This window comes from Oryx dammah, unplaced genomic scaffold (genome assembly GCF_014754425.2).
Source record: "Oryx dammah isolate SB20612 unplaced genomic scaffold, SCBI_Odam_1.1 HiC_scaffold_18, whole genome shotgun sequence".
In the NCBI taxonomy this organism is placed as follows: Eukaryota; Metazoa; Chordata; class Mammalia; order Artiodactyla; family Bovidae; genus Oryx; species Oryx dammah.
In genome coordinates, this window is record NW_024070202.1 from 92,766,458 (window position 1) to 92,909,304 (window position 142,847).

The 142,847-nt window shown below is 47.6% G+C and overlaps 3 protein-coding genes and 1 long non-coding RNA gene across 5 annotated transcripts; all 4 read right to left on the reverse strand.

Annotated features, from left to right (window-relative positions):
* Positions 1-15,318: 15,318 nt before the first annotated feature.
* RBM28 (RNA binding motif protein 28) lies at positions 15,319-48,746 on the reverse strand. 2 transcript variants are annotated; one of them, XM_040259581.1, is made up of 20 exons: positions 48,513-48,746; positions 44,713-44,871; positions 44,321-44,415; positions 43,785-43,860; positions 43,276-43,368; positions 42,208-42,279; positions 41,415-41,583; positions 41,104-41,246; positions 36,922-36,994; positions 34,689-34,798; positions 32,070-32,143; positions 30,927-31,062; positions 29,861-29,925; positions 27,997-28,155; positions 24,795-24,944; positions 24,399-24,473; positions 21,730-21,986; positions 21,062-21,161; positions 18,454-18,605; positions 15,319-15,962 (listed from the first exon to the last, which is right to left on the reverse strand). In XM_040259581.1, the coding sequence occupies exons 1-19, from the start codon at positions 48,628-48,630 to the stop codon at positions 18,471-18,473; spliced, it is 2,259 nt and encodes a 752-aa protein (XP_040115515.1). In that variant the 5' UTR covers positions 48,631-48,746; the 3' UTR covers positions 15,319-15,962; positions 18,454-18,470. The 2 variants fall into 2 exon arrangements, with proteins under 2 accessions (XP_040115515.1, XP_040115514.1); XM_040259580.1 differs by lacking the exon at positions 15,319-15,962 and having other exon boundaries at positions 16,781-18,605.
* A 4,449-nt stretch (positions 48,747-53,195) lies between these two features.
* Positions 53,196-63,009, reverse strand: PRRT4 (proline rich transmembrane protein 4). The gene is made up of 4 exons (XM_040259582.1): positions 61,179-63,009; positions 60,988-61,092; positions 59,896-60,015; positions 53,196-55,587 (listed from the first exon to the last, which is right to left on the reverse strand). Exons 1-4 carry the CDS (start codon positions 62,023-62,025, stop codon positions 53,762-53,764), a joined length of 2,898 nt encoding a protein of 965 aa, XP_040115516.1. The 5' UTR covers positions 62,026-63,009; the 3' UTR covers positions 53,196-53,761.
* A 4,747-nt stretch (positions 63,010-67,756) lies between these two features.
* Positions 67,757-84,220, reverse strand: LOC120877321. Its single transcript, XR_005724313.1, has 3 exons — positions 84,098-84,220; positions 79,912-80,041; positions 67,757-68,010 (listed from the first exon to the last, which is right to left on the reverse strand). It is a non-coding gene; the product is annotated as an uncharacterized LOC120877321 (long non-coding RNA).
* A 2,738-nt stretch (positions 84,221-86,958) lies between these two features.
* Positions 86,959-103,883, reverse strand: IMPDH1 (inosine monophosphate dehydrogenase 1). Its single transcript, XM_040259583.1, has 15 exons — positions 103,634-103,883; positions 99,343-99,441; positions 97,133-97,181; positions 94,408-94,509; positions 94,189-94,263; positions 93,704-93,910; positions 93,466-93,553; positions 92,383-92,582; positions 91,661-91,751; positions 91,331-91,426; positions 90,138-90,281; positions 89,901-90,045; positions 89,206-89,349; positions 88,997-89,080; positions 86,959-87,733 (listed from the first exon to the last, which is right to left on the reverse strand). Exons 1-15 carry the CDS (start codon positions 103,801-103,803, stop codon positions 87,712-87,714), a joined length of 1,716 nt encoding a protein of 571 aa, XP_040115517.1. The 5' UTR covers positions 103,804-103,883; the 3' UTR covers positions 86,959-87,711.
* Positions 103,884-142,847: the final 38,964 nt, after the last annotated feature.

Below are 142,847 nucleotides of genomic sequence, written 5' to 3' on the forward strand. Positions count from 1 at the left end.
ATACATGCTTATTGTAGAAAAGATGAAAAATTCAAAAAAAAAAAAATAAAGATGACAAAAAATGGTTGTGAAGTATCCCTTACCTGGAAGCGACCACTAGTAAACCTCCAGCATTTTGTCTTCCAAGCTTCTCTGCTGCTTCTTTGCCTTCACACGGTTTGAGCTCATACTGTCGTCTTACTTTTGTGCCCTGATTGTTTCTCTTAACAGTAGATGATAAGACATTCTCTATGGTATTAAGCATTTCATAATGTTATTTTAAAGGCTGTGTGTGATGGCTAATTTACTTTCATGTGTCAGCTTGACTGGCCACGGGTGCCCAGATTAAACATTATGTCTGGATGTGTCCATGAGGTGGTTTCTGGATGAGGTTAGCATTTGAATCAGTGGACTCAGTAAAGGACCTGAATAGAAAAAAAGGGGAAGAAGAAAGAGGAATTCGATGCTTTTTTTCTGCCTTACTACTGGAGCTGGAACATCTCATTTCATCTTCTCTTGCCCTCAGACTGGCTTTATACCACTGGCTCCCCTGCTTCCTAGGCCTTTAGACGTGAACTAAATTTCACCATCATCTTTCCTGGGTCTCCACCTTGCAGATTACAGACTGTGAGACTTCTCAGCCTCCATTATCATATGAGCCAATTCTCTGTAATGCGTCTTGGGGATCGATAGATCTCTGTCTCCAGTCTGAAGAACCCTGACTAATACAAAAGCTGTCACTGAGCCATCTCATATAGAAGAAATGAAAATACTTTCCACCTCTCAGTGGACAGAGCAGTAAAGAATTTTTTTTTCTAATCCTTTTTTTTTTTATTGCACTGGGTCTTTGTTTCAGAGAGGAGGGTTTCTCTGCTTGGGGTCTGCAGGCTTCTCGTTGTGGTCGTTTCTCTTGCTGCGCAGCGCAGGCTCTAGAGCATGGACTCAGTGGTTGTGGCACATGGGCTTCGCTGCCTGTAGCATACAGGATCTTACTGAATCAGGGATGGAACCCATGTCCCCTGCCTTGGCAGGAGGAGTCTTAACCACCGGATCACCAGGGAAGTCCTTCGCAGTCATCTTCAATTCACCACAGCAGGTATACAAATGCTACGGTGCACCACGGAGAAACAGATCCAGGAGGAGACGTAGACACAGATATAGATACAAATACAGTCATAGTATCTATTTCATTTACAATTACTGTAAGAAACTGGTTCATGCAACTGTGGATGCTGAGAAGTCCAGGATCTGAAGTTAGCAAGCTAGAGACCAGTCAGTGGTGCAAGTTCCGGTCCTAGGCTGAGTCTAAAGGCTGAAGACTGATACCCCAGCTCAAAGAAAGGCAGAGAAAGAAGCCCTTATCACTCAGTTTTCTATTTTATGCCAGCTTTCAGCAGACTGGATGAGGTCCACCCACCCTGGGGAGGGAAATCTGCTTTACTCAGTCTTGTTGTTGTCATCGCTCAGTCGTGTCTGACTCTTTGTGACCCCATGAACTGAAGCACGCCAGGCCTCCCTGTCTTTCGCTATCTCCCGGAGCTTGCTCAAACTCACGTCCATTGAGCCATGAAGCCCTCGAACCATTTCATCCTCTGTCGGCCCCTTCTCCTTCTGCCCTCAATCTTTCCCGACATCAGGGTCTTTTCCAATGATGTTAATCAGAAATTAACATCCAGTGATGTTTCTCATCCAGAAACACCCTCACAGACAACAGCCAGAATAATACTTAACCAAATAAATATCTGGGCACCCTGTGACTGAGTCAAGTTAACTCATAAAATAAATCATCCCAGCTATCCAGCACCTCCTTCCAGATGAAGACATGTTTCCCAGCTGGCAGAGTGAGTGCTCACAGCTGGGTGTCTTTCCAGGAGCTGTCCTCCCCCAAAGATCCCCCCACTCAAAGCACAGCTCCCTCCCAATGACTGGTGCATGTGGGGGATGCCAGAGCCCCCTTCCCTCTACTTGGAACAACTCTGAAGGGCCCTCCCAGCTTTAGGTCTCCCCACGGGATTAGCTGGTGACTCTGTTGTAACTATATCACAGTTCAAGTCACCTCCTGCCCACTCCTCTTCCCTCACTTCCTGGCAGATGCTGCTCTCAAAGTCTCCCCAATAATCAGACATAGATCTCTGTCTCAAGAGTTTCCCACCAGCCTGACCTATCTGGAGGAGGGAGAAGCTGAGTTCCGAGGGGGGAACTGAACTCTGAGCAGGGCAAGTATCCCCGTAGACAGACTCTGAAATACAATCAGAGCTTTCTGTGGGATTGGAGAGACTGCAGCTGAGCAAGAGGTGGAGTGGGTAGAATAAGAGGATTAGGAGACAGGTAGAAACAAAGTAAGCATTGACCTAACCAACCTGCAAATGTTAATCATTTAGTTGTCTCCCTGTTCACGGTGATAAATAAAAAAATTGCAATGCATGTCTTGATTCCTAAATTCTTTTGTTCACAGTTCTGATAACTTTTTAGGACAGATCTTGAGCAGTGAAATTATGAATGAAAGAATGTAAGTTTTCTATAGAGACTACCAGAACTTTCTAAGACCCCTATTCACACTGCATTTACACAGCATTCTCTTTCAGTCAAACTCCTAAATTTATAAGAGACCCAATTTAGGGAAGGTCATTGATTCAGCTACAGTTAATTATTCATCTGAATTGGTTTGTGCAAAAGACTCCAGAGAGCCTACAAGAATAAATGGAAAAGCTATTAGAAGTAACAGGCGAATTTAATAAAGCGGCTGCATGCAAAATTCAATAGCTTCCTCATCAACTAGCCACAACCAATTAGAAAATAAAATGAGGGTGGATGGATAGAGGGAGCAGAGAAATCAGTTGAAAAACAATAACAGTAATGAAAATACCCAAGATTGACCTTACCAACAAGTGTGGGAAACAGGAAAACTAGATCTTAAAAATATATAAACTTTTTTAATACATATGAAATAGACAGAAAAGGCATGACATGTTCCTAAGTGGGAAGAGTGACTGTACTGTAGGTTTAACCTATAAATTAAACACAATCCAATTAAAAGTCCAAGGAGGTTTGTCATTTTCTTGTTAAACATGCCACACTTATCCTAAAGTTTACTCAGAAGAAACACATAGGCAAGAATAGTTAAGAAAAAAAATGTGTAGAGGAATGAAAAGGAGTTTTATCCCACCAGCTATTAAATACACAATGAAGTAAAATAATGCAAGAATTGGAAGACAGGTCAAGGGGATTGCAATCCTGTCAGAAGAGGCAGCATCATTTGATAAATAGTATGGAGACAGCTGGTTAACTAACTATTCGGGAGGAAAAATTATACCTTCTTTCACATCACTCATCCAAATAAGTAAATTCCAGAAGATGAAAGAGTTCAGTGTTATGGGTTGAACATATATATCCTAACCCCAGCACCTTGGAATGTGACCTTGTCTGAAAACAGGGTCATTGCATATGTAATTAATTAAGATAAGGTCAATACTGGCGTAGGATGGGTCCCTAATTCAGTAGGACTGGTATCCTTACAAGAAGGCGGCACGGGAAGACAGAAGCAGAGGTGGGAGTTATACAGAGCTGCAAACCAAGGAACATCTGGGGCTACTCGAAGCAGGAGAAGGTAAGGAAGGACTCTTCCCTAGAGGTTTCAGAGGGTGTGTGGCCCTACAATCACAGGACTTCTAGCCTCCAAAACTGTGAGACAGTTCTTGAGACTTCCGTGGAGTCCAGTGGTTAAGACTCCGAGCTTCGAATGCAGGGGACACAGGTTCAACCCCTGGTTGGGGAACTAAGATCCTGCATGGTTCATGACACCAAGAACACCAAAAAATCAAACAAAAATAAACCACCTACTTCGTGGTACTTATTACAGAAGCCCAAGGAAACTAATATTGGGTACAAATTAGAACTGTTTAAATTTTTAAAGGAAATATAGGTGAAAAATGCATGCGCTTCCAAAAGCAATAAAGACTTTATAAGCATAAAAGTGATGGAAAAAATCCAAAGGGAAAATCTATATTTGTCATGCATTAAAAAACTTAAACTAACATAAAAAATAGCTTTACCAAAAAGTAAAAGGTAAACAACAAACTAGGAGAAGATATAATTGCCACAACATGATAAGTGACCTTTATTCTTTTTTTTTATTTTTAAAAAATTTTATTGGGGTATAGTTGCTTTACAATGTTGTGTTAGTTTCTACTGTACAACAAAGTGAATCGGTTCATGTGTATCTATATCCCCTCTTTCTTAGGTTTCCTTTCCATTTAGGTCACCACCGAGCATTGACTGGAATTCCCTGTGCTATCCAGTAGATTCTCTTTAGTGATCTATTTTATGCATAGTAGTGTATATATGTCAATCTCCCAGTTGATCTCACCCACCCCTCTTCCCCACTTGGTATCATGTTTGTTCTCTACACCTGTGTCTCTATTTCTGCTTTGCAAATAAGTTCACCAGTACCAGTTTTCTTCCTTGGTGGATCAGGCAGTAAAGAATCTGCCCACAATACAGGAGTCCTGGGTTCAGTCCCTAGGTTGGGAAGATCCCCTGGAGAAGGGAATGGCTACCCACCCCAGTATTCTTGCCTGGAGAATTCCATGGATAGAGAGCCTGGGGGGCTACAGTCTGTGGGGTCACAAGGAGTCAGACATGACTGACAAACGCTTTTACCACATATACCACGTATAAGCAGTATTATACTATATATGTTTTTATCTTTCTGACTAACTTCCCTCTATGACAGTCTCTAGGTTTATCCACGTTTCTGCAAATGGCACTATTCCATTCCTTTTTATGGCTGAGTAATATTCCATTGTACATTTGTACCAGAGCTTCTTTGTCCATTCCTCTGTTGATGGACATTTAAGTTGATTACATGTCCCAGATATTGTAAGTAATGCTGCAATGAACATTGGGATACAGGTATATTTTTTAATTATGGTTTTCTCTGGGTATATGCCCAGTAGTGGGATTATTGGGTCATTGTAGCCCTATTTTTAATTTTTGAGGCACCTCCATACTGTTCTACATACTGACTGTACCAATTTACATTGCCACCAACAGTGTAGGAGGGTTCTCTTTTCTCTTTATCCTCTACAGAAGTTATTGTTTGTAGATTTTTTTTGATGATGGCCATTCTGATCAGTGTGAGGTTATACTTCACGTAGTTTTGATTTATATTTCTCTAATAACTAGTGATGTTGATCATCTTCATGTGCTTGTTGGCCATCTGTATCTCTTCTTTGGAAAACTGTCTATTCAGGTCTTCCACCCATTTCTTTCATTGTGCTGTTTTTTTTAATATTGTTCTGCATGAGCTGTTTGTATATTTTGGAGATTAATCCCTTGTCAGTTGTTTCATATGCAAATATTTTCCCATTCTGAAGGTTGTCTTTTCGGTTTGTAAGTGGACATTATTCTTAATATATAAGAACTCTAAAACCCAGGAGAAAATCAAGTGAACACAAACAGAAAACTCACAGAATGCACATGACTGTAAACATAAAAAATGTTTAAACCTGTTAGTAATCAAATTCATATAAATTGAAAGATGGTAAATTTTGCCTTTCAAATTAGCCATGTGATACTGCTTAATACAGATAAGAGTACAGTAAAACTTGTATGCGCCCACTAATACTGTTCAAAGTTTAAATTATATTTTTAAGAATGCATTCTGGGGCTAGGTATAGATAGATATTTAAAATTCACACCCTTGATAGAGAAATTCTTCTAAAAGTCTAGCTTAAGGAAACAAACCAAATTTAGGCAAATATTTACATATGAAGATGTTCATTCCTGCATAATTTATAATAATGACACATTAGAAATATCCTCATGCTCAGTCGTGTCCAACTCTTTGTGACCCTCTGGACTGTAGCCTGCCAGGCTCCTCTGTCCATGGAATTTTCCAGGCAAGAATACTGGAATGGGCTGCCTCTTCCTTAACCCAGGGAGCAAAGCCAGCGTATCTGCATCTCCTCCACTGGCAGGCAGATTCCCTACCACTGCACCACCACTGTCCAAAAACAGGGGAATCCTGCACAACTGTGTAATGTTAAAGTACACAATCACTAAAGGTGGTGATTTCAATTTAATTAATGAAATAGTCACAATAAAAATCTAAGACCAAAAAGCTCACTATAATATGTATATTATAAACTAATCTTTATAAAACACAGAACTGTCGGGGGAAAAATGGATTAAAATAAGCCAGAATATTTATCTTCTCTTCTGGGCAGCATGATTTTTGGATGTTTTAATTTTTTATTGTGGCAAAATATATATATAGCATAACATTTACCATTGTAATCATCTTTAGGTAAATAACTTAGTGGCATTAAGTATATTCACAATGCTGTGTGATCATCACCACTATTTCCAGAATTTATACCAAGACTCTTACGCCTTTTAAGCAATAACTCCCTATGCTCCCATGCTCCCTTCTGCATAGCCCTTGGTAACCCCTGTTCTATTTTCCGTCCCTATGAGTTTGCCTCTTCTAGGTACTTTATTATATATGTGGAGTCAAACAGTATTTTCCTTTTGTGGCTTATTTCACTTAGATCAGTGAGTTGAATGTTTATATCCCCCCCAAACTCATATATTGAAATGTTAACCCTTGATGAGGTAATATTTGGAGATGGGAACTTTGGGAGGTGACTAGGTCATAAGGGTGGAGCACTCATGAAGGAGATTAGTGCACTTATACGAGACCCCAGAGAGCTCCCTCACCCCTTCAGTCATGTGAAGTTACTGTGAGAAGGGGGCTATCAGTAGGAAATTGGACTCTCACTCAGGGTGTGTTAGTGGTACAGAATCCACCTGCCAATGCAGGAAAATCAAGAGACTTATGCTTGATTCCCTGGATCGGGAAGATCATCTGGAGGAGGGCATGGAAATCCACTCCAAGATTCTTGCCTGGAGAACCCTATGAACAGAGGAGCCTGGTGGGCTAGAGTCCATAGGTTTGCAAAGAGTTGGACCTGACTGAAGCAACTTAGCATGCAGACACGGAATCTGCAGGTGCCGTGATTTTGGACTTCTAGCCTCCAGCTCTGTAAGAAATAATTTTCTGTTGTTTATAAGCCACCCATTCAATGGTATTTTGTTTTAGCAGCCTGAATGGACTAAGACACTTGGCACAATGTTTTTAAGATTCATTCATGTCATAGCATGCATCAGAATATCATTCCTTTTTATAGCTGATATTCCATTATATGTAATTTACATACCACATTTTGTTTATCAATCTATCCATTGGTGGACTTTTGAATTGTTTTCCCCTTTGGCTCTTATGAATAATACTACTGCTAACATTAGTGTACAGGTATCTAAGTCTCTGGTTTCAATTTTTTGGGGGCATATACCTAGGAATAGAATTGCTGTATGTATTATGTGATAATTACATGTTTAACTTTTTGACGAATGGTTGGTTTTAAGTTTTTAAGTTTTATTCTGCATTTTTCAGATTTTTTCTACTGCGCATGTATTACTTTTAGCATAAAAAAACATTTATTTTCAAATGCCTCGTCTTGCCTTTTTTTTTTCTTTTCTCTATGCATAAACACTCCTTCCCTGGAGTCAAACAAGTGTTAGTTCCTCAGCCACGTCTGACTCTTTGCAAGCCCATGGACTGTAGCCCACCTCTGGGCAGGCTCCTCTGTCCACTGGGATTCTCCAGGCAAGAATATTGGAGTGAGTTTGCATTTAAGAATTGCTCAAATTTTCCCTTTAACTGACAGCAAGGGCTGCACATGCACAAAATGACTGTTTTTAAATGAACTTGGGATTCGTTTTGATTGGATGTGGTGACATGATAGACGTGGAGACAATTGTCTTTTTCTTTTTTTCTTCCTGTTTTAGTGAAATATGATTGACATGCAACATTGTATAAGCTTAAGGTATACAACATGCTGATTTGATATATGTCTATATTGTGAAATGATTAACACAATAAGGTTAGTTAACACATCCATCACGTCACACATTTACCATGACAACTGTTTTTTTAAGAGATGAGTTTGTTACTTAACAATTCTCAAGGGGAGGAAGCATGCATGCTGTGCCATGCAGGAAGCTCCAGGGTCAGTTAAAAGACAAGAGTGAAGAGAAAGGATGGGCACAAGCTTTTATTATGGTTTCCATGAGAAAGACAAGGCAAGCCAGAGCAGATAGATTTACGATTGACTAGTCTGAATAATTTCTGCAGGCTCTAGGCTAAAAGGGTGGCCCCTAGTTGTTAGGTACCTGGTCCTGGGTACCAGGGGCAGAGGCAATATTGACTTGGGGTGTGAGCTAGGCCAAGGAGGTGGTTGGCTTGGATTGACTGGTTTACATATGAAAGGCATGCTCTCTGGTGAGTTGTTCACTGTCTTTAGGAATCAGCTAACCCTGAAAAGGTCGGACACAACTGGGCAACTAAACGACAACAACCCTGAAAGGGACAGGGTGATCATGTCACATGTCAAGCCACACGTCGAGCCAGATGATCAAGCCCCACATGTCAAAGTATCATGAAATTGAACCCAGGTCTCCCGCATTGCAGGCAGATTCTTTACCAGCTGAGCCACAAGGGAAGCCCTAGAATACTGAAGTGGGTAGCTTATCCCTTCTCCAGGGGATCTTCCCAGCCCAGGAATCAAACTGGGCTCTGCTGCATTACAGGTGGATTCTGTACCAACTGAGCTATCAGGGAAGCCCAGAGAAAATAAAAAACCTTATTAACACAGTGATGTACATGCAAGGTTTCTCTTTTTAGCAGTTTGTAATAGCAAAGATTAGAAACCAATGGAATTGCCACCAAATAAGGAGCAGGGTAAATAAGTGCTGGTAAAAAATATATATATAATCAAATGCTATGCAGCCATGAAAAAGAATGGACCATCTCCAAGAGATGTCATAAAAAGGAAAAACCTTGGTGGAAATCACCAAGGGCAATATTCTCCACGGTACATACCTAGGTGCTTGTCAATACAGAATCTCTCTAGAAGGACCCACAGGAATCCCTGATGGTGGTGCCTCCAGGGAAGGGAACTCAGTTGCTGAAGACCTAGGTTAGGAGGGACAGAGGAGCAGTATCTTTTAAATTAGGGCTTGGTGTCTAGAATGTGAGCTCCATGGTGGTAGGAGCTCAATTCTATTCAGTGCTTTCTGCCACTCCTGCTGCTGCTGCTAAGTTGCCTCAGTCATGTCCGACTCTGTGCAGCCCCAGAGACGGCAGCCCACCAGGCTTCCCCATCCCTGGGATTCTCCAGGCAAGAACACTGGAGTGGGTTGCCGTTTCCTTCTCCAATGCATGAAAGTGAAAAGGGAAAGTGAAGTCGCTCAGTGGTATCCGACTCTCAGCGACCCCATGGACTGCAGCCCACCAGGCTCCTCCATCCATGGATTTTCCAGGCAAGAGTACTGGAGTGGGGTGCCACTGCCTTCTCCGTCTGCCACTCCTAGAGGTGATCAATTAATACTTGCTGAGTGAAAGAAGGTCTGACCTTTCTCAGGCCTCACAAGATCATTAAATAAGCACACTAACAGCATCCACCTCCTGACCTTGTGGGGACTGAAGTTACACTCATGCTCATGAAACTCTACACGATGGCTGGAAAAAAACAGGAACTTAATAAGGTTAGTTATTAGTTAACCCAATATTAATAACTAATATTGGGTTATGTTTTGACAAAGAAGACTGTTCCCTTACAGCAAAATTGGCAAGTAGGCATCCCCTCACATGCCAGCTTCAATTGTTGATATGGTTGCCTGGACTGTTTTGTTGAAAAGGATCTTGAGGCCGGATGGCAGGAGTGACATGATGAGTTAGCAATGATTGCCCCGAGCAAAGGAGGAAGTAGGGTGGCTTGGATGCCCCATCTTTGCTGTCTCCTTACAGCATTCCTACCCACAGACCTCCTCAAATGGCACAGCCAGCTCCTCACAGAGGTAAAACATCCAGACAAGACAGATTCATCCTCCTGGCCATTTAGGAGGCAGGACTGTCTCCAATGAGGGCAGGTTGCCCCGAGAGCAGAGCCTCACCCACGTATCTGCGTCTCCCTGCAGAAGTGAGGCCACCTCTCCCGTGAGGACAGGCAGTGGGCTCTGGGCTCTGGACTCCAGGCAGGAGAAAGGTGGAAATTAGCCAGTCCTCTGGAGGTGGACAAAGTCCTTCTGGGACAATCATCCTTCCTCCTCTTCCCTGTGAATTCACTCAGGTCACTGAGGGCAAAAGACCTCCTAGAGACCTTCTTCCCCAGATGCTGTGAGTCCCCACCGTCAACTTCCACCCTCCCCTCCAACAGCGCTTTCATTCACTTAGTGCTAACAACTTTGCAAATTGGCTTTATTGCCTCTACTGGCTCAGATGGTAAAGCATCTGCCTGCAATGCGGGAGACCTGAGTTCAATCCCTGGGTCGGGAAGATCCCCTGGAGAAGGAAATGGCAACCCACTCCAGTACTCTTGCCTGGAAAATTCCATGGATGGAGGAGCCTGGTGGGCTACAGTCCATGGGGTCACAAAGAGTCAGACATGACTGACTTCACTTTCACTTTCAAATAGAAGAATGGAGAGTCTGAGTGATTTGTCCAAGACCACCCCTTTGCCCCTTGGCCTTTTATTCTGGGAAGAGGGACTGTGAAGGTGGGCAGAAGGTGAGTTTTCCAGTGCTTCCTGTCCTCCAGAATTTGGAATCTCTGGGGAGCAGCCCTCGAATCTTTTCCCCTTTTGTCCCTCGCCTGCTTAGAACTGCTCAGATCTTTCACTGCTTCCTTGGGAAAGTAGAACATGGGTCCCTTGTTAAAACCCTAAATTGCCTAAATCTCACTAAGGAGCTCAAACCCCAGAGGCCCTGCAGCGGGTCCATGGGAGTTGTGTGGACGCTCTCCCAATACCATCTCAGCCCCAGAAAATTCATGCCTCCTGAAAAGACAGAGGACCTGTTGGGGGCCACCCCTGGAGGGCACCCTCAATGCATTCTCTTAAGTGCCTGCTAGCTCCCAAGTATGCCTGGGGTTGGGCAGATGGAAGGAAAGTCACCCCACCCCGCCCACCCTGCTGCAGCTCACACCTAGCACAGAAGGCTGGCCCAGTAATAGACTTTCAAGGGCCCCGTGGAGGGCATCATAGGTGCCCTGGGTTCTCAGCTAGTCAGTCAAGTGTGAACATGCGTTCCAAGCTGTGTGACAATGCATGGGGTGTTTGTGGCAGACACTGAGCTCCCCATTCCAGAAGGTCTGCAAGTGGAGGGAAAGGGACCTCTAGCCTTCCTATACAGACTTAAGTCCCTTCTGTCCCCTTCTTCTAGCCTCTGGCCTTGGGGATAGGGACAGGATATGTGTTGTACTCAAAAAGATAATCCTCAGTGCATGCCTGACACAGAGTACGTGGTCGCCAATTGTCTGCTGCTGCTATGAACCATTATATATTTGAGTTTAGTGCATCCATCCTCTTGCAGAGAGAAAGAGGTGAAGGGTTCTTCCCCTTCGCCAGCTGCACCCGCGCACAGCTGGCCGTGGGCAGGAAAGCCCTGCTGGCAGCTGTCCCCACAGACGGGAGCAAGGGTTTGTGATTTCCTGAGCAGCCACTTCAATTCTAATGTCCCTTTAATAGTCCTTGTCAAATTGCCATGGCTCTCCCCAGAGGTTTTCATACGATGGAAAATAAATAGCCATTATCTGACCTCCAGGGGAATGGAGATGTCTGCAGAATTCCCGGAAAGGCAGTTATAAAACTGAGTAGAGTCAATCTGTCCTTTTGGTATTTACAGCCCCAATGCAAACAGAAGGTATGGAGCCCTGGCGACTGCTAAAGAAATCACAAGATAAGTATAGTAGGTGCTCAAATTTTCTCACCTGTTTTGATATATATGAGTACATCTTGCTTCTGGTAGCCAAAGAAAGATAGAGAAGAGAGGGAGAGAAAGAGAGAGAGGAAAACAACTACAAAAAGATGTGAAGACTGTTGTCTATTGCCCTGGGGTTGGGGGGAAAGGAGCTGGGAAGCAAAGGACTTAAACTGTTCACTGCTTCCAAAGAACGTGTGACGATGAAAATTTCCTTCCTTTTCTCATCATGTAATTTGAAAAGGAGAAACCATTCTTTTTTACCCTAAAAACACATGGTGTGCCTGGGAAAAAGTATTTTCAAATAAAAGTTCCTTTTAGAGTCCCCAGAGACAGAGCTCTGGGCCAGGTCAGAGACCTGTTCTGGTCCTATCTCAGCTGCGAAGGGTTCCTAGGACAGCGTCATTCTGTTTCCATCAGCTGTAAGACGGGGATGGAACAATCAGCTCGTGGTGATTCAAGCCAGGATTGTTGTAAAGATCACCTGAGATGAGTGATATGAAAGCCCTGTCCAGCCAGTCTTCATGAGAAAGGAGCAATGCTCAAACCCAGTGGCCACCAAGGTAGCCATGATCACAAGGCTGCAAAGCTGAATTAAATGCCTGTCACAGCCAGGCCACCTTCCCTCAGGCAAGCTTCATCTATTCTCAAATGACTGGGCTGTCCTCACCCTGCCTGGGAAGGGCCAGGAAGGGAAATGAAAAACGCAGTGTGGACTTCCCTGGTGGTTTAGTGGTTAGGACCCCGTGCATCCATCACCGGGAGTGTGGATTCAATTCCTGCTGGGGGAACTAAGATCCTACATGTCACGTGGTGCAGGCAAAAAAAAAAAAAAAATGTTGTGATTGTTTTTGTTGGACTTCCCTGGCATTCTAGGGGTTTAGACTCCGCACCTCCACTGCAGCAGGGCATGGGTTCGATCCCAGGTCAGGGAACGAGGGTCCCACCTGCTGTTCAGCTTGGGCAAAAAAAATCAGGAGAGATGTTTTTCTTCATGGTGTCTTCCCCATCATTAGCAAAGCTTCAAGCTAGGAGGGGATGGAGGGGCCCACCATTATGCCCACTACTTCACCCCAGGGTTTCGTCTGCACACTCCCATGGGGTGGATGGCCCCAAGAAAGCCTGGAGCCCCAGGATGAAGTTAACTGGCCGCCCCTCAGCCCTGCCTTTGCCCACACTCCACTATTTTGATCCAGAGGCCCGTGTGTCTGTGGCCCCATCCCTCTCAACAGTCACAGGCTCTTCCGGGCCACATCCTCCCATAGCTGGTGACAACCAGGACAAGTGAAGCCCACGCTCCTTCAAGTAACTCTTTATGCAAAGGGGGACATGGAGGCCCTGAGCGGGGCAGGTTGGGCGGCAGCAGAGATCAGAGGAGGACGGAGCGCTGGCCTGGGTGTCAGATGATCTGGGCTTGCCTCCCAGCCCCGTCCTGCACCGGCTCCTGTCTGGGCCTCAATTTGCCATCTCTGAAAGAGACGGTGCTCTCTGGCCTGCCTACCACATAAAGTGGGTCTGGGGTCTGATGTAACGAGGGAGTTACACCAGAGTTGACCCTGCTGGCTTGGGAGGAGTCAGAGCACTCTGCCTTGGAGTTGCTCTTTTCCTTTGTGGCGTTGTTGTTCAGTCACTCAGTCGTGCCCAACTCTGCGACCCCATGGACTGCAGCATGCCAGGCCTCCCTGTCCTTCACCATCTCCCGGAGCTTGCTTCGTGGCATTACCCACCTCTAAAGACACAGGCCTACTTTGCTCCCTAGGGCCCTGCAGTGGCGGTATCATGACGGCAGGACAAGTACATATACTCCAGCAACTGATGGCCACTGTACTCCTGGAGGAGGTGTTTGTTGGGGCGCGTTTAAAAGAATATTGTCTATAATTCTAACTACAATTTTGCATCCAACTCCAAAGGGTGTGTTTCTTTCCCCACACTAAGCAACTCTCCAACACCAGCTGGTATCCTATATTCCAACTGAATTCTGACACTATCTACTTGGAGATAGCATCAGATCCCACAGGTTAAAGGCCCAGTCCCCGAAGACTGCTCCCCACCCCCAAATCCAGAAACCAATCACACATTCAGGATGTCCCCTGTGCTTCTGACCAATCGGAGTTCCAGTGATCCCCTCCTAAAGCAGCTCACAGAACCCAGAGAAACTGATTACCAGTTAATCATAAGGGGATGTAACTCAGGAACAGCCAGATGGAAGAGATGCACAGGACAAAGCATTGGGAAGGGGCAGGGGGCTTCCATGCCCTCTCCAAGTGAGCCACCCTCCCCAGATCTCCTTTCACATGTTATCAGCCCAGAAGTCCTGAGAACCTTGCTCTTCCAGGTTTCTATGGAGGCTTCCTCAAAGAGGTGTGATTGATTAAATCACTGGCCACTGACGACTGAATCTTCAGCACATTTCCCTGCATGGGAGATGGGAGGTGAGGCCTGAAAATTCCAACCCTCCAATCGCTGGGTTGGCTCCACTGGCATCTTCAGGGACTTCCTAAAAGTCACCTTGTAACAAGACACCTCTATTGCTCCCTGCACAGGAAGTTCCAAGAGTTTTAGGACCTCTGTTCCACGAACAGGGACAAAGACCAAATATATATTTCAAATTATAAATCACAACATTACACTATCTTATAAGAAGGGTACACCTAAATCCTCTCATAGGAACAATGTTCTGGACTTCTTCCTCCATCTGAGGTGCCAGCTGCCACGATAGGGTCTTCCCCAACACAGGTTAAAATAGAAAGCATCTGTCCTGCAGTAGCTTCCAAGGGGAAAGCCTCATCAAAAGCCCAGCACCTGAGTATCTTTTGGTTGAAAAATGCATGCAGACAATGGAGTGGCAGACCCAGGACAGAGGAAAATAAGAGGGGAAAATAGTGAGGCTGAGTGAGAAGGTGACACTTGAGAATCAGCTTCTTAATAGGGTTTCTGCACACAGCCTTTAATGTACAGCCCTGTGCATAAGGGCTGGGAGTCCCTCGGGCAGAGGGAGACAGGAATGGGATGGGCGCCAGCCACAAGGCAGATTGAGCAATATCTGAGGGAAGTTGCTGTGGACTGAGGCTCAGACAGTAGTCCAGGGAAGATGAAAATGAGAGAGGAACTGACATTAACTGAGCACCTACTATGAGGAACAAGGTTGAACTAGAAAGAAAAAAGGAAATACTTCAAATGATAGGCTGGGGAGATGTCACTACAGCAGGTGACTGCTGTACCCCTTATCTTCATCATCCTTATTAGCAATCACTAAGGGCACCATCGGCCATGCCCTGGGGCTGGGATTGCAATCATGGGTTCAGTCTACTCGGGGAGGTCAGACCCAACGAAATGACTAGTAAGCTAGTTGCATATATTGTAGAAAGAGTAGGACACCAACCAGAAAGTGTCAGGGACCAGGGAAGGGACTGTAATGCCCTGCGTTGGATGAAGTTCCCAGGGAGAAATGGTGGATATGAGTGGAGAGGGACAATTTGGCATGGACAAGGGACAGCAAAGAGAACACAGGTGGCATGCTCAAGGGACTGTGACCAACAATTTATTACTCTTTTTCTATCACTTTGTATTTTGGATCCCTTTCACATACATCACCCCAGGAAATGACTCTGCTGTCCTTCACAAACCCCGCTAAACCCTGGAACAGATGGCCTTCTGTTCCAGGGAGTTCAGTGGAGTTAAATGAATTCCTACGATGGGTAAATCATTGTTGAGTATTGCAGGGTATATAGAAAAGTGTAAAATATAGTCCCTGCCCTCAAGGACAAAAAGGATTTCCCTTCTGTCAAAAGGCCAGGAAAGGAGATCCCGGGACGACTCTGCAGCAGTGAAGTCTTATGTCTGACAAAAGGCAGTAGGCTCTGGGTGGCGTGGACAAGCCCAAGGAAAATTGGATTTACCATCCATCAAAATGCTCCATTTGGGGGTGGTCCAAAAGGTTATTCTGGTGACTCTGCAGTTTCCTTCTCAGAATTACCGAGCTCGAGTCAGTCTGTCCTTCACATTCTTCCCACTATATTACTCCACACAGAAGCCCGTCTGCAGCCAAACACCAGTTCAGAATCAAGAGCCAAAGTCACTGTAGATGTACTTATAACTCATCCTCCGCTGGGCCACTGAATAACATCCCAATCAATGAGCAGTCTCAGACTCTGCAATTAATCCTGGAGAGGAAGAGGCGTCGGGACAAACACAAAAGAACCAAAATAAGACAGTGCATCTGTGTAACTTCTAAATTAGTCAACCGTGGGCAAAGAGAGGTTTGGAAATTTTTACTCTGCCCGAAGGTAACAAAGCAACCTTACCCTGGCCCTTTAAGTGCCAGTGAGGACTGAGTGAGAGAAAGCACAGTTGCGCATCATGAGATAGACGAAGTGCAGTCCTACCTCGGGAAGCCTCAGTCTGATGATGTGGCCCCTGCCATGGTGCAGCAGTCCGTGGAGGAGTCTCAGGAACCTTCCAAGCTGGGTGGGCAGCGTCACAGTCACACGACAAAACTGGCAGAAGCCTGTCAGTCGCTTCTCAAAAAGTGAGTGACAAGAATATTAAGCAGTGAACTAGCTATATGGGTCAGCCAGAGGGCCTGCGAACCGAAGATTCTGAGTGGTCAGCACTCACAGAGGCGTATGTGACCTCCTGCTTCCTCAGATGACTGAAGGTCAAATACATGCTGAGAAGGAGCTCTCTGGAGCCTTGAGGTTCTGTACTCTGAATTTTTAGTTGGAAAACCTCTTTTCAAGACAAAAACATACCAGAGGACATTTGGAAGTATTTCCAAGAACAACTTCACATGCCCTGACTTTGTAATAGAGGGAGTTGGAAACCTCACTTCAAGAGAGTGGAGGCAGAATCCTTGCCGCAGGTGAAGTCTAGAGGAAGGGACTTGTACACTGTGGATCAAAGCAGAGTCTTCACATTGACCGAGTCTCCCCCTTACACCACCCCCTTATTAAAAAAAAAAAAAAAGCAAAGAAAGAACCAGTACACAATCTTAAGACTCTTTATTTAAAAGAAGTATCTCTGAGTCAAGCTGCTGCATAATCGAGCCAGAAAATCTACTGACACTTGACAGTTCTGACAGCCTTCAGTCTTGGATGTTCAATGAAATGTTTGTTTTGACGTTTTTGACCCAAGGAGCCCGGAAGTCCACTTTCATGTTTAATTCAGAAAATTCCATTTCATGAAATATCAGGCTCTGAAGTGAAGAAACGGGCACAATTCTCCTTGCATTAAAACTCCCAAGGCAAGAGTAAGAGGCTGCCCAGATAACCGGTGGTAATGTGCCCCTGAGGAGGACGTCACACAAGGAATCTGGGTGTTGAGAAAGTGGATGATTCACCCTAGAACTTTTTAAAGAACTTTTCGGGCAACTGAATGATGTTTTAAATATACCGGGTTGCTAAACCTGTCAGGAGAAACATCTGGATCTGAGAAAATCTGGCAAAGCTATCTGAATGAACACCAACTGTTCTCTATCCTAAATGTTAAGATTATTTTTAAAGGTTAATTTATAGATATTTGGACAACAGGCGAAAAACTGTCTGGTGGGCAGAGAGTTGGAGAAGGAAAAACAGAGCAAAGGACAGACAGGCTGTGGATATTCTATGCATTAATACACCCTTAATAACATGTCTGACTCCATCCTAGGGTTGATGGGCTGCCAAGCTGCTGCCAGGACTCCCCAGGTCACACAGTCTCAAGGTAACTCTGGAGACAGAGTTCTCTCCAAAAGCTTTCAGCATTTTCATGGTCTCTCTTTTACCCATCATTAAGCCAGTTAAGAGCATTTCTGAGCATTCATGGGTTTCCCAAGACACTGCAATGAAATAGTGATATCCCTAGGTCAGCAATGGTTCTGAAGAAAGCATCTCTCATGATAGCACCGGACTGGACTGGGGAACTAAGAACTCTGTGCTGTATTTCCAGCTCTCTCTGCCCTGCTCACTGCTCTCTCCACTACCCATGCCATCTCTGAGTCCACAGGAAGTGGTCCTGGAAGACAGGAAATGCGGGCTAGCACCAGCCAGGCTGGCATCTGTGGGTCACTGCAAACTGACCTCAAGTTAACTACCAGCTACTCCCCACTCACTTGGCAGACAATCATCAAGTGCTGCTCCTGGCCAGGCCCCATGCCCTCGATTACTTTCCAAGTTTCTCCCAACCTCAACCTCAGAGATTAGGTTGGAAATCATTTTTCTCTGCTCTTTCTTAATTCCTGCAGTATGTAGGCCTACATGACTGAACAAGAGTTGGGAATATTAAAGATATTTATAAATTATAATAAAGAAGTCACATATGTTAAAAATGAGAGTCTGTTATTCAAAAAGCCACAGATTATCTCATTTAGAGAAGACACTTAAAATATACATCTTAAAACTTCGGCAGTCAAGAATGCTTTTTATAATTGTTTCTATTTGATAAACACAATTAAAATGGGTAAGAATTAACAGACACAACTTCACTCAGAATATGTAAAAAGCATCACAAGTTTTTCTGATATTCCTCTTTGTGGTTAGCTAACCACGCACAGGAGGAACCAAAGTCTAAACGTTCACATCCCAAAGTGGCAGTGCTCTCAGGGGGCTTCTTCCCTCGTAAGTGACAAGTGGCGGGGGGAGGAAGCGTTACCAAGATGCACACAGTCCAGCTCCTTACCCAGTCTTCTAGCATCATCAACTGTCAAACCATTTGCTCCGCTTTGCAAGAGGAGCTCCTTTAGAAGGTCCCAATAATTTCTGCTTATATTGTTCCACCAGCTGGTTGAAGCGAACTTCTGTCTTATTTCCTTTAGCTTTTTTTCTAGGTACCTACAAATGAAAGGAAAGGAAACATAAGATAATCAGTTTCAAGCATTAAGCATTACTTTACCCTCAGGCCAGCCAAGGGAGAAAGAGAGTTAGGTTCAGAGATCTTGTCTACCACATGAGGGACTTCCAGGGAGTGACCCCAAAATGATCATCCATTGGTAAGAAAACAGACCAGGAATGCCTAAGAGAAGGACCCCGCTAAAACACCGCTCCCACCCCAACTCCCGAGTGCTCACACAGATCTCCTCAAGGATGAGTCAGCCTCGAGTCCAGATGGTCTCACTTGCCCTTTCCTTCACCGAGGATTACAGGGCTTCAAAGAGACCTCTATAAGATAGCCTGCTGGGTCAGAGGCTTCCCAGAGACACAGATTCCTTGAGTGGGATGCGAAGGCAAACGCATCTTGTACCCTTAAAATAAAGGAACTAGGCAAGGAAAAAAGAAAATTTGAGCTCAAATGATTAAGAACACATGACTACCACTTTCTACTAAAAAGAGCCAGGACCCCTTGGAAGCTAATGCCAGGACTGACAAAGTAATAGATAAGTGAGGACATCCTGCTGTGTTAGAAGCAAGGACACTACCACAGGCAAGGTTACATCAGGACTCAGGAGTCAACCTGAAGGGGCTTCTGCTGGCCTCAGATGGGACAGAATAATGACTGCATCTGGCTGAAACATGTCAAGTACACAGAAACTTGTGAATTCACAATGCTACGAAAACCTTACTTTCTCAGAGAAGGTTGGTAGGGCAACAACTCATTACTCTGGGAACTGATAAAAAGAAAAAAAACAAACTCAAGCAATTACCTTGCTTTTCCTACACAAATGGTATTTCTTGGTAACCAAACAGTTGATAAGGGAAGGCTCTTTTTTCTATAATTTTACTTAACAAACACATAAGGATTGATAAAATTAAGAAATTACATTCTGCAACTCATACTGAAATACAGATCTAAATAAACAGCAATCATCAATGGGTGCTAAGACTTTACAAATGGAGGGATGAAGCAGACAATCTCTAAGGCTACTGATGAATCAGAGCATCACTGAAAATGGAGCAAGCACGGAAGAATGGGGTGACAGGGCAGTTAGGGAGTTTGGATTGACAGGCACATATTGCAGTATTGTTTAAAATGGATATCCAACAAGGTCCTAACACATTGCACAGGGAACTCTGCTCAATGTTTTGTGGCAGCCTAGACCCATGTATACAATGGATACATGTATATGTAGCCGAGTCCCTTTGCTGTCCGCCTAAAACTATCACAACATTGTTAATCAGCTATAATCCAATGTAAAATAAAAAGTAAAAAAAAAAAAAAAAGAGGCACCAAGACACTATGCACCTAACGGTACAATACAACAGAAAGCACACAGCCCCACCTATGAAATACTCTCACCAAGAAAACTGAACCTGGGTCTAACCAAGGCTCTGGACCTAACATCCCATTTGTAAGCACCATGGGGTACTACAGGAACAAGTTCAATGATAGCAACAAGAAAGCAAGCAGCTAAATTCAAAAGGTAATATATTCTAACAGGCCAAGGACCTGGGTGATCCAGCTAATTAATAGCATGGAAAAAAGGGTGTAGTAAGGAAAACTGAATATTATAGGGGAAAAAAGATATAAGAGATTTAAAAACCAAATACAGGGAATTCCCTGGTGGGCCAGTGGTTAGGACTCGACACTTTCACTGCTGCGGCACTGCTTCAACCCCTGGTCGAGGAAGTAACCAGGCTTTTTGTTTGGAACCCGATTTATACAAACCAATTAAAAAATATGTATTTTTGAGGTAACTGGGAGTGTTTTAATATGGGCCACATATTAGCTAGTAAGGGTTTCTTATTAATTTCATTAGATGTGATGATCGCATAACATGTGTCTGTGTATATGTGTGTTTAAAGTGAAAGCAAGTGCTAGTCGCTCAGTCGTGTCTCAATCTTTGTGAACCCACAAACTGCAACCCACCAGGCTTCTGCTGTCTGTGGACTTCTCCAGGCAAGAATACTGGAGTAGGTACCCATTCTCTTCTCCAGGGGGATCTTCCCAACCCAGGGATCAAACCCAGGTCTCCCACCCTGCAGGCAGATTCTTTACCATCTGAGCCACCACATGTGTGTTTAAGGCCTGATCAGCTGGAGATGAATCCTGAGATACCTTTCTACATGGGGTACATCTACAAGTGAGGTAGAGTTCACTGTAATATACTCACAGGATGGGGTGGGGGGTGGGTAAGTAAAACAAGATAATTGTTGAAGCAGAGTAACAAAATCATGGGGTTCACTGTATTCTTCTCCCTACTTTTAGGACTGTGTACCTTCACATCTGCAGCCCTGTACATAACTGCAATCTAGAAGAAGCCTTTTCCTTTGCTTAACTAATCAAGGCTCAAGTGGCTGCTGACCCCAGCAGAGCTGTGACATACCGAAGCCTCAGGGCCTCCAGAACTTACCTGCTTGGAAGATAACTTCTGCTTCTCTTGCTTCTGGTGGTTTGTCTGGGGCTTTGGCTTCTTGGGAGGGAGAGGCTTCGTTTTGCCTTTGTCCCGCAACCTGAAACAACGTGGTCAAGTGTCACCCTGAGTTCTTCCTCTAATTGGCACTCCTGAGGTTTTCTCAGCCCAAAAGATAAAAGGCCTTTTCTCACACTGGCTCTTTCTAAGCCCCTGAGAAATCAAGGGATACTGCAACAGAATGTCCTAGGGCTCAACATTTGTATACTTGTCTTTTTGCTTTGGCTTAAAAACCTCAAGGGACTTTCAAAAACCATTGTTTACTTAACAAAAATTTCGTGAAGATTGGTTTTTGTTGACAGCATTAATCTGCTGTTCCAGACACAAACCTCAAGTAGGTGGGCCTCCTACTTGAGACAGCCATCAAGACAAGAGGAAGCGCTTCAGAGGAGGAGAAAAATTGCATGAGAGCCCACCCTGGAAGGCTCCTCTGAGGCGCCGGAGGCCAGTCCTGTTCTGGCCTCCATTTGGTCCAAGAGTGACTGCCGGCACAGAGATACTGCACGTGGGACTGGAGCAACCAGCACCCCTTTCATCCACACAAAAGCCCCAAAGAGGGAAAACAGTGAAGTAAGACAAACCCTCTGAGAAGCCATCCCACGTCTCACCTAATCTTGGGGCCTCGGTGTGAAGGGAGCGCCAGGACCTTTCTTCTCTTCTTCCCGTCAGGCAGCTCCACATGCTCCACCTCGGCCTTGGTCTGGAACCCTGCCCATGAGACAGAGTCCACCGTCCTCTTCTGCTGCACGGAGGCCTGGCTTTGTTCCTGCAGGTGGTTCTGAGCTGCTTTCTGTTGCTGCTTTTTCCCAGGCTCTGATAGTACCTGCTGGGGCTCACCAGTTTCAGGCTTGGATTTCACTTTTTGCTGCAGAAGACGAGAGAACGCTACTTGGTTACTAGGTGAGATTTATTTGCTGGAAACACTCAGCAGAAGAGGACTTAGTTTGGTGAGAGAAGGGGAACTCTTCCCCCAAATAGTTAAGAGACTTTAAGAAAGTGAACACAAGCAGTTCACAGGCCCTGACATCGTAACAGAAGGTTACTGGGTAGAGGACACAAAACAACCATTTTCCTTTTCCCACACAGAAACGAGGGGACAGTGTAGGTACATCCCAAACTCAAAAGCCAGCAAAAAACAAACAAGAAAGGGCCAGCAGCATGGGCCAAAGGTGTAATAGGAATGAGAAGAAATACCTGAAGCAATGAGAGTTGAAGATTTTCAAACTTAAGGACAGACACTAAACCACAGATTCAGAAAGCTCAGACAAACACCAAACAGGATAAAAAAAAAAAGTACATCTAGGCATATCATATCAATTGCAAGAAATCAAGGAGAAAAATCTTTCCCCAGAGGTAGGGAAAACTCGTTACCCACAGAGGAACAAAGTTAAGATTACACTGGATTTCCCTTATGTAAGCAAGAAGAAAACAGAATAAAGTGTTTAAAGTATGCGTGCGTGGCAGGGGAATCACCAACCTAGAGCTCTGTATCCATGTAATTATCCTTCAAAAGTGAAGGAAAAACAAAACTTTCCCAGACAAACAAAAATTAAAGAAATCTGGGGATTCTCTGGGGCCCAGGAGTTAGAACTTGGTACTCTTACAGGGCCCTAGGTTTGATCCCTGGTCAGAGAACTAGGACCCTGCAAGCTGCTCGGTGAGGCACCTACCCACCTGCAAGAAACAGTTAAGGAAATTTATCACTGGTAGACTTGCATCGCAAGAAATACTAAATGAATTTACTAAGAAATGTAAAACGACAAGTTAGAAACTCAAATCCACGTTAAAAAAAAAAGGAAGAACCTTAGAGAAAAAAATAAATGAAGATAAGGAAAAGACCTGAGGAGGAGGACATAAAGTATGTTACATATTTATTTTGCACAAGTAGGGTAAGACAAAGAAGATTCCTGTGAAATCAATGCGGTAATAGTAATGTTATTCTGTCCTTTTCACCTCAGAAATCTAAACAGGCATAGTGGGAGAACAAAGATCTATTTTATGCCTCTTATGTGCCAGTCTCTAGTGGTAAGGGTACAGATGAAAGAATGAAGTGTCTACCTTTTAGAACTCACAGCCCAGTGGAGAAAAGAGATATAAACGAAGTAAAAAACTAAAAAAGAGCCTAAGGACGTTCATGAAAGCACAAGTAATAAAGTCTTATCTCTTCTGAGAGAGGTGGGGAAATGCTACTTGGGGAATATGAGTATGGAGACTGAGAAGTATCCCTGAGTCAGGGGAAAGGGGCACTGTTACACAGAAAGACAGGTATGTATGTAAGCAGAGATAACAAATAAGGCCACCTGAATTTATTTTTTAAGCCAGAAGCTACAGAATCACCTCTGATTGAGGCAGTAAATAATTCTATAACTACAATAACAAAGCTGCCTTAAATAATAAGCAGAACCCAGATTTTTCCAACCTAGGGTAATGGTATGAATCACTGAAACTCCTCTTCTATGGGTCATGCTCATGATATACACCATAAAGACCCAGAACACAGCAAATGTGTGATATATATGTAAGTTAAGGTACAATATCGATGAGATCTGTAGAAGTTATGGTATCAAGAATAACCTGGCCTTCTATGTCCTGTGGCATGATGGACAAGAGAATAAGTACCGACTGTGTACTGACCATGTAGCTTGTGAGACAACTTACACACGTTAAACATAGACGATATTAAACCTATTTTTATAAACCAGAAGCTGAAGCTGAGCGGGAGAGTAACTTGCCAAGGAACTCAGAAAGGGGCAGAGCCCGAGTCTGAACATGACTCTTCCTGTTCCCAGAGTTCCTCTACAATACACTAGATTAGAAACAGTGCTGAAACTACCAGGCATCACACCTCTGGAGCATACAGGATGGAAAGAGGATTACGGAAGAGAGAGCTGAAATCTACAGGTAACGGACAATTAACCTTGGCTATTAATTCTGACAGGTACCATCACCAAACACGGCAGTGCAAGCACTGCTGACCAGTAACAGCATCAGGCTGATTCTCCTCTCCCTTTCCTTCTGTGGAGCTATCACCAGCCAGCTCAGCAGAGGAGAGACAGCCTGCAGAGTTCTAGGGAACTAAGAGGAAAGGGTAACCAAGAACCTAGCAAGGCAGAGACCTAATTTAAGGGGACAGAACCACAACTGAACAAAACAGGAGTTTAAATATGGTCTGAAAAAAAAATTGAACTGTATGCTTAAAAACAATAGAGTTTATGTGATGCGTATATTACCAAAATTAAAAAAGCAAAGAGAAAAGAAAAAAATTTCAATTCTGTACCTGGCTGCGCTGGATCCTCAGTTCCTTGACTTTAAGTTTCCTTCGATCTTCCAAAGAGAACTCCACTATTGGTCTCTGCGACAGAAGGAGGCAGATTGTCATTCATTTGATTTCTTAAACTCTGCATGCAATGGAGCTGAGATGCTTGCCACCCCGGCCCCCCACTACCCTCTTGCTTGCAAGTCAGAGGGTGCTGCTCACTTCCCTCTGCCTAAAGGCAAGGGGCCGGTTCAGCAAGCAGACAACCCAATTTAGAGTTCCCTCCAATCATCCCGTCACCTGAATCACCACTCATTTCTCCAAGGCCTTGCCACTCTTACCCATCACACAAGTGTCAGAGAGCTTCCCATAAATGGCCCCCGGAGCACAGGCTCCCCGCCCCAGGACAAGGCTCACCTTCTGCGGCCCGAAGATCTCTGGATTGTTGTTGATGTGGCGTAGGGCTGCTAGGGCATGCTCGTGCTCCTGGAACTCTGCAAAGGCGTAGCCCAAGGACTGACCCTTAATCTTCCCGTAAGCTCCTTTCAGGTCTCGCATCACTCGACACTACCAGTAGAGTGAGGAAAAGAAACGGTCGTTAGAGGATTTATTTTTATTTTGATTAGAGACTAATTACTTTACAATATTGTAGTGGTTTTTGCCATACACTGACATGAATCAGCCATAGTTAGAGGATAAAGATCCTTAACAGCTTCAACAAGAAATCAGGTTATTGAAACAGTCTTCATCTATATCACCATCACAAGAGTTTTACTGGAGTAACACTTATGAATGTCTGTTTTATTAGAATATACCTGAGAGCACAGGACACATTAAATAGGTATTTTCTTGCTTTCTAAGGGTTTACAAACATCCACACAGACCTCCAAACAAGCATGCAGATAAACTTCCCAAGAAAGAATTTTAATGGCTAACTACTGACATGACAGAACATACTAGCTGAGAGGTGCATGGTACTTGGGGTGGTATAAATCAGCACCAGGCCTCAAGTGCTGTCTACAGGTCTCCTCACTGAAGAAATCACTCAAAAGAGATATTACTGAAGAAGGGAAGGATGAAGGCCTGATGGCTTTAGATAAGAAAGTTCTGGCATGAGGAAGATCCTGACCAACCAATAGCCTCAGAAATACAGGAAGGAGCTTCACCTGTATTTGCTCAGAGCTCAGATCTTCTCTTGCATGATTTTTTCCTAAAACTTTAAGCTGTACTAGGCATCTTGGGGCACTGAGGAATGGTGGGGTACTTTGGGAAAACTGATCATTTACGTGGTTTCACTCCCAGGAAGCTGTGTTTGTCGGGTAATGGAGAAGTCTAGGTATCAGGGACAGGTGGATGCCACATTTGGTATATGTCCAGTGTCCACTCTGTGCCTAGAATGGTGTCATGTACTGCAGGGAAATCGAGAAAAGCATTTTGGCAGCCAGACACGCTGTGCAGCCCTCCAGTCTCCTCAGCTGCACCCCCCAGGCCTGGCCAGGTCTCACCTCGATGCAGCATGGCACAGCACCCTCGACTTCATGCTCAGAGCCAAAGTGAGACCATTGGATGGTAAGACCATTCCAAAGGCCTCTAGTCCATTTTCTGGGAGCAGGTAATGACGGAGTCAGTGCACACCTGGCAGGACCATGGCTATTTAGCAACCTACATAAAAATGGCAGCTTTTGCCAATTTGAGAATTTACCCGCCTGGATCCAGATTTATTCTGGACCTTCAGAGTTACAACTGTGATGCCCAAGGCAAAGAAGCTGACAGTCTTTTGAACACAGTAGAATGAAAGGACTGAGTCAGGACAGTACTGAGCAGGTGAAGTGATTACCACCCGTAGCTAGAGGAGGGGCCATCAAGAGATACTGGCCCACTGTGGATGGCAGACTGGCTGGGCACAGCATTGATAAAGTGGTATGTGATGAAGACTCACCTTAGCAAAACATTAAAATTGTACACTCAAAACAATGTGGAAATATTCTTATCCTCAGCGGGGATGTTACTAAATACTCCATCCCTTGGCACTACTGGTGGGTTGTTTTTATTTTTGAGATGAACATTTATATTAACCTGTGGCTCGTCTGGCATGCTTTATAACAGAGCCATAGAAACTGTGTCTTGATACTCTTTTTTTCCTTAGTTTTCCTGGTGATTAAGAAATTTGGATTGTATTTCAAAAGAAAATATAACTGATTTTTTTGCTTTTTAAAAAATTTTTATTGAAGTATAATTGATTTACAATGTTGTTAGCTTTCAGTGTATAGTAAAATGATTCAGGTATTCATTTAAAAAAAGAAAAGCATAAAATGAGGCTCTTATCTTCAAAAAGCTTACTATCTTAGCTGAACACTATACTTACACATACAAAAGATTCAAAGAGAAAATTCAATATAATGCAAATACTGTAAAACACACATACATGTCTCTAAGCAATGACAGGTGCTAGATATGCAGGCTCTTACTAAGTACTGCAGATGCTGATGAGAAATTACATAACTGACTCCTATGAGAGTAACTCTTTGAATGGTTTTACCAAGAGTGGTGTCAGCTATGTTCACATTCTCTCCTATAATTCCCTAAATAGCAATATCATGCATTTTGAAGAGGATTTCCAGGAGTAGGAAAATAGTTTATGGTGATGAATCAGAGCAAAGTAGATTCATAATACTGGCTATGCTACTTATTCAATAAACACTGATCAAGAGATGACTATGTGCCAGGTACTATGCCAACAACTGGGAACAATGAGAGGACACCTGCTCTCAAAGAGCTCAGTGTGGTTGGGAGAAATGACTGATGAACAATTACAGGACAGTGTAGTAATAAACGCCACAACAGGCACGTGGGGGTGCTGTGAGGGCAGGACAGCAGTTCCTGTAGCCATACAGAGCCTGACTAAGTCCTGGTGTGAATTCAGAGTTTGTCTAACACAACTGCCGAAGACCCGAGTGACGCCCTGTGCTCACCACAGGGCACTGAGAACTTACTATAGTGCAAGAGCCTAAATGGTGGTGAAATGCTCCTCTAAGGAGCAGAGGACATAGATTATCTTCTCTGCAAGAAAACTAACATTACAGCACCTGGTATAATGCTGAGAATGCAGCAGGTACCCAATAAATGCTTGCTAAATTAAGTCATGAGCGCAGATACTTCTGCACATTCTGCTGCAACTGGTCAGATATGAAAAGCAGTTCTTAGAGGAGGGGAAAAAAGTTTTTTAAACCTCCCCAAACCATGAAAATCACTAAACTCAGTCTTGTCTGCTGACAATGAGCCCAAAAGAAAATCTGTCAATCTACTAGCACCTTGGGCATGCGTGCTCAGTCGCGTCAGTTGTGTCCGACTCTTTGTGACCCCGTGGACTGTAGCCCACTAAGCTCCTCTGCCCATGGGATTTCCCAGGCAAGAATACTGGAGTGGGTTGCCATTTCTTCCTCCAGGGGATCTTCCCAATCCAGGGATCAAACCTGTGTCTGCTATGTCTCCTGCAACGCAGGTGGATTCTTTACTGCTGAGCCATCAGCGAAACCCACTAGCACCATAGCCTGAACTAAACATGCGCTCTGGCCCAGGACGAGCGCCGAAGCCCCGAGTGGGCAGAGCCAACTCTCACCTCTTTGATGCGCACCACCTTCTCCCCTCTGGTGGCATTCAGCAGCAGCTTTCTGAGCTGTTTGTCATCCACGGCCTTTGGGAGATTGTGCAAGCACAGCCTGGTCCGGGAGACAAAGATATTTTGGTCCTTGAGTTTCTGATGCTTCAGCAGCTCGAACTGAAAAAATAACAAATTGTTAACAGTACAATCCACCCTTTAAAGATACAGGCACATAATTCTCCAACAGGAAAGAACCATGACCCCAATCCAGTAACCACACATCTAGAAAAGATAAGGGAATCACCCATGCTGCAGCCTTTTGGTGATGCCCAGCACACAGGGAAAGAAAGGTTTGAGGCGGCAAGAGGGCGGGTGGGTGATAAGATCATGGGCTGTGGAGTCGGGCTGAATTCGAGAAGTTATGTAACACTTTTTAAGCCTCAATAATTTCACCTACAGGGCAGAACTGCAGATCAAAATATAATACCGATTTTTCAGTACTGATGTGAGGCTGAAATAAGGTAACATGCATAAAATCCCAAGCTCAAATCTGGCCCAGAGCAAATAATAAATAATACTGTAGTTAACATCTATGCCAAGTCCTTACCTATCCACCAACTCAAACTGATTATTTAGTCCTTCCAAAAGGAATATGCGACAGAATACCGTCTTGTCTCAACTCTGCCACCTTGAGGCAAAGAAACGTCAATAGAAACAGTTTCCAGAGCCTGACCTATGTGGCACAAAGCACTGGCCCCAGGACAACCTATCTCTAAAGTGAGAGGGTGACCTTCTCCTGGCTTGTTTCTTAAGAGCAGCTCAGCAGAAAAGTTTTAAGCTAAAATTTTATCAAGTTTCATTTTTGCCACTTCTTACTTGGTAAAGATACTATTACAGAAACTCACAAAATAAATACCCTGGAAACTAATATTAAAAGGGCTATCTGAAGGGTTATTGTGTTTAAATTCAACAGTGCGATTTTTCTCCCAGGAAAAGCTGTGTCTGCTGTTTAATTATAATGCATATAATCTAGTGAGCCTTTTGCTAGGAAAATTCACTTTAAGGAGAATTAAATGTGTCACTATCGCACTGTGATCAGAAAAGGGCATTCAATGCCCCCCACATACCATGATCTCCAGATGCTCACTACCAACACCTGTCGAAGACACCAGTCTAGAGCCTGCACAGAAGAGACATGCTGCCTCCCGCCGTCACTATATTCTCATCTCTGTCTGTCATCTTTTGCACTTCCAGGCTCCGGAGCTAATTCTATTAATGATCATGCATCTTTACCATTCTAGGCTGGCTTAGCTTTGTGAAAGTAAACTATATGGGCAAAAGTAAAAATTATTGGAACAAAGATTGCTAAGCAGCAAAGGAACTCAACAATGTTAGTTATCACTAGAAATCCCATAATATGGGGTTTTCCTAAAATGATTTCATAATCTGGAGATACCACCCTCCCTCCACCAAAATACATCTTATCTCTCCCTTCCAAGACCCACATCCACACTTCTCTCCCTATTTACTCTAGCCCACACTGACCTTCCTTTCTCATATTATTTTGCATTTATACCGACACCTAATTATATATAGCCTGAGCCTCTGTCTACTTCATGATCTAGAAGCATACTATCTGGCAAACACATACTGCTGAGCATTACAAAAACAAAGAATAAGACCCAGTACATAATGTTGACATGGTATGATGTATAACGTCAGGTTAGTCGCTGTTCCACCTGTACACCTGTTTTCTAACAATAGTGTAAGTAGCACCTGTGACCGATACTTGCTTGGCTCTTTGATGAGCACCTTTAGCATTATTATTTATCGATTTATATTAAGTCCTACAGAACCTGAAGCTGGTGCCTAATCTACTCACTCGTTCTCTCTTGGCCATATCAGCAGCGCTCACACCCTCTGCAGCCTTCGTCCCAGCACGAATCACTGCAGAAAGAGGGAAAAAAGCCAAGACATCAGCAAGGGAATTTTCACTGAGCAATAAGAGGAATGTGATGTGAATGACGCAAGCTCTCTATAGAGGGCCCAGAGGACTATGCTGGCCAGGACACAGTGGTTATCTGGGTAGGTCCAGAAATAGGCTACAGGGCTAAGTTCTTGTCTATGAGTTGCTCTCAAGGACTAAAACTCTGAACATTTTGTGATTTTGTTCTTCTTCTTCCTTCCCTTCAAAAAATTTCATGTCGTGCCCAAAGTCAGATGGGAAGGCCTAAAGGAAGTTTTGGAAGTAAGTACATTTTAGGCATTTGGAATGCCAATATGCTCTACCTATGACCTGTCCTTGGAAATCTCCCTGCTCATGTATTTGGGAGCCATTTCTAAGCGGTGAGATAAGCCAACCAAGAGAACAGCCACACTGTATAACACCGGGCCTGGCCTCAAAGGTTAACGGCCTCCCATTTGCTAGTCCGGGCAGTAAGGTTATGCAGCAGGTGGCAGTACTGTGTGACCTAAAGGAAGGAATTCTCTCTTTTGTCTTAATTAAAGCTAATTTCTGATTATCTTTCTGACACTAAGGGAAAGGTGCTCAGTGCATATTTTAAATCCATGAGTAATCCAAAAGAGTAATTTTAGTCATAATTTTCAACTCCTTCAAAAAACCTATCAGAAATGATGACAAGGGACAAAGGTAATTTGGGTTTTTCCTCCTTCTGATGAAAAGGTCTAAAGGCAATCAGTCAGAAAGGAGAATGGGGACTGGCTAATCCATGAATTGGGTGAAGGCTTCCTAACAGAAAGCTGTGCTTCTGTTAAAGTGGAATATCTGCTACATCTGCTAAAGTACAATAATAATAGTATACCACCATTAAAGAGGGTGCAGGGCTTTTAATTTGAAACATGCTCCAAACGTACTACTGTCAGGTTGCTGTCATGGCAAGTGGCCAGCTACTCCGGAGCCTGGTTCCCCTCTCCCTGCCACTACTCACAGCCTTCTCGGGCCAGGTAGAGGTTACGGGTCCCAGTCGGCTTCTTCACCTTCTTTGTCCGGAGTTTTGCAGCCTCATCACGGGTCACTGCCAAGTCAACCTTAAGTTGCCGGCCATCCAGTTTAAGTCCGCCACCCTGAAACAGATTGCGACCTCTCTCTTAAAATTCATGATGAGCAGAAACTAAGCCCCTGACAAGGAGCACCAAGGAAAGGGAAAACAGCAAACCCCCATTGTTGTGTGGACCCCCGCCGCTAGGATGTTTTAGGCCAGCCGGATGCAAGTGGATCACTGAGCTGAACAGTATTTAGCACAGCTGTGCAAAGACCACATGTTCATTTGTTTTCAGGGAGTTGATTAGTCCCAAAGTAGGACCAAATTAAGAAAAACGACCTGTAAACAGGCAAATTTTTAGTATGCTAAAGAAAGCTAATGAAATAGTAGTGATAACTCTACTCATGAGAATTTAAGAGACAATGGCAATACACGATAACTCAGCTCAAAACAATTTATACTTGGTTATAGAATACACAGAAAAATTCTCTATCACCTACACACTTTCTCTCTCAAACATTTACTCCACTTCATAGATGGCCTTAATCCCTTCTTGTCCCAGTCTTTCACGCCATCAGCCTAGGATAGAGACTGACATAAGAAACTGACCCATAATATAGATTATTATACCTACTTCCTCACCTATAAAGGATTACTCATCTTATAAACACCTATAGGACTGATGTGAGGATTAAACAAGGTCATGCATGTAAAGCTCAGTGCCTAACACACACTCTGCTGTGCTTAGTCCCACAGTCGTGTCTGACTCTTTGTGACCCCATGGACTGTAGCCCACCACACTCCTCTGTCCATGAGATTCTCCAGGAAAGAATACTGGAGTGGGTTGCCATGCCTTCTTGCAGGGGAGCTTCCCCACCCAGGGATCAAACCCAGGTCTCACGTACTGTAGGCAGATTCTTTACCATCTGAGACACCAGGGAAGTCCTAACACACACTATGTATTCAATAAGTCTTAGCTTTATTATTTTCATATCATTGACAATAATAATAAAGTTTTGTGGAAATATCAGCTGTTGCCCCTGGGAGGCAAGCACCTAAATTACAGAGTAAAGGAAATGTCTTCCTTACCTCGGCCTCTGGAGAAGCAGCTTCAAGGCATTTTTGGGCTGCTTCTTGAGTCATGAACTGGGCAAATGCACAGCCTGCACAGAGAGACAAAACTAAGTGGGATCCCAGACTCGCACGGCCCACCTGGAAGCCAAAGACAACACTATGCATGGTGGCAGCCTGACATGAAGTAGAAGGGGGAGTAGCATCCTGTGTTAAGTACAATGAAACTTAACTGAAAAGCACTGTGTCCAGCACCAGGGATTCCAGACAGGCAAGACAGCACACCTGCTCATGATGAAATTTTATTATTATTGCCTTCATCTTTTCTAATGCTTCTTAGAAACTTTAGTCGCACCATCTCATGCAATGAAAAATATCCACAAGAAATACTAGAGAAATCCCAGCCTAATGTTTCAGTATCACATTCTACGTGCTTGTTAGAGGACTAAAAAAAAGAAGCAGCAATCACTTAAGTCTGAAACTACAGATATCTCACTGTCATCAGAGTCCCTAAGGAGGCATCAGATGAGGGCAGGTCTAGTTCCTGGAGTAAAAGTCCCTGGCCTCTATCCTGTGAATATAGTGGTGAACTGGAAAGTCATGAGCTCAGCTTTTGACTCCTGCTATAGAATTTCCACAGGCATACCTTTCACTGGTTAGAGGCAGGACCTATCAACTATCCTAATCTTTTGCTTTTGATAAAAAGCAGCTTTTATAAGGAAAAAAAAAGTTGACTTTATAGTAAACTAAAAAAAAAAAAATTAAGTTCCATAATATTTTGTTAACATTCCTATAAACCTTAATTCTTTCCTCACAGAGGAAGGCAGTGCCGTATTGCCTAGAGCTACTGGGGCACTGACCTTTTGCCCCTCTAAGAATGAATGGCAGCCAACTAACTGCAAGGACACATGCGGCAGGCCAACCCAAAGGCCACGTCTAGTGAGGTTTTCCCTGCCTCCTGCAGGCAGAGCTAAGTACCCCTGCATCCCTCCCCTGCCCCCACACTCCACCCCAGCCATCCTCCACTCCTATTTCTATTACGGATGTCAGGAAGCATCTCCCTCAAAAGACTTGAACGTCTCAGGAAGAAAGCTCATGTTTCTTGGCTGTTTCTACATCCAAAGCATGTACCATAACATCCACCATTAGTAGATACTAAATAGGAAGCAACAAGTAATACAGAAAGAAGTCCAATATGAAGAAAATGAGGTGGGTTCTTCTCTCTGAATGGGTAAGAATATTATCATAGGAATTTCCAGGGTATCTACTGGGTCAGTTTTAACACTTCCCCAAAAGTCTTCAGATAATACTTAGCCCTTTCAGGCAGCAAAATAGCAACTAACAGGGATGAGGGGTAGGAGGCAGCCAAAGCTGTGTGAGTAGGCAGAAAGTGCCAGGAAAATCTAATATGAGCTAGGGAAAGACAACATATCATGGGGGGGAAAAAAAAAACTATGCTTATTAAAACCATTAACTCTCAGCTAACATTAACAGACCAAGAAAGAGACTGAGCAATTCAACCACAGACTCCATTCTAAAAATGTCAACCCAATACATTAGGGCACTCAGAAAGAGAAAAAAGAGATGACCAAAGTCAAGCAGTATCAGACAGTCCTTGCAACATTCTACGCAATTCTAGTTGCCCATTTTCAGAAAAATAAAAATGGAGAAGGTCCAAGAAGTATAATTGAGTATCAGAGCTAAAGGCATCTTAAGTGATTACTCTAGTTGAACCCACTCATTTTACAAATAAGGAACGGAAGCCTACAGTGGTTAAATGGGTGCCAAAAAATCACCCAGCTGGTGATTTAGCTGGGATTAGACCCCTAACCTAACCTTTCCATTATACTACCTCATTTTACATCTTCTAAAGCTAATGAAACTAAAAATGATCAGGTTTCATCAAGATGGAAAATAAGATTTAGAATGGAAGTAATTAATCCATAGATAGGCTCCAGAGAGCTTCAAAACACTCAGAAATGGCACTTTTATGAGGATAGGGTTCAGAGTTCTTGCTAGATCTCAAAGGGATCAAGAACCAGAATGAATTAAAAAGTCACTGCTTTAGCAGAACAATTGCACTTGATAAAAATCAAAGATTATGAATGGGTTGAAAAGATGCTTATCTAACAACAGTATATTAGAATGAGGAGTGGTCAACCTTTAGCTCAAAAGAAACGGCTTAGGGAAAAAAACAAACCAGCACCACCACTAAGGCAGGCTTCTGCTTTTCCTTTTGACTGTTGGCATTGCAACAAAGTTTCCATCAGCTTCCCTCACTAACAAAAGCAACTGAAAAATAGCTCCCTAATTTCAAGCACTGTGGAATGATTAATACCCATGAGATGCTATCACATTTGAAATTCAAAGAACAACAAATGGAATTCATTACCCTAAAGTAAATAAGCAAGAGCTTAAAAAGCTTAGACAAAATTATGGCTGGCAAAACCATGACAGATGCTGAGTTTGACATCACTGGAAGACAACCTCAGAATGTCCTTGGTGCTTCTATGGATCACAGAAACTTGGATGATGGTGGACCCCTCGGAGGGCACACATTATGCCCTCATGTAACCTAGTCAGTGCCCATGGCAGTGGTCTCAATCCTTTTGGCCCTAACCAGATGACAGCAAATACCTTTAGAATGCTCTGTGTCTGGATGCAAGACGATGCGGACATATTTAAGATCTCCAAATTGCTGCAGGAGCTCTCCAAGGTCTTCTTCCTCTGAGTCGAAGGACAGGTTTCTATGGAGGACAATCAGGCCACAAGAGAGCTCAATTACAAAAGTGAGACCCTGCGCTCCAGTACAAGGTGAATGAGTCAGACATCATCTGGAGTGGTTCCTTGGAACCACCCTCCCCAAGGATACCCCCACTAGCCAGGCTACCGATGTAAGACTCTGGCCATTGGCCATAACCTACTGAACTTCCTCTGTTAATCAGATTCTCTCTCCCAGGAATATAAAACTTGAACACACATGTACAAAGACCAGAAGTTGCAGATACAGATTTATCTCAAAACAGCAGTGTGGGGAGCTGAAAATGTTCTGTAACATATATATGTATCTCCACATATAAAGGTATATGTATATCTGTGGCTATATATATGAAAAATGTCACTGGATTGTACACATACTTTACAGAATACATGTTATACCTTAACAAGGGATAAAACAAGAATGAGTGTCTTCAGAGAAAGGATCACACAGTCTTCCACAGCAAAGGACCCAGCAAAGGTCCCTTTCTGAGGTTTGCTCTTTGACAACTTTGATTCTGTGAGCTACCCTAACGTTCATCAGACAAACCAGGTTTTTCACTTAAATTGGCCAAAATTAGTCTCCCTTAGAACCAAAAGACTGACAGCAAATGAGAAATCAAACATCTCTCAATGTCTTTTCTGTACTCCTATGAAATCTAGGTTTCAGTTAAAACTTTACAAAAGTCAGAAAATCCTTCAAAATAGTAACTCAAAACCAAACATAGTAAAGTTTATTAGCTAAGTACAAAAAAAAAAAAAAAAGAGGGAGAGAGAAAGAAAACTACTATTTCCCTTGATGGGATTAAAAAATGTTAAAAGGAGGTTTTGTTCTACTAAATTTCAACACAGTGTAAAGGTTTTTAACCCATTTATACACAGCCTTCCAGGGGCAAGAAAAAGAGTTCCAAATAAATGTCTACAATTTTACTTCTCTTTTGCTCAATTAACAGCTCCATAAACAGTTTTATCTTATTGAGCAACCAAGATAAAAAAGATTTTCTGCAATAAGACACATCCTAGCTACATTATTGCTTCTAATTTGCCTCATCATGTTCATAGCCTTCTCTCTTCCATCCCTTTACTTTCCTAAGTTCTCTTTAAATTAAAAGATGTGTAAGGAAGGGAATCCTTGGTACTGAGGTCACAGGCTTCTAAGTGTGACATTCCTCATTCCTATTACACAGAATCCTTTACAAACATGAAATTGTTTATATGGAAATTCCAAATAACACAAAAGAAAAAGAAAAATGGAGACATGCTATAAAGGAAGAAAATGGGCTACAGCACAGCACGTATAAGCTGAAATCATCCCTGTTAAGTATTTACGATACGAACACACGCGTGGGTATTCCTTGAGTAGTGATGAAAGTTAATTTTGTGTGTATGTCTTTTTGCCTATTCATTTCCTAAATTTCCCACAATAAACATAAATTACTTGCATAATGAAGACCATCTTTAAAAGACTGTACAAGAGAATAAAACAGAAATCTCTAAAATAAGACTCAAATAGCCCTAGCAAAAATGGTACTCAAGAAAGGACGAAAAGGCCACTGAGGTGTGCCAAGGACATCCCGACTTCCTGAAAATGCCAACCTACGGCAGTCAGTGCGACTGAAACAGCAAAGGCAACGTGACACGGTATCCCCTTCTCTCGGTTTTCCAGGAAACAGACGGGATGCTTCACTTTATGGACATGACTTTAGATCAGTCAAGCGTGAGGAGAGAATTAGGGACAAGAGGTACAATCCCTCCCCAGCACTCACCCTAAAACAAAGGCCAGAAGCAAGACGCTTCTATTAATAATAGTTGAAGAATTCATTTGTTCCAATGACGCCACCCCAATTACAAAGAATGACATCTAAATGGGGACAAGATACAAAGACCCCTGCTGTTTACCTCCTGTGTGTAGTTGATTCTCCTACACGTTTCTCCGTGTGTGCTACGTTCCTAGGCAGATGTGCTGGTGGTCTTACATGCATCTAACTTTTTGGCCTAGCTAACAGAATTAGTGAAAAAAAGAGAAGAAGAAGAAAGGAAGGGAGAGAGGAAGAAGAGAAGAAAAACGTATGAAGGCAACAGAAACAGCAGTTCTCCAGATAGAAAGTCATACCTGATAAAGACAGTCTTCCCTTCATTCACATCAGAGGGTAATTTCCTCTTCTTCCTCTTCTTCTTCAACACTTCCATATTCAAAGTAAAAAGAAAAGCAACAAACTGAATTTAGGACTAGCGCAAGCCTTACAACAAAGAGCTGAGTTGTAAATATATAAAGATCTTACAGAAATTACGAAGAAATCCAATTAAAAATGAACAAAGGATATGCAACCAAATATATGAAAATGCTCAAATTCGCTCAGAATTAAAGAAAGACACAGCACCAGAAATGAGATATTATTTTTCACCGAAGATTGGCAAAAATCAAAAAAGACAGACGAAATTCATTGTGGTAAGGGTGTGGGGGAAAATTAGAGAGAAAGAGATTCCCCTACACTGTCTGATGGTAAACTTCCTAGAAATGTAAAATGTAGAACATCCGAAGAGAAAAAAAAATACATTCACATAGACAAATACACATTACACTTTACACCAGTGCATATACATTCATGTTTTAGCTTACAAAAGTATTATATTAACTACCCTCAGATACACAAGAAACTCTGTTTGTCTGGTGGTTTACTTGCTAAGTGTGTCCAACTCTTCCGACTCCATGGATTGTAGCCCATCAGGTTGTCTCTGGGAAAGGGCCTTAAGTGGCTGTGGATTTGGGTTTAAGGGAGATTCATTGATTTTAGGAATTGACATATATGCTTATATATATGAAGAAAATTTCTGGAAGGATACAAAAGAAATAACAGAGGCTACTTTGGGGGAGCGACTGAACAGAACTGAACTTTGGGGGACTGCTGGGTGGACTGGTGAGGAACTTTTACTTTTCTGTGTTACACCCTTTTGCACCACACATATATTTTAAATTGATTTTCTCTCATTAGTGTCTATCAGTCATTTTTCCAAGTGAAGAAGAGACAGCTGAATCTGGCTGCAGAATGAAAGGTCTCTCAGTCCTCTCAGTGTAAAAGCGTCTTTGCTTCTAAGGTGTCTACCATTCTCTCCTCATAGAAAAAGTTTATTTCCTCAGATTTCTCATATGGTCAAATCAACATGCCAGACTTACAAAAAAGGGAGAAGGGAGACCTGATTAGCGAATAAAAACCTCCAAGGAAACCAAAGGACCACTTACTGACCACTCTTGATTCTGTAATGACCTGCCACACTCAATAAATAAGTGGAGTTTAAACCCAACATTCTTGATGAGAGTAGTAATATGTTTTCGTTACAGTTTTACAAAATGCCCCAGGAGGTCCCTTATCCCCATTTCAATTCAAAATTGTTGTTTATATTCTACTACTGACAGAGAACAGTAACAATGATAATATTGGTAGTCATTAGCAGTACAGATAATTTAATCTTCACAATCCTATGTGGTTACTAGAGCCATTTTATAGATGAAGAAACTGAGGTATAAAGAGGTTAAGTAACCTGCCCCAACGTCATACCTCAAGATAGGAGCAGAGACAAGATTTGTAACTCTTTGCTAAACAAGCTGCACCTGTGATCTCTAGGAAACATGGGGTTTTATTTTCTTAATTCACTCCTGTTCACCCAGTATCCAGCACTGCAGGCATTCTGAGTATCTGCTGTCTGAATAAATCTAGGTGTGTATATCAGAAAAAATATCAACAACCTCAGATATGCACATGATACCACTCTAATGGCAGAAACAGAAGAGGAACTAAAGAGCCCTTGAAGAGGGTGAGAGAGGAGAGTGAAAAAGCAGGCCTAAAACTCAACATTCAAAAAACTAATTTCATGGCATCTGGTCCCATCACTTCATGCCAAATAGATGGGGAAAAAGTCGAATCAGTGACATATTTTATTTTCTTGGGTTCCAAAATCACTGCAGATGGTGAATGTAGCCATCAAGATGCTTGTTCCCTGGGAAAAAAGCTATGACAAACCTGGACAGCGTATTAAAAAGCAGAGACATCACTTTCCTGACAAAGGTCTGTATAGTCAAAGCTATGGTTTTCCCAGTAGTGTCAGTCATTCAGTCGTGTCTGACTCTTTGCGACCCCAAGACTAGCTCGCCAGGCTCCTCTGTCCATGAGATTCTCCAGGCAAGAATACTGGAGTGGGTTGCCATTCCCTTTTCCAGAGGGTTCGACCCAGGGATCGAACCCAAGTCTCCTGCATTGCAGGCAAATTCTTTACCATCTGAGCTACAGAGAAATCAGCTGGACCATAAAGAAAGCTGAGCACCCAAAAATTGATGCTTTTGAACTGTGGTGTTAGAGAAGACTCTTGAGAGTTTCTTGGACTGCAAGGAGATCAAACCAGTCAATCCTAAAGGAAATCAGTCCTGAATATTCATTGGAAGGACTGATGCTGAAGCTCCAATACTTTGGCCACCTGATGCAAAGAACTGACTCTGGAAAAGAGCCTGATGCTGGGAAAAATCGAAGGTGGGAGAAGGGGACAACAGAGGATGAGACAGTTGGATGGCATCGCCAATGAACATGAGTTTGAGTAAACTCCGGGAGATGGTGAAGGACAGGGAAGCCTGGCGTGCTGCAGTCCATGGGGTCACAAAGAGGCAAACACAACTGAGCAACTGAACAACAGTTAAAAAAGAAAAGGTACATTTTTCTATCCTGACAGGTTCAAAAATCACTGTCACATGCAGCATCTATTGCAACAGTTCAAAGAGCAAACACGTGGGCATTTATTTGCACACAATTTGGAAGGGTATGCACAGAATAACATTCATTCATCAGTTTCAAATTTGTTTATCTACATTAAAAAAAAAAAAAAACCTCTGCAAATGCAGAAGTGTTTGTTGGTCTTTGCTTGTTTTCTTGCCAATTCTTTGGGACTGAAAGTCATGGAGCCAGATCAAACTTTCAGGAGAACAAGGATTTTTTTTTTTTTTTTTCAGTTTGAAGTTTAACATTAGTAGGTGTTCAATAAGTGTTTCTTTTAAGTGAATGAAGAGGAGAGGGGACTTGTTTTGCTGAACTGAATGGAGCAGTGGAATGCCAAGGTTACATTCTAGTTAGCAGAACTCAAAAACTGCCTCTACATCCATCCTAGTTACCGCTAAAGCCAGAAGATTCTATCAGCAGCCATCTCACATCTAACTTGATGAGACTCACACATTTTTTAGAAGACTGTTGGAGGAGGCCATAAAAAGAAGACAGTAGCAACAAAGGCAACTAGTATCACTGAGAGTCTACTGTAGGGAAGGTACTCTTCTAAATGTCAGGAGATGAGGACCTCTGATATCCAATCACAGATGAAGTAATGAGGACACCAGAGGCAAGGGCTTAACAGACCCATACAGCTGGAAATAAGAGAGTCAGGGCTTGAACCCACGTGATGTGACTCCCAAGCCCATGCAATAAAAGGCAGAGATGACTGCTAAAAAGACCTGAGCTTTTCCAGATAAAAAATTCTGAATTCAGTAGTTTGCTGCTATAATAATGGATTACTTTATTGCTGTTGTTAGTCTCCATCCTGGAAGGTGTCAGTGACTCAAGTACCTCTGATTTTGAGTAGCATATACTAAGCTGAGTTTCTGGGGTTTGCTAACACTGTTGTTGTTTTGGTAACTATGTTGTGTCTGACTCTTTTGCCACCCTACGAGCTGCAGCCCACCAGGCTCCTCTGTCCCTGGGATTTCCCAGGCAAGAATACTGGAATGGGTTGCCATTTCCTTCTCCACTGCTAACACTGTAGATACTTCAAATAATACCTCTTAATCACTGAGGGGGAAAAACACCCTTTTGGGGTTTTCAAATCTACTTCATATAATTTGTTGTTTACAGACAACAGCAAGAATGGAAAAATACAGCAGGGATGGGAAAATGAGTTTGTCACATTTAATAGAATGTAATTTTAGTACAAAAATAAAATAATTGGATTAATAAAAGAGGACCTACTTTGGTGGCAGGATGCAATATCCTGTTTATCCAGTTATTCATTCAACATGGATAATTCAGAGACAGAGAGAGGCAGGACCTCAGCAGTAAGCTAGGTTTTAAATTCCCTAAGAATTTTAATCCTCAAAACCACTCCAAACTCATTTAAAAACAAAAATATCTTTAGAAGAAAGGAATATAAAGGTTTCACTTTCAGCATTTAAACCCAAGTTTGACAGAGGCCTGAGTAGAACTGATGCCCATTTCTCAGTAAACTATTTCAAATTTAAAGGTGTCTACAAAAAGTCCAGGCAAACCTTCCTCCTCTTGCTCTTCACTGCTGGTATCACTCTGAGCCAGGTCCTCTCCACCATCAATACTATCTCTTTCCTCCAGGTCGCTGCCGTCATCAGAATGCTCCTCGTCACTGCTTTCTGCAGGTGCTGGCTTCTTCACTGCCCTGCAATGGCACAGATCAGAACTGAGGTTCTGGGCTGAGAGGGGGCCCTATCCAACTTCACCACTCAGGCCAATTCTCCAGTGTTCGGGCCAGGGAAAGAGACCATCTTCCTCTTAGGGACAGTCCTAAATCTTCCTCTGTTGTCTCAGAACACACTGAGCCACTTACCTCTTGTGAATCTGTACAGACTTGGGCAGCTTAGATGCTTTATCCTCCTCCTCATCGTCCTCGTCATCATCAGAACCACTCTCATTCTCCTCCTCCTCCATATCCTCTTCTTCCCTGCCATTCTCTTGACCCAATTCCTGATGTTCAGGTTCAGGCCTCTTCTCCTCACCTTCATAGTCGATAAAGAACGTTAGGAATTCATCAAGTATCCAAAACAAGGTCATTTAAACAAGAGTACCTAATCCCCCAAGTTACTGGTTCTTATAGTCTTACAGACCCTCATATATCTACCCAACAGGAGAAAGTATGAGAAAAAAAAAAAAGGCAAAAAACAAACAACAAAAACCCCTCATCCCTGAGGTTTCCTTCAGGCTGTTCCATTCATCAGAAGCCTTAAGGTTAACCTGGCTCAGCAACTGAGCCTCTGCAAACAGTCCACCACTGTGTGCCACGGCCAGCACAGGGAACACTCTGGAGCCCAGCCATGAGCTTTAACCTCTGTGAGTTCTGTTCTCTGAGCTCCTGATGGCTTAAAAGCCAATTGTTTTCTAAATAAAACTCAGGTCTTAAGCTTCCCTATTTATAATGTTCCATTACTCCGTATTATGAAAGCTGGGAAAGGACAGCAAATAGTAGGGATAATGACCTTGGGCTCCACTACTCACATCCACATCGAGGAGTGAGCTTAGACTCAAAAGGTCCTGTTTTGGGACCAGATCACCAGATGATACAATGCGGACTGACACACAGTTAGGACACATAGCCCCTCCTACTCAACACCACTGCACCTTACCTGGGACAGAAGTAGACTGTGTGTTTTTATATTTATCCTTTGCCACAGCCCAATCCACAGCCACTGTCCGCCCTGTCAGACACAAAAGTAGCATCAGAAAGGCGTTCTTCTCTTTAACATTCCTATTTCCTATAAACAACTTCCTAGTCATCAAAGACAGTAATGGAACCAAAGGAGGCAGATAAACTGCAGATTCAGAGGCTGTTGGTCCTAAAACAAAACTCCTGGTAGGTGTCTATTTTTTAACCCTTAACCTTTTTTTATCAATGAACAGAAGTTTTGCCTTTCTACATAGTCACTACACCTGGAATAAAATATAGACTAAAAAAAATAAAGCGTTAGTACAGTGCTTCTAGTTAGATCAAGTTTCCAGTTATATTAGCAAGAGGGAAAACAGACATTCTGGAATAATTTGCACATTACTCAGAAGTTAGGAAGTCTCCAATCCCTTCTTTAGGCATAGTACCTGGTAAATTAATACCCAGAGTAACCTCAAGGTCAGTTTCAGTTCAGTTCAGTCGCTCAGTCATGTCCGACTCTTTGTGACTCCATGAATCGCAGCACGCCAGGCCTCCCTGTCCATCACCAACTCCCAGAGTTCACTCAAACTCATGTCAATCAAGTCAGTGATGCCATTCAGCCATCTCATCCTCTGTCGTCTCCTTCTCCTCCTGCCCCCAACCCCTCCCAGCATCAGAGTCTTTTCCAATGAGTCAGCCCACATATGCTGAATAGGGATCATAATCAAGAAGGAAGAATGTGCTAATCCCACATCCCCTAGACAGCAATCTGCCTGTATATTAATAATTATTTCAGCAATGGTTTTTCATTAAGAGATTTAAAGGACACTCATCACCGAAAAAAGAAAAAGAGAAGGCTGGGAAGGGTCCTGTCGAGGTTAACCCTAAGATCAAGTCCTAAGAACAGTTCACCAAAGCAGCTTCTATATTAGCAGTGAAACTCTCAACAAGGCAAACACCTTTCAGAAATGTAGAAAGCGGATTACTGTGTTAATCTGCATGAACACCAGAAATATCTGAGTCAACAGTATGGACACAGAAATCTTACCTTTTATCTCTTTCATGTTCATGCCTTTGAGAGCCTTTCCTGCTTCTAGGAGGTTTTTGAACTGAACAAAAGCAAAACCACGCATCTTTCCATCTGTGTGCAAACATAACAAAGAAATTAGAGGTAGCAGGAGGAACCAACAGACACTAAAAAGGCCTATACAGCAACCTGGACTGGAGAGAAGGCTCAAATCTTGCCAGCCAGTCAGCCCCCTGCCCAAAGCAAGAGGCTTTATTCTGCTGACGTTAGCCTGACACAGGCTCAGGAGAGCAATGCATTTAACTCCTCTTCTAAAAGGAGTTCTGATCAAACTAAAAAAACCATCTGAGGAATAAACATTGTTCTGTGTCAAGCACTATACTTATATATATATCATATCATCTGGGGCTTGGAGAGTATGACCCAAAACTTCTATTTCTATTTCAAATAGTCCTTAGTTGAAAGGTGACATGGAAAAACACCATTATGTAAAATCATCTAATCCACATAAAATAAAGCTTGGCAGGTACCTGGTTTCCTAGGGATATTTACTTCCAGGATAGTTCCAAACTGAGAAAATACTATCTTCAAGTCATCCTCTGAGCACTGAAGTGGAAAGTGAGAAAGAAAGAGATGTTATCACAGCAAATAAATATAAAACATCAACTATTAAATTAGTTCACTGGAAGTGAATTAGTTAATGTGTGTCAAGCTGAGTATTTTTACTCCTTTTAAAATTTTGAGACTAGGACATCAAACATTCCCAAGTAGAGGACATCTTGCTTTGTACCTAAAAGGTAAAAAGGACAGACATGAGAGAGCTTGTCCTCCTCTCCCAATCTCAGCAGTAGTTTCTGCAAAAGGAAGACATCTTCATGCTTTTTGTCCTCAATAAATTCTTGTTTATACAGGCCCATTTTCTGAATTCAACACTGCTAAAGTTCATTCCCAGGAGGAATGAAGCCCAATTATACCACCCTGGTGGGGAGTTCAACCAGCAAGCCAGCAAGCAGGCCTTGGCTCCAAGAGCCTTCAGAACACTCACTGTTAGTTTTCTCTCTCTTACCTTAAAGCTCAGGTTTCGAATAATTAATCTGGCTTTCTTATCTGCCACTTTGGCTTTTTTAGGCTTCAGCTCCTTCTTTGGGGACTCTGAATTTTCTGAAAAATAACAGGCAATGAAGTAAGTCTGTAATCCTCTCAGCCCAGAATATCACAGGAAAGAAGTACTAGCAACAGAAGGCATTTATCACAGGGTTATGTATGGCAATGCCCAGCAACACCAGGTTTTCCAAACTCATAAGTAAACAAAAGACTAAAATGAGTAACAAAACACACTGGATGATTCTGGACATCAAGAGAAAATTCAGGAAGCTTTTAAGTCTAGATGCCACCCCCAGCCAATCCACTGCCCCCTCAATCCTGGGGGAAAACTCCTTTCAGTTACTAGAAACTCACCAGTTTTCCCCTTTTCCTTGGACTTATTTCTCAGTTTTTTCTTGGCAACGGTCACGTTGATCTTGCGGCCTTCAAAGGTGGTAATCTCCTTGAGGGCCCTCTGAACATCCTCCAGCATAGAAAAAGTGACATAGCCGAAGCCTCGACATGCCTTACTCCCTGGAACAGTATGGGGGGGGGGGAGGGGTTAACAGTAAGCCAAGATCTCTAAACCAGTAAATTCTCACAGCCCTAAACTGGCAGATATACAACCAGGCCAGCCAGTTACCAGTTGGCCAAAGTTCTCAAGAGGGAAAGAGACAAGATTAACATGAGAGCCCCCCGCCCCCCATCTCCTTTTTCCTCAAAATCTGTTAGGCTTTCTCTTCTAATGTGGTGTCTTGGCTGTTAGCTCCCTTTCTTCCATCTTTCCTGGTAATCTCAAGAATATGGAGGACCCATAATATGCATTACACCTCCAAAGAAGAACTCAACATCACACAGAACAAAACATCACCAGAGAAGGTAGGAAAGATAAGGATGGTAGCTTCAAAAACTACAATGAAATAATTCAGTTACCCCTCCTCAGAAAAGAGGACAGATCAGCAATGAATGCTGGGGGCCCTGAGAAAAGAACCTCAAACAATAAACACTGCTTCAGGAGCCTGCAGATACTATTACTGTTATTACCAAGCCTTAGAAATCAGTATCAAATTAAACCTTTCCAAAGCAGCTGAAAATCTCTTATCTCATTTTGTCAGAATATACCAAGAAGGGAAAAGCTGATATTATCATCGCTTTTTTCCAAAGGAATTGTTGAAGATGAACAGTTGCAAATGTCAACTGTAACCCACCTTTGCCCTTTCTGGTATGCTTTTTGTTTTTTTTTTTTTTTAGTTTAATATTTTTGTGTAGTAAAATTTTAAGTAATTTACTGCATCAAAAAAGAAAAAGACACACCAAGCAGTCTGCCTACTACCTGAAAAAGAAACAGAACTCCACACACTCTCCTTTACAACTACACACTAACCTGCTTTAGGGTGCAAGCCTTCTAACACAGGACGCTGAGCCACATAAACTGGCTAAAGTTGACACCTGGCACTAGGAAAGCATACTATATTTCTTTATCCTTGAAACTCCTTCTCACAAAAGCCTGCCCACTCACCTTTCAGAAAACAAGAACAAGAAAAATCAGGGCCCTTCCTGATCAGTACAACCAAAAATAAAAAGCAGCTGAAACGTGAAGGAGTTTGCTGACAAAAAAAAGCATGTGCTCACAAAAACACCGTCTGTTAAGAACAATTACAACAATACTGTGAAATTATTCCCATCTTAAAGAGGGTAAGTGGCACGTTCAAGTCACCACTACTGGTAAGACCTCATCTGCCACCCCCTTTCTCCCATCCTTTGAAGTAGAGTACTCAATACATTTGGCTGTCTAGACAGGAAAGCAGGTTTTTTATTGTTGCTGTTTAAAACGAATAGGAGCTTTTGTTAAAGATGCTGACTATGTACATAGCTACAGGTAAGGTTACACGTAGCCTATATTCTGAGGACCCAAAGAAGAATTCCTATTCAAAGGCCTGCTCTTTCCTGGAATGCAACCAACCATTGTAGAGCAGTGTTTCTCAGACTGGTTTGATGACCCACAGTAACAAATGTAATTTATAGTGGACCCAGTTGTTTATATACTGAAAAAAAAAAAGTCTTATGAAAACTTCTCCTTTACCATATATAGATATACTCCTATTTCATTAAAAACAAAACAAAACAAAACAAAAAATCTCGAGTTATGAGTCACGTAAGACCCACAAATGGACAATGATCTGCTGTTTAAGAAACACTGCTGTACAGCACTCTCATTCTCTCATTCGCCCATATCTATACTTAAAATGATAAAGGCCCCAGCTGTGTGTATAGCAATCAGAGCCATGTCAATGATCTTAAATCTAATTTCTGTTACTAAGAAACAAGAAGATAACGATGGAGTGATTATTAGCGCACTGTTAGCCTGCCTACTCACACACTCTGGTACCATGGGGGAAAGGAGGGGTACCCAAGATATTACTTCAAACCAGTTGCTAGCCTGAAAGGCAAGAAGGCAGCCACCTACTGCAACAGATTGATGACTTGGAAGGAAGCTAAATTTGTGTTCTGGGCAACATCAGGTGTCATGTAATATAGTCTAAGTAAGAAGAAGTGCTTCTACAATTAAAACCCTTACAATTCTTACTCATTCTAATACATGCTAACCCTCCTTCATAGTGATGCCATGAATATCATATAAAATGAGAGGCATATGGCAGTATTCCACAAGTCAGTAAATACCTCCCGTGGCTCAAGTCAAAACCCTTGGAGTCAGACTTGACACTTTTCTCAGACCCCAAATCTGATCCATATTCCAATCATGTTTTACCTTCTTCGCTGCTAGAGCACCTGGACCAACCTCATGACCTTTCACCTGGATTACCACAAGAGCCTAATACCTGGTCTCCTGGTTCCTGTCCTATTCTTAACGGCCTATTCTCAGCATGGCAGCCTCAGAGAATCTTTCAAAATGCAAGGCAGATTATATTCACTGCTCCCTGCTCAGAATCAGTGGTTTCCTATCTCAGAGTAAAAGTCAAAGTCCTTTTGATGGCCTGTAAGGTCCTACATGATCTGGAAGGACCAGGTGGCATCTGCTAATTCTCTTTCCTTCAATCAGTGCGCTCCAGTAACCCTGGTCTCGTCTATATTCCTCCAATATACTACACACACTCCTCTTCAGTATCCTTGAGCTCCCTCTGCCTAAGCTGTTCCTCGTACTGAGAAACCCAAGTTCACTCTCTCACATCAGTAAGGTTTCCCCTGTCTATTCTTCACTCTTCTACAGCTTCCCCATCACCACCACACACACCTACAGAGACTCCCTATCTTTCTTCCCTGACTTATTTTTCTCCTCAGTATTTATCACCATCATCACTATAGATTTTGCTCATTGGCTGTCTTCCACATCCTGAACACAGAGCAAGGCTTGGTCTGTGCACTACTGTATCCTGAGGACCTACAACAGTTGCCTGGAACCTAGTATAAACATTCAATTAATATTTACGGAATACATAAATGGGTGAATGAATAACATATTGGTTAAGAGCTCGGGGTCTGGTGATCCAATTCTGAATCCACTTCTTACTAACAATACGAACTTAAGCTGAAGTTACTAAATTTCCCTAAGCCCTAGATTTCTCATCTGTAAAACAGAGTTTACTCTCGACCCAACAAGACTGATGGGGAAATTAAAGGAGCTTACAGATTAAAGTCCTCTTGCCTGGAAAATCCCATGGGCGGAGGAGCCTGGTAGGCTGCAGTCCATGGGGTCGCACAGAGTCGGACACGACTGAAGTGACTTAGCAGCAGCAGCACAGATGAAACTCAAGCACCCCACCTGGCAATCAACTGCTTCTCAGTAAGTCTTAGTGTTTTACTAAGTTCAGTTCAGTCGCCCAGTCGTGTCTGACTCTTTGCAACCCCATGGACTGGAGCACGCCAGGCCTCCCTGTCCATCACTCTGTCCATCACAATTATTAAGTTATTCACTAAGAAATGAGATCTTGTATGTGAGCGCGCATGATAAACAGGAGGCCTACATAAACTTAAGGGGCTGGCTTGACTTTCAGAAACGGCTCCTATGGATTTATCTAGTGTAGAGTCCCGTTTGGAAAAGAAATTCAACTTCCAAGGCCTTTCATTTAAGGGCTCACTTAAGGCTGGGAGAATGTCCTCTGCCTCCATCCGCTCCCAGGAACCCCAACTCTGTTCTCGATCGCCCCACCCCCTACCTTTTTCAGTCACCACGAAGCACTGCTTGACCGGCCCCACCTGACTGAATAGTTCCTCCAGTTGCTCGCTGCGAGCCGAGGGCGGGAGGCGGCCCACAAACAGGGTCAATCCGGCCATGAGGCCGAGAAACAGGCGCGAAAGGTCGCGCACACGAGTCAACTAACTGGCTTTAGTAAGCGGACCACGCTTACGAAAGTTGCCGGGAGACTCCGGAAGTGCGCGTCACTCAAAAGGGTCCGGAGGAAGACGTAGTAGAAAGGGAAAAACCATTCCGGAAGGGAAGAAAAATCGTGCCGCCTGAGGGCGGAGCTTCTTGAACGGGGCTCCACCCCCTAACCCAAGTACCGCCCCCGCCTCTGTAGGGAAATTTGGCTTCGCTTAGTTTCTAGGCTTATTACAATCTAACCTGCTGGGGATCGATACCAAACTCAGCAGGGCAGGCCAGAGAAGCTGTTTTTGCTCTGGGTCAACAGGATCTGACATATAGTGGATGTTTAATAAATATTTTCTAAACTGCCTATGTTCCAGGATCCAGGAGCACCCAGATTACGCTCATAAAACACAGCCATAATGCAAGTCAACATGTCATATATCATTCGAACAAATCTCCAGTTCTCAGAGAATATGAGACATCTGTCACACTTTAACAGATAACTGTATCTGTGCCTTTAACACTTCGCTGACAAATTACAGCTATTAAGGTTCAAATAGGCACAGGTCACACATAATCATTCTTTCAAAAAATATTTACTGAGCTCCTACTATGTGCCAGGCACTAAAGATAAAATTGATGAGCTAAAAAAAGACAGGGCTCCTGCCTTCATGGAGAATAGTCTTGTGGAGATAGACAAACATCAGTACCAAAAAAAAAAAAAAAAAAACTTACAAGTAAATCAAAGCCTGCACCATGCAAGATCACAAGAGAGCACACCCAGAATAAGCAATACATCCAGCTTATACAGACCTAGAACCCAGGTCTTCCCAGAGACAGCTTTCCTCAGGTCAGCTTATTAGATGGACCCAAGGCTGTGTAATCTCACTGGCCAGGAGATCTGGGTGCTCCTGGATCCTGGAACACAGATAGTGTTTGCCACCCCATTGGGTTCAGGAGCTGACCTGTGTGCAAGACTGCAGCACCCTGCAGAACATTTGTACAGAACAAAAGTACCCAATGTGATTTTTTAGTAATTACTTTTAAATGGTATAACCTGAACACAGGGCAGGTAGAACATTCAAAAAGTACAAAAGGTACAGTGAAAACGTTTTCCTTTCTCCTCAAACCCCATCTACTTTCCACACATTTTGGATTGGTGGATAACTGGTTGATAGCGATGAGGGGAAAGGGGAAACGTTTAACATTAGATTTATGAAACCCTAACTCGAAGTATTTTATGCTTAAAAGAAAATGCCACAGTTATTTTTAAACACATAACTCAGCAGAGGAAGTATTGAAATATGAAACAGATTTATAAGGACATGGGTTAATTCCATCCAGGATAAGGAGAGACAAATAGACAAAGGAAACTGAACACTTTGAATAAAGTTGATTTAGAACTCCACATTTCTCCTTTATTTTCTCCTCCTCTCCTGCCCCCTCACCACCTTAGAAATCAAAATTTCATACCCAAAGTCTAAGTTACAAGCGTCAGGGCCCTAGCTGTGGGGACACCTTCCCAGTCCTGGCTGCAGTGGGCACTGGGGAAAGAATCCTGAGAAGGCTGCTCCAGCATCCCTTTGGGACACCCCCTACAGGGTTAAGTTGGAGATGCTTTGGACCCAAACCTTCCCTACAGAACAAAAAGAAATTGTGGTCCTGTGCCCATCAGAGGGCAGCAGCCACCCACAGTGCAGAGGAGCTCCATGTCCCTAGAGAAGGAAAACAGTGCAGCTGACCCTTTGTACTCTTCCCGACTTTCACAACTGGCTCCCCATCTCAGTCTCCCAGACTCAGCCTCAGCCGCATCTCCTCCTATCCACTCATATCAGGAAGGCCATGCAGTTCTTCAGTCGGGAATATTTGCTCATTCATCTATCCAGGACACATGCAGGGTTCTTTATTAAATAGCAGGAGTCGTGGTACCCTGCACCACATCAGCAATGTGGCTTCCAGGGGAAATAAACTGCTGGACTCTCTCTCATCCATCACTTGCAGGAGCCTGGAAAGTAAGTAGGAGAGGACTGGGCTGTACTCAGCCAGCCTCTTCTAAGCTCCATCCTTTTGGCTCCATTCCCGCTTGCAAGCTAAACATTCTTATAATACTGCATACTTCTCATTCTTAGCACTTTTCACCACTGTATTTAATTATTTGTGTTATTGGAATTACTTATATGATGTGCTCTTTAATGTCTGCTTTCCCCCAAAGAGCTTCAGCTTCACGAGTTCAGGATTGTTGTCCACCTGCTGCTGCTGCTGCTGCTGCTGCTAAGCTGCTTCGGTCGTGTCTGACTCTGTGCGACCCCATAGACGGCAGCCCACCAGGCTCCCCCGTCCCTGAGATTCTCCAGGCAAGAACACTGGAGTGGGTCGCCATTTCCTTCTCCAATGCGTGAAAGTGAAAAGGTAAAGTGAAGTCACTCAGTCATGTCCGACCCTCAGCAACCCCATGGACTGCAGCCCACCAGGCTCCTCTGCCCATGGGATCTTCCAGGAAAGAGCACTGGAGTAGGGTGCCATCGCCTTCTCCGGTTGTTCACCTAGGTCACCTTTTTACTCCCAGCATCAAAGCACATTGTAAGAACTCAAAATGTTTTAAAGAGATTGAATGAATGAAGATGAGTTTGTCTCTCAGTCTCCTATAGCACTAAGAACTGGAACTGAGGGTGTATATATTACATCCTGGTCTACCCAGGCTCTTCTGGGAAACTGCTTTGGGTTAGGAAGGGCTGAGGCATGAGATAAAAGGGAAGGGTTGTCTCACCAAAGTCTCTGCCTCTTGATCAAGTCAAAAGGCTTAGACGATTCTCACTGAGGAAAATCAAAGAAGTGATGGAGTTGATGGACACCAAGCTCTATTCCCCAACCCCAATCCCAACTCACCAGCCCCATTCAGAATGTCCAGACAGAAAAGGAGCCTGTGTGTATGTGTGTGTGTGAGAGAGAGAGAGAGAGACAGAGTGACTGGAGATACGTGGGTCTTGGACTGCTTTGCTGGGAGGGGTGTACCTGAACTCAAGGACCCATGGTGGGGAAAGTGAGTGAGAACAGCTGGCAAGCATTACAATGAGGAAGAGACAGCAGAGAGGAGCTGAGTGTGAGCAGAGGCAGATGGAGGTATACGTGGGGAAGAAAAGAAACAATTTCTCAGAACAGCAAGCACTCCTTCCATGACACAAAGCAGCTCTGAGGCTGGGTCCGCTACAGCCACTATGACACCAGTGAGAAATGCCTGTAATTAGGAGGATGGCAGTTCTCTGGGCCTCAGCCCAGACCAACGATGCAGCAGGAATTTCTGAGCCAAGCTGAGCCAGGTGATGGAGAAGACACAGTCAGAACCACTCGGGTCCCATCCCTCAGCGGTGCCTGCCCTATCCTCCTCTCATTTCCTTCCCTACTATGACCCTCACTTACTGCCTTTCTCCTTCTGAGGTTCCAAGCCCTGGATGCTCCTTTCAGCCAAGACAGAGCTTCAGGGGCGAGCTGAGCAGTGCTGTAATTCTTTCACTAGAGCATTAGACCTGGTCTGGTGAGCGCCCCACCCCCTCCCAGCCTGCTTCCCTCTTGGCTCCCTTGCTTCCCTTCTCAAATCCTCATGAGCTGATGGGCAGAGTTGGAAGAAAAAACCATTCCTATTCCTGTTTTTCCACTTCAAGCCTAGTATGTGTGCCCCTGTGGGCCTCCCTGTGATGTGCAAGACATCTGCCAAAACACTGCCAGAAATTTATTCTAAAATCTACAACTCTGTTTTAGTGCCACTCTGAACTTACTGCATTTGAGCCAAATGACAAATGCACACTACAGCGCTCAGAGCCAAATGCCCTGGACAAGGGAGGGATTAGAGTGCCTGGTGGCTGGATGTATTCCTGGGTCTCTGCACTGTGAGCTCTGCTTTGTTGGATAGAATGGTGCTGGGGCTTGGGGAAGACAGGCTTTCCCCAGGGAGGCTCTGCACCTGTGGGAGATGAATGTTCTCCAGGGAAGAGGGTTGTGAGTACAGACTTGAAGAGGTCCTGTTGGTAGATGGAGTGAGCAATTTCTTCTATGAATCTAAAAGGCCTCTGTGAATTCCTCTAGATATGTGGCAGGGAGATTCCTAGGAATCCCAGCTCAAAGTGATCATGCTCTTGAGATGCATATCAACGTTTCCATGAAGGACTTTGCCACTAACTAGTCCCTAACCAGTTGTCCCCCAGGATGTGAAGCTAGGTCCTTAGGAATACAGACATTTCCACTAACTATTGCAGAGTTTCTGCCTCACCTCTCAGGGTTGTGTTCCATCTCTGAAAAGCCACTTCCTGGGGAGTCAGAAGGATCTTCAAGGGGCCACTCCCAGGACCTTCGCTCATCCCGATGGGCCATGGAGCCATCTATGGGGAAAGGTCATGTGGAGGACAAGACTCGCTTGGGTCAGGACTCAACTAGGGTGTGAGATGGACCCACCCCACCCAAACACTGCTGCTCTTTCTGTTCTCGCAGAACCACTGCTGCTGTTGCCTCATCTAGGCTTTTCCAAGAAGGTCAGACCTTTCTCCTCTGAAAATATTTTATTGATAAATTAACTCTGAAAGCGCTCACCTCCCACCCAACTGCTGCAGAGTCTCCTAGATGGGCCATGGACCCTTCTACGGGGAAGGATCATGTGGAGGACATGAGAGTCTCACTCAGCAGGGATGGGATTCCTGGGCGTAGCAGAGGTGGGTCTGGGGACAGAGGTGGGTCCTGAGGTCTTCTAAGGACAGCCCCTCTCACTCAGCACCAGAGTGGGAAGTGGTGGTCTGGAGTGGAGCACCTTGGAGTTTTATTGCTGGTGAATGCCAAGGACAGTGGGACCCCTGCCAGCCTAGAATTGCAGCTGAGGGCATCAACGCCCCGGGGCTCCAGAGAAGGTGGCACTAGTTCCCCATCAACAGAGCCTGGCTGCTGACCCACCCATCCAGGGATCTCTGGATGGGAAAGGAAGCCGGGAGAGGTATCTGAGCCAGGCAGGATTGGGGAAGGGTTACAGTGTGCAGGTCTCGAGTGGGGAGATGGGGGGGCAGAACAGGCGCCAGAAGGGGGCGTGCGATCGGGGGTGGCTGGAGGGCCACCTCTTCACAGGTCTATGGTGTCGCTGCCCATGCTCAGCTCGTCAATCTGTCGGCAGGCGTCCAGAAATTGCTCCTGCAGCAAGGCCTCTTCGGCCTGCAGCTCAGGAGCAGGTTCTGGGGAGTCGCGGGAGGGTGGGGACAGAGCCTGGTAGGATCCTGAGGCCAGGAGGCTGGGGTTGCTTCCTGAGGGCCGCGGGGGGCTGAGGACACAGACCAGCGGACAGCGCGGGGCCCTGTCCGGGCTGGAGCACAGGAGCACGGACGAGCTGTCCCGCGAGAGTCCGCACAGCGAGCCGGAGGAGGCGCTGCTGCCCGCGGGCCAGGTCCCGGGAGAGGGCAGCTCGCGGGGTGCCGGGGAGCCAGGGGCCTCCCCAGACCTCCCAATGGGCCCGGCCCCGGTCTGAGCCCCCAGCGAGGCGGTGCGGTAGACGCCGAGGCTAGGCAGAGCTTCCGCGAAGGCCGGGACCTGGAAGAGGCCGGGCGCCAGCAGGGCTTCGCTGCAGAGGGCCTCCTCGATGCTGCGCCGCAGGTTGATGGGGGAGGGCGGGCGGAAGTCCACTGTGTCATCGCTGCAGGGAGATGAAGCCGGGGAAGGCGCCGGGTGGGCGGCCGCGCCGTCGAAGCTCCGGCAGCCTGCTCCCTGGAGGAGGAGGTCGGGGCCCGGTCCGGCCAGGGCGCACAGCTGCAGCAGTTCCGCGTCGCCACGCGCGATGGCGCTCCCCAGCGGCTTCTTGTCCGGGGCCCCGGTGACCCAGCCTCCGGGCAGCAGCGGGGCAGCGTGGCCGGGGGACAGGCGGAAGAGCTTGGCCCAGCAGCGCGGCGGCACGCGGGGACTGCAGAGCGCCGGGTAGAGGCCCAGCAGCGCCAACGGGAGCGCGACGCCCACCTCGCCGAGGCGCAGGCCGAGCTGGAAGGCCCACCAGGGCCAGGGCCCCTCCAGGCCAGGTTGGCCGCCGTAACCCAGGGCGTGCAGCACCTCGTAGCCCTGCAGAGCTCCGCTCAGCAGCCCAAAGGTGCCCGCCACCGGGGCCGTGCGCGCCGCGCGCCGCCAGGACTCACGCGGGCCGAAGGGGCTGCGCGCCTGCGGGAGAGGCGTGGCGCCCTTGAAGCCGGCCCCTCCCAGAGGCGCTCCAGCCCGCCGCCGCCGGCCCCCCCAGCAGGAGAGCGCCAGCAGGAGCCCGGAAAGAAGGGCGGCGAGGAAGGCGTGCAGCCCGCGGGAGGCGAGCCGCAGAGCCCGCAGCGGGCGGTGGGCGGCGCTCCCGAGGGCGGCGGCGGCCGCCAGCCCCAACCCCAGGAGCAGCAGCGCGGCCAGGCCGGCGGGGCAGCGCGGCGGGCGCGGCCGGGCCAGCAGCAGGCAGGCCAGGCCCAGGCCGGCGGCCAGGCAGGGCAGCGGGAGGTCCTGCAGCAGCAGCCAGGCCAGCGCCGGCAGCCGGTCGCGGTGCCCATAGGCGTCGTAGAAAAGCGGGAAGGCCCGCGTGGTCCCGGCCGAGAGCAGGAGCATGTCCAGCAGCGCCAGGCAGGGGGCGCCGGGCGGGCAGCGCCAGGGCAGGAGGGCCAGCGCCAGCAGCGCCAGCAGGGCCACCAGGCCGAAGAGCGCGCCTACCCCGTACACGTGGGCCTCCCAGGCCAGACCCCAGCGAGCCTTGGCCTCTGCCCAGTCGGCCTCCAGCGTCAGGAAGAAGAGGGGCAGGGGGGCCGCAGGCGGCTGCCCCTCGCGTTCAGGCAGCTCTCTGATACTGCAGGACCCTGGCCCACACTCTGGCTGCACCGAAAGGTTCCCAAGGCTGGCAGGAGAGGGGTCGTCCAGGCCAGAGGTGGGAGTGGTGGATTCTGTGGGCAAAGAATGTTCGTCTGAGGCATTCGTGCAACCCTCCCCTTACCCACCATACAGCCAGTAGCCTGTATGCCAATGGGAGTCCTCCTGACATCCAGGAAGGACTTGTCATAAATATAAGACACAGACCTGGCCGCCCCTCACCAGCCCCTCCCATATCAAACACCTCCAGAGTTTCAGCTCGCAGCCCCTCCGGTCATCCCACACAGGCCTGCTTTGTTCAGTACACTGTGATTCCACTGAAAAGGGTTTTTCTTAAGAGGTCACAGAATTTTACAAGTGGAGGGAGCTATAGAAGCACCCTCTAACTGAACCCTCCTGCCAGGAAGGAGGAGTCATGAGAACAAGGATTTTTGTTTGCTTTGCTCACATCTGAATACTCCTCCCTAAAACGTCCTGGCACAGAGTTAGCGTTCAGCAGATACTCATTGAATACATGCCAAGTGAAGATATTGAGGCTGCGCCGAGAGGCAAAGTGACTTGTCCAAGGTTACACATTAGCAGAGCTGCATCTAAAATCCAGATCTGAGCACCAGTTTGAGCCCCTCTTCTTGATGGCACAGCAACCTCATAATACTACTTTGCTTATCTCTTTTTATGCACCCCTGATTCCCATCTCACACCTTGGTGCTAGAAGGAGCTTCTCCAGCCCTTTTTCAATAGCCTCCCCCTTCTCCCAGTCTCTTCAAGGAAGGCCACCATGCGTGCAGGTGCATGCGTGCACACACACAGCAGAGGAAGTGATACAACCCTCCTGTCGCCAGCAATCTTTCGTATTCACTCGCCTTCCTGCCTGCTATACCTCCAACCCTCAGCCTACCAATGGCCGTGGTCCCCATCCTGACTCAACTACAAGCTATTAGTCTGAGGCCCTTAATACTCCTTTGGTTTTCACCCCTTTCACAGAAGATGACATTGAGATCACTCCCCTAGGTCTCAAGACTACCCTTGAACTCCAAGGAAGGAACAGTTGTGGGGATCATAGTGGGATAAAATGCCATCTTAGCGAATGAGCCCCTCAGGTGCTCTCGGGGGCTCGGGCTAACTTGGGCTCCCAGCCCCACACATCCCTTGGGAAAAGGAAAGTCAGGTAAGAGAGTGTGAGGACTAAGATCCCCCATGCTACTCTCCTGGAACAAGAGAGGAGTGAGAAAGAACTAGACCCAAGGATTTTCCTCTTGGCCAGGCAGCAAGGGAAGACGCTTCAGGCTAAACCTCCCTCCCCCACCTAGCAGGCTGGGCAGAAGCACAGCTGCAGGCAGGGATGGAGGCAGAAAGATTGTGGTGAAGGATAGGGGAACCAGCTGGGGGTGGGGAGGTGCACAGGAGACAGGTGTAGAAGGAGGCAAGGAGGATCTCTTGACAAGCAGACCCCTGCCCCAACTGCCTGGCCATACTCAGCCCTGCCTCGGTGGGACAGAACAGGAAGGCCCCAGGAACTCCCCCCACCACCCACCCCCACCCCAGGCAGTGCCTGCTTGAGCTTCTGCTACTGTTGCTAAATCGCTTCAGTCATGTCCAATTCTGTGTGACCCCATAGACAGCAGCCCACCAGGCTCCGCCGTCCCTGGGATTCTCCAGGCAAGAACACTGGAGTGGGCTGCCATTTGCTTCTCCAATGCATGAAAGTGAAAAGGGAAAGTGAAGTCACTCAGTCATGTCTGACTCTTTGCGACCCCATGGACTGCAGCCTTCCAGGCTCCTCTGCCCATGGGATTTTCCAGGCAAGTGTACTGGAGTGGGTTGCCATTGCCTTCTCCGAGCTTAAGCTTAGGACATGCAAAACTGAGGAGTCCTGAGAACAAGGGTAAGGAGGAGAGAAGGGAGGGAAAGGTAGAACTGGGCAACTGGAGAGCGCAGACAGGGAGCTGTCAAAACATTGCATATTTACAGCAGGCTGCCTGCTCAGTGGCAGCATGTTCCCTGGTTCCTGTCCCATCACATGCCTCGAGTCTGAAATGGGGAAGAGTGCAGGGCTGTGATGAGGATAAATAGCCAATGTGTGCAAAGCTCTGTGGAGAGCCTGGTGCATAATCAGCATTCGATATGCAACTGCTGTTGGTCTCATCATTATGGGCTAATGTTCATCACCCATCAGTCATTGGTGTGTGTCCGTGTGAGTGTAACCATTTCTGGGGCCTGAAATTCATTCTTGATTTAACTAACAAAAGGCTGTTGTCCCTTATAAAGTCAACAATTAGCCAAATCAGTGAACATCAACACATTGTCTCACTCTGTGAACCCTGTTTGAAGAACACCATTTGGATAGACTGACCATCCCCAAACACCTACTGAAGACACAGCAGTGAATTAAATGGAGAATCATTCAGCTGGAACTGACAGTTTGCTGGTGGGGTGGGGTGGGGCAGAGCCAGTCGGACAGCAGTGGGATCAAATACACACACACTCTCCCTCACCCCTGATGTTTTGGTCTCCTCAGATGCCCTTACATGACTACTGGAAAAACCAAGGCTTTATATGGACCTTTGTTGGCAAAGTAACGTCTCTGCTTTTTAATATGCTATCTAGGTTTGTCATAGCTTTTCTTCCAAGAAGCAAGCATCTTTTCATTTCATGGCTACAGTCACCATCCACAGTGATTTTGGAGCCCAAGAAAATAAAGTCTGTCAATGCTTCCACTTTTTCCCCATCTATTTGCCATGAAGTGATGGGGCTGGATGCCATGATCTTAGTTTTTTGAATGTTGAATTTTAAGCCAGCTTTTTTACATTCGTCTTTCAGGTCCAAAGAGGAACTAGAGAAAAGAAGACCTAGGGTCAAAGGCTAACTGTACCTAGGTTAGAAAGTTCCTAGAGAACATACAGAGAGATTCCTTTATCCCCTAACTACTTGGCACTACTCCCCTCAGAAGGTACTGCCATGAACAAAAAAAAACCCTTTGGCCTTTTCTCCAGGAGGCCTGGAGCTCTCTGGGGTTTATCCAGGAGGAACAGCCAGGAAGAGACTGGCTTCCTGCAGCCATCAGTGAGGAGGGGGAAGGAGGGTGGGGCCACCAGTCGGCTGGGCTGCCTCTGATACTGTCCAGACTCATTAAACCTGCCTGGCCAGCGCTGTCACCAAGGCTGACAGACCGCCAGCCAGCCTCCTTCCCTTGAGGCCACAGAGCCTGCCCCCAGCTCCACAGCAGATCCTGCCACTGCTGCTCACTGGGCTGGATGGGGAAGAGACGGCAGGCTTCCCACCCACATGCCCTGGAGTGCTGGGACCACTAGGGAGTGAGCGACAGTCAGGTGCTCGACAGTCAGTCGCTGTGTTGAGTCTAGAGCTGGAAGAAGCTTGGGGACCAGGGGTTTCCTTTGCTGCACCAGTTCCTGGTGTGGGGGGGCTCAGAGCACTCCCAGTCACAGTTAGCCCTTGGCTTCACCTACCAGAACCCCTCCCCAAGCAGCGTGTCCCCTGCCTTTCACAGTATGTGTTGTCCCATCACATTTTGGGGCCACAGTTGCGGTGTCTGAGAGGTATACCTGGAAGTGTATTTGGAACACGATGGGGGAAACCACATTAACAGATACTATTTAATGAGCTAATACTTCATGACCAGCCTCATGCCCGAAATTTACATTACATGGAAGCTTTACAATAGCAAAATAGGCACTATTACTAAACCCTAGATATATGAGAAAATTAAGGCTCAAAGAACTTAAATAGCCTACCCAGCCATCATTGAGGAGGGGGAAGGAGGGTGGGGCCACTGGCCAGTTAGGAAGCAGATTGGGATCCAAAGCCAGGTCTCAAGACCCCACAGCCCCTGGTCTTTCCTCTGCACCAGCTTGCCTCCACGCATGTTCTAAGGGCTCCCTTGACAAGGATGGTGCCTCTCTGCTCAGGATCTTCTCTTCAATGTCTTCCCAATGAGAGGCCCTGCTCTGCCCACATGTGACAGCATGTCATGTCAGATCAGAAGGCAAAGGAGAGAGCCCCAAGCTCAGAGTGGGAGGGCGGGAGGCAGGCCAGGCAGATTGAAGTGGAGGGCGGGGTTAGTACTGAGGCTGTGGAAATCATGAAGGAGTTCCTGAGTCTGTTTGCCCTGATACATTTGTCTACATCCTGCTCTGCCTATGATTACAAAACTCCCAGAGGACTGCTCCTTAACTCTGTGGGACCATCCTCAGCAACACTTGCTCTCAGACCATTAATATACATCTCCATGGTGATGATGAAAAGAATGGTGATCATGGTCATGATGACCATCAAATGAAAGGATCCCAGAATGTCAGTGCGTGGCTAGCACATAGTATGTGCTCAATAAATAATCGTCAAGTTCAAATGAATTGGACACTTACCTAGTGATGCTGTTGTAATTAATGCAGAGCTTAGAGAAGCAGCTGGTTCCAGTGGCCTTGGACTTAGGAGCTTTCTTTCCTGGGGGGATGGGGGCGGGGACAGGGTGGTGCCAAAGAATCCTGCGAAGGGAGCACATTAGGGCTAGAGTGCCAGCCGGGCATTGGCCTCTGGAACTCTGGAGAAAATCAAGTCCTTTCTCAGAGCTTGACCAAAAGGGGACACTGTCCCAGGAATTGGAGCCACATGTATGCGTGTGTGCATGCTAAGTGGCTTCAGTCGTGTCTGACTCTTTGCAACCCTAGGGGCTGTAGCCCGCCAGGCTCCTCCAGGCAAGAATACCGGAGTTGGTTGCCATTTCTTTCCCCAGGGGGTCTTCCCCACCCAGGCTTACCCCGTCTCTCACGTCTCCTGCATTGGCTGCAGCGTTCTTTACCACCGGTGCCACCTAGAAAGCCCAGCCACATGGATGTGCCGTGCTGTGCTTCACCGCTCAGTCGTGTCCGACTCTTTGCGACCCCATGGACTGTAGCCCACCAGGCTCCTCTGTTCACGGGGACTGGAATGGGTTGCCATGCCCTCCTCCAGGGGGTTTTCCCAACCCAGGGATCGAACCCAGGTCTCTGGCATTGCAGGCAGATTCTTTACCGTCTGAGCCACCAGGGAAACCCGAGAATACTGGAGTGAAGTGAAGTCGTTCAGTCGTGTCCGACTCTTTGTGATCCCATGGACTGTAGCCCACCAAGCTCCTCTGTCCATGGGATTCTCCAGGCAAGAGTACTGGAGTGGGTTGCCATTTCCCTTCTCTAGGGGGATCTTCCCAACCCAGGAATCAAACCAGCATCTCCTACATTGTAGGTAGATTCTTTACCAGCTGAGCTACCAGGGAAGACCAGCCACATGTATACCAGAAGCTAAACTACAAGAGCCAAACCAGACTTTGTATGACAAAGAGGGCATTTCCCATGGGAGCAGTGGCTGTATCCCAGGGCCTGGGAGAAGGAATGCAAGCTCCCCTTAAGTCAGAGAAAACAGGAGGCACTGTCATTTAGAGGTGTTCTATAAACGTTTGTTGCAGTGAAATAGACACTCACCTGGAGAATCTGAAACTCCAGAGGCAGAGCCTGGGGATGTAATTGGGCCTAGGGGGCTCGGGCCTGATAAGTTCCGGAGCGGGGACACTGTCGTGCCAAAGAACCCTGCAAAAAGAGCCCCATGCTGAAGCTTCCTCCTACCTGCCGGATGGCCCAGCAGCAGCTCTCCTCGGGAGGGGGTGGGTACTCACCAAAGGGTCCCAGGCGCCCAGCAATCTCTGCCAGGCTGGCCCGCAGGCTGGGCAGCAGGGGCAGCGTTCGATGCCCGAGCGTAGGGGCTGCACCTGCTCTCAGCGCCACATCAAACTTCAGCTCCAGCTCACTCTGGCGGAGCCTGGGAGCACTGGATGGAGGCGCTGTGGCTGTCAGAGCAGTGTCCCAGGTCACAGTGCCCATCCTGGGCCGATAGGGTGCAGTGGGCCTGTCAGCGGGCCGCGAGAGGAGGGATGCGGACTCGAGAGCTGGGGAGGAGGCCCACGGAGCAGAGCTGCCTTCTGCAGAGCCCCACTCTGGGGGGGAGTTTCCGAGAGAGCCCACCAGCAGTTCCCAAAGTGGGTCAGTCCTCAGCCCATTGGCTGCCTCTTCCTTGGGCTCCCGGCTCGGCCTGGGAGAAAGTGCCTGGGTCTCCGTGACAGGGTTCCCCCAGACAGCAGCTGGTCCCCGAAGGTGGAATTTGAAGTTAAGTCCCAGGTTGAGAGACAGCATCGAGGCCTCACTCTGGGGCGGGGGGGTCAAAGTGGTGAGAGGGGCCCCTGGGACAGAGGAGGCAGGCTGGGGGCCCACAGGAACAGCAAGCAGGACCCAGCAGAACAGCCCCAGCCCCAGATAGCCGTACCCTGCCATGGCCTGGTGGGGCAGCGAGCTTGGGTCTTCCGCACCTTTGCGCACGAAGGTCCTGGAGAGAGGAGAAGTGCTATGAGCCCTAGCGGGTTGGAATCTGATGCCTCCAAGACAGGCTGCAGATCCAGGAGAAGCAGGTGGTGGGGCAAGACACAAAGGCTTCTGCCCAAGGAGAGTAGCCAGCTTCTTGCTGAACATTCAGGTCCCAGCACCAGTCTCTCCCCTGCAGTTCCCCTTCCCTTCCAGCCAAGGCTCCTTCTCCCTAAGTGCCCACCCCCCACCCCCACCTGCTCAGTCTGAGGCCTGGGGTCTGACTGCATCCAGCTGCCCTCACCCTTGACTGATAACAGAGCGCATGGACTTGACTCCCAGACTCTGATCCCCTTTCCTCCTTTTGCCCTAGAGTATCTGTTCAGGCCTACTACGAGCCGAGCACCCTTCTGGTAACAGAACTGTGAACAAGCTCCCCTCACAGATGAGTGTCCCCCTATTCCCACCCCTGCTCCAGCCTCACTCTCACTCAGACCCAGGGAGGCCTGGAGGGATAAAGCACAGGGTGAGTGATGGCAGAGGTTGGAGAAGGTGGCTCTGGCCAGGGAAGCAGGGTGCCCTGGGCTGGCAGAAGCTCTGCCCCTTCAGCCTTTTCCCTCTTGCCTGGGATTTGGCTTGCTCTCCATCCCTTAACCCTAGAAGTACTGCGGGGAGGGATGGCCTGGCCATCTCTGGCTTCCTGGGGGAAAGATGGCCAGGCAGGCAAGCTGGACCAAGGGCTGGCTGCAGTACACGCCTGACCCACCCCAGGCACACAAAGCTGGAAGGGGAAGGGGAGGGGAAGCCAGGGGGCACACGTGTACCCACCACTGTTACATCACACACACGGCCACACCTAGCACCCTGACCCACACTCACCTACTCACCCTTCACACATCCCTGCGCCTAAGTGCACACACACACAAACACACATATTCAGTCCTGCCAAGCCCCCTCCCTCCTACATGGGTTCAGATGCAAGCTCTGTGAGCTTCCAGCCTTCTCTGTCTCACACACACACACACATCCCTACCTCACAGACTCACAGTATACACAGACACAGAGGCACACACACCCCTACACACATCCGCACAGTCAGAATACAGATACACATCACACATCATCATCGCCCTCCACATGCACATTCCTACACACCCACCCCCACAGACAGGCACACGCGCACACACATACACGCGCGCGCACACACACACCTCCCTCTCCCCCTGCCCAGACAGCAGACCTGCTCCTCTCCCGCAGGCGGGTCTCCTCGGCCAAGTCCCCGGAAAAGGGGCGGTCGCGGCGACCCAGGCGCCCGGCTGGGCGACGCTCCACCGAGTCTGGCCGGTGCTCCCAGCGCCCGACGCCCCCTCGGCTCGTCCCGGTCACGGCGGCTTCGCCGACGCGCGGCCCCCAGTCTGGCGCGGCCCGGCCCCGGCCCGCAGCGCTGGCCCCAGGCGGGCGGCCCGGCCCGGCTCGGGCTCCGCGCTCCCACCCGCCGCGCCGCCTCCTGGCTGCGAGCCTCGCTCCCCGGCAGAGCCGCCCGCGCCGGGCTCCGCGGCAGCCGCGCTCTGCCCGCCCTCCCCGCCACCTGCGCTCCCGCCCCGCGCGCCCGCCCTCTCCCCTCCTCCTCCCCCGGCCCGCGGCCCGCGGTCCGCCCCCAACCCGGCCGGCAGGCGGGCGCGCACCGCAGCCCCGAGCCGCCGCCGCCTCTGTGCCTGCGTCCCCACGCGCGCTCACTCACTCAGCGCTGCCCGCCGGCCGGGGCGGGCGCCGGTGCCGCGCTCTCAGCCTGGTGCCGGCAGCCGCACGCTCCCAGGGCGGCCCATCACACACATCCACTCGCATGCCCTCCCCGGGAAACACCGCGGGCTAGAGCACCGCGTGCACACTCGTGTGTACACACGCGCGCGTGCACACACACCGCAGCCTGCCCAGGGTGGCACCCGGGCAAGAAGAACCACTATGTTTATTAAGCCGTGAGTGGAAAGTGTAATAAGCTCGTCCACACCCCTTGTTTCATTAGTCCCTGACAACAAATCTGTGGGTGTACCCATTTCACAGATAGGTAAATTAAGGCTGGGGGGAAAAAATAACTCAGGAATTTGTCCAAGATGGCACAGTTTGGCAACCTGAACTCAGTCTCTCTGCTGTCTTCTCCATCACCCGGTGGCTTTCAATAGTTTGAAGTGCCCCCAACATTTCATAGATGAACAGCCAAGGCTCAATCCGTGTGTAACATTTCTTTTTGCTAAGACTGAGTTCTCAAAAAAAAAAAAAAAAGAGCCTTGTGAGAAGTGGTTTACAACTTGTTTCTAATAATGGGCAAGAGGAGAACAGTGAAGTCAAAGAGTGTTGCTGCTACTGCTAAGTCACTTCAGTCGTGTCCGACTCTGCAAACCCATAGACGGCAGCCCACCAGGCTACCCCATCCCTGGGATTCTCCAGGCAAGAACACTGGAGTGGGTTGCCATTTCCTTCTCCAATGCAGGAAAGTGAAAAGTGAAAGTGAAGTCGCTCAGTCGTGTCCAACTCTCAGCGACCCCATGGACTGCAGCCTTCCAGGCACCTCCGTCCATGGGACTTTCCAGGCAAGAGTCCTGGAGTGGGTTGCCATTGCCTTCTCCGTCAAAGAGTGTTAGCCCAGGATTATAAGAGCACCCAGGCCAGTGTGGAAAATTATTCATGAGCAGGGCAGTTACTGTGGACACTTCAGGGACCCTGTGGTTCTGTTGCAGTGACTGATTTAAGTAGTACTGGCTGGTTTATGCAGACTTGAATCTCTAAATCCCCCAAATGTTCCTATTTGAAAGTATCAGGAAAACATAAAACACAGTGGGTTCTCTGCACCATATAAAGCTGTCCTGGAAAAACCCAGACATCTGACCATGGTGGGTGCTTGGGCATCTCCTCACTTTAGTCCTCAACACAAGCTACATAGAGAGAAGATGTGTCACCAGATTACAGCCTTGGATGTTACCCTGACCCCTCTAACTTGCTGCTCTGTAAGACTGGGGAGTGGGTGCTTAAAGAGTTACCCAGGGCAGGTCTGTCTCAGGTATGGCCAGCATAGCACTTGGCCCAGGGGCACGCTCACGGTCGGTGTATTAGCGAAATGAATAACAAGTGAATGAACAATTCTGGGGCCCAAATGGGCAATGGGTAGCATTTCAGAAAGGCATCCAGGGCTCACTTTATTACAGAATCCCCACAATTGATGTAAGATAAAATCAGGCCACTGACTGAACACCCACCACCCTTCCAGGGCACATCACTGATGAAATCTGGGATTTATTCTGAGTCTCTAAACAAAACCTTGCCAAGGGCATTCCCTGGATGCACCCTCAGGGATCACTATAGGGTTCTTCCTCTAGTAGGGAAACTCACCCCGGCCCCACCTTGTCATTTAGAGGCTGCCTGGAGACTGCATACTGAGATCCAGCCTCTGGGTTTCTCTTATATACTTAATAAAAGTTATCCCACTAGAGACATTTTCCTTTAATCCTCCTCATAGAAAGGCTCATTTCCTGCTAATCATGTTCACAGAAACACTTCTAAATGGAAAGACAGAAATAAACATACCCCAAAACATTAAAATAACAGCCCTCCATGGCCAAGGAAGGTGATTCCCAGGAATTATATTTTTAAAAACATGTTGTAAAGGGAAGTTAGGGTTTTGAGTTAAGATGGTAATTGAATGTGTATATCTACTTTCACTCCTTCCCAAAATCCCACTAAAACTTCAATAAAGAGGTTTTTTAAATCAAGAGATAAACCTACAAGGATAGAGAGAACATGTAAAAAGACCACAGCCACAACATTTTTGAAGCAGAATGGCAGACCAGCACTGACTTATTGGCGCCAAGGAAAAAGTCATGTCAGCTATCACGGCTGACGGGAGCTGAAAGCTGACTGGATCTGCATTGCAAGATTCTCAGAGGCATGGAGAACTTCTCCGTGGTACCTATGGATTCCCAGAAGTGAAAGGTGGAAGAGGTTGCTAGGATAAGGACCAGGATGGGCAGTTAGATTCCTCCATCTCTCCCCTAGCTCCAAACCCCTGGGCAACAGCTCCGCTCATATCCCAGAGTCTGGGGAGTTTTCTTCTGAAGATAAGATAGAAGGTGTCTGGGTTGGAGCACGGATGTCAATGGAGATACCACACTGAAAAATACTGAAATCCAAAGGATCAGTTGACCTTGCCAGATGGAATGGTGAAATGCAGACATGCTGAGCTTTCTGTCACCATCAGGCTCCCCAAGTGCTGGGAGTAGGACCTAAACAGGAGATGACACTACTCTGGGGTATTTCACCAGTCCAAGAGGAAAGACCTAAAGTTACTGACATAAGAAACAGCCCAGCTAGCCCATGCTGCAGTGGCAAACCCAGCCTCTTTCTGAGCTCAGAGTTTCTGACTAGCCGCCCTCCCATTCCCACAATCATAGCCAAAGATTGCCAGACATCTAGGGAATTTTCAAAGGCAGAAGAGAGTAACAAAACAATCAGAAAAAAAGTAACTTCGAGGAAACAGATTACCCAGAGAGAAGAGAGGGTCAAAAAGACCACAGTATCCTTAAAGGGATAAGATCTGCATCCATGAAACAAGAACAAGGTGCTATACAAAGAAACAGCCAGAGAATAGCAAAAGCAACAATTATGTCTTGAGAAATAAAGTCATGACAGCAGAAACAAGAAAATCAACAGAAAGACAGGCAGGTAAAGCTGATTGAATCTCCCTGGAAAGTAAAACAAACATACAAAGAGATAGAAAATGTGGGAATGCGGGAGAGGAAAGATGAGAGCATTTTAAAAATTGGAATATAGTTGATTTACAATGTGTTATTATAGTTTCAGGTATACAGCAAAGTGAATCAGTTATACATATACATGTCTATTCTTTTTAAGATTATTTTCCCAAATATGCCATTACAGAGGGTTGAGTAGAGTTCTCTGTGCTAAAAGGTACGTTCTTGTTGATAAGAATTTTAAAGGACACTTTCAGGATAATAGAAATAATCTAAATAGAAATAATATAAATTCTAAAAAGAGAAAATTGAAAGGGAGGAAATCATCAATGAACTAATTGGAGGAAATTTTCCAGAACAGAAGGATATGAGTCACTGGATTATAAGGGTTGGTTGGATGAAAATAAACCCATACCCAGGCAAATTAAAGAGAAGAGTCAAGAAACTTTCAAAAAGGAAAAAAAAAAAAAGTAACATACAAAGGATTACATATAAAAAAGTCTGGATTTGGATTCATTCAAGTTATCTATCAAGTAAAAAGACAGAATATATAGATTTTTCAGAAACACAAGATTTCAAAAAGTTTATCTTTCATGCAGGTTTTCTGGAAAGCATAGGAAATCTGTCACAGAAGAGAGGCAAAAGGATCTCCTGGGAAGATGGTGAAGGGGGATTCCAGGGCGTCAGCTGTGTGCCTCATGTAAAGGGACATGGGTTCAGATCAGAGCAGTGTGACTGACTCAAGAGATGGACACATTGACAGCTGTCACCACGATCCTTGACACCAGATCCTTGCACCATATTTAGACTCTCAGCTCAGAATGGCTGGGTGAGCCTGCCCCGGTCGGTGTTTGCAGTACTTGCCTTGTCTTGACTGAGTACACTGAGGCTGCTGTTCACCCTTCCACACCTGCTGAGGAAGGGTCCCACCAGGCCTGCTCCTGAGAGAAGATGGGAGTGAGCTCCGAAGCAGAGAGCACACACTATTGTGTGGCAGCCTGGATGGGAGGGGAGTTGGGGGGAGAATGGATACACATATATGCATGGCTGAGTCGCTCTGCTGTACACCTGAATCTATCATGACTTTGTGAATCAGATATACTCCAATATAAAATAAAAGGTGTTTAAAAAGAAGAAGCGGAGAGCACAGCGCAGCCTACTGCCCTGACCATATTCCATCCAGACGTCCGAGGTCTATTTCACAACTACAGCTCTCACCGCAGTGAGCTCTGTGTTTTTCAGGGCTCCCTCGAGATGAGCTCCACAGTTATTCCCAGCAAAGGGTCTTGTAAACTCTCAGGGAAGCCAAAGTCACACCAAAACCCAGAAGCTCTGTTCAGCATCTCTCATCCTGGAAGAGTGCAAGAGTGGCCTTTCGTTTCACAGTTAGGATTATGTTTCCTTCTCAGCCCTGTTTAGGAAAATACACAGATGCGGTGAAACCATAAACAAAAGCAAGAAAGGGATTAGCCTAAACATCAAGAGACTCATTTCCTAGGGGAGGGGAAGACATAACCGGGGACTGGTTAAGACTGGATGAAGGGAACTCAGGGGGCTTCTAAGATGCTCCCTTCCTCCCAAAGGAAAGGAGGGACTTCCTTGGTGGTCCAATGGTTAAGATTCCACACTTCCATTGCAGGGGGCATGGGTTTGATGTCTGGTCAGGGAACTAAGATTCCACATGCCTCACTGTTTGGCCAAAAAAACAAAATAAAAGAAGAGATGCTGGTCATGTTCGATTTCTCACCTTATGTGGTAGATATATGTGTCCATTTTAGTATATTTTTATAATATCATATATACTTTATTTTTTTACATATAATTTTATAAACTCTTTGAATGTATGATACCAATACCTTTTTCAATAAAAATTTAAATGCACTAAGTAATATATCAACAGGCCTACTACGAAAAATACATTTTCTCATTTTACTAGATTTTCAAAAGATATTCAAAAAAGAATAATGGGAGGATATTACCTTTATTGATAAAAATTATATTTCAAAAGAACAGCTAACCCCATACTTAACTGTCAAGCACAAGAGAAATTCTCATTAAAATTAGAAGTAGAGATTCTTCTATCAATGCTTTCTCCAACACGACTTTGTTTTGCAATTTGAAGCCAAACTGAGATGTAAAAATGTGAGAAGAAAAAGGAGGAGGAAGGTGAAGAGGAATAGAAGGAGGAAGAAGAAACATAAGTATGAAAAGAGTAAATGAGAAGCCAAAATAGCATTACATTGTGAAACACTTGGAAATCCATTAGAAAAAACTGTGATTAGGTTAAAGCTAAATAGAGAAGGCAATGGCACCCCACTCCAGTACTCTTGCCTGGAAAATCCCATGGATGGAGGAGCCTGGTGGGCTGCAGTCCATGGGGTCACTGACAGTTGGACACGACTGAGCAACTTCACTTTCACTTTTCACTTTCCTGCATTGGAGAAGGAAATGGCAACCCACTCCAATATTCTTGCCTGGAGAATCCCAGGGATGAGGGAACCTGGTGGGCTGCCGTCTATGGGGTCGCACAGAGTGGGAGACGACTGAAGCGACTTAGCAGCAGCAGCAGGTTAAAGCTAAATATCTCCATCAATAGCTTTTCTATACAAGATTTGGGAGAAATATCCCATTTGATATAGGCAAAATGCATTAAGGAAAGAAATAAACTTAACAGGAAATGAAAGAAACCTGGGTGAAGAAGCCTACAGAGCTGTCTGAGAGCTATACGAGACTGTGAGAATCCTTCCACAGTGTGTGCACGTGCCAGACCGTCACACGACATGCTCACCTCTCTCACAACCTTGTGTGTCAATCTGTACCTCAATAAAACTGAAAAAATTGAAAAAGGCCTTGACCAATGGAGAAACAAATCTCGTTTCTGGGTAGAACTTTTCACTATTTTATAAGATCATTAACTCTTTCCAACTTGACTTATATGTTGAGTACTATTCCAGTTAAAATATCAATGAGATTTTTAAAATTTTTGAAATAGTTATTCTATAGCTCAGCTGTAAGAATAACAGGCAAAAATACTTAAGCACTTTTGGGGATAGAAGAGTGACAAATGGAATATATGGCAAAAACTTGCTCCTCGGGTGGTATATATCCATTTACATAAATATTCAACTATATTACAAAGCTACGATGATTTATTTTTATACAATTTTAAAGGTTACTTTCCATTTACAGTTATTACAAAATAATGGCTGTATTTCCCATGTTGTACACTACATCTGTGAGCCAGTATCTTATACCCAGTACTTTGAACCTCCCACTCCCCCACCGCTATATTGCACCCCAACTGATAACCACTAGTTTGTTCTCTATATCTGAGAGTCTACTTTTTTATGTTATATTCACTGGTTTGTTGTACTTTTAATTTTTATTTATTTTTTTAAAGAACATTTTATATGGGCCATTTTTAAAGTCTTTATTGAATTTGTTACAATAGTATTTCTATTTTATGTTTTGGCTTTTTGGCTGAAAAGCAGGTGGGATCTTAACTCCCTCAGTTCAGTTCAGTCGCTCAGTCGTGTCCAACTCTTTGCGACCCCATGAATCGCAGCACGCCAGGCCTCCCTGTCCATCACCAACTCCCGGAGTACACTCAGACTCATGTCCATCGAGTCCGTGATGCCATCCAGCCATTTCATCCTCTGTCATCCCCTTCTCCTTCTGCCTCCAATCCCTCCCAGAATCAGAGTCTTTTCCAATGAGTCAACTCTTCGCATGAGGTGGCCAAAGTACTGGAGTTTCAGCTTTAGCATCATTCCTTCTAGAGAACACCCAGGACTGATCTCCTTCAGAATGGACTGGTTGGATCTCCTTGCAGTCCAAGGGACTCTCAAGAGTCTTCTCCAACACAGCAGTTCAAAAGCATCAATTCTTCAGCACTCAGCCTTCTTCACAGTCCAACTCTCACATCCATACATGACCACTGGGAAAACCATAGCCTTGACTAGATGGACCTTTGTTGGCAAAGTAACGTCTCTGCTTTTGAATATGCTATCTAGGTTGGTCATAACTTTTCTTTCAAGGAGTAAGCGTCTTTTAATTTCATGGCTGCAATCACCATCTGCAGTGATTTTGGAGCCCCAAAAATAAAGTCTGACACTGTTTCCACTGTTTCCCCATCTATTTCCCATGAAGTGATGGGACCAGATGCCATGATCTTCATTTTCTGAATGTTGAGCTTTAACCCAACTTTTTTGCTCTCCTCTTTCACTTTCATCAAGAGGCTTTTTAGTTCCTCTTCACTTTCTGCCATAAGGGTGGTGTCATCTGCACATCTGAGGTTATTGATATTTCTCCGGGCAAACTTGATTCCAGCTTGTGCTTCTTCCAGCCCAGCGTTTCTCATGATGTACTCTGCATAGAAATTAAATAAGCAGGGTGACAATATACAGCCTTGATGTACTCCTTTTCCTATTTGGAACCAGTCTGTTGTTCCTGTCCAGTTCTAACTGTTGCTTCCTGACCTGCATATAGGTTTCTCAAGAGGCAGGTCAGGTGGTCTGGTATTCCCATCTCTTCCAGAATTTTCCACAGTTTATTGTGATCCACACAGTCAAAGGCTTTGGCATAGTCAATAAAGCAGAAACAGATGTTTTTCTGGAACTCTTTCTTTTTCCATTATCCAGCAGATGTTGGCAATTTGATCTCTTAACTCCCTCACTAGGGATCAAACCCACTTAATCACTGGACCACTAGGGAGATCCCTGTTGAACTTTTTAAGATTCCACATATAAGCAATACACAATGATTTTTTTTAATGTAACATAACAGAGCACAAGAATCAACAGGTAGGGGAAAGCAGTGGTAAGAAGCACTAGCCAAGCAACTGGCCTACTGCTTTGCTCCTCACGGCAGAACCTCTCCAACTGTCTACCCCATCATCTCTACTTCCTTACCTCCTGCTCCAGCATGGCCTCCATCCCACTGCAATCCTGAATCAGCTCCTGTAAAGACCAAGTGCAGTGGACCTGAATCTTCTTTCTTGACTTCCCTGAAACAGTAGACACCCTCCATCACCTTTTCCGCTGTTGCTTACTCCTCTTGGCTCTGGAGACGCAGTGCCTGCCTGGCTCCCCTCCTCTGCTGCTCAGCCTCCTCCACATATGGTATATAGTCTTGCTTAGGCAATCTCATCTGGTAACTTGGCTTTAAATACCAACTCTGACTTCTGGGCTCCAGGTTCCTATTGTCTAACCTCCTACCTGACATCTCTGCTCGACTAAGAAATGCTTCTTGTCATGTCCAAAACATAGCTCTTTCCCCTAGTCATTTCCCACAAAATACCAGCCAACCTCTCCACCGAGAGAACTTTCCCTTCAGTCTCCCTCATTCTTTCCTATTTGATGTAATGTTACTACTTTCCCCTCCTCAGTTGACTAACCAAAAATCTGTTTTTCCTGACTCCTTGCTTGCTCTCACCCTTGCATCTAATTCACCAGCAAACCCAGGCAGCTTTATCTCTAAAAGCCTTCTCAGTCACCCCTTATCACCCTCCATCACCATCACTGTCTCACCTAGATTACTGCTTTCTGTTCCCCAGCTCCCGGCAAGGACTGATCCTTTCAGTGTCTCCATTCAGTTCAGTTCAGTCCCTCGGTCATGTCCGACTCTTTGTGACCCCATGGACTGCAGCATGCCAGGCCTCCCTGTCCGTCACCAACTCCTGGAGTTTACTCAAACTCATGTCCATTGAGTCAGTAACGCCATCCAACCATCTCATCCTCTGTCGTCCCCTTCTCCTCCCACCTTCAATCTTTCCCAGCATCAGGGTCTTTTCCAATGAGTCAGCTCTTCACATCAGGTGCCCAAAATATGTTTTGCCTTTTCAAAAATGTCATTTGGTTGAAATCATATAGTATGTAGCCTTTTCAAGCTGGTTTCCTTCATTGAGAAATATGTGTCTAAGTTTCCTCCTGTCTCATGGCTCGATAACTCTTTTCTTCCTCGTGCTGAAGCATATCCCATTGTCTGTAGTTATCCATTCTTACAATTATCACATTTAGTTATCCATCCACCTACTAAAGAACATCTCGGTTACCTCCCAAGTTTTGGCAGTTATGATAGAGCTGCCACAATATTCATAGGCAGGTTTTTGTATAGGCATATGTTTTCAATTCATTTGGGTAAATATCAAGGAACACAATTGTTAGATCATATGGTAAGAAAGTGTTTTGAAACAACCAGTCTCCCCACTTTGCATTCCCACCAGTAGTGAATGAGAGTTCCTGTTTCTCCACATGCTCAACAGCATTTGGCGATGTCAGTGTTTCAGATTTTAACCCTTGTAATGAATGTCTAACAGAATCACATTGCTTTTTAAGTTTGGAATTCCCTGATAACATAGGATGTTGAGCACCTTTTCCTTTGCTTATTTACCATCTTCTTCAGTGAGATGTCTTTCAACTCTTTTGCTCATTTAAAAATTGAGCTACTTCCTTTTCTTGTGGAGTTTTAAGAATTCTTTATATATTCTCGATGATAGTCCTTTATCAGATACATCTTTTGAAAATACTTTCCCTCAGTGAAAACTCAGTGATTTGTCCAAACATTACTTTTTAACTAGAAAAATAGAGTTTTTCACATTCAGTACAACATGTATCACCCAGGGGAGTGCTTCAACACCTTCAACACCTCCATCACCCAAGAATCCTGCAATCTCCCTGAGTCCTACACTAGGACCCCTCTCGGCTCCTCCCAGTTGCCTGGCTAACATCTTCCCTCAGACACTGCCCTATCCAGCCTTCCTGAGCCTGGCTGTTCTCTAACGCTCCCTCTGAACCTTGCTCTGAGATTTCCTACCCCTTCTCTGCGGAGAGAGGATGAGGTCACATTCCAGGAATGCCCCTGGCAGCCATGAGCCAACCACCTGGGAGTGGAGTTGGTTTGACCCTCAGAGGCAGGACGGTGGAGGGGCCACAGCAGAAACCATTGAGAAGAGTCAGATTTCATGCCTGGGGTGGGGGCTTCTCTGCTCAGGAGGTCAGAACACCTCCCCAGCACCCAGAAGGCCAGTGCCTGTGGCTGATTGGCTGCTTTGTCCAAGAGAGATGAAGACAAATAGGGGCAAATGAGAAGCAGCGTGGTAAGAGGAAGGAGGCTCCAGGAACCAAGCTGGCCCCCAGGGTGGAGGAGCTGGGGCAGGTTGGCAGGGAGCCTCCCCAGAGAGTCCCTGCATTTCATCTCTTTGTGTCTTTAGCTCTTGGGGATTAGGAGTGACTGGGACAAGGGTCAGGGAGGTCTGCTGCACACTTACTGTGCAGTTTTTTAAAAAAGAAAAAGAGTGCTTTCATCTTTTGACAAGGACAGCTGTTGCCAAATGTCTGCTTTGGGGCGCTCTAGCTCCTTGATTTCTGCAGTCCTTAGACTTAACTCAACCTTACTGTTTTCCAGTGATTCAGACTCCTCATTTGCAAATGGGGATAAAAACAACCCTTCCTCCCTAGAGTAACTAGTAACTGGGACCACTAGATGAGTCTATATACACGAAATGCATAAATATATATGCATTGCTGTGCTGAGTCTTCAGTTGCAACATGTGGAACCTAGTTCCCTGACCAGGGTTCGAACGCAGGCCTCCTGGATTGGGAGGGCAGAGTCTTAGCCACTGAGCCACCAGGAAAGTCCCCCAAATGCTTTGGATACATAGAAATGGCACACAAAATACTAGGGAGCTGTTTGCTGCCATATTACCATGATGTTATGATTCCAGGGGTGACAAACAAAGCCTCTGGGATGAGTGGAGGGGTTGAAGTTTGGGGGGAGCATACAGAAGAGACTGGAGGGGGATGGGGTACCAGGAGCAGGTAGGGATGAGTAAGAGACAGAAGCGGCTGGGAGAGGAGGATTCCTACCCAGGAAGGGACGGCAAGGTGCACTCTCCCCAGCAGGTAGAAGTAAAGAGGTTGCGGCTGGTAGGAGCAGTGATACCATCTGTGAGGCTGATCTGTTTAGGTTTTATAGGGCAGAGTGGGCCCCAGGGAAAAGTGTCCTGGTTCTAGCATCCCAGTGTAAAAGCACACACCTTGCTTAGAGCTGAGGTCCCTACTCTGCCCCTCCCATCCTACCCAGACCCTGGGAGCACCCAGGATCAGGATCAGAGGGCAGTGGGGGAAAAAGATTGAGAGCCGAAACTGGGGCTCGGCCCCTTCTCCCACACAAACAGGGGTTGGGGCAAACTGCCGCTGGGCTTTGGTTTTTGACAGCAGGAAGCCTTCCCACAAGGGCCAGGAGAACCGAGTCATTTTCCGCAGCAGGGGAGTGGAGACCTGCCACCTTTCCAACCTCCTGGCAATGCCCCCAGCCCTCAGGTATTGGGAGGAACAGAGAAGCAGCTGAGGGGCCCATGGGCCCAAGGGGGGAATGACCACAGCCACCACGGCAGCATCCATGTGAGGTTTGGTCAGGACGTGGATGGGGGGAGGCCCCCTACTCAACCTCTATTGCCAGAGGAGAAGCCAGCAGCCCCAACCCAGGGCCAGCTCCTCCTGCCGCTGACTGAGGAACCTCACAGCAATTTCCTGTCCTCATCTCAGATCTCCTCCTTTCCTGAGACCTGACGCCTTCATTATGTAAATGGCAAAGTTGACACTGGGGACTCACTTCTACCTTACCTGCCACAGCACCTGGGCTGGGTGAGGAAGGAAGGAGCAGACAGGCTCCAGGCTTGGGGCTGCCCAGTTGGATGCCCTGGGGTCCCCTCGCCCTGAAACACAGGCTGTGGGTACAAGTGGCCTGTGGTCTATTTGTTTCTGTGCTCTGGGCCCTACTCCCAGCACAGGTGTAACCTCTGATCAGGTTGCCTGTGAGAGGGGGGCTGGTGGAGTTTCTTGCAAAACTTTTCTAGGAATAAAAACAAGGGTGAGGGGTAAATCAGAAATACTGTTGCCTCAGGCAGTTGGAGCAGATTGCTTATAATAAGCATCTTGTTTCACAATGTGAAATAAGCAATTCATCAAACTCTATCATTAACAGTAACAGTGATAATAATAATAACAACTAATAATGTGTCTGAAGAAGCCTCACTTGGGAACCGGGAGGGCAGTGTTCTAGTCCTGGCTCGGGCAGAGCTGTGAGGAATGCTCACTTTTCCCTTTGGGCTGGGTCGATGCCGATAGGAGGGTGAAGTCATGTCTGCAGGGTAAGGACAGGAAAAACTTGAAGGGTGGAGACGGCCAGGAGCCTTGGGGCAGGCAGGGGCTTGGGATGTGATAAGGGAAGTCAGAGTGGACACTGAGATATGGAGAGTGGGGGAGAGGTGGGGGTGACAATGGGACGAGGGCAGAGAGTGGCATCCTGTGTGAAAGTGAAAGTGTTAGTTGCACAGGCGAATCTGACTCCTTGCAACCCCATGGTCTGTAGCCCACCAGGCTTCTCTGTCCATGAAATCTTCCAGGCAAGAATACTGGAGTGAGTAGCCATGCCCTTCTCCAGGAGATCTTCCCAACCCAGGGATCAAACCTGTGTCTCCTGCGTTGCAGGCGGATTCTTTACTGTCTGAGCCACCAGGGAAGCCCCGTGCTGTGGAAGTGCAGGAAGTACCGAAGCGTGGACTGATGCGAGGGAGAGTGCACTATGAACCAACCCTCATCCCAGCAGCTCCTCCCAGCCTCCTTGGCCTCAACCCCTGGTGCTGGGTGAATCTTTGCAGAAGGCTGGTTCAGAGAAGGGAGCCCGGAAAAGGCGGGTGAGGACCAGCCAGAGCAGGGTTTGTTGATCCTCAGAGGTCAACCCCTTTCTGAGAATCTGGTGCTCCCTCAGCCCAGAAAAATAGACGCACAACCTTACATGCATGGCCGGGGGGTTGCCAGAGCCCACAAAACCCAGCCCAGAAAATCCTCTCTCTTCTTACCATCCTGACTTTGCCCATGTGCCTGCTCCTCCATGCCCCATGCCAGGACCCCAGGAGTTAAGACACAACCCCCTACTTCGGGGCAGCCTGTGGGCCAGACCAAGATGCAAACCCAAGGGGCTCCGAGCTAAAGCACAGGGGCCGGTGGGAATTCCCAGGAGGGAGAGGTTCATTTCCAATCTGGGGAAGCACCCTTGGGAGCACAGCGAGCCCTCAGGCTCTAGAGTCAGCAAGCTCTCCATCATACAGTGGGGACCTGAACCCATCTCTTAGGAATGGTGTGGTACAGAGTCTACTGTATTTCAATATGTATTTCTTTGGCTGTGCTGGGTCTTAGTTGTAGCATGCGGGGTCTTCCATCTTCGCCGAGGCACACAGGAGCTTCAAGTTGTAACATGTGAACTCTTATTTGGGATCTAGTTCCCCAACCAGGGATTGAAACCAGGGCCTCCTGTATTGGGAGCGGGGAGTGTTAGCCACTGGACCATCAGGGAAGTCCTTGTCCGTGGTATTTAGCAGAGAGCAAGGTTCAGGTAAAAGGGCCATAAACACAGAGGAGGTGAGCATCCTGCTGGGTGTGGTAAGCTGAATGATGGCCCTCCAAAAATGCCCATGTCCTAGTCACTCTAGTGACTCTCACACGGCCAAAGGGACTCTGCAGATGAGACCACATCAACAGTTTCAAAGCAGGCCATTATTATGGATTATCTGGATGGAGCGATGATTACAAGAGTCCCCTAGGGAGGCTTCCCTGGTGCCTCAGATGGTAAAGCGTTTGCCTGCAATGTGGAGGACTGGGGTTTGATCCCTGGGTTGGAAAGATCCCTTGGAGTAGGAAATGGCAACCAACTCCAGTATTCTTGCCTGGAGAATCCCATGGACAAAGGAGCTTGGTGGGCTACACAGTCCATGGGGTCGCAAAGAGTCAGACACTTTTCACTTTCCAGGGAGGCAGGAGTGTCAGTCGGAGCAGATGTGACCGTGGGAACCGAGGTCAGAAAGGCAGTGCGGTTTGAAGATGATGCACTGCTGGCTTTAAAGATGCAGGAAGGGGCCCAGAGCTGAAGAATTCAGGTGGTCTCTAGAAACCAGAAAAAGCAAGGGAATTTTCTCTTTTCTAGAGCCTCCAGAAGGAACAGAGGCAGGGACTTCCCTGGTGGCTCAGTGGTTAAGACTCTCTGCTTCCAGTGCAGGGGATGCAGGTTTGATCCCCGGTCAGGGAACTGGGATCTCACATGCCATGCAGCATAGCCAAAAAAAAAAAAAAAAAAAAGAAAGAAAAACCAGAAGGAACACAGCATGGAGGATCCATTTTCAACTTCAGACTTCCAGAACCATAAGATAGAACATTTGTGTTGTTTATTAGAAGCTGCTGCTGCTGCTGCTAAGTCGCTTCAGTCGTGTCCGACTCCGTGCAACCCCAGAGACGGCAGCCCACCAGCCTCCCCCGTCCCCAGGATTCTCCAGGCAAGAACACTGGAGTGGGCTGCCATTTCCCTCTCCAATGCATGAAAGTGAAAAGTGAAAGTGAAGTCGCTCAGTTGTGTCCGACTCTTTGCGACCCCATGGACTGCAGTCCACCAGGCTCCTCCGTCCATGGGATTTTCCAGGCAAGAGTACTGGAGTGGGGTGCCATTGCCTTCTCCTTATAAGAAGCTAAATTCGTGGTAATTTGTTACAGCAGCCACAGTAAACTAATACACCAGGCCTTGCCAGGGAAGGCCAGATCCGGTTGTGATGCAGGAGAGAGGTTGCAGGGGGGCATTTTGCAGCCCACAGGGTGAGGAGTGAGACTCTGATGGGAGGGAGGAGGGGCCAGGCACCAAGTGCTCAGCCCGTGACCTCACCCTTGGCCAGCCAAGCTGCCCTGGCATCCGGACGCCTGTCAGCCCGGGGTTACATGCCTCACTGGGCCAGAAAGGGATCCCTGTGTAGCCAGGCCCCAGGCAAGGGTAGGGGTGTGGCAGAGAAGGCTGGTGCCAGGGGAGGGAGCCCCATCAACCCCCAGGGCTGTAGAGGCCACACGAGTAAAGGGGGTGGAGAGAGGCCGGCAGGGGCTGGCGAGTTGCCCAGACACCCAGGGCCCCCTGCCGGCTCAGTCCCACTCTGCTTCTCTCCTGCAGAGCAAAAAACTCTCCCTTCCTCTCCTCTTTTTCCTTCTCCACCTCTGGGATCCCCTGGGAAAGTGGGAGGAGGAGGGACTTGGGGGCTAGAGAGCAAGCGATGGTGTCACAGTCTCAGTTCAGTGGCTGAGTAGCTGGGGGACCTTGGGCAAATCACTTTGCCTCTCTGGGCCTGTTTTCTCCTCTGGAATCGAGGACACAGTTTCCACTTCCTGGGGCTATATTAAATGACATAACACAGGCCTATACAATGCCCAGCATACGGCAAACCCTCCAGGAGCGTCATATGTTATCATATGTATACACGCCACTCCCCACAGACAGAACATCAAGTTTACCTGCCCAGCCAGGTGCCGAGTTCTGCCAGGGGAACATGGTGTCCTGTCTATCTTTGTATCTCAGCATTGCTCTACTTACCGGTGTGTATTAGGCGATGCGTTGTACTTAATCATTCACTCATGCAGAGAGTATGTTTGTGATTGTTGTGAAAAACAACAAAGGAAGAAGAGGGAATGCCAGCAGTGGGGGTAGGGTGGTGGTTTGCTGTTTCGTACAAGGTGTCAGAGAGAAGGTTGTTTCACAAGATGCAGCTGGAGTAGAGACTCGAGGGACGTGAAGGAGTGAGCCCTGGGGGTTTCTGGGGAAGCGGAGGGCTCTGGCTGGGGGGAAGCACTGGAGAATAGCAAGCCTTGTGCGATGGGATCAGAGCCGGTGAGGGCAGTGGGAGAGAAAACAAGGTCTGGCTTAGTGGGGCCGGACCACACGGGGCCTTGTAGGCCACAGTAAGACTGAGCTTTACCCGCCGAGCCTGAGGGGGCCTTCTTGGAGAAGTCTTGCTGCTTGGGAGAGGCCCCCAAAGGCCCTGGGAGGCAGTGCTCCGCCTCCCATTGAGCTTCTAGGAGGGGATCATAGGGGCACCCCTAGAGTCAGGCCACCACCTGGGGAGAGGCAAAGACCCCAGTGGGCACCCCAGCCCCCCTTACTGTGACTCCTCACACTCAGCAATGACCTGTGGGCTGGGGGACCCAGGATGTTTTCAGTCCTAGGGTTTGGATTCTGGACTAAGCTCCATCCATGTCACTCACAAGTTGCTGTCTACATTTCTAGCTTTTTAAATAAAATTTTTTTTTAAATACAGAAAACAGAAGTTTTCACAGCACAGAAGTGTGCCAGGGGTTTGGCACACTTATCTGTGCCCACCTGCCCCGCCCTGGCCCACTGGCCCCATTCTCTGGGCAGATTCACACCCAGGAACACTTTCACTAACAGACCAGGTCATACACACAGTGGCACTGTAACAGACTGCCAAACACACACTCTCACTCACCTGTGGGTTTTGGGTTCCGTTCACTTGGGGCTTTTAACTTTACATGGTCAGTTCTGCTTTGCCCCTTCTTTCGTATGGAGTTCCATCTGAGAGATTTTACCTCCTGCTTCAGTCCCGAGGCCTCCTGCACCTGACGTGATACACCCCAAGTCATCTATGTTTCTTTTATTATTATTGATAATAATCATAATATTATTATGTAATACATTTATAAGAAATGGAAAAAAAGAGAGAGAGAGAGACTGGGCTTTACTTTGCCACCAGGGGTGCCTGGCCTCTGAAAGGCTTTGAACAGAGGCATGAGTTGCTCTGGTTTATGTTTTAAAAGAATCACCTGAGACCTCCCTGGTGGTCCAGTGGCTAACACTGTGCACTCCCAATGCAGGGGGCCCGGGTTCCATCCCTGGTCATGGAACTAGATTCCACACGCCACAACTAAGAGTCTGCATGCTACAACTAATGATCCTGCATGCTGCAACCAAGACCTGGTGCAGCCAAATAAATAAATAAGATAAAAAATTTTTTTTAAAAATAAAAGAATCACCTGGCTGCTGTGTTGGGAAGATCCTGTAGGGAGACAACACGGGGGGCTGGGAGAACGGGAGCTCACTGCAGGAACCCAGGCAAGAGATGGTGATGGCCTGGGCCAGCATTGCTATGGGAGAGAATGGAGGACGTGGTCAGACTGAAGATATATTATGCATACAGTGAAGACAGGATTTGTTGATGGATTAAACTTGGGGTGTAGGAATTGAGGGTGGCTCCAACAGTTTGGATGGGGGTTGTTATTATTTGTTTATCTGAGCAACTAGAAAAATGGAATTGCTATTTTTTGAGATGGGGTAAGTTAAAGGAGAACCAGGTCTGGGAGGATGGTGAGGGAGTGTGGTGATTAATTTTATGTGTGAACCTGACTGGGTCCTGTGGTCTCCAGATATTTGGTCACACATTCTGGGTGTTTGGGCAGGTATTTCTGGATGGGATGAACACCTGAATCTGCAAGGCTGGGTAAAGTGGGTTGTCCTTCCCAGTGTGGGTGGGCTTCATCCAATCTGCTGAAGGCCTGAAGAGAACAACAACAACAGGCTAAGAGAGCATTTGCTTCCTCTGCCTAAGTCCTTGAGTGCAGACATAGACCTCTTCCTGCTTTTGGAGCTGGACTCAGGCTGGATGGCTCTCCCGGTTCTCAGGCATAAATCAATATCGTGTACGTATGTCCTGTTGGCTCTGTTTCATTGGACACCTAACAGAGTCAGCAGTTGCGGTGCTGCTTCTGTTCAGCATGAGATCCTACTCAGTATCCTGATGGAGATGGGGAGTAGGCAGAGATACGAGACCATGAGGCAGTGAGAGCCAAATCGATCATTGAATTGAATCCTCCCAATCTCTGTCCTTACCCCCTCCCCCTCAATATTTATTTATTTGGCTGCACCAGGTCTTAGCTGTATAAGAAATGGATGTGGCATGTGGGATGTAGTTCCCTGACCATGGGTTGAACCTGCAATGGGAGCTTGGAGTCTTAGTCACTGGACCACCAGGGAAGTCCCTCAGTCTCTGTCCCTTGAACCAGTGGAAGTTGCTTTTCTCCTCTGCACAGCTGCTGAAGCATCCTTTCCTGATTCTTCTCCCCAGAATAGTCCTGGGCTCCAGCTTTGTGTCCTCCTTAGAGAGGTCACCTGTCTTTGGTTTCCCTAGGGGGTGCACATAACCCCCAAGAAGCCCTAAATCCCCTCCCCTCCAACTGTGTGGTCCTCTGACAGAGGGGAGCCCCCTACAAGATGAGGGAACCCTGAATAGAGAGATACCCAACCCACGGCAGGCAAGAACAGCTGGGTTGGAAGGGGTGGATTTCTCTTCACTGCTCTCTCCTGGTCTCCCAACAGGTCCGGGCCCCAGAAGCAACCCCCACGCCAGCTTCTCTGTGGGGTTGGACCCTTCAGACTTCCAGAACTAGGAGGTGCAGTGGAAGGGAAGGGCCATCCAGGCAGGTCCAGCTTCCTAACTGGGCATACCTCTCATCACTGGTGACCTGGGCAAGACACTTTGTCTCTCTGAGCCTCATTCTCCCCATCCACAACACAGGGATATGTGTGAGTGCCTTACAGTATAGTTGAGTGTGGGATGCACCTGCTGCAGTGACCTGTACTTAGCAATAAATGACAGCAGAGAGCAGGTCTTTCAGGGTCTTCTCCCATCCTCAGCCAGCCTCTCTCCTTTCTGAGATTAGATTATTTTACCCCCAGCCTGTCCTTCAGAAACCAAAATTTTACTAGGGACATGGGCAACCAGGGAACGGTTGCCAAGGGCAGGGCTTTCAGAAAGGCTGCCCGTCGCCCAGGAAACTGCCCCACTCTGGTTCCCTGGGGTCCAGCAGGTCGATGGATTCTGGTGCCACCTGCTGGATACTGTGCCACACTGCTCCTAAAGCACCCACACGCGGGAGTCCCCGCATCCCCCGGGCAGGGAACACCCTCTGCCCCGCCCCCTTCTCGCCCCAGCATCTCCACCGTGAAAAGTCCTTCCTACTTCTTGTCCCTAGGTTTTCCCAGAGACTAGAAGAAAGGAAAGGAGCTGGAAGCACTGTGAACCACGGGGAGCGGTGGGAGGAGCAGTGTCCTTCCCGGAGAATGGCGAGGATCGAGGAGCAGGACTCCCGGTGGTGCGGGGTCCGAAGGAAACCCCTCCCCTTAATTGACTTCCTGAAGCTCCGACTCCGCAGTGCGGACACAAGTTTTGCTTCTCATTCGTTCGCTTCCCACCGAGAGCAGCGGCGGGGTAGGGAGGAAGAGGTTAACACGGGGTGGGAGAATGACGTGCGAGGTCACAGCCAGGTCCTTATGCAACATCTCCTCCTGGCTCCCTCCTCCTTGCCAGCCGCTCAGCCCCTGATGCTCCAGAGCCGACTTCCCTTTTCTTCCCTGGGGAGAACCTGCCTACCTACCTTGACAGGATGTCAGACCAACCCCACCCCCCACCCCCCACCCGCCACCGTGGAGCCTCCGATCACCCTGCTTCAAAGGGAATCTTCAGTGCAGGGCAGAAGAGCAGAGAAGCAGAAAGCCCTCTTCTGTGAGAGACCAGGTCTCCTGAGTTGGATTCCTGCCTGGGGCAGCCCCTGTGCCCGGCCATCCTGAGGTCAGCCTGCCCTGAAAAGTGAAGGGTGAGGTGGAGCCACTGGTGGGTGGGTGGGTGGGTGTGTGGATGTGTGTGTGGGGGGGGGGGGGAGGGCGGGGGTGATCAAAAGACAGGAAGCTGTTGGGGTGCCTGTGGATGGCTCCTCTTTCTCTGGTTAGGATCACAAGCAGAGAAACTGAGGCGGAGGCACTTCCAGAAGGAAAGGCTGGTCTCTACCCACCTGTCCCAGGGAAATACTGCACCTTGCAACCCACATGCCTCCTCCCAGACTTTTATCTGGGCTGGGGATGTCGCTGACTTGTGAGCCAGACACCCTGGCTCCCAGCCCAGAAGCTCATGTTGCCAATGGGCTTAAGAAGGGTTGGGGAGTGGAGCAGGAGGTTGAGGACCAAGGTCTCCCAGGTCCCTGACCCCTCCCATCTTCCCTCCGGGGCTGAGCCAGAGGGAAGGGAAAGGAGGCTGATGGAGGTGAGTCCACCTCCTGCAGGTGAGGGGTTCTGCCCTGAAGACAGTAGGTATGGGGAGCGGAGTGGGGGAGCTGGGGCCCGGGATAGGTTATGGGGTAGGGGGGCCTGCATGCTTTGACTCTGGTACTACCCTCTGACTCCAAACTCCCCTCAGCTGATGGCAGAAGGGCTGCTGGGAGTGCACCGGGGTGGACAGACTTGGCCCCTCAACTTCCAAATGGTGTGTGTGTAAAGCACAGAGGCAATTAGAGAGGCTGGGGTGGGAATCCAAAGCTCTTCTCAAGAGTCGAGGGAGATGCTGCCTTTCCCCACACCCCCAACCCCGCCATGGCTGGTCCCTCCTCCTCTCCAGACCCCACTCCTGGGTGTGAGGAGAGCGGGAGGGCAGGGGTGGGCAAGGGATTGAGGGAGAGATTGAGGGCAGCTGGAGTATTGACCCCTCCTCTCCGGGCTGACTGCCCAGCTCCCCGAAGGGCATTAGAACTGCAGAAGCTTAAAGGGCCCTCCGAGAACTAATCCCAGCCGCAGCCATCTGAGAGCGGATGTGTGTGGGGGAACCGCGGGGGCCAGCGGAGGCCCACTACCACTCCTCCTTCCTCTGGCCTCCAGGGCGCGGCCATGGTCCCGCTGCTCCCCGCCGACGTGACGGTGACCCAGCTCTCCCGCTCCATCCACTTGTACTGCAGGCCGGGCCCCGCGGGGTCCCCAGGGCCCCGCCCACTGCTCCTGTTCCTGCCCTGGCTGGGGGCGGGGCCAGCTGCCCAGGGCAAGTACCTGCAGCTGTACCTGGCCTGCGGCTTCGACGTGCTGGCCGTGGAGAGCGCGCTGAGCCACTTCCTGTGCCCGCGCCGGGGCCTGAGGTGGGCTGCCCACGTGCTGGCACTGCTGCGAGGGCCTGGGGCCCTGGCCAGCCGCCCACTGGTGGTGCACGCACTCTCCCTAGGTGGCTACACCTTTGCACAGATGCTCCTGCTCATGGGCCAGGACCTGGGGCGCCACAGCAGCGTGGCCCAGCGCCTGAGGGGCCATATTTTCGACAGCCTGGTGGTGGGCAGCCTGGACCGCATGGCGTTGGGTGAGTGTGCTGCGGCAAGTGTAAGGGGGTGCCTGGGCCACACAAGCCAAGCTGGACTCCAGGTGGATGGGCAGGTCTGCTGACCAATGGGCCTGTGATCTGAGTGTCCCAGAGGTGTCTCGAGTCTCTGACCATCCCACCTGATGTGGCCTTCCTACCTGGAGTGTCGGTCATCTTGTCCCACCTGGGCCTTCCCCACTGTGGCTGAAAATACAACCCAGAGTGAGTGCGCTGCCTGGGTCCAGCCTGGCACACCTTTATCTCCAGCCTCTATTAGGGCTAATTTACTGAGCACCTGTAACTTTCCATACATACTCACATAATCCCCACATTGGGACCATGAAATAGGTGTGGTGCCTTTTGAAATTCTTTTCTTGGGACACAAGCTTTGGAAAGAGTCTTAGCAATCATGTACAGATGACCCATGAACAGCAGGGTTTTTTTTAACTGCTATTGGGTCCATTATATGGGGATTTTTTTCAGTAAATACGTATTACAGCACTACGACCTGAGGTTGATTGACTCCGCAGATGTGGAATTGCAGATATGGAGGCCCCAGTATAAAGTTACCTCTGATTTTCAAACGTGTGGAGGGTCAGCACCCCTAAACCTGCAGTGTTCAAGAGCCAACTGTGACTGGGTGCACGGGTTTCCTCTAAAACAGTGATTCTGAAACTTTGGTGAGTATCAGAATCACCAGGTGCTGAATCCTACTTCCATGAGCCTGGGCCTCTAGGTCCTAGATCTAGGTGGTTTCTGTTACACACCAGTTTCAGGACCACTGTGCTCTAACTTCCTCTAGAAGGACCAAACTAACATACCTCAAATAACAAAGTAACCGCTCACAAAAGAGCTGGACACAATTTAGTAAAGAATCTGCCTATAATGTGGAATACTTGGGTCTGATCCCTGGGTTGGGCAGATCCCCTGGAGTAAGGGATTGGCTACCCACCGCAATATTCTTGCCTGGAGAATTCCATGGACAGAGGAGCCTGGTGGGCTACAGTCCGTAGGATCACAAAGAGTTGGATAGGACTGAGTGACTAACACTTTCAATTTAATGACTAAACAACAATCAAAAAAACCATCCCATGGGTCAGTTCTAATTGACCAGTTAGGTCTAGCTCAAAAGGAGAATTCACCCTTGATGCAGAGTGACTTGGCATTTCTCTAAAAACCCTTAGATTGCTGGTCAAACTGCTTCCTGTATGGTTTTTGTAAAGCAATGTGCAAGACAAACTGTGAAACACAGCCTTGTTCTGGTCCATCCCCTCTTATCTTTTACCATCCCTGGGTATCCGGATTTCCTTCTCCCACCCAATCAGGTCACCTCAGACTCCCAGGTGCTCTCCAAGGCTGCAGATTCCAGGGCATAAGGCCTCAGGGGACTCTCAATGACCCAGTCACTTTGCAACTCCAGGAGCAGTTGTTGAACCAATTCTGAATCCACCCAACAGTTGTACCACCTAGATCTTTCATTCTCATCCCTGAAGATGTCACAAAGCTGGAAAATACCAGAGAGAGAGAGGCTGGGTCCTGACCACATGGCTCTTTCAGGAATGGCCTGGGAGAAGGAAGGGACCAGCAGGCCAAGTGTGGGCTGAGGCCACCCCTCCCTGGCAGTCATGGGGCTGTTTCCAGCTTTCCACTACTCACAACTAGGGCATTCTGCCCTCTGCTCCTTCCTGTCTCTAGAGCATTCCCAGGCCACCTTCCTTGCCTCTGCCCAGGATGGTGTGTGTACCAGGCGGGACAGCTGGGTGCCCATTGACCAACTACAACAAAGGCAGAGAAGGCAACGTTTGTGTCCCAGGACCCCCAGCTCTAGGGATCCTCAGCAGTCCACGTGTCAGTGCCCCCGCTCCCAGGAGGCAGGGCCTGAGCCGCATATGACAGCAGGCGCTGACCCCGCCTCCTGGAACCCACAGGTGTGTCTCAGCTGATGAAGCCGCAGGCCCTGGGCCCAGTGGTCAGGGCCACAGCCACGTTCTACTTCCACCTGTGTCCCAGCTACACCATCCGGCATTACGAGGCTGCGGTGGGCGCGTTCCGGCAGCCGCCCGTCAGGCCCCCGACGCTTGTCTTCTATAGCCTGGACGATCCCCTCTGCGACAGTGCCCGCCTGCAGGAGCTGCTGGCCACCTGGCAGCAGCTGGGCATGCCGGTATGGGTGCAGGCCTGGGAGACCTCGTGCCATGCGGCTCACCTGCGCCAGCACCCCCTGGAGTACAGCAGCACCCTCGCCACCTTCCTGGGGAGGCTCGGCCTGGCGGCCCCCGCAGCCCGGCTCTGATGGCGCTCTGGGCTCCAGTTTCCCACTGGGATGGCGCCAGCAGTCCAGTGGACAGGGGATGGAGACAGGATGGCAGAGGCGCTGAAACCTCTTGATTTATTCAGATTATTTTAACATACAATGACGCAACTGTGGCCCCCAAAGTGTGCAAAGTTAAAGCCTTCGACTGCAGCTGAGAAGAGAGGGCAGGGACGGTACACCCGGGGATGGGGGCCAGTTGGGAATGGTGGGCAGCCTCCTCCCCAGGGCCAGAGACGGGCAGCCTGAGGAGCAGGGCTGGGGAGTCCCAGCAAGGGGGAAGGGGTTAGAGACCTCCCTCCGGCCTAGGTCAGGAGCCCAGTAGTGCCCCACAGCTGAGGGCGCAGCAGCCTGGGAAGGGGCCGGAGGCAGGCCAGGAGAGCACCATTTTTGGGGTGGGGGGTGCCCTACGGGAGAAGCCAGGAGGGGCCACTGATCCCAGGGGTGGGAGCCGGGCCGGAGCAGGCTGCAGCGAGAAAGACCTGAGGCAGGCGCAGGGCCTGAGAGTCCAGGCTGGCTGGGCTCAGGGGGCGCTGAAGAACGGGGAACCTGGGAGGACTCCCAGGGCAAGCTAGCCCGGGAGCAGTCCTGACTCTGCGGGGGTGGATGGGGCTCGGGGGGAAGTAGGGGGCAGGGGGAGGCCCAAGGAAGGGCCGTGGACACTCAGGGCCCACCCCTGCCTCTCTCCCTGGAAAAGGAGCTGGGGAACCAGCAGTGCAAGTCTGTGGACTGCTCAGTTACGGAGGGAGGCTGCGCCCAAAGTGGGGCCCTGGGGCACGCCTCCTCCACTAACTCGGCCACCGGCACCGTCCTCAGTACAGCCGCTTCTCGTAACTGTGGGCACAAAGGCAGAGTGAAAACCCAGAGTGGGCGTGCAGGAAGTGGGCCCCGCCTTCCCAGAGCCCCTTGCCCAGGCTGGCCCTGGGCTGCCGGGTGGCCCCCAGACTCAGGGGAGGCAGTGAGCTGCTGCTGAAGCCCCTGCCCCTCAGCCACGATGGGAGGTAGGGGAGGGGGTGGGAAGGGACAGGAAGCAAGCCCAGTGCCTCTGTTCATCCACTTCAGGCCAAGGCTCCTGGAAGAGGCAAGCCAGGCCCAGAGACAGCCATGCTCCTCGGGCCACAGCTGGTGGAAGGTCTGTCCTCAGGGCCGGGGTGGAGGCGGCTAAGGACAGCACAGCCCATCCTCACAGGAAGAGGTCAGGCCAAGCCAGGGCTCTGCCGCTCACATCTCCACCCACCCCTGCAGGTGCAGTGGCCTGAGTCCCCTGTGGTCACTGGGTCCAGTCCCAGACAGGACAGCCTCAGGCCTGTGGTCAGGGATGCCTCTCTGCACCCCAGGAGGGGACATTTCCCCTGCAGGGGAGGCCAATGCCAGCTGCCCCCACCACGATGCTAGTCCTACGGTCCGAGTCCCATGAGGACACCCCAGCTCCACCCCCAGCCCAACGTCCCCCACCCCAGCCCAGGCCCCACCCAGACTGCCCCCTGCTCTACTCTACGCTTGGCCCCGGGCAGCGCAGTTACTTACACGGCAGAAAGGTATAGCTATGGGAGGATGGGGCAGAAAGAGACACAGGTTAGATGCCCGCCTCTGCCTGGGGGGACAGGCCCTCTCGATCAGGGTGGGGCTGCATGCCTGCAACTACTGCTGCCAACTAGCGCTACCCCCTCCCATGGCTGCCCCAGCACCAGCCCTGGCGTCGGTCTCTCTGCCCTTCTCCCTACCAAGGGCTTGCGCCCCCAGCCTCCACCGGCCTGCTTGGTGCCACCACCAGCGAGAGCCCAGCACTGCTAGCCCTGCGACCAGCCACCAAGCTTCTGAGCAAGCAAGGGCTAGGAAGCTGGGAGGAACAAGTGGTCACATCTCCCGTGCCCAGCTCGGGGTCGGGGGGTGAGACACCCGAGGAGAGGGGAGGGCCTGCCTGCGTTGGGGAGCTAAAGGGCGAGGTTCCAGGGTGGGCCAGGCCCTGAAGGAGAGGGTGCTGGGGTCACCCTGCCACAGCCTCCATCCCTGAAACCTCGGCTCAGCCTCTGAACCACGGCCCCGCCTGCCGGACCCAGGGCCAGCCAGCCAGGGCCAGGAGGCTGCCGCACTTACGAGTGCAGGCCGTGGACGCCACCCTCGATCTGGGCCGACATGGTCCGCTTCTCAAACTTGAGCTCTCCTGAGTACATCATGGACCTGCCAGTGAGATGGTGCCAGTCAGGGGCAGCAAGCAGGGAGGAAAGACAGAGAAAGGAGGCAAGGGGGGCGCCAGGAGCCTCCCACTCGCCCCCCACCCACAGCTCTTGAGTTACCACACTCACCGCAGGACAGACAGGCTCCGGGCCCCGATGTCCTGGCAGCCATGCTGGATGCCCGCTATGAGGTAGGGCACGAACTTCTGAATGGAGCCTTTGTCCTGGATGGAGCCCGAGACGCCCTGCGCGATCTTCACCTTGTCTCCCTCACTGCGTGGAGGGCGGGAAGCCTGAGCTCCACTGCCCAGGGCTCAGGGGACCCCACTCCACCTCTCGAGGGTACTGGCAGAGGGGCTACTAGCCAGCAGGCATGCTCAGTCCTTCAGTTGTGTCAGACTCTGCAACCCCATGGACTGTAGCCCTCCAGGCTCCTCTGTCCATGGGATTCTCCAGGCAAGAATGCTGGAGTGGGTTGCCATGCCCTCCTGCAGGGGATCTTCCCAACCCAGGCATCGAACCTGTGTTGCCTACGTCTCCTGCATTGGCAGGCATGTTCTTTACCACCAGCGCCCCCTGGGAAGCCCCAGAATGACCCCTAAAGCTGTTACTCTCTGTGCTACAGCATAAATAAGCGTGGGTTCCTAGTCAGGGGCCCCCGGCACTATCTCGGGCCTGCGACTCGTTGCCCTGTGCCTCGGCTTCCAGAGCTGTAATATGGAGGCTGGGTGCCACCGTGAGAAGTCAGAGGGTCCATGCAGACCTGAAGGCCTGGGGGCCGATGTGCTGGCCCAAGGCCGGGGAGGGGTGGGGCGGGCAGGCACCTGAAGTAGCGTTTCTGGCTGCTGCTGCTCTTCTCCATGGCGTCCAGCGAGCCCATGCCGCGGTACTTCTTGAGCCTCACACCATCCGAGAAGAAGTATTCGCCGGGGGCCTCCGTGGTGGCCGCAAGCAGGGAGCCCATCATCACTGCAGCGGTCGGGGGGTCAGGGTCTCTAGCCCCCGGGCCCTCCGACCACCCCTCGCCAGCCTGCCCCATCCCCAGCGGACCCGCCCCTCACCTGTGGAGGCTCCGAGGGCCAGCGCCTTGACCACGTGCCCCACGGTCTGGATGCCGCCGTCGGCTATGACTGGGACCCCAAAGCGCCGGGCATACTCAGCCACCTTGTACACGGCAGTGCCCTGGGGCCGACCACAGGCCATCACTGGGGACAGTACACAAGACAGGTGTCAGCAGTGTCAACAGCAACAGGGGCCAAGAATAGGCCTCTCGCGCCTTGCGCCCTACCTCCACTTGGGGAAAAGGACCACTCTGGATGTTCACGTGGCAAATAAAAATAACAACAGCAGTAGGGTAAATGTCATTCCAGGAACCTGGACCTCCTCACCTACAAGAGCCCTATGGGGATACCAGCGGTTGCATCAGTACTGACCTCAGCCTCACCTCTCTCCACACACTAGCTCCCCTTCACTGTTACTAGGGTTAGGTACTCACAGCCTCCTTTGGGATATTGGTTTGCATTTCTTTAAGTTTCATTGTCCAAGGCTCTTAAGTATTTGATTTCTAAGTGAGAATTCTAAGAAACCAGCACATATCTAGGGAATGGATGCAAGGCTAGATAAAGGAGGAAAGAAGTCTCCTCTGCCTGTACCTCTGTTTTGTTCTTTTTACATCCCCAAGATTTAGAACAACACCTGACACACAGTAGGTGCTCAACTAACATTTCTTAATTTATAGAAAAGGCCTACATCTCACCTCAGGGGTCAGCTAATACAGAGGTGGAATGGAGTGGGTTGCCACATCCTCCTTCAGGGGATCTTCCCAAACTGGTATTGAATCCTGGTCTCCCACATTGCTGGCGGATTCTTTACCATCTGAGTCACCAGGGAGGCCCAGACAGTTAAAAGCAGAGGCTTAAAGACCAAACAGGTTGTGCAGCGTTTGGGAGACATCACCCTCACTAGAGGGACCAAATACCTCAGTCCTGGGCCCACCAATTGGGCTTCCCAGACCAGAATCTGAGAAGCAGACTGACGCACACCAAAAACTTAGTCACCTCCTCAGATACCTGTCTCCCCACAAGTCAGTGGGCTAAACAGTCAGTCTGAGCCTGGGTCACTCTTGAACCCCAAGAAGGGGCCTGGCTGAGCGAGCACTCTGCACACTCTCATGGCAGGAGAGTGAGGCCCTGGGGCCTGATAAAGGCCAGAGGGCGTTCGAAGCGCAGCCACTCCCACTCCTCCTGACACTCACCTTCCTGGGTGATGCAGATGGAGCCGCAGCCCATGCCCACACGCAGCCCGTCCACACCAGCGTCAATCAGGTTCTTGGCCTGAGCTGCTGTCACCACTGGGGAGAGGGGCAGTCGGAGGGGAGGAAGAGTGTCAGGATGGGTTGCCCAAGGGCGTCCTGGGACCCCAGTCCATACCCACCACCCACACCTACTGTGACCAAAGCCCATTCCTGCAGCCCCCCGCCTCCCATACCAGGAGCAATGCCACCACCAGGGGATGCCAAGTGACACAGAGAGGTTACACAGTGGGGGGGCGAGGGCCAGGATGTGAGCAGGGACCCTGCACTCACCATTCCCCCCAATCACCTGGAGGTGGGGGTACTTCTGCTTAGTATAGTGTACCATGGCAATCTGATACACAGAGTTCCCTTGGGATGAGTCCTGTGGGAAGGGGACCAGGAAAGTTGAGGGGTGGAGGCTGAGGGCCCTCACTGAGGGAGAGGAGTTTGGGGGGTTTTGAGTGGACAAACCGATGAAAGCCCTATGAGAATGCACCTCTGTCTTTTTCTGGGCAGTCACTAGACAATTCTCAGCAGATTCTCAAAGAGCCTTGCCTCCCCCACAAAGGATAAGCACCACTCATGGATAGTTGCAGGGCAGACAAAGCCCCTTCATACCCACAATATGGACCGGTCCTCACAGCAAAGAGATGGGACCTGGGGTCATATTCTATTCCCACCAACTCACTAACTAAATTACTTAACCTCTTGACCTCAGTTTTCCCACCTAACAAATGGGCTTGGTGCCTGTACATCAATGAGGATTAACTGAGTTCACCTACATAAAGTTCTGAGCGCAGCACCTGGTGAGCCATCGCACTCAATAAGTGCAATAAACATCAGGGTCATGTTATGTAAGTGCAGAGTGCCCCCAGAGGCTCCTCAGTTTGTTCTAAGCTGTCAGAGTCCCAGTGACCCTCCCAGTTCTGACACTGGGCTTAATTAGAGGTGAAGCTGGGTCTTCTAAGTGCAGACTCCACTGAACCGCCCCTTCTCCAGGGCAGCACCCCTACCAGCACTATGACATCGGCGCCCGCCTGGGTGAGCAGGTCCAGGCGGTATTTGTCATCCTCACGGGTGCCCACAGCCGCCCCGCACAGCAGCTGCTTGTGGGAATCCTTGGAAGCCAGGGGATAGTCCCGGTTCTTCTTCAGGTCAGTGCGGGCAATGATGGCCACTAACTCGTCTCGATCATTGACAATGGGCAGCTTCCCTGACAAGGAACGCAGGAGTGAGATGGAGGAACAGGCTTCTGGAGGTCGGGTAGGATGGGTAATGAGGATGAAAATAGACCAGGCCAGAGACTCCCCTGCAGTACCCAAAGCCACCACTAAGTGATAGCACCCACCCAGGAAGTGTTCAGAGGGACCTGGCCCTCTGCCCAGGGAACAGGAAGCAAAGAAACCCGGTTCCTGGAGCTCTTCCTGCCCTGTGGCTAGGCCGCACTCCGTGGGCAGCCCCTGCGCACTGGCAGCACTTCACCTGCTGGGCCACAGGCCACAGTGGTCGAAACCTCCTAGCCAGGGCACAAACGTGAGGCTCTCCTGCAGGGGGGATCATGTGTCCTGTCCACTGCCACCCCTGAGGACGATCCAGCCTGGGCCATGGGAGCATTTCCCAATGGCTCCCGTAGGAACCTAAGGGAGGCCTGGCGTGGTGCAATTCATGGGGTCGCAGAGTCGGACACAACTGAGCGACTGAACTGAACTGAATGAATACTATGTCAACTGCCCCCACTGGCAAATGAATTTAACTGCGGGACTTCTCAGAGCCCTTGATAAAGTAATGAGCCATTCCTTATGCAAGATGGGGACACAGACGCATTTTCCGACTTTCTAGGACCACCGTGTCCTTTCTTCATGATGAGCGTTTCGCAGAACGAGTTGTTTTGAGAAACATACTGTGAAGACGCCAAATAAGGGATGGGATTTCCTAAGCCAGGAAAGAGACCTCGGGAATCATGCTCCAGTCTGAGGTTATTCAGACCTTCCCCGAGGCCCAGCCTGGTTGCAGGGACAACTTGCAAAGCTGTGAAGCAAAAGGGGGCTCTGATGGGAGGAGGGGTGGGGGTGCATTTTCCACCTGCTCCCTGGTACCTTTCTTGCTGCGCTGCAGAATCTCATTTGCCTCTTTCAATGTCACACCCGCTGGAGCCACCACCAGCTCATTCCGTGGGGTCATCACCTGTGGGGCCAGGAACATTTGCCTGCAGGTTGGCAGGTGAGAGAGAAGGGAGCCAGGCCTCCCTCTGGTCCCTGGTCACAGGCACCAGCCTGAGGCCCCGGACCTGGGGTCCTCTCTGCCCCAGCCATGCCCTCCCTGCCCTACAGGTACCTCACTGAGAAGGGTGGTGTGGTCCTTCTCGGCGAGGAAGTCAATGTCTCGGGAGGTGACGATGCCCACCAGTTTGCTGCCCATGGTGCCCGTCTCAGTGATGGGGATGCCTGAGAAGCCATGCCGGATCTTGGCCTCCAGCACGTCGCCCACAGTGTTCGAGGGGCTTAGCACCACCGGGTCTGTGATGAAGCCCTGTTCAAATTTCTGCGGGCAGAGACAGGGGAAGGAAAAGGCTGGAAGAAAGCTGGAGAGGGTGTACAGTCTGGCCACAGGGACAGGATGTACTGCGGCAAGAAGCCAGCGGGGAAATAAAGGCTGAGCCCTGTGCCCTCACTGGAAGGGCAGACAAGACCCCACAGGAATCAGCCAGGGAGCGCACGGGGCCCAAAGAGCTGGCAATGGGGTTCTGGGGAGGGGCGAGGGTCTGTGAGGCAGGGGACCACCAGAGGGCATCTTCTCATGGGAACGGGCCTGGTACTTGCCTTGACCTTCCGCACTTCATTGGCCTGGAACTCTGGAGTGCAGTTGTGGTGAATGAAACCGATACCGCCCATCAGCTGGGGTAGAAGGGAAGTACAGTTAGAGTCAGCCAGTCGTCCTCACTCTGCCAACCCCACCTCTGATTCCAATTCCTCCTGACGTCCGGCCCACCCTGCTCAGTCCTCCCAGCCCCGGGGTCCCCACCCACGTGCCCAACTCACAGCCATCGCGATGGCCATGTCAGCCTCCGTCACAGTGTCCATGGGGGATGAGATGAGTGGCGTCTTTAGCGTGATCTTTCGAGTCAGGGCTGAAGTCAGGTCCTGAGGGTGGAGACATGGTCTATGTGAAAAGTTTTATCATTCATTCAACAAACACTTACTGAGCTCCTGTGTGTGCCAGGCACCGACCTTGGGGATACGGCAGTGAGCAAAGCGAATGAGGCCTTTGCTACCTCCTCTGGAGCTTACATTCTACTTGGAAAGAAAAATGACACATACAAAACGTATCCAAGATGATTCTGGTTGGGATGAAGGCGCCAAAGAAAAGCAAGAGGCAACTGGAGGAAGAATGTGGTGGTTGGTAAAACCTCTTTCTTGAGGGGCTGACTAGACAAGTAAAAGTCCAGCAAGAAGGGGGAGTTTTCTAGAGTGCAGGGCCAAGGTTTTCGGTCCGGCTCTGGCAATAGACTGTAGGGGTCCTTGAGTCTCCAGAAAGTTACGTAGCAAAGTCTGTGTCTGGGGGTTTGGGGGGCTAGGATCCACAGCTGTAGAGAGTTTGTTTTTCCAGGCCGAGGGAACTGTGTGTGAAACCCTGCCTCTGATTCCAGTTCTCCCTGAGGTGCATTTAAGAAAGAAAAAGCTAGCAGAGTAGAGGGAAGGGAGAGAGACGGGGAGGGGAGAGGGGCAAGGATGTGTAGCCTTGAAAGCCTTGGAGAGGAGCTTGGATTCGATTTTGCGATGAGAAGCCACTGGAGGACCACAAGCAGAAGAAAGACATGATCTGATTTATGTTTTAAAGAGGTGGTTCGGGCTCCAATGTGAAGATGGGATTTTGGGTGACAAGGTCTAGACAGAGAGACCACTAGGGAGACTGCTGACAGGTCCAGGTGGGAGATTCTGGGGCCTGGTGAGATAGAGGCATGGGAAGGAGTCTATTAGGCCGCCCATCCAGGGAGAAGGTGACTGCCTGTCCATAGCTCAGAGGAGAGGTCAAGATGGCAGGGTATTCGGGAAGCATCTGCCTGTGAGCAGTAGATAAGGCTGGATCGCAGACACCTCCGAGATTCAGGCTAACAGCTGTGGATCCTAGCCCCCCAAACCCCCAGACACAGACTTTGCTATGTAACTTTCTGGAGACTCAAGGACCCCTACAGTCTATTGCCAGAGTCGGACCGAGAACCTCGGCCCTGCAGTCTAGAAAACTCCCCCTTCTTGCTTATCCTAGCGCAGAAGAGCCACAGCCTCCTGACACAGACCAAAGGAAGGAGACCCTTGATGGCCATGGGCTTGTCCCATCCCTCTCTTCCTTGCACTCTGCCCAGGATCTGGGACAAAGTCAAGTGTTAGTCACTCAGCTGTGTCCAACTCTTTGTGACCCCATGGACTGTAGCCCACCGGGACCCTCTGTCCATAGGGATTCTCTAGGTAAGAGTACTGCGGGGGGTTGCCATTCCCTTCTCCAGGGGATCTTCCCGACTCAGAGATCCGACCTAGGACTTCTGCATTGCAGGCAGATTCTTTACCATTTCAGCCACCAGGGAAGCACCAGCACAAGGCCAGGCTGCTCACTTTCACTTTGTGAAACTGAACAGCCAAACCAAGAAGGCTTCAAGGTTGCTATCACAAAGGGAATATCCAGAATAGTCCTAATGTCCCCTTAACAATCTGTCTGGGTCAGCACTGACTACACAAGCTGGATGTGAGCTTCCCCAACATATAAAAGATCTGGGTACATTCAGGCCCTCTGGCGTTCCGTAAGAATCAAACCTGAATAAATATTAATGACAACAGCAACAGAAAAACTTTTTTTTTAAATGCATACTAATTCATCATAGGATAGCTTTTCCATTAAATGACTAAACACCCATTAGCATTTAGCCTCCTATGATGTTGTTGCATATTTTTAAAATTTTATTTATTATTTTAAAAAAACTTTTTTTGGCTGTACTGGGTCTTCCTTGCTACACATGGGCTTTCTCTAGCTGTGGTGAGCAGGGGCTACTCTGCGTTGTGGTGGGAGGGCTTCTCATTTCGGTGGCTTTTCTTGTTGCAGAGCACAGGCTTTAGGTGTGCAGGCTCAGTAGCTGTGGTTCTCTGGTTCAGTAGTTGTGGTACACGGGCTTAGTTGCTCTGCGGCGTATGGAATCTTCCCGGACCAGTAATCGAACCTGTGTCTCCTACATTAGCATGCAGATTCTCAAACACTGCGCCACCAGGGAAATTTGGGTTGTCATATGTTAACAGTATAAAGGATACTGGTCATCCACTTGGTTTATTCCTAAGCCCCGCCGGTTAAGAGAAGCACTGCTTCCTTGTATTAGACCACAATCTAACTTCTTCAGATCCTCTCACCAGTTCTTCTAAGTCATGGATTCACAAACAAGTCTGTCCACCTCTTCCAAAGTTTCCATAATTTTACTGGCTTCTAGGATATCTTTGCTTAGCACTTCAGAAGAAATCCAGTAAGTAATAAAACAGCCACACCTACATCCACCCCATACCCTCCCTGGGCCTTTCTGAACTTCACTGCAGGCCCCGGGCCAGACCCACCTTTCAGGATCCCACCAAATCTCCATCACTGCCTTTAACCCATCAGGCATAATCCACTGCCCACAGCACAAATGGCTACATCCACCACCTTCCCCAGAAAAATCTCTCTCCCATACCCCTGAGCCAGAGATCAGTGTACTATACCACACACACAGCCCCTCTGCCCTTTACTCACCACTTCATCAGCTGTGAAGTCTATGAATCCTGGGAGAATCAGGAAGTCGCTGTGAAGAAAGGAAGTGAGCATTACTGGGTGAGGAGGGGGTTCCTGAAAGGGGCAGGGCCTGCCACACCAGGGGAAGCAGTGTGTGGGTAGGGAGAGGAGCCGAGTACCTGAACCCTGTGACCTGTTCAGGACTGAACCACCCTCGTGCCCCCTGCTAGTATCTTGTCAACCTCAGCCAAGAGAGCTAGAGTCAAATGTGGCACAAACTCTGCGGTCCTGGGGCGCCACTAGGGCAGCTGGCCCCAAACACCCATTGCCTTGAGGGCTCAAGAGTTCATCAAGGGACCCAGACGTTCCCACAAGGCTGCACACAGCGGATACAGGGTCTGCCCTTGAAAACTTCTCAGTCTTGGAGGCGGGGAGATGATAAATAAACACGGAATGCACCTGAGAACAGTGTAGGAGCGCCACCCAGCAGGAACACCCCACAGCACAGGGCAAGCTGCTCAGCCCAGTGCTGGGGCTGCTGAGTCACACAGGGCTCAGAACGGCACCAAGGGACCCCAGGGGGCTGAGCACGGGGTGCATGCCAATAGAGCAGGCATCCCTAATGCTCTGCCCAGTTGGACTGGAGCAACCAATGGACACGGCCTGAATGGGAAACGAGAGGAAGGGGCCTTGTAGTTAGGACCACAACACAGGAGGCCCAGCCAAAGCCTGGCAGTGGCCAACACTAACCTGGGCCATGGTCCCAGCAATCCCCAGAAGAGGGATACAGGCCTACCCAGGTGCCGCAAAGCACAGGGCCACAGCCCAGGAGCCCTGACAGGCCTGCAATCTCAGGGCCTTGACAGACACTCCCAAAAGTAAACGTCTCAGGGTGTTCAGGGACACTCCCAACTGGACTAAGGAAAGCAGCAGGCACCCCAGGGCCGGAAGGAAAAGCTACAGGGTGGAAGGGACGGGGGTCTTTAATTTGCCCCAGGGTGTAGAACGACTCCCTGGGAAGTGTTCCTGGGAGACACCACTGAAAAATATATCATATATACTCTATCCCACTTCATCAAAGACCACCAAAGAAATAATCTTAACTGCCCCTGTCCCCTGGCAGCCCTTCTGTACAGTGAAGAGGCCTCTGTGGCTCACTTAGAGGCAGGAGAAGAAATGCTGGAGTCTGGGACCCTTGGCATTTTCTAGGTATCACACATACACCTTGCCTGGCCCACATCTCAGCTACGCAGACAAGCAAGAGGAAACACTCCTCAGGAGTGACTGGGTATCCTGGTGTCCAGGGAAATGGCCTGCCAGGCAGGAGTGCTTACAGGCAAAGGCAGGAGCTAGCAGGGGACAGGACAAGGATGCTCTTGGCTCAGAGCATCCCTACCCCACCCTGGTCCCAGGTCCTGATGCTCTTTCCTGGCATGGACACAGTCCTGCAGCCAAGAGAAGAGCTAGTGCCAGGCCTGCAGCCAGCAGGACAACTGGCCCAGGGCCCATGGAAAAACACACTAAGCCAGAGGCAAATGGTCTTGTCTTCTTCAGAAATCCTGGGTGGGGAGGGCTTGGGTGGGTGATGGTCAAAGAATACTCTAGCCAAGTGAGGAACACCAGTACTAACTAACTTGTAGGCAGGCAGGGGCACACGTGGAAAGTGGGTTGGACTGGAGGGTGGAAAAAAAGAGCCATCTCAACTGCCCAGCTGGGCATCTCCTGGGGGCAACACCCAAGCAGCTGCCTGAACAGGCCCCTCCTCCCCCACCCCGCCCCGACTCCTGCCCTCGTGGTGACGCTGGGAGTGAGAGTGTCCTGGACCAAGGTCTGGGAAAAGTCTCCAGAACCACATCTCGTGTTCCCACACGCCCCCAATGTCCCCTTCATGCGGCCAAGATGCCCCGAGGAAAGAGGAAGGGGGCAGGCCAGACCCGGATCTAGCCAGAACGGGGGATGGCACCGAGGGCCGCGATGTCGCTGTGCCACGTCCGTCTGCTCTCGGCGCGGGCCGCCTTCCTTCCCTGGCCCGGCCTTGCCCGCACCCGCCCCCCCCCCCCCCCCCCCCCCCCCAAGCCCGCTCGCTCCCGCCGCTGCCCAAGTGGCTCGAATCGGGCCGGGGACGCGGGCGTCACCCAGGAGCGAGCGGCTCACGTGCAGGGCCGGGGCCTGGGAGGATCGCTGAGCGTTAGTGCGCGCGCCCAGGTGGGGCTGAGGCCCCCAGCGCTTACTTGTAGGTGAGGCCGTCGGCGTTGGCGAACAGCTGCTGCGCAGTGAGCCCATCCTCGGGCACGTAACCGGTGCCGCCGCTGATCAGGTAGTCCGCCATGCTGCCAGGAGACACCGCGACCCGACATAAACACCCGCGCGGGCCGCCCCGCCGCTGCTGCTGCCGCCGCCGCCGCCGCCGCCGACGCTGCTGCTGCTGCTGCTGCTGCTGCTGACGCCGCACCACGGCCACGCTGCCGCCGCGGGCTGGGCGGGCCGGGGGCGGGGGCTGCAGCAGCCGCGGGGCGGGCCCCGGGCGCCGCCCTCACCCGCACCCCCGCTCCTGCCGCCCCTCCCTCGGGAGCCCGCCGCTTCCGCCCCCAGCAGCACAAAGAACCCCGCGGAGCCCGGCCCAGCCGCCGCCGCCGCCGCGCGCACGCCCAAGGCTGCCCGCAGTGGCACAGCGGCCGCTGGGAACCGGGGCGGCGGAGGGCGTGTGTGTTCACCGGAGGAGGGGGCGGAGCCAGGTCGGGACACGCCCCCTCCGCCGCTCCGAGTCCAGCCTCTTAGGTTCCCCGCAGCGCCTCCGCCTGGGCCAGCATTCCGGGCCATCCAGGCCATCGACCCCGCGGGCATGAGTCTCCCCGGGGCCCTGCTGCCTAGTCCCAGGGTAACCTCTCACACGGTTATCTTCCCCAAGACTAAGGCTCAGACTTGAATCAGGGCCCGGAGCCCTGAGGAACTGGTTTGGGCCGGCAGCTGCCCAACACACCGGAGTCTGAGGTTGTATACCCTCTCTGCAGTGCACACCCACCCTGCTCCCCACAACCGGGCATCATTCCTAGGGGTCAGGCATCTGAACAATGACAATTCCTGACCTTTGGGTGGCTTTGGAGCCCTCTGCTGTCTACAAGGCATTTTTCATAAATGATCACATTTACTCTACAATCTACTAATTGCCAATTACTAGGTGTCCTCCCCCCACCCCTGCTTTACAGATGCAAAACCTACAGTTCAGGAGGGGTTGGGGACAGGTACTACCCCTGGTTCCTGATCTGAGGCTTCAACCTGACATCCTGTGTTATCCTCAGCTCAGAAAGTAGTGTGGATACCAGGGAGGTTTAGCCCCAGAGAGCAAAGTTTGCTTTTATTCGGAGGATAGCACGGTGGGAAGCTGGGGGTGGGGGGGAAACCACAGGCCTGGCTTAGGCAAGTAAGTATACATACAAATTAGGACAGAGGGTAGGGAAGTCTTGAGAATTTCTGCAAGCAGACATTTGGTGGCCCTGGATGCCCAGCAAGACCCAGATTTCTACATGAAGGTAGTAAGATTAGGTAGCAGGTTGATTCCCATGGGAGGAGGTGGGGTGTCTGGGGCCAGCCCTTCCCCTTCGTGTGACCAGAACTGCTAATGCTACTCCCTGATGAGAAGCCAGAAAGCAGATGTCAGCCCCTTCCCTGCCCCAGGCCCAAATGCCACCCTCTCCTCCCTCTGTCCTCCTCTAGTCCCTTGGTGAGATGAGGGACAAGTGGGCCAGGGACCCTGTCCTCTCCCTGGCAGGGCTGCTGTCTGTGGTCCTCCCCGTCCCCAGCCCTGGAGGCTGGGTTTGTTTACCTCTCACCAGTGTGGTGGCAGCCGAGCCCAAGGGAGCCTCCCTGAGATGCCCAGCCTCCCTCAGTGACTCCCCGGGACCCTGCCAGGAAAACAGAGACTGTTCCATCTGTGTGAGAGGGAAGGGGAGGCTTCCCACAGAGCTAGAGCGATGAGGCCTATGAGGCTAGAGTGCTGCTGTGTACTCACAGATGTCCACTGTGCCCTCTTTCTTACTGCGGGGCACCAGAAAAATCACAGATTCCCAAGCTCCCCTCTCCAACCGGGGAGTCTGAAGGAGGCTCCTGATGGGGGCCCCTGGAAGCCCTCTGGTGTTGAGAAGGAGGGCCTGCTAGGGTTCTCTGCTGAGTGGGGGCTGTAGCCAGCTTGCCAGGGATGCCTAGGGTGTACCTGATACCTCAGCACTCACAGACTCATGCGGAGGGTCTGAGCCATATGGGGAAAGAGGTTATCCTGAGGGCACCAGCATGAGGACCTCCAAGTAGCCGCCTCGAAGTAGAACAGTGAGCCTGGCTAGAGGAAGCAACTGGGCATTCAGCGCCAGTTGCTTCCTGGGCACCTTTCTAGCCACAGAAAGATGAAGCTAGAAGGGCATGGCAGGAACAGCACACAGGCTGCCCCGTGGTCTGCTCTGGGTCACTGTCTCCTGCAACGTGGGCCATGGATGGCTAGGGTTCCCCCAGGGCTGGGGCCCAGGACAGCAGCTGGGGTCTGCCAGCTCAGGTGACCTCAGTATGACATTTGCCCCGGCCTCGAACTCAGAACCAGGAGAGGAGGGCTGCCACCAGGCTGAGTTGTGGGGAGAGTCCTCCTCCGAGCATGACAGACCTCACAGCCCCACTCCCTTTCTGCTGCCCACCGCCTGCCACCCCCCCACCCCCACCCCACCTCCTCCTGCTTTGACCTGTGTCCGGGCGTCTCATTACTCTAAGCTGCTGGGCTCAGCCCTGGGTTAGGCTGTCCTTTTCCAGAGACTGTTAATCCACCTCCCACCCCCCCACCTCAGCTTTCCTCCTCCCTCTTCCTGATCTTCCCCAGCTGCTTCCTCCCTGGGGAGGAGACACCAAGCAACCAGTGGGCCTCCCCAGCTCAAGGAAGGGCCAATGGTCCCCTGAGGCTCCACACCTATCAGCTGTGAGCAGGAGAGCAGGCCAAACCCCATCAAGGCCCTTCCTTCGACAGGGGGAATGGTGCCCAGCCAGGCACCCACATCCAGTCAGGGAACCCAGAGGTCTCTTTCTAGTCTGGGGCTATTTTGAAGGGACAAACTTTCAAAACATTTCTGAGGGAGAGTTGTGGGAGTTGTGGGGAGGAGCATTAACACTGACATTGTTGAGCTGGTTTAGGGGACCTAGCTTGTCCAGGTTCAAGCCAGAGCACAATAACTCTGGCCTCAAACCTAGACTTCTCATGGAACCCTGTCCTCTTCCCACAGTTTCTAAACTAGAGCCGGCAGATGGAGGTCTAGCCAGCAGGTTTTGAATCTCACTACACCACCTGGCTGGGTCTCAGGTTTGACACCGGCTCTTCAGAATCTGGTGGGGTGGCGATAGGACAGGTGCAGAAGTACAGTCTGCAGAAAGGATGCTCCTGCATGGCCCTGGTCTGAGTTCCAAAATGACACTCTTGCAACACCTGCCCCCAACCAAGGCACTGCCTCCATCCAGCCCCCGTGAGCCCCTCTCCTCCTATGGCCTCTCTCTGTCACCCTAGACCCTGAGCCTCAGCAGCTGGATTTCTAGGACAGCAGAAAGGATGCAGGTGCCCGAAACTGAGTCAATTCTAGAGAGCCAGCCTTCCAGGGCAGGAGGGGCCAGGTTTCACCCAGCAGCCCCTTAAGCCGTTAAAAGTTCTTACATAATAGCGGCCAGCCCCTGGGCAGAGCTAATTCCCCCAGACCACCAACCCCCCTCACCCCTAAAAAAACCCCCAGCTTCCAGGTCACCTCCCCAAGCTGCTGAGCACCAACAGATGGGAAACAGAAAGAAGTCCAAATCCTCTGGACCGGAAGGACAGTGGGTTGCATTTCAAGCTGCAGTACAATCCAGAGATTAGCCACTGTCTCCTTTTCAGTCAGTCACCTGGGGCCCAGATCAACACCTCGACTCTTCCTCCAGTGACCCTTACAGACCCCAGCGGGGTAAGGGCAGAGCCGGGTTTGAATCTTAAAGAGAGAACCTGGGGTGAGCTGCACTGGCAGTCTCATCAGACCTCAGTGAATGGGGGAGGAGGGGCTGGTGTCCTTACCAGGCTCTGAGAGGGTCATCCATCTGGACACCCACCCTGACAGTAAGACTCTGAAGATAGTTCTAGGAGGAGACAGCTAAGGAGGAGTAATCAAAGGTGGACATGGACTCCAACTCGGTTTGAACCACCCGAGTTGGAGCCACTTGGACCAGGTATTATCGGGTGTGTAGCTGAGGTCAGACCCCGGACTAAGATTTTAGGGATCTTTTTTTTTTTTTTCCGACCTGCTCCCCGGTGCAACTCAGCACTGAGCCCTCTGCACAGTGCCCACCTGCATCCCCCAACCAAAGCCGGGTGTGTGGCATCTGAGCCCAGTTTCAGGAAGTTTCAGGTTGAGGCGGTAAGAGGGCTTGAGTGGTGGGATATGCCCTTTCCCTCCCCAGCAGTGCTGCCCGGTTCCCAGGGCCACCGCGCCCGCCCCGGATGCGCCCCGCGCGCTCTGCCCTGGGCGTCACCTCTCGGGCTCGTAGCCGGCCTGCAGCAGGCGGGCGCTGTACCGCTGCGCCGCCGTCTCGTGTCCCGGGTGCTGCCGGGCTCCGGGCTCCGGAACATCAGCGGTTCCGCCTCCCTGCAGAGACACCGGGAACGGCGCCGACCCCGCTGGCGGAGCGCGCGGCTCCTCCATGCGGAGGCCGCTGCTCGGGGCGGGCGGGAGCCTCTTCTGGAGGCTCCCGGGCCACCGCTCAGGAGTGAGCGCAGCCCAGTCGGGTCTGGGGAAGGGGCGGGGCCGCCGAGGCGGAGCCTGCGCTCCGGGGGCGGGGCTCCAGTGCCGCGGGCGGGGCTGCTCCGGGGAGGGAGTCCGCTGCGCTGGCAAAACTCTCCCACCGGCCCATCTACCGAAATTCAGCCTGTCTTTCCTATCCCCGGATCCGCCACAGGATGCTGGGAGATGGGAGTTGAACTCCACAGGACCTCCACCCCTTCCCCGCTGCCCGGACCTTGTAGTTTTTCCTGGCCCCTTCTAAGGGAAAATCAAGAAAGAGCGCAGCCGGGGCTGTCTTCGCGTCTTATGTGGGTTCCTCTTCTTGGGAACCGAGGCTCGGTCCTTTGAAGCGCCTCCTGCCGGCCAGCCGCAGACCTACGTTGCTAGGGCAAAATGTGTGTGCTTAGTCGCTCAGTCGTGTCCGGCTCTTTGCGACCTCGTGGACCCCGCAAGGCTCCTCTGTCCACGGGATTCTCCAGGCAAGAATACTGGAGTGGGTTGCCATGCCCTCCTCCAGGAGGGCAAGATAGGCTGGGAGATTATCCATCTGCCTTTGCCTACCGAGCCCTTCTGTTCAACAGATTCTCTTAGACAGGAGGGAAACAGATTTCCCTTAGCCCTTACCTGTCATTGTCTGAGGAAGGAACAGATAAGACTGAAGGCTCCATAAGGAAAAGGAACTTGTTTTCCCTCGCCTGGGGTACCACATACCCAGGAAGTGGGGCTGAGCACACAGGTGTGCAAACCTCTGTTCATCTACTGACTAAAAAGCATACTTTTTCCTCTTTCAAAATTGTTATCATCATTGTCAGCAATGATTGAGCACCTAGCAGAGTTGGCAAGGAAAAATAAGCGTCCTTCGCCTCAAGTAATTTCTTTAAGGAGACAGAATAGATAGAACATAAGCAGTTGACAAAAATCTATTTTATTAAATATATTACAAAAACCTGACAATCTGAGGGAGCAAATGGTAAACGCTGTATGGCTGAGGGCTAAGATGCATTTAAAAGAGGCAGAATCAAGGGTCAGAACTTTCAGCAACTATTTCACAAAGGAAATTGAATTTACGCAATTGAAGGATTTTGGATTTTATCCTGCCTGGTACCTTTTCCTATACATGTACTCACCTGCTCCCCAGATTCAAGATCAAAGCACAGTTTCTCTGACACTGAGCCATACATGAAATCTTGTCACTGTGAACGCCATTAAACAATTATTTTTGCTATAAACTGAATGTTTGTATTTCTTCAAAAGTCACACACTAAAACCTAATCCCCAGTGAGATGGTATTTGAGGCAGAACTTTTGGGACGTGATTAGGTCATGAAGGTGGAACCTTCCTGTGTGAGATTAGTGTCCTTATTAAAGAGATCTCAGACAGCCCTCACTCACTCTGCCATGAAAGGACATCATGTCTATGAACCAGGAAGTGTGCTCTCACTAGACATCAAATCTACCAGCTCCTTGATCTTGGACTTCTCAGCCTCCAGACTGAGGCGGAAAATGCTGTTGTTCAAGCCATCCAGTCTATGGTGTTTTTGTTGCAGCAGCCTGAATGGACTAGGACCATTTTGCATAACAAGATTATCACCATGTTCCTACGGGTTTCTCAAAGAGGCAAGAGCAGACTAATCTAAATTGTACACAGTGGTGAAGTCATTTTTCTGGTCTTTATTTGTGAACTGATCATTCTTTACATAAGAGGAGTCAACACACAGGTTTATGACTGAACAGGAGAGGCAGTATATCAAAAAGGACTAGGATTGTCAGTTAGGTGAGCCTTGGTCCAAATCCAGACTTTTTCCTATATAATTACCTAAGTCAATCTTTCTCTGAGCCTCAGTTTCCTTATTTATTTATTTATTTTGGCTGAGCCAAGAGGTTTACGAGATCTTAGAGAAGGCAATGGCACCCCACTCTAGTACTCTTGCCTGGAAAATCCCATGGATAGAGGAGCCTGGTAGGCTGCAGTCCAAGGTGTCGCTAAGAGTCGGACATGGCTGAGCTACTTCACTTTCACTTTTCACTTTAATGCATTGGAGAAGGAAATGGCAACCCACTCCAGTATTCTTGCCTGGAGAATCCCAGGGACGGGGGAGCCTGGTGGGCTGCCGTCTATGGGGTCGCACAGAGTCAGACACGACTGGGGCGACTTGGCAGCAGCAGCAGCAGCAGTTCCATGACAAAAGATTGAACCTACGGCCTCTGTAGTGGAAGCCTGGAGTCTTAACCACTGGACTACCAGGTACATCTTTCTTCATCTTACAAATGGAGTTATAATATACATCTCATAAGGTTGCTTCGCCATTAGTGAAATAACACAGGTAAGCTTCCTGTGTTATTTTAAGCTGAGTAAGCTATGGTTACAAAAATTCTGCACTTTTGACCCACAACTAAATGAAATATGTTGTAATTTCTATTATATATTCATTAAATACATGCTTATTGGGCACCTCCATGTGCCAACTAGATGCTGAGAATACGTGGTGAACAAGATGGTCATTGTCTCTGCTGCTGTGAACCTTAACGTCCACTGGGGCAGAAAGACAAACAGGCAGTGAGAGTACAATGTAAGAAGGGCTGTGGCAGGGCAGAATGGCCCTTCACACAGTCCAGACTCCTGGGCAACACACAGAACATAGTCAGTTGTTCTGAGAAAGAAATGTCAGGGTCCACTTCAAAGGTCCCTGGAAGTAGGCAGAATACGAAAAATAAATGACACACATACTTGAGGAGTGGGTCCCCCCAGGGACTGAGACCTGTGCTTACTAGAGAGTGACTCTTTTCTCCGGAGCTTGTAGGGTACAAGTGAAGTTTATCAGCGACTATTCATTAAGACAATCACATAACCTGAGGGCGTCAGTGTGTCATTTGAAGGGATTTTACTTGTAGTAAAGTCTAGATCAGTGGTTCTCAGGATATTTCTGATGTCTGGGGACATTTTTAAATGTCATGACTAAGGAGGTAGCAGTGATTCACCAGTGTCTGCTGAGTGGAGGCCAGAGAAGCTGGTAAACTCCTGTAGTGCACAGGCAGCCTTCACAACAAAGGGTTTTCCAGTCTCAGTTTCAGTAGTGCTGACATTGAGAGACCCCAGTCCAGAGGAACTATTTGAAGAAACCAGAACTAAAGGAAAACTGCTAAATTTTCCTAAAGCCACAGGACAATGGATGGCTTTGGTTACATGTATCCTTACTGGGCCTCCTCATCTGAGAAATGAGAATATTGGATTTGATCTCTTACAAAGTCTTTTCAAGTTTGAAAGTATATGGATCAAATACTTTCATAGGATTAGGATGCAATTAACATAGGGCTATAAGACTGAAGGACGGCTGTCAGTCCAGGTACTAGTGCGTCTGCATTTCTTTACCTTCCAGACCTCCTAAAGTCAGGTGTATAGTCCATTCATCAAAACTGTATGGCAAAGAAGAGAAAAAAAAAAAATGTGTGGAACACCTCCTATGGGCAAGGTTCTGTGCTTAGGTGTTAGAGCAAGGTGCAAAGAGAAATTCGATAGAGCAGTTACCCTAGAGTTACCTACAACAGAGGAAGGCAGAAAAAGGAATATATGAGGTCGCTCAGTCATGTCTGACTCTTTGCAACCCCATGGACTGTAACCTACCAGGCTCCTCACTCCATGGAATTTTCCAGGCAAGAGTACTGGAGTGGGTTGCCATTTCCTTCTCCAGGGGATCTTCCCAACTCAGGGATTGAACCCGAGTCTCCTGCATTGCAGGCAGACGCTTTACCGTCTGAGCCAGATAACTATAATATGAGACCAAATCCAATGGAGGGGAGAAGACCAATATTTATTGAGTATATTTGCATCAGACACTAGGATAGATCTTTGCATATGTTTCTCATTAATTCTGCTTCCCATTATTTATTATTTCTCAGGCAAAGAAACCGAGGTTCAGGGAGGCTAAGCAGTTTGTCCACAGGCAGAGAAGACATTGATGATTGCTGGCATCCAGGAAAGATGGTGGGCCTGTTTATTCCAACACTTGAGCTTTTAAATATCTTCCTAGAAACTCTCATCTTCTTGTACAGAACTTGACACCGCCAGTGGAGAATCTAATACAAAGTAGATAGCCCATTGCAGAGGAATTTAAAAGAGAATTTAGATTATTTTGTGATTCAGGTTTTGATCCAGATATCACTTGAAATAAGTGGAGTTTAGCTTGGAAATATTTTTATTGTGGGTTCCATTGATTGTAACAAAGTTTCTGCAGTCAACATAAGGCAGTTCCTTGTTAACAATTGTTCCTCGTTAACAATTGTTCCTCAAGATCTAATGGTGGGAAGAGAGGGGACTGACCTTTTAGAAGCAAATATGAATATCTCCATGGAAAAAGCAAGGGAGTTCCAGAAAAAACATCTATTTCTGCTTTATTGACTATGCCAAAGCCTTTGACTGTGTGGATCACAATAAACTGTGGAAAATTCTGAAAGAGATGGGAATACCAGACCACCTAACTTGCCTCTTGAGAAATCTTTATGCAGGTCGGAAAGCAACAGTTAGAACTGGACATGGAACAACAGACCGGTTCCAAATAGGAAAAGGAGTACATCAAGGCTGTATATTGTCACCCCGCTTATTTAACTTATATGCAGAGTACATCATGAGAAACGCTGGGCTGGAAGAAGCACAAGCTGGAATCAAGATTGCCCGGAGAAATATCAATAACCTCAGATATGCAGATGACACCACCCTTATGGCAGAAAGTGAAGAGGAACTAAAAAGCCTCTTGATGAAAGTGAAAGAGGAGAGTGAAAAGGTTGGATTAAAGCTCAACATTCAGAAAACGAAGATCATGGCATCTGGTCCCATCACTTCATGGGAAATAGATGGGGAAACAGTGGAAAGAGTGTCAGACTTTATTTTTTTGGGCTCCAAAATCACTGGAGATGGTGACTGCAGCCATGAAATTAAAAGATGCTTACTCCTTGGAAGAAAAGTTATGACCAATCTAGAGAGCATATTCAGAAGCAGAGGCATTACTTTGCCGACTAAGGTCCATGTAGTCAAGGCTATGGTTTTTCCTATGGTCATGCATGGTTGTGAGAGTTGGACTGTGAAGAAGGCTGAGCACCGAAGAATTGATGCTTTTGAACTGTGGTGGTGGAGAAGACTCTGGAGTGTCCCTTGGACTGCAAGGAGATCCAACCAGTCCATTCTAAAGGAGATCAACCCTGGGATTTCTTTGGAAGGAATGATGCTAAAGCTGAAACTCCAGTACTTTGGCCACCTCATGCGAAGAGTTGACTCATTGGAAAAGACTCTGATGCTGGGAGGGATTGGGGGCAGGAGGAGAAGGGGACGACCGAGGATGAGATGGCTGGATGGCATCACTGACTCGATGGACGTGAGTCTGAGTGAACTCCAGGAGATGGTGATGGACTGGGAGGCCTGGCGTGCTGCGATTCATGGGGTCGCAGAGTCGGACACAACTGAGCGACTGAACTGAACTGAACTGATCCCATAAAAGTGTAACTTAATCCTAAAGGTAGCTATCATAATGATTCTACCTGTACTTTTTAAAAAACTTTTTATTTGTTTCTGGAGTATAGCCCATTAACAATGTTGTGATAGTCTCAGGTACACAGCAGTCCAACTCTGCCATATATACACATGTATCCACTCTCCCCAAAACTCCCCTCCCATTCAGGCTGCCACACAACATTGAGCAGAGTTCCCTACTTGCACTTTTAACATTTGCAAAGTGTGCATTGATTTGTTCAACAGAAATTTGTGGAGCACTTGATGCATATAACAGTGTGTTAGGCACGTTAGGGCACTAAAGGAAAATGAAATTTTAAAAGTTAAATAGTAATATAAAGTAATGGTTCCCAGCTGGAGACAATCTTGGCCCAGGGTTCCTTTTGGGGTGTCTGAAGACATTTTTGGTTGTCACAACGAGAGGGGTGCTGCTGGCATCTAGTGGGTAGGGACCAGTGATGCTGCTGAAATCCTAAAACACAGAGGCTAACCCCTTAAAATAAAAAATTATCCAGAGTAAAATGTTAATAGCTCTGAATTTGAGAATCCCCAATATAAAGGAATTACATGCTCATTGGTAATGCCAGTTAAGTTTACAGAAGTTGTAAGAAGAGACCCAACACTATAGCTGGCATAATCAAGGACAATTTCATAGAGAAAAAAAGTTCCTGCCTGAGTCATTGAAGAAGTTAGGATTTAGGAGCAGAGGGGGCCTGGCGGGGACATCCCAAGGAAGGAATATGGCATGGGTGAAAGTGCTGAGGTGGAGAGCTAGGAGGTTTCTGGAACAGTGAGCAGGCCATCCCTGATGGAGCATTATCTCCACTCCCCAGTCTGTGGGTTGGGTCAGGCTGGTGGTGCCACATCTCCACGTGACAGATGAGAAAATTGCAGCAGAGAGACTTGAGAGCAGATCCGGGGATGGTCTCTCTGAGCTGGAGAAGAAACCAATCCTCCTGTTGCTCGGGTCCTGGGCTGTCTCCACTGTAGTCCACCTCCCCTGAGCCATTGTCCCACCCAGAACTGGGATCTGCCATCAGAAGCATCACTCAAAGAAAAGCTTCCTTCTGTCCTGAATCCAGCTGTCCTACTCTGGAGCATCATTATTCCTTTATTTGAAAGGACTCCCTATAGAAATCTAAATACACACACACTCTTATGCTTCTTAAGCCAGAAAAGGTGAGAAAGCCTGGTAGAAAATGGAATCAGGTTCTAAAAAACACAAACGCAAAATTAACTGTCAGTCAACAGACTAACCGGGGGAAGAGAAGCCAGAGGTTCAACAGAAACAGAGCAACTTTGGGCTGGCTGTGCTTGTGGTCACCATAAGGTGGGGAGGGGCAGGGTGGGGAGGAATAGCGACAGGTAGGTCTTCCGTATTGTCAGAGCAAGTGAAATGGGAAGGAAAATTCACCTGGCGGAAGGAGAGGACCAAGAGTTTTGCACTCAGACACTCCATAAATGTCCCATGAAGATGATGGCTGACACTGATTTAAGGACAGAGGTTCCAGGGTCCCCAGGCATGATCACAAAGCCTATTCCTGAGTCTGATCTAACTGCCTGGAGCCTCTCCTCTCCAGTCTACATTTAGGGAAGAAAAGATCTGGAGGCAAAGCATCAGGAGCAGGGACAGAAAAGGGTGGAAAGGAGAGCAGAAGGCAGGTGTTCTCAGCTGGCTGAGATGGCTTGCCACCTGGACTTGGAGAAAGTACCCTGGGGGTTGCCAGGGGCAACTGCAGGCTTTGCAATGGCAAGGAATCATCTACCTGTGCCCTAGATGTTAAGAAGGAGGGGCCTGAGATCAGGGAAGAAGGAGCACCCCAGAGATTAGCGAGATTAGAGGTCCAAACCTGGGTCTCTCTCGCACCCCTGCCGGCCACCCACATCCAAGGATGGGGCCAATGGGAGGAGCTGCGACCCACATGAAGGTCTCATGACTGTTTTCCCTCATCCCTCCTTGTCCCAGCCCTGGCCTCCAGGGCTTACATAGCTTGACAGCTTTGCCACGTGTCACTCAGTTATTGATTGCCTTTGTGTCCAGTGAGGATGAGGTTCTAGTCACGCAGGATTGGTGTATGGGTGAGCAGGGAGTGTGAACTGCGGTGGTGGGTAGAGGTCACTGGGCCAGTAAATATCTACGCCAAAACCACAGCAACTCCTCATGCCCACGCCCACAGCATCCCCTGCACCAGATCCCCCACTGAGATGCCCTCGCCGGAAGGGGCACAGGTGGCACCAAAAGCTTTTCTTTGAGGACAGTCTGTCCACCTTCCCACGCTTTTATTTCCAACTGTTTCCCAGCCTGGCTGCATAAGAAAAATGTAAGCAATGTGCAAACTGCACTTTTCTCCTGCCTGGGAGGCCCTGACATTATCACAGCCATAACAAACCCCGGCCTTCACCCCAGCCCACTCTTGTCTCTTGCCCGAGGCTGGACCAGAGGGACCCAGAGCACTGGTAGGGTCAGTGTGGGCCCAGGGTGCCAGGGTAGGCCCCCACCCTGTTTATGCATTGCCTGGCCTGGGGGATGGCTACTGTGGGTGCTTGTCAGTCCCCAGGGTGCCCCAAGGGAACTGAAGGCAAGAAGGGGAGGTTATTCCTCTCCAGGGAGAGTGGGGAATTGGGGCCCACCTTTCCCAAGTTTGAAAAGAGCCCCACCCCCACCTCCCTGCCTGCCAGCCCCGCCTCTTGCCTCCTGCCAGGTCACAGAGGGCAAGGGAGAGAGGCGAATGGGGCCTCCATCTGCTCCTTGAGAGGAAGGCCTGGATACTGGGGGAAAAGAAGATGCGGGGGAGGGCTCAGTCACAGGAGTGATAGCCCCAGACCCACCTCGCCTCCCCAAGCCTCCCCCTCATCCCCAGGCATAGCCTCCCATTTGCCTAATTCATCCAAGGGCACATCTGACCTTGAGACCCTGCTGGTTCCCACGGGCTAGGCTCCCTCCTGCCCCACCCACTCACCCGGTGACACTCTGGGGGATGCTTGGAAAGGTTATCTGCTCTCCTGTTTCCACCCTTCCCTCCAAGCGCTCCAGCTCCCACCCCAGCTCCGTCCTCAGGGTGAGGATGGCCCAGCTCCCTTCTGGAGCCTTGGGCCCCTTGGCAAATCCCCAGGGCCCCTCACAAGCTTCAGCCTCACCTGGTTGCCTACAGGCGGGCCCTGTATCCACAGCACTGCCTTCCCTTCCCTTAAGTGCACCTGCAGCTCAGCCAGGGGCCGCTGGCTGGGGAGGGCTAAGGCACCAGAGGACCAGAAGGCAAGCTTGGGGGTGAAAAGGGGAGGCAGCAGCCCTCTCCTCTCAAAGGTGCAGAGGTGGCCTGAGGACCCCAGGCCAGGGTGAGGTTGAGTTGGCATGCTCTAGGCTTCTTCTCCCTATATACATTGAAGAAAGGGCAAAAGGCATTATATCTGTGGTCCCAAAAAGCCTGGAGAGGCTCTGCTTATCTTCCAGCCAACAAAAAGAACTCTCCCAAGACCGAGAGCATATTTAGGAAGCAGTTCGAAAACTTTAATCACCACTGATCTGTAGCAGAGTGGGTTTCTGCCTGTGGCCAGCTCACTGACAGCTCTGCCATCGCCTCGCTGGGGGCTGGCATGGGGAGTCAGGGCCTGGCACCTGGTCCCAGCCCCGGGCAGTGTGCCGCTAACAGCTTAAGCAGGTGGGAGCTGCTGCAGCCACGCTGAACTGGGACCTGTCTGTACAACTGTATGTCCGCTCCCTGGGCTGCCACATCTTGGCCTCTGCTTCCTGCTACTTCATCATTTGCTTTTCTGAAGCTTGATTGTCATTGTGATGGAAGATATTAAATGCTAGGTGAGATAACAAATGAAGTTCAGTTACTTGAAAGTGCTTTGACAAATGTCAAAAGCTGCACAAACACATTATTGTTCTCAGTATTTCCATCCATCAAGGAGTGTCATAAGACTGGGAGGGATTGAGAGTTCATCTGATCCAGCTCTTTCACTTTGCAGATGAGAAACGTGAGGCTCAGTGCAGTGAACTGGTCTTTCCAAGACCACACGGAGGGGGTTCAGCTGGATCCAGCGTCCTGGCAGGAGCTAACTGTCCACTGAGCATCCACCACACTATACTCTTTATTTACACTGAGTCATTCCACACAACTACGTATCAGGTATAAATATTCATTTTATAGATGAGGAAACTGGCTGAGGAAGGGTTAAGTTCACTTTTTAAAATTGAAATGTAATTCATATATAAAATTCATTTAAAAGTCTACAACTCACAACAATATTGTAAGGTGATTAGCCTCCAAATAAAATAATTTTAAAAAGGTCTGCAATTCAGTGGGTTTTAGTATATTCACAAGCTTATACAACCATCACCACTATCTAAATCCAGAACATTCTTATCACCTCTGAAAGAAACCGCACACCCATTAACAGTCATTCCCCTCTCCCTCCAGCCTCTGGCAACCACTACTTGACTTTCAGTCTATAAATTTTCCATTCTGGACTTTTCATATAAATGGAATCAAACAACATGGGGCCTCTTCTGTCTAACTTTCAATTTGCTTTATTTTTTAAAATATTTTATTTATTGATATTCTTATTTGGCTGCACTGGGTCTTCGCTGTCCCAGAGACACATGGGGATCTTCAGTCTTTGTTGCAGCATGCAGGTTATTTTTAGCTGCGACATACGGGATTTCATTTATTTAGTTAGTTAGTTGGAGCATGCCAACTCTTAGTTGTGGCATGCAGGATCTAGTTCCCTGACCAGGGGTCGAACCCAGGGCCCCCTCCCCGCCCTGCATTAGGAGTGTGGAGTTTTTGCCACTGGACCACCAGGAAGTCCCTCAATTCACTTTAAACACGTTATTTATATACAGTAAAGTTTACTTCTTTTGCTAGGCAATTCTGAGTGTTGACGATGTTTAGAGTCACGTAAACACTAATCCAATGAAAACATCAGACAGTTCCCGTTACTTCATGCTGCCCCTCTGTGGCCAGTGGCTCCCATTGCCACCTCTGGTCCCTGGCAGCCTCTAATCTGTTTTCTGTTTCTGTGACTTTGTTGTTCGCAGAGTGTCCTAGAAGTGGAATCATACAAGTGTAGTTCAAGTCTGACCTTTTTCACTTAGCATACTGCATTTGAGATTCATCCAGATTGTTGCCTATATCAGGAGTTCCTGCAACCACAGGTTGTTAATTCACTAATAGTATGCAGTTATGAATAAAACCTCTATGCTTCTCTTGTAGCTCAGTTGGTAAAGAATCTGCCTGCAGTGCAAGAGACCTGGGTTTGATCTCTGGGTTGGGAAGATCCCCTGGAGAAGGAAATGACACCCCATTCTGGTATCCTTACCTGGAAAATCCCATGGACAGAGGAGCCTGGTGGGCTGCAGTCCATGGGGCTGCAAAGAGTCGGGCATGACTGAGTGACTAACACTTCACTTCAAACATTCATGACAGTTGCCCCGTGTATCCACAGTATGCAACCAACTGGACATCCGTATGTTGGAAAAAAAAAAATCCAGAAAGTTCCCAAAAGCAAAACTTGAATTTGCCACATGCAGTCTATTTACATACCATTTACATTGTATTTACAACGATTTACATTGTATTCCTTAACCTGAGTAATCTAGAGATGATTTAAAGTATATGGGAGGATGTGCCTAGGTTATATGTAAATTATCCACCATTTTACATAAGAGACTTGAGCATGTGTGGATTTGGATATTTGCTGGGGGTCCTGGAACCAATCCTCTGAGGATACTGAAGGATGAGGATTACAGGTTTTTATGTTAAACATAAAGTTCCATATCTCTTGGGTAAATAGGAGTGGAATTGATGGGATACACAACAACCGTTGTTTAATTTTATAAGAAATTAAACTGTTTGCTAAACTGTTTTCCAAAGTGGCCATATAATTTTCCATCCCCAGTTTTAGCTGCTCTGCATGCTTGCCAGCATTAGATATGGTCAGGGGTTTTTGCTTGCTTATCTTTTTGCCTTTCTAATATGAATACGTATGAAGAGGGCTTTAAAGTTTGCTTAAAATCATACTTTGAGTGGCATAGCTGATGTGTGCATGTGTGTGCTCAGTTGTGTCCGGCTCTTTGCGACCCCCTGGACTACAGCCCACCAGGCTCCACGGTTCATGGAATTTTCCAGGCAAGAATACTGGAATGAGTTGCTATTTCCTACTCCAAGGGATTTTTCTGACCCAGGGAAGGAATCCGTGTCTCTTGCGTCTCCTACATTTGCAGATGGATTCTTTACCACCACACCACCTTGAATTGTAATCTATCTGTCTCCAAAAATCCATTCCTCTTCTTGTTCACATACTGCTCCTTAAATAAGCCAGTTCCTTTACCCCAACCCAGAACAAGTAGCCTGTGAATCCACTCTGCCAGTCAGAACAGCACAGACATGTTGCAGTAAGAAGAGCAAAAGCCAATCACCAGTAACTTCAAATAGCAAAGGTTTCTTTCTTGTTTATTTTGCATTTTCTCTGTGGATCAAATGAGACCTCTACTCCAAGCTCTCCTCAGGCCAAACTCAGGCTGAAGGAGCAGCCACTATCTGCAGTGTTGCCACTTGCTGTGCAAAGGGGAAGAGAGCTCAGGAGGGCACACAAAGGCAGTTAAACACTCCAGCCTGGAAGTGACACCATCACTTCCACTTCTACCAGACTGGCCATATCCTGTCTATAGCCTCTCCCAACCACTAGGGGCCAGAGACCAGGCAATGCAATCCTAGCATGTGGCCAGAAGGTAGAAAGGAGGAAAATTTTGGTGAACAGCTTTAATACCTACTATATGTATAGCACATATACTTATTGATCATTTAGAAGATGCAGGGTAACAGTAAATGAAATGGGGTTCATATAAAGCATCACATTATTCTAAAGGCTAGTCTTATCCAAGATTTTCAACATGTTTTCACAGGTGCTGCAGAAAGCCTTGGCTGGGTACAGAGTCCCTGCCACTATACCAGCAGGCACCTCTGCTAATATTTTCCCTGGATTCAGTAAGAGCCCACATGACTTATAAAAACATAGTTTCCATTAAGGTCCAGCAGTAGACTGAAAATCCAGTCCTTCTGCCCCTTACTTCATCTCTCAGACTCATATTGTTATTCCAGTCCTGCCCTAATTCCCCTTGATTTGTGACTATGGACAAGGCCCTTCATTCTGGGAGTGGGTGCAAGGTACCCACTGAGCTTCAGGGTCATAAAGTTGCAGGGCAGCTCATGTGAGATAGAGCAGGAGCTATGGGAAAGGACACCTCCTCTACACCATCCTGCCTTGAGGCCTTGGACTAAGCCTCAAAGAGTCTCCAAGACAAAGTTACTGGGACTAAAACAGCTAAGTCGTGTCGGGAATTATCATGAGCTGGGCAGACAGGAGGCCTCCCTCTTTCCCCCCATATCAGCTGTGTGAATGTGGGCAGAAATTCTCTGAGTTGTTTCTGCATCTGGAAAATGAGGGTGATCATGACCTCCATTAATGTGCTATGAGGAGCAGTTTGTAAATGAAGCATCTGGCACGTAGTACTTGCTTGATAAATGGTAGCTATTATCGTAATGGGTGTGGGAGTAGGTGTGCTCAGTTGTGTCAGACTTACTTCAACCCCATGGACTGTATGTAGCCCACTGGCTCCTCTGCCTATGGGGATTCTCCAGGCAATAATACTGGAGTGGGTTGCCATTTCCTTTTCCAGGGGATCTTCCCCACTCAGAGATTTAACCAGTGTCTCCTGCGTCTACTACACAGACAGGCCAGGGAGATTCTTTACCACTGAGCCACCTGGGAAGCCCATTATCATGATGAAAGTGAAAGTGAAATTCGCTCAGTTGTGTCCAACTCTTTGCAACCCCATGGACTATACATGTGACAATCCTTGGGATTCTCCAGCCCAGAATACTGGAGTGGGCAGCCTTTCCCTTTTCCAGAGGATCTTCCCAATCCAGGGATCAAACCCATGTCTCCCACATTGCAGGCAGATTCTTTACCAGCTAACCCACAAGGGAAGCCCCATTATGATATTTGGAGCTAAAAAGAAGCTCTGTGCATTTTCATACTGAGTCTACAGTGAGTGAGTTCTGAGGGCCTGGGACTTGATTTCCCTTGACCTTGGGGTATGCTTAGAGTGAAAGTATAAAGTATTATTGCAAACTGGCTGAAACCAGTGCTTTATCTCCTAACAAAGTAACTATTTCAATGTAATTGTTTGCATGACATATGCACACCTAATTTGCATGGCTGATATATAAGCCCAGTATAAATATAGATGCTACAGTAAAAGTCCAAATTGTGATTAAAAGATCTAGAGAAACTTTTTGCTAAGATCTATACCCAAGAACCATAAACAAGTAAAACCTAGCTTTCATGTCTTTTTCATTGTTGTTAGGATTTTAGTTCTTGAGTTTGTAATTACTTTATGCATTGTGATATAAAAATAAAAAAAATCTGAAAACATTCACTTCAGCTTTTCCAAAACAAATTGTCTGATGGTGACATGCAAATCCATATGGGGCTGAGACAAGGCTGCTCCCTTCTGGAATTTTCCAGTACTGCAGTGATTCCATAAAGAGACAGCCTGTGGGCCTCCCATAGCTGCTGAGAAGGGGCCCATGTGTTTCAATCCTCTCGGCTGTGGGTCTAAAGTCCCTTCTGGTGCACAGCACACAGAACTGTCTCGTGTGGTCGTATTTAATCACCACCACCCACACCCCAGTTTCTATGAAAATGTATTCAAATGCGTTACTCCCAAGAAAAGTCTAAAATGAGACTCATTATTTAGATCATTGCTTCTCTCAGGGGAGAGGGAACTGATTTTGTGAAATAATCTTGAAGAAAAATCACCAGCCATTAAATACCTTGACGGCTGCTCCTGTTCCACAAGCAGAAGCTGGTCTTCTCCCATCTCCCCAGAGGGCAGCCCAGTCTCCCTCTCAAATAGCACACATCTTATAAAGACTCCTTCTAAAGCTCTGGATAGACTCCTTATTCAAGCATAATTCTCAAAAGGAGATTTGAATTGAGTGTTACCTTGGTCCTTGATGATATATTTCCCTAAATCAATTCTAATTCTTTATATCTATTTTCAGTGGTTTTTTTTTTTTTTCTTTTAACCGCAATCAACTGCATTTATATGTTTGCATTGGTAACTACCGACTCACTCTGTCTCAGCTTCTGACCATGCCTAGACAGAAAATTTGGAAAACTCAGCAGTGGGCACAGGACTGGGAAAGGTCAGTTTTCATTATGATCACAAAGAAAGGCAATGCCAAAGAATGTTCAGACTACCACACAATTGCACTCATCTCACATGCTAGCAAAGTAATACTCAAAATTCTCCAAGCCAGGCTTCAACATTGTGTGAACTGAGCTGGATTTCAAGATGGTCAAGCTGGATTTAGAAAAAGCAGAGTAACCAGAGATCAAATTGCCAACATCTGCTGATCATCGAAAAAGCAAGAAAGTTCCAGGAAAATATCTACTTTTGCTTTATTATCTATGCCAAAGCCTTTGACTGTGTAGATCACAACAAACTGTGGAAAACTCTTAAAGAGATGGGAATACCAGACCATCTGACCTACCTCCTGAGAAATCTGTATGCAGGTCAAGAAGCAACAGTTAGAACTGGACAAGGAACAAGGGACTGGTTCCAAATAGGAAAAGGAGTACATCAAGACTGTATATTGTCACCCTGCTTATCTAATTTATATGCTGAGTATATCATGCGAAATGCCAGGCTGGATGAAGCACAAGCTGGAATCAGTATTGATGGGAGAAATATCAATAACCTCAGATATGCAGATAACACCGTTCTTATGGCAGAAAGTGAAGAAGAACCAAAGAGCCTCTGATGAAAGTGAAAGAGGAGACTGAAAAAGCTGGCTTAAAACTCAGCATCCAAAAAACTAAGATCATGGCATCCAGTCCCATCACTTCATGCCAAATAGATGGGGAAACAATGGAAACAGTGACCGCCTTTATTTTCTTGGGCTCCAAAATCACTGCAGATGGTGACCACAGCCATGAAATTAAAACACGCTTGTTCCTTGCAAGAAAAGCTATGACAAACCTAGATAGGATATTAAAAAGCAGAGATATTACTTTGCTGACAAAGGTCCATCTAGTCAAGGCTATGGCTTTTCCAGTAGTCATGTATGGATGTGAGAGCTGGACTATAAGGAAAACTGAGTGCCGAAGAATTAATGCTTTTGAACTGTGGTGTTGGACAAGAATTTTGAGAGGCCCTTGAACTGCAAGGAGATCAAACCAGTCAATCCTAAAGGAAATCAGCCCTGAATATTCATTGGAAGGACGGATGCTGAAGCTGAAACTCCAATACTTTGGCCACCTGATGCAAAGAACTGACTCATCAGAAAAGACCCTGATGCTGGGAAAGATTGAAGGCAGGAGGAGAAGGGAATGACAGAGGATGAGATGGTTGGATGGCACCAACTTGATGGGCATGAGTTTGAGCAAGCTCTGGGAGTTGGAGATGGACAGGGAGGCCTGGCGTGCTGCAGACCATGTGGTCGCGAAGAGTCGGACATGACTGAGCAACTGAACTGAACTGAATTGAGATAGTAAAGAATCTGCCTGCAGTGCAGGAGACCAGGGTTCAATCCCTGGGTCGGGAAGATACCCTGGAGAAGGGAACAGCAACCCACTTCAGTATCCTTGCCTAGGAAATCCCATGGACAGAGGAATCTGGCAGGCTCCATGGGGTCCGGAAGAGTCGGACACAACTGAATGACTAACATTGTGGTGCACAGACCAGCAGAGGGCAGTGGCCCTCAAGAGTCCTGGAGTTTTGTTACTCATTGAGGAGAGAGATCACATGTTCCACATCCCCACAATGCCTCACATTGATATGCATTGTACAGTTTAAAGAGCACTTTCACACACGTTACTTCACACATCATAATAGCCCTGTGAATTAACGCTGGACAAAAGTTTTCGTCATTTTACATGGAAGAATAGAGGTTAAGAGATAGCAAGTAATTTGCCCAAGAACACACAGACTCTAAATGGGAAAGAAATTCTAGAATTCAGGCCTTTGAATATCTAGGTTTCTCTTCTTTCTGCCTAACCATAATAAGAATACTACCTCCCCCCCCGCCCATCACAAGGTTTGAAGGATCTTAGTTCCCCAACTAGGATTCGAACCTAGGCCCCCTGCAGTGGACACACTGAGTTTTAACCACTGGACCACCAGAGAATTACCTACTTTTATTTTTAAAAGAGCCTGTTTACTATGTTCTAGGTCAGTGATTCTCAGCTTTGGCTAAATTTTAAAATCTCCCGGGGTATTTAAAAATTAACTCACATGTTGGGCCCCACCCCAACCAAATACATCAGACTCTGTGGGTAGGGTTCCAGGAAACCATGAGTTTTATTAACTCTTCCAGGTGACCCCAAAATAGAATGTCAAGTCCCATTGTGTAGGTGTGTTACAAACACCTCATTTAAACAGCATAACGGGGACTTCCCTGGTGGTCTAGTGGCTAAGACTCCACCCTCCCAAGGCAGAGAGCCTGGGTTCGATCCCTGGTCAGGAAACTAGATCCTGCGTGCCACAGCCAGAGACCTCACATGCAGCAACGCAGATCAAAGACCCTGTGTGCCACATCTAAGACCGGCACTGCCAAAGGAAGAAAAAGAAACCTTACACAAGTACCTCATTACAATCCTATCAGCTAGGTGTCATTCCCCACATCACAGGAACTCAAAGCACAGAAAAAATAAGTTGGATAGCTCCTAAGACCACAATTTCGCAAAAACTATGTGTCACAGTGCTCCAACTTGCCACAGTGAGATTCCACAGGATGTTTGAAAAATTCCAAGGATCCAATAGAACCTGACCTCAGTCAGGCATCCTGTGAACTATTAGTTCGAGGCAGCTCACCGTTCTCACAGTAGATGGTGCTACATTCCTTCCAATGATGTCATTCACTCATTTCACAGAGAAGCAACGCAAGGCCCAACAGTCAACAGATAACCCATTAGTAACTGTGGTGATTTAAGAATGAGTTAATATATTTTTCTTTCAACTTATATACATTGTTTTTTTTCAAATGGCTATGCTGTTCAAACATCATATTAAGTTGTTTGGACCTGCCTGCTTAGTAAAGGGAAATTTGTAACATTTTTTTTAAAAAAGGCGCTGATGCACCCAGGGCATCCACTCCAATGTCAAGTCACACAGTGAAGACGCAGAGGTAGGATTTGAATGGATTCAGTCTGAACTGACTCAGAGTCTGATTGCTTAATGTTTCTTCTTAACTGGGCTCAGTCAGTGCTTTACTTCTGTGTCCTGTCTTAGAAACAGTAGCACAGACATAAATTAAACATTGTTATTGGGAACACAAATTATAACAATGTGCTTTGGCAAGTTAGTTACCAAAGGTCCTGAGTCCCAGTTTCCTCATCTGTAAAATGGAGATCGCAACATCCACACTACATACTTGTGAGGATTAAAGATAAACATTGTAAAGGATCTGGTATAGAGCAGGTACCCAATAAACGTTCTTTCCCTTTCTCCTCTCCTCACTTCCACGGCAGACCCGGAGGCAGAGGGACACACCAGTGTCCGCAGAGGTGTGAACCCACACACTTGTCTGTACCCAATCGTCAACCTCAAGCACGCTGTATTAATGTATGCGTGCATATATACCTATAATTACAGCATCTTGGCAATTAAGTCAGCACAAACTAAACTGATAGAACAATGAAGCAAATAAAATTCTTTTTTTTTTTTTTCCATTGTGCTGGGTCTTCGTTGCGGCTTGTGGGCTTTCTCTAGTTTCGGCAAACAGGCTCAAGGGAGCATGGCTCGGTAGCTGCAGCACATGGGCTTAGCTGCCCTGGGGCATGTGGGGTCTTAGTTCCCTGACCAGGGACTGAACCCCAGTCTTCTGCATTGGAAGGCAGACTCTTAACCACTGAACCACCAGGGAAGTCCCCTTAGTTTTCTTGAGCTCACTCCCCTTTCTCCATCTATTGTCCATGGATAACTACTGCTATGGAAAGATCTCTGCCGGCTCCATGGTGTTGTGTAGACTCAGACCCACACCACCCTCCTCTGCAGTTGCCCCGTATATCACTGTACATGATGCTGGATCAAAAGGCTGCTCAGGACCTAAAAATGTCCTCCATTTCAACTCAACACACACATACACTCTCCCGGACATTGGTTCTTAGCAGTGTCAGCCCCAGAACAGATGGCCACCTCCCCTACATGTTGTTATTTGCAGGAGGAAACTGCTACACCAGCCAAGATACCTGAGCTTCCAACTTTAGATATGATTTCTTTGGGCTTGAAGACTTTTTATAAAATAGACCTCTCTGTGTAAGAGGTAAATCTTATGTCTCACTAGGCAGGTGGTTGAACTTCAGGTCAGCTTCTGGGGAGGAAGTGGAAGAAGAATCAGTGTCTCTAAGACATTCATCTCATACATATCTAGTGAGCATCTACTGTGTGCTAGGCACAGGGGCACGGCCATGAACAAGGTGCAGTCACTGCCCTCAAGGCTCATGGTCTAAGGAGGGACACAGGCTGGGAAACAGGTAATTACAAATCCCATGTGGTAGACGCTAATACAGGAAGGAAGTAGAGGCAGATGGGGGAACATAAGAGGGACAGAATCCAGACTCAGAGAATCAGTAAAGATTTCCTGGAAGAAGTGAGATCTGGACTGAAACTAAAAGGATGAAAAAGAAATAGCCAAGTGAAAAAGGCGGGGAACATTCCAGGTAGAGAAAGCAGGAGCACAAAGGATAAGGTCCAGTGATGGAAAAGCAGAGTGGGAATTGTGTGTGTGCTCAGTCATGTCTGACTCCTTGGCGACCCCATGGACTATAGCCCGCCAGGCTCCTCTGTCCATGGGATTTCCAAGGCAAAGAAAAATGGAGTGGATTGCTATTTTCTTCTCCAAGGGATCTTCCTGACCCAGGGATTGAATCTGTGCCTCTTGTGTCTCCTGCATTAGCAGGCAGATTGATTCTTTACCACTGAGCTACCTGGGAAGCTCCACAGTGAGAATTAATTGCCTCCAATTGTGCAAAGAGTTGCGCTTGTTTATGACCTGTTTTTGACTCTTTTTGAGAAATTTTTTCATTTAACAACTATCTGCTGGACTCCCACCATACGAAGTCTTTGCTGATGTGGGGGGGGGGGGGTGTGTGTCTGTGTGTGAGTAAGGAAATCTACATACTGTGACAGTAGGAGCTTCATGTTGACCTTCCCTATCTTGCCACATCTGGATACCACCTTCTGAAGACGCTCATGATCCCAGGCTGGCATCCCACCTTGATGGCAAGCCTGGTTTGAGTCTTGATTCTCATGTGTCCTAGCTATGGACATGCTCTGGATTCTGGCAGCCCTGATGAGAAGTTTGAGCCTTAGCCAGGGCTTGTATTTATTCACCCTTCAGCTTCCAGAGGCAGTGGGTCCGAAGTGAGGGGGCTAAGCTAAGTGGCACTGAACCCATTCTGAGCTTGAGAGGCCTGGAGACGTCTCACTGCTCTATCAGAAACGTAAGCCGTGGGAAAGGTGGCAAAGGTGATATTTACAAAGGTGGCTGAGGGCTGGACACCAGCTTTCTGACCACAGCTGAGGAGAGGATTTGGCTTATTCTCTTTAAATCTTTGGAGTTTCCAGGTTGTGCAAGACAGAAGGTTGGGATGGGTGTTGTCAGCACAGCCAACCTCAACATGCTTGCTGTCTCACATCCACGTGGCCACTTTCGGGCATGATGTCCCAGGCTAGTCATGATGCCCACCTCCTACCCTGGGACTCCCAGTACCCAAAACACACATCACCACTTTGGTAAAGTACCATCATATATATATATATATATAAAAGCAAGACCAGTCATGATAGATACTATCCCCAAGGAGACAGTGCTTCTGAGAAGCCACCCAAGGCATCCCTGACTGCTCAGCTCTTGACCTGTTTGTAACCAGGGCATGACCTCTGGCTTTCTCAGCTTTTGGAAACACTCAGTCACTCTGGATCTCCCTGCCTAATCCAGCTTTGGTGACCTCATGAGTGCAGGTGGAGGCTTAGGGAGACCTTTCACCTCCTTCCTGCCCTTGCAGTCCCCTGCTGCAGCCAGATCCCTGCAGAGTGCAGACAGACAGCTGCCGCAGGCAGCCTGACTCCTCTGATGTGTGTGTGGGGGTGGGGAGGTGGGGGTGGGGGGTGGGGGGTTGGGGAGGGTGCTGTGCTGGACACAGGACAGAAGTCTGCCACCCTAAGGGAGGTTTATGATTCTGGCCCGCCCAGGTTTGGGGCGCTTCCCAGGACATGAGTAGCTCTGTGGTCATCCTCGGGAAGGTGGAGCAGCTGTCTTATGGAGTTCTGGGACCACTGCCTGCTGGAGGCCCCTCCACATGAGGGAAAGTCTGAGACAGGACCCCAAGGCCCTCACAGACAAACCCCTCTACTAAGAGCTGGAAGAGGGTGGCCTCTGAGGTTCCCTGGAATCCCTGCAGACCTGGTGCCCCCAAATCACCTCCAAACTCCCTCACCGAGCCCCGCCCAGTGAGCAGGAATACTGGTTCCTGTGATCGGTTGGTTGGCTTGGCCGTGGGCCTCTCCCTGCTCCAGGGTAAAGGTGAGGGTGTCTCAGAGCAGTTTCCGGCTAAGTCAGCTTTGCGGGGAGAGCAGCTCCAGCCCCTCAAGACTTGGCTTGGCTGGCCAGCAGATACTTGCCCACTCCCTTCCTCTGGCATTGGACAGCCCTCAGTGGTGCACCCCTTGGCCCCTGGTCGGTGGACAGGCAGATGGACAGACAGCCTTGGGAAAGCTCCAGCACCAGCCTGCTGGAGGGGAGCCAGGAGCAGGCCGGGTGAGCATGTGGTCCTGGGCCCCTCGGATTGTCAGAAGCTGGCACTGTCCGGCCAGAGAAGGGACTCTTTGACCCCAGCAAATTGGAGACTCTGCTTAGATTTCCCTTCTCTCCTGGGACAAAGTTGCTATCCTTCACGCATGCCATGAGCTGAAAAGTGCTATTTCCCTCATTAGGACCTTGCTAGTAAAGTCATTGTTGCCCCTGAGGGCCCCTTTCACTCTCAAGAAGCAGTAGGAAAGGCTATCTACACAGGAAGTGTAAGAAATAGTTAAGAGTATGGATTCTAGGAACTTCCTTGAAGGTCCAGTGGTTAAAGTTATATGCTTGCAAAGCAGGGATCCTGGGTTTCATCCCTGGTCTGGGAACTGATCTCAGGGGGAACTAGGTCACACATGCCACATCTAAAAAGATTCTGTATGCCAGAGCAATTAAAATACAAATGAGTATGGGTTCTAGCATCCTGACCCAGATTTGAATTCTGACTTTGGCATTTTTTTTTGAGCCCACCAAGGTGAATGTCTGTTATTTCTCAGAGGCCAGTTGTTTTCATCTGCAAAATGTGTAATAATTCTTATTCTTGTGATTTCTATAAGGATTAAATGAAACAAACGTGGAAACACACTTAACATGGTGCCTGGCACATTGTACCTACTCAAGTGTTGTGTTGTTTAGTTGTTAAGTCGTGTCTGATTCTTGCAAAACCTCATGGACTATATAGCCCGCCAGGCTCCTTTGTCCATGGGATTTCTCAGGTAAGGATACTGGAGTGGGTTGCCATTCTCTTCTCCAGGGGATCTTCCTGACCCGGGGATTGAGCCCACGCCTCCTGCATTCCAGACGAACTCTTTACCATCTGAACCACCAGGGAAGCCCCAAAGTGTAGAGGTTTCACGCAGAAGAAAGACACAGTTGGGCAGGCAGGTTTTGTATGGCCGCCACATCCCGTTAAGTCAACTACAGCGTGCTTCCCACAAGCCACTTCAATTTCTTTCTCAGATGAAATGTAACTGAGCAGGGCCCTATGGGGCCTTCCTGGAGCAGTAACTGCACCCCCTAACCCCACCATGCCCCCCACCATGTCTTGCACCTACCTTGCATCTGTAGAAAAACTTTAGTCCAAGAATAAATTTAATCAGAGAAGTAAGAAAATGCAGAAAGGAAAACAGTCAAGCACAACAAAGTCAAGGTCCTTTAAGTTCCTTCTCAAGGACAATAGATAACGTTCTGAGCCTTGTCGTTAGAGCTGTTTTGCAGACACGGAAACCTCCACCAGGTGGAAGAAGTTCTCCGTATGCCCCTCGCAAGCACATAGACCCCAGACCGGTTGGAATCAGAAGGCTGATATATTGACTCCTGATTACCTCACCACCAACCAATCAGAAGAATGTTCATGAGCTGATCACGTGTCCCACAATCCATCTCCCTCACGCTGTCTTTAAAAACCTTTCCCTGAAACCTTGGGGGAGTCTGTTAAGCACCGGCTGCCCTGAATTCTTTGCTTAGTGCCCTGTGATAAATGCTGCACTTTCCTTTACCACAACTGGTGTCAGTAGGTTAGCTTTACTGCAGACAGACAAGGGAGCCTAAGTTTGGTTCAGTAACAAAAACAGTCCTAATTAAAGGCAAGCTAGGAAATAGGATGCAAAGAGCCGTTCCTAAAACTCTTAAAACAACCAATCTTCCCATCTGCCACCCCCACCTCCCACATACACACATAAATTCTCAGCCCAGTCTCCCAGATCTACAGGCCAAGAGGCAACATAGATGTTTCCATGTTGGCAGCATAATAATCAGCCTATAATCAGATAATAATAATCAGTCAATTTTAATATTTTTAAAAAACTTCTTGGCCATGTTGCACTGCATGTGGGATCTTCCCCGACCAGGTATGGAACCTGTGCCCCCTGCAATGGAAGCTTGGAATCTTAACCACTGGACCACCAAGGAAGTCCCAGTATTTGGCTCTTTAATCATAGACTAGATTCTTTCCCTCCCATTTGTCCTTGTTACCATTGTCTAATCTCGAGTCAGTTTTTGGAGGCACCAAAAATCTAAGCTGAGTCTGGACAGATGAATGAGTTCACCAGATAAAGAGAGAATAGGTCATTCCAAGTATTTACACGAGCACAGACAGGGTTCTGAGGCTTCCCAGGACATGTTTTGTGGAATAATATGCTCTCTCTGTGATAGACTCTAGGTTCCCACTGAGGCGCTATGGCATAAGAGTTTAGCAGAGGAAATCATGGGCTACTCTGTTGAGTTTAAATTCCAACTTTCTTACTTATGAGTTACTTAAGTTCTTTGTGCTTCAGCTCCTCATCTATAAAATAGAATTATGGTAATGCCCAGCTCTTAGTGTTGTTGGGATGATTACATAAATTGATACATGGCGAGAACTTAGAATAGTGATGGTACATAGTAGATGTTTCATAATTATCAGATTTACCATTCATAATTCATAGATAAGCTTTGGAACAGCCCACCTTTTTCTTTCACCGTTCAACCCAAGTACACCCTGTACAAGAAATTTTCTTTGACTAATCTTAAATGACAATCTGTTGCATACTGCCCCAGTGTACTTCATTTCTGGATATCAACATTTTAACAGATTCATTCTCTAACGCTAGCCTGGGTAATTTGTCACCTCAATAGAGAGGGAAGTTCACCGATGAAAATCGAGGCGCTGTCTTGTGACACAATGACTCAGCTATACATTCAGCGTTCAGTCAGCAAGTGTTTATTGAGCACGTGTATGACAGACATCATGTTTCACACATCTTCCCCTAAAGCCCCATGTCAGAGAATTAGGTAGAGGGTGATTGATCTAAGGGTCTCAGAAAAGCTTTTGTCTCCAGCCTCTCTCCTCCTGACTGCTCGAAAGATTCAGCACTGATTTCATGTCTTCAACCCCTTCTTAAGGGTGATGCATTCTAGTGGGTCAAAGCTCTAGGTTACCCAGAAAGGTCAATTCGATATCTATTAGCAGTAAGGAATCCATTATCTGATTAACTAATCTTCTGGAGCAAATGGATCCATAAAAGGCTTTGGTGCGCTGGAAGTCACATGGGTTGTCAATTTGTGCACTTTTCTCCCTTGAAGTTCTATGTAACAGCTAGATAATGGGACAATCTTCCCAAAACAAGACACCTAAAACATAGCAAGCATTCTTTACATGCATAGCACAGCTTGAAGAAAAAGAAAAAATAAAGAAAGGGAAATCTACAGGGGCAAAAAACAAACAAACATACAAAGCAAAGAACAAAGAGAAGCCTGAAAACCAGTGTTGTTGTTTAAGTGTTTGTCCCTAAAGCCACGGCTGTCCTGAGGGTGCTGACCAGTCTTGATAATCAAAACCTGGCATAGAGCAGGACCCTCGAGGCTATGCTCTTCAGGGAAGGCAGGCCTGGAGAAATCAGCAAAGGGAGGGGTCAGTGATATGTGTTTGTCTCTACCTGCTTTCTTGACTTGAGTAAACAGTTTCCAGTGAGAATTTATGATTCTGTGAATTTGAGAGTAGAATGTATACTATGTGTGATCTGGGAAAACACAAGAGGGAACATTAACAAAAATTAGGAACAGATTGTTGGTTCTTTGAAGGAGCTTTTTACAAAGCTTCTCTGGAGGAGTTCCCCCTCACCCCAGGCTATATAGGATTCCCATATAGAAAGTTTGGATAAATAAAGTGATAATCTGAGAAAAAAAAAAAAAAGAAAGTTTGAACAAGTAAGGCTCAAATTAAAAAAAAAAAAAATCTAGGGAATTCCCTGGTAGTCCAGTGGCTAGGACTCTGAGCTCTCACTGCTGAGGGCCCAGGCTCCATCCCTGATCAGAGAACTAAGATCCCACATTAAGTGCAGCACAACCAATAAATAAAAGAACTCATATTCAACTTATGAGTTGAATATATTCAACGGGTAAAGGAGTTCCATGGACATTTTTCAGAAGATATACAAATAGCCAGTATACATGTGAAGAGACGCTCAACATCATCAGTCACTGCTGCTGCTGCTGCAGCTGGGGAAGTCAAAACCATGATGTGGTACCACTTCAGACTGTAGGACAACAGAAATAAGAAAGACAATAAATAGTTTTGCCAAAAATGCGGAGAAACTAGAGTCCTTATACATTGCTAGTGGGGCTGTAAAATGATGCAGCCACTTTGGAAAACATTTTGGCCGTTCCAACTAACTATTAAACAGAGTTACCACTCTTAGTTATACACTGAAGAGAACTGAAAGCACATGTCCATATAAAAACTTGTACACAAGTATTCATATCGGCATCATTCACAACAGCCAAAGAATAGAAACAACCCAAATGTCCATCAACTGACCAATGAATGAGGAAAATGTGCTATAGCTGTACAATGGAAATAGTTTGGACATAAAAAGAAATGAAATCCCAATCTTCAAAAATTGTGAATAACTATATTGTATATCTGTAACATATAATATTGTATGTACATCAATTGTATTTCAGTTAAAAAACATGAAATTCTGATACATGCTATAGCATGGATGAACCTTGAAGACATTATGCTAAATAAAAGGCAAACACAGAAGATCACCTATTGCATGATTCATTTATATATGAAATATCCAGAATAATATTCCCTTATATAGAATCTTTAAATTATACCCCTGCAAATCTATGTATCTATACATCTATAGATATCTAGGTTTTTGGGGAAGAATGCATAAGAGGCAGTTGAGAGTGGTTTCCTTTGGAGATGGTAGATGCATAGATAGAGCCCAGAGATGGGCTGGAAACCTTTTTTTGTTGTTGTTATTATTGAGGTACAACTACATTTAAATTCACCTCTTTAAGTGTACTAATGCTGGATCATATAGTAGCTCTGTTTTGTCTTGTTTTTATTACAGTATAGTTAACAATGTTGTATTAGTTTCAGATATACAGCAACTACATTTAGTTTCTTGAGGAACAGGCAAATTTTTTTCCAGAGAAGCAACATCATTTACGTTCCCACCAGCAGTTTATGAAGGTTCCTATTTATCCAAATCCTTGTCAACAATTGTTATCCTCCTTTTTTGTTTTAGTTTTATTACCTCGGGATCTGAAGGTCTATGAGAAATGGCACAAATCTTGCTTTTATTTTATTTGTATTATAGGGTCTGTGATCTCTGTGTAGGGGTCACAAGGTTAGGGGGAAAAATTGCTCTCTCTTCACCTTTTGGAATTAAGAGATCAGCTTTATCCACACTAAAAAGGACCCCAGGGATATTTTTAATATTTTAAAACTTCTGATATAACCCATACACTCCCTCTCATTAGGGATCCTGTGTTAACTGTAATGTCAAGTGATTTAATTTTGACTAGAGTTATTTAAGTTTAGGCTGCTTAAAAATAGAGAATGCATTTCACCTAGTAGCGCAAACCTGGCATACAGTAAATGTTGAAGTGAATGAATAAATAATTATCAGTTCTCGCTTGTTAATCAGAATCTCTGATTGGCAAATTTTCAGGGGGACACAAAATCAAAATGTGAATTTGTAGATGAAAGACAGTTGCAGGAATCCTTGGTGTGAGAAAGCTGGGAAACTGCCTTTGGAGAATCCAGAAGTGTGGCCTGTTAAGGCCTGTGCCTTCCCCTGGAGCTTGTCTCTCAGCTCATCTCTGGTCTCGCCTCAGATATCCTCAACGCCTACAAGCCTTGCATCCCACAGCACCATCTACCTCCCTTCACCCCCATTGTCTTCTTCCCATCCCCTTCCCCAGGATCCAGCATAGCTTTCTGGTGTCCTAAAAGGGGTTAATCTGCCAAATTCCTGCAGCTTTGTAAATGATGTCAATTCCTATTAGAATCCTTTTCATTCCCTGTATATACACCACTCCACCCCATCAGTATTAGTGTCCTGGGATGCTTAGCAAAGTACCACAAACTGGGTGACTTAAAACAACAGAAATTTAACCTCTCACAGTTCTGGAGGCCAGAAGTCTGTAAATGTCAGCAGGGCCAGGCTGACTCTGAAGACTCTGAGAAGACCTCTGCGCCTGTTCCAGCTCTGGTAGCCCCATGCTTCTCTTGACTTGTGGTAGCATCACTCTAATCTCTGCCTCCATCTTCATATGATCATTTTCCCTCAGTCTGTCTGCATACAAATTTTCCTTGGGTTATAAAGGACACAGTCATGTTGGAGTAGGGCCTACCCTACTTCAGTACAACCTCATCTTAATTTGGTTACATCTTCAAAGAACCTATTTCCAAATAAGGTTACAGTCATATGTCCCAGTGGTTATGACTTCAACATATATTTTATTTTTTTTCAGCATATATTTTGGAGTGACACAATTTAACCCACAATACCAAACTAATTTACTTTCTGCCGTTACTAGAATTAACATTGCCCAGTATCTCTGGAGGAATGACAATGACTTCCTAGAGGTGTTTTTTGTTTTTTTTCTTGGCCACACCACATGGCTCGTGGTATCTTAGTTCCCAACCAGGGACTGAACTCAAGTCCTGGCAATGAAAGTGCCAAGCCCTAATCACAACCCTTCATAGAGGTTCTGACTCACTGGCTCAGTTTCTGCCCTGAGTGTTTCCCCGTCACACACACATATGATCACCAGCAAAGGTCATGAACCCAGGAAATGGCAGAAGATAGTACAACTCAGCCTCAGCCCCTGACCCACTGAGGATCATGTTCTTTAATCTGAGTCGCCTCAGTCCTCTGTTGAGATACCAGCCCTACCTGTCTCAGAAGGGATTTTGGTTCCTCACTCTCATTTTCTCATTTGCAAATGGATATAATACCATTTGGATTGTGTGTGCATGGAATATTAGAACACAGACACTTTCATGAAGTGCGGATGGGAGGGCTGTTGAACAGTATGTAACAAGAACCTGAAAGAGGTATGATCTCTTGTTTTCACTCTTAGGATTTACTCTTAAGGAAATAATTGGGCAAGTGTACAAAGTCATAAAGATATTCATTGCAACTTTGTTTATAATATTAAAAAGTATAAATGTCCTGTGAAAGTGAAAGTGTTAGTCACTCAGTTGTGTTGGATTCCTCAGCCCCATAGAATATAGCTCACCAGGCTCCTTTGTCCATGGAATTCTCCAGGCAAGAATGTTGAAGTGGGCTGCCATTTCCTTCTCCAGGGGATCTTCCCAATCCAGGAATCAAACCTGCATCTCCTGCACTGCAGGGGGATTCTTTACCATCTGAGCCACCAGGGAAGCCCTTGGGTGCTGGACACCTGGAGGCTATTCTGCTCTTCAGTCCAGTTCAGACCAGTCACTCAGTCATGTCCAACTCTTTGTGACCTCATGGGCTGCAGCATGTCAGGCTTCCCTGTCCATCACCAACTCCCAGAGCCTATTCAAACTCATGTCCATCACGTCAGTGATGCCATCCAACCATCTCATCCTCTGTCGTCCCCTTCTCCTCCTGCCCTCAATCTTTCCCAGCATCAGGGTTGCTTGTAATGAGTCAGTTCATCGCATCAGGTGGCCAAAGTATTGGAGTTTCAGCTTCAGCATGAGTCCTTCCAATGAATGTTCAGGACTGATTTCCTTCAGGATTGACTAGTTGGATCTCCTTGCAGTCCAAGGGACTCTCAAGAGTCTTCTCCAACACCACAGTTCAAAAGCATTACTTCTTTGGCGCTCAGCTTTCTTTATAGTCCAACTCTCACATTCATACATGACTACTGGAAAAACCATAGCTTTAACTAGACAGACCTTTGTTGACTACTGGAAAAACCATAGCTTTGACTAGACGGACTTTTGTTGACTAGACGGACTTTTGTGTATGATCGAAATTTTCCATAACAAAAAGTTAAACAAAGAGATTTCTAATTGAATTCTGGTTTATAAGCTTTTCTAGGCACTGCGACTTCTAAGATTATTTTGTTGAAATAATTTGAAATTATTCTATCATGAAACTGTTCCCATCCCTAACCCCATGACCCAATATATCTTGAAATTTTTTCTAATGTCATCTGTTTCTCTAACTCACCCAGTTATTGTCCAGAATGAAATAAGCATGAGAGTGCTTTCACAACTAACAGTCCTCTGCATATGTAGGGGATGATTACAATTCATTTTTTCCAAACATGTATTGTTGTGCTCTTTAGTGGAAAAAGTTGGTTAAATTTTTGCCCTCAAAGAATTTATAATCTAAGATTTTAGTTGATTTAAAGTTACTTTTCTCAACAAGGCAGTGCAGGAAGGGATGAAGGCCATGTGTATAACTGAGGTTGAATTTGGTGCTGGAAAACTCAAGTCTCACTTGATCAAGTGTGGCAGCAGGAATTGAATCAAGGTATTCGATCCCTGGGAGTGGTGAGGGGCAGGGATCTTGTAGGTTTAAAAAATTTATTTTTATTTTTATTTTTTTTGGCTGCACTGAGTGGCATCTTAGTTTCCTGACCAGAGATCAAACCTGTGCCCCTGCAATGGAAGTGCAGAGTCTTAACCACTGGATTGTGGGGGCGGGGGGCGGGTAGGGGTTAGGAGATGTCCCAGGGACCCTGTCTTGTTCATTTCTGCATCCCCAGCACACAATTCCACCTTAGGCACACAACATAAGGACAAAAATAACAAAACATAACTAACGTCAGTTGAGCCAAACACTGTAGAAAATGCTTTGCCTACATAATTACATTTAATCTGCCAAACAGTCTTATGGTGGTAGGTATCATTATTACCATTGAGAAAACTGAGCCTCAGAAAGATTAAGGAGCTTGTGCACGGTCATCCAGTCCCTCAGTCATGAAGCTGAGCTGCAACTCAAGTCCAGTTGTCTTGGAGGCCACTGTTCTTAACCCTGAAACATCCACATGAGAAATCCGCTCCTGTTGTGTGTCTTCATTGAGGGACAGTGAGGATAACAGACTGATGGAGCTTGGTGACGCTCATCCCCAAGATGCGCCCCCAGAGCTCCCAGCTCTGATTCCACTGTCCTGAGCTCCCGGCTGTCATGTTTTTAGTCCCTAAGTGGACTTTTGTAGAGAGGAAAGAAAGCACTCCTCGTGGTGGTTTTTTAAATGGAATTCAATTAATATGCATTTATATGTCAATTTCACATGAGTTTTTCTAATATTGGGTACAGAATACATATTTATATTTTAAGTTAATTTGAAAATTTTATTACTAATATATTTTATTATATTACTAATATATAAATATTTAGTAATTACTATATTACTAATATATTTTATTACTAATTAACTCTATATTACTATAGAGCTAAAATTTTTATTACTGATATAAGTGAGCTGTTTATATTACTGATATAGTGAGCTATATATATATATAGCTAATATATATAAATGAGTTTATATAGAGAGCTATATATGTGAGCTATATATATAGGTTTAAGTGATAAACCTTAAAGAAAATCAGAATCTTATTAACTAAAAGTATAGCTATACTATCAAACTTCTAGATCTGTAATTTGACTAATTGGGAGTAGGAAGGAGGAAGAGTCCTAAGTTGTCTCCCAAATGCTTCACCTGATGCTAATTTCTAGTGACATTTAATAAACAGTTCTGACTAAATGGGTGTAAAAAGGAGAAAAATAATCATAAAATTAAAAGTGAGCAGATAGGGGAATAGTTCATAAATACAATAATAAGAAAGGGCTCAATAGATCAAGGAGGGCTCAGTATATTCTTAATATGTCAATAATTTGGAAAACTGATACCAAAAATATGAAATCTTTAATAGAAAAATGACAACACTGAATGAATGAGTAGTTGGCTTGGAGCTACCGGAACGATGCCTCTCCTGGAACTTAGCACCTTTAATTTTATAAGAGACCGCTGGGGAGCATATAAGGACAGTGACCCTCAGGAAGGTGAGGAGAGGGAACTGATCAGAAAATGCAAAACGTTTAGTGGAGGGGCTGAGTGAGACCTCTTTCAGACAAGCGAGAGGGCAGTAGAGGAAGTGCTCTGAGGCCTGACAGGGTGATCGGATGTCCCAAGTTGGTGAAGGAAGCCAGAAAAATCAGAAGTATTTGGAAGCAGGAATGTGGCTTTCTACTGGAAAGGAGTTGGAGGGTGAGCTTACCCTCTGGGGAGGAAATTCAACTCTAGCAGGTGGACAGTAGTCCTGGGGAGAGTGCTCGAGGGGAGCAGGGCCAGATCTGTTCTCCCCTGACAGGTCACAGGACACCAGCTTTGGGAGCTATTGAAACTTGGGCTCTGATGATAGCAGTAACATGTCTGGCACGTGAAAATGCCTTTTCCTTGTGAGAAACCAGGTGAGGTTATATGACTCCAGGGCTTAGCAGTACAGGGTTGGTTACTGAGCTTGCTTCCAGGCCCAGATCCTGGAATGACTTTCATTTTATGCCCTTCCCATTAGGGATTGCATAACTGAGAACTCATCCTCAGGAGATAAGGATGATTTCACAGTACATCCCCTTTGTAGGAAGGGGCTGTTCAGGTGTGCTGACCCCTGGAGCTTGGGGGGACTTCCCTCTTTTCCTGGCTTGGAAGAAGTAATGGAGCATCAGGCTGTGTCCACTATTATTAGGTGATCCACTAATCCAGCTAAAGAACCTCAACTTCCTGCGGTGATGAGCCCAGCACACAGTTTCAGGTGCATAGAAACACCAACAGTCACATGCCCCTTGATTAAGTGACCAGCACAAGGACGCTGTGAAAGCTAGCCCAAGCACTCTGGGCACCAGAAGTCACACCAACAGTAATATCCATAGGCTTGGAATCCCTGACAGTGCAAAGGTTCCTAGTGTGAACACGCTTGCCCTGATATACACACACCCATTTGGTGTGCACACTCAGAGCACCCTGGACTCTACATCCTGCCACGCACCAAGCTTATTCTTTTGCGTAGCCCCAATTTTGAGCAAGTCCCAAAGCTGCTTGGTTCCTTTACTATGAAGGAGTTTGTCCACATCCCTCTCCTCTTCTTTCTCCTTGACTTCTTCTGTTTAGCAGAGAGAGAAGAGGCAGGGGACAGCTATGAATTCATTCCAGAAGCCTGGGAACAGGAGGTGCCAGGACCTCTTAAAAACACTCCATTATAGAATGTAATCAGCTGGAAAGAACATTACAGAGCTCAGTCCATTTGTTTTATTGGCGAAGACCCTGAGGCTGGAAGAAGAAAGAGATTGCTCTGGCTGGGTGGGGTTGAGCCTGAGTTTGGTGATGTGGGTGGGATGGGCAGAGAGAGTACAGGTTCAGTTTAGCTAAAGGCTTTGGTGAGCTCAGGAGACTTACTGACCTTTAGTGCTTCCACATGATAGGAGATTGATCAACAGATAACCCCTGAGTATCTGGTTTATACAAGGCATAGACAAAGGAGATGATATATCCTCTTTAAGTCTTAAAATAACTCTTTCCCTCAAAGTGGTTACAATCTAACAGCGGAAATAAATGAATAAGTAAAATATTTGTGATAATCTTTAGGAACAGTACAAGAAATTTTTAGACAGAACATGCTTATGCTTATCAATTAAGAAGCATAAACAGTGGATGCTATGACATCAGTAAGCAATACTTGAATATGCAAAAAAAAAAACAAAACAGGTGTCGGGATCTGGTGAGGTTTCCAGAGCCAAAGAGAGAGCTGGGAGCCTGAGACAGTGAGTAGTTTTAGTTGCTTTTCAGGATCCGTCAGGCTGGGGGTCAGTGGGGGGCAGGCTCAGGAGGGACTGGGCCGTAATGTTGAGGGGAAGGGAGGGGCGCGGATTCTGGCTGGACACTATTCTCCAGTTTAGCTGGGATAAGAGGCAGCAGGGCAGCTCCCACCCTTTTCAATAGCCGACTCGGAGCAGAGCCGAAGAATTAGTCGGCTGGCAGCCGAAATAGCTGGGCATCTGTGTCTGGGGAAAAGGTGCCAGCCAGCCAGGAAGGGGGAGAATATGCCCACATGTGCACATATATGTCAATATGGGGCATGTGTGCATAGGTCACCCAGAAGAGGAGGAAGTGGTATTATAACTAGGAATGAAAACAGCACAGAAACCGGGAGAACCCCACTGCCTCCCAAGCTCTCTGTGCCAACTGCCACCTCCGTGGTAAGATGGCAGGATACCTGCCCCCTCCTGTAGCTCCCGCAGCCACTTGTCAGGTGGCAGGAAGCTCACTCCACGTCTGGCTCGGTCACAGCTGGCCTGGGCTTCCCTGCTCTCAAGGAGCCCACTCCGCTCAGGAACCAAGAGGACAGAAGGGGAAAAGACTTCATCTAAGTTTTCACACTTAATCATTTTATAATTCTATGAAGGAAGGAGATAGTCGAGTCAATACTCAAGATTTATCCCAGACTCTTGGATGGACATAATTTAGTAGAGAGACCAAAAAGAGCAAACGTTCTTAAATACATGTTTTGAGTGTTTCCCCTTTGATTCTTATTACCTACAGAAGAAAGGACTAGGCCATCCACAAGCTTTTATTGAGATGAGGAAACACAGGTTCTTCATCCTAAACTTTTCCTAAACTTTTTCATTAACATGCTTTTTCAAAACATTCACTGAATTATTATTATCATTACAATATATGCTTATAGTAGAAAACTGGAAACTGTAGGGGATTATGAAATGAATCCATAATCTATCTTCCACCCACAGATCTTCCACAGACTCTCAACATGCCTTCCATACAATGCCCCCATCACTTAAAATGCACCCATAGCCCACATCAACAGTTATCAAGTTGAGATGAAATTGTCTAGCTGAGATAATATTATATTTTGGAGACTTTTGCAGAGAAGGCAATGGCACCCCACTCCAGTACTCTTGCCTGGAGAATCCCATGGACAGAAGAGCCTGGAAGGCTGCAGTCCATGGGGTCGCTGAGGGTTGGACACGACTGAGCGACTTCACTTTCACTTTTCACTTTCATGCATTGGAGAAGGAAATGGCAACCCACTCCAGTGTTCTTGCCTGGAGAATTTTATGGGCAGAGGAGCCTGGTGGGCTATAGTCCATGGTGTGGCAAAGAGTCGGACACAACTGAGTGACTAACACTTTTAAAATGCCTGGGCCGGAAATAAATTGTCAATACACTTCTGTACGATGTTATAATCTCCTGGAGATCCACAGAACACTTCCTGAGGAGAAGCTTAACCGTACAGACTCCAGAGCAAGTTTTAGTGAGTTTCAGGTCACATTAAGGGGATAACATCTTCACAGAAAGAGGTTTAAACTATTCTTCTCTCACAGGCTGAAAGGGTGAGGGCTTTCATTAAAGAGTGTGAGCACATTTCTTTCCTTTTTGTTCAGTGTGAGTCCAGTCCAAGGACACGTACCTCCCAGGTTGGCTTTGTTTTTTCCACAGAGCTGAAACCCACAGCTGGTCACAGGTTGAGTACAGCCAGCAAACCACTCATCTGAAATATTTTTGAGTTTTTATATAGTCTATAGGTCCCAGGCACTGTGCCTGTTGTGACTAATGAATAAAAGGGTCTGCCTAGTGAAAAATAATGTTACTGTTAGCATTTAAGAGTATATCCTACCAAGAGGTCAATATATATAAATTTTTCACAGTTAACTTACATTGCTCATATATGTTTTGTGTATTTTTTTTTCTCCCGGCAGTGCAGCATGTCTGACCAGGGTTCAAACCTGTGCCTCTTACAGTGGAAACTTGGAGTCTTAACCACTGGACAGCCAGGGAGGTCTCTGGCCCATATAGTTTTAAATACTGTTTTTATTCTGCATGATTCACCCAGCATTTCCCAAGTGGAGACTGGAGACAGAGGACTATTGTGACTTTAAGACTCTCTCTCTCATACACACAGACACACGCAGACACACACACACACTGTCTAGGCTGTAGCCTCTAAGTGCAGGTTCTAGAACTACAAACCTCTGAGGGAGCAAAGCACAGAGATGGTTCATGTCTATCAGCCCTGCATTTCACAAAATGGGAAACTGAGGCCTGGAGAAGTGACTTGCCCCAGATCAGTGGGCAGTTAGTACCAGAAGCAGACTCAGGGTAAGATTCCAGGCCCAGATAGGGATAAAGAAGCTCTGCCTTGGCATGGCCTTCCCGCCCCCAACAGTTGCCAGGGCTCTTTACCCGATTTCCCCATCCAAACTCACTTGGCTATTTTCCCCTTATTGTGTCGTTGTTACAATGTTGCACAAGCAATTAATTTATAAATTAATAAAGCTCATAACCATATTACCCAGAAATGATCGTCGTTAAAATGCTGCTGCACAATAAATACAAATATATAGAACCGATAGCTGAGCAGCTGTTCTTAAAAAAAAAAAAAAAATGAAACAGCTCAGGCACAAAAATTATTATTCATTCATTCAATAAATTCATTCATTTGTTGAGCACCTACTATATGCTGGGCACTGTTCTGGGATTAGGGATAGAGTTATTGACAAAGTAGTCCAAGGTCTTGTCCTCAAGGAGTTACCTTCCAGTAAAGGAAGATAGATGATTCATTTTATAAATATAAATATAAAATAGGTTTGATGGTGTTGATTACTATGAAAATGAAATGAAGCAGAGTAAGGGAGATGGAGAGGGTGGGAGGGATATTGTTTTGTGTAGGGGAATTAGGAAGGCCTCCCTGAAAAATGACATTCATTCATGCATCCATACATTCAACGGTTACTCAACATTGAGGAAACAGTAGGAAATGAGACATTCCAGTCTGGGCCACTTCACTGCAGATACCCGCTCTGTTCTATCCAATGGCTTGAAGACTGAATTATTCAGGAAGGGGAGGTTGAGGAAGAGTCACATTACTAACATTTTGATAAAAACTTCAAAGGTCTAAAATTAAACGATATCTACCTTCCTCCCTCAAAAGAAGACATGTTAATTTTCTCTGCTCACTGTTCCCATCTTAAACCTTCATCATTTTTTTAAAAATTCATCTTGTTTTCTTTACTTTGCCAAGGTAATCATTATTATTAAAAATGGTTTCAAGTAGTCAATTTATTTAGATCTATTCATATGGTTTCTAAATGTTTACTCACTTTTTCTTGCATCTTACTATTTCCTTCTAAGTTCAGTTTTCTTCTTAGGTTCATGCCTCCTTAATAAGGGTCTATAGGGAATTGCCTGGTGATCAAATGGTTAGGACTCCACACTTTCACTGCCAAGGGCTCTGGTGAAGCCAAAATAAATAAATAAGTTAAAAAAAAATTTAAAGGCTCTATAATGGTTAGTTCTGTTTTTGTTTGTCATCTGAAGATGATGATGTCTTTTTTTAATTAAAAAAATTAAATTATAACTTTTAAAAAGATTTAAAAGTTACTTTCTACCTTCATTTATTACAAAATATTGGCTGTATTCCCATGCTGTACATGACATACTTGAGCTTGTTTTACACCCAATAGTTTGTGCCTCCCACTTCCCACCCCTTATATTACTCCCTTCACTGGTAACTATTAGTTTGTTCTCTATATCTGAGTCTATGGAGGTATCTTTGTTCTTTTTAAAGAATAAAATCTACTATTCAGATATAATTCACATACCCAAATTCACCATTTAAAGTGTGTAATTCTGTGGTTTACAGAGTTGTGCAACAACACCACTGTCTAATTTTAGAACATTTTCATCATCCCCCAAAACTTGTCACTCCTCTTTCCCTTCTCCCTCCAGTCCCCGGCAACCACTAACCTACTTTCTGTCTCTACGGATTTGTCTACCCTGGACATTGCTTGTAAGTGGAATCATATAATATGTGTTCTTTTGCGTCTGACTTCTTCACATAGCATAACATTTTCAAGGTTCATCCATCTTGTAGCCCATATTAATGCTTCATTTTATGACGAAATAATATTCTATTGTACCACATTTTGTTTACCTTTTCATCAGCTGATGTACATTTGGATTGTTCCCACTGTTTAGCTATTACAAATAATGCTGCTTGTGTACAAGTTTTTGTGTGAACCCATGTCTTCAATTCTCCTGGGTAGTGGAATTAATGGGTCACATGATAACTCTATGTTTAACTTTTTGGGGAAACTCTCAAACTTTTAAACAGCAGCTACACCATTTTACATTCCTAAGAGCAATATATAAGCGTTCCACTTTCTTCACACCCTCATCAACACTTTTAATTTTATTTTCCTTAATACATTTAAATATATATGTGTGTGTGTGTGTGTGTGTGTTTCATTGAATTTTCACTGGAAGGACTGATGCTGAAGCTGAAGCTCCAATACTTTGGCCATCTGATGCAAAGAACTGACTCACTGGAAAAGATCCAGATGCTGGGAAAGATTGAAGGCAGGAGGAGAAGGGGATGACAGAGGATGAGATGGTTGGATGGCATCACTGACTCAATGGATATGAGTTTGAGCAAGCTCTGGGAGTTGGTGATGGACAGGGAAGCCTGGCGTGCTGGAGTCCATGGGGGTGCAAAGAGTCGGACACGACTGAGCGACTGAACTGAACTGAACTGATATGCATGCGTGTGTGTATGGCTATCCTAGTGGGTAGAAGGTAGTATCTCTTTTTGTACAGCCTATCTTGTGAGTTTAACACAAATTGTAGCATACTATACACACACTACACATTTGCTTTTCCCATTTAATTTTGGGGAGATCATGTCAGGATGTGCAAAACTTCTTATTCTTTTTTGCTGGCTTCATGGTATCCGATTGTATGGATGTGCAATCTTCCTAGTTGTCATTGACTTAGCCAGTCCCTTGCTGATAAGCTGCTGTTCTATTTTTACCCCCAATCTTTTGTGCAAACAGTGCTGAAGTGGTTGTCTCTTATATTCTATTGTTCCCATGCAGAAGTTTGTCTGTAATGATCATTCCCAGAAGTGGAATTCTAGATTAAAGGGCATGTGCATTCTTTTATTTTTATAGGTGTTGTCAAATTGGTTTCCACAGAAAGTGTACCAATTTATACTCACCAGCAGTGTGGTACCTGTTTTTTAAATGGACCCAGAATCATAAGATCAGATTTGTGAAGCTAATGTCGTCTTAGTGTGTACTCCTGTGTGGGTCAAGTATGGAATCACTTCTTTTGAGGGCACTGGGGATAAGGACCCACCTCATCAGGAGGTTTCCTTGGCTGGCAGTTATCAAGGAGAAGGTAGAACCTGAAGCGGGTTCATTTTAGAACTCTGTCGACCCTTCCTTGGAATAGTGGGGACTAACTAAAGATGCTGGGTAAGATAATCATTTGTTCGTTTATTCCTTCAGTCAACAAATATTTATTGAAAGCCTACAATGTGGAGCTAGATGCTAGGGTGGAATGAAAAAAATCAGACAAGATAGACCTTTTGTTGATGTTTTCAGGCTCTTGAGGACTGTAAGACTTTAACACAAGAAAGATAAGGTAACAACAAACAATGAGGGCAATGTATGTCATACTACCAGAGTCTGTAGCAAGTATCTGAGGGTCAGCAAAGGGTTCCCACAGGAAACATGTTTGAATTGAGATATGAAATATGAATAAAAAACTAGCTAAAGGGGGACTTCCCTGGCAGTCCAGTGACTAAGATTCCTAGCTTCTAATGCAGTGAGCTCAGGTTCAAAATGCTGCCTGGGGAACTAAGATCCCACATGCTGTGCTCTGCACCAAAAAATAAATAAGCTAATCAATTAAAATAGTTGCGAAGCCTTTGAAAAAAGACTAGCTAAAGGGAAGTCTCTTTTTCTTCTAGTGGAAAAAGCATAGTTAACACATAAAGAAGGGAGGTAAAAATAC

Excerpts from the sequence above, each read along its gene's own strand:
- RBM28 (XM_040259581.1), bottom strand. The coding sequence starts at position 48,630 with ATGGCCGGATTGACCCTGTTTGTGGGCCGCCTCCCGCCCTCGGCTCGC. Across the intron at positions 31,063-32,069 it reads CTGCTTCTCCAGAGGCCGAG|GGTGGCGGACTTAAACTGGA; the intron begins GTAAGGAAGACA and ends AATCTGTTTCAG. Across the intron at positions 28,156-29,860 it reads ATATGGCCAAGAGAGAACGA|TTCGAGCTGCTGAAGCATCA; the intron begins GTGAGTAGATTA and ends TTATTTTTTCAG.
- PRRT4 (XM_040259582.1), bottom strand. The coding sequence starts at position 62,025 with ATGTTCAGCAAGAAGCTGGCTACTCTCCTTGGGCAGAAGCCTTTGTGT. Across the intron at positions 61,093-61,178 it reads TGGGCGCCTGGGACCCTTTG|GGTTCTTTGGCACGACAGTG; the intron begins GTGAGTACCCAC and ends CTCTTTTTGCAG. Across the intron at positions 60,016-60,987 it reads TGGAGTTTCAGATTCTCCAG|GATTCTTTGGCACCACCCTG; the intron begins GTGAGTGTCTAT and ends CTCCCTTCGCAG.
- IMPDH1 (XM_040259583.1), bottom strand. The coding sequence starts at position 103,803 with ATGGAGGAGCCGCGCGCTCCGCCAGCGGGGTCGGCGCCGTTCCCGGTG. Across the intron at positions 97,182-99,342 it reads GCCGACGGCCTCACCTACAA|CGACTTCCTGATTCTCCCAG; the intron begins GTAAGCGCTGGG and ends CTTTCTTCACAG. Across the intron at positions 92,583-93,465 it reads TCTGCAGCGCAGCAAGAAAG|GGAAGCTGCCCATTGTCAAT; the intron begins GTACCAGGGAGC and ends GTTCCTTGTCAG.